Below are 142003 nucleotides of genomic sequence, written 5' to 3'. Positions count from 1 at the left end.
CCACTCTAAAACACCATTGCTCATAATATGCACCTTTATTTTATGTTCCAATAAGCAAGAAAAATGTCAAGCTATGACACAGCATATCATACAGATACATTGAAATGAGAAAAATGAGTTACAGCCTTTTTCTGCAGGAAAGTTTGAAAATTTCAAGAACTTTCAGAAAAAGATAGTCCCTCTGGCTCAGTAATTCTGCGTCTAGGGGAGTATCCTGAGGAATAAGCAGAAATGCTAAGATTAGTTTTCAAAATGAGCGGTGTCTACAAAAGTCAGAAACTGGCTAAGTAGAAGTCCAATGAGAATAAAGGATGGTGCAGTCCTAGCATGGGATAATATACACTAAAATACGTTTATAAAGAATTTCTAATGTGGGAAAATGCTTTGGTATGAAGTGAAAAAACGGGCTCAAAATGATACAGCTTGACCTCAAGTAGACAAAAACATGTCAATATATAAAACGTTGCAAAGGATCTAACAGAACAAGATGTTAATAACATGGTGATCTTTGAGTTACAGGATTATGTACGATTCCTATATTTTTTTACACATTCCAGCATTTAATTTTCCCGAAGTAAATATTTATTATATTTTTATTGAAAAGGAAATGGAATCTCAATTTTGAAAGGGAAAAAAGAGAGAAAGAAGGTCTTGAGTGGAACTCAGTGTTAGGTGGAACCCCGCCCCCGCCAGGCTCTGAAGAGAGAAATCCAGGCGCTCGTGGTCTCTGCCACACTCTGTTCCCTTTCTCGTGACCAGGGAGAGCCTGCTGTGTCTGGGATGCCGGGGGTAAGGTCCGCTTGCTAGGACAGCCCTCTGAGCCGGTTCCCAAGGCTTAGGGCCAAGCGAGGAAAAGCCAGGCAGCCCAAAGCGATCCGTCTTCCACTCCTTGCAAGGAGAGGGCATTATTTCCTTGGTGTCTAGATTCTCCGCTGTGAGATTTCTGGCATAAACAGAGAACTAATCCTCTGTATTGTTTCCCACCCAGTAGATATGTTTGACGACTTCTCGGAAGGCAGAGAGTGTGTCAACTGCGGGGCCATGTCCACCCCGCTGTGGCGGCGGGATGGGACGGGACACTACCTGTGCAACGCCTGCGGCCTCTACCACAAGATGAACGGCATCAACCGGCCCCTCATCAAGCCCCAGCGCCGCCTGGTAAGCCAGTGCCGCGCGCCCAGCAGCCAGGCTTCTCTCCTTCTGTCAGCTCCTGGCTTCAGGACTCGGCCTTGGTGGGAAATTCCTGGTTTTGAGTTTGAAGCTTCAAGTCATGTTTCAGAGAAGGTGCAGGTTTAAGGGCTGGATGAGTGGCAAATAGTAATTTCTTACACCTTCAGAGTTGGCTTGAGCTACGAGGATGGTCCAGGCCATTTAGTTCAACCCCTTAGCTATGCAGAAATGAACAGTGAGGCTCAGAAAAGCTAATGGCCTTGCCCATGGCCACTTAGACACTGAGTCTCCAGAGTCCAGACTTATGCTCCCCGACCCAGCGTTGTCAGGTGTATCGCCTATGTTCACATCAGCTCCACAAGGAAGGCTAATTCATCCTTTCTGTGTTGTGACTTACCCTGTTTTCAGTTGATCCGTTGATAAACCCAAAGACCAGGGAGATTATGTGGAGCATGCTGGGCCCTGTGGCTGGGGAAGAGCTGGAACCAAGTTTTTGTCTCCTAGTTTCCTGGTCTTTTCTACTAAAATTTGATTTTGACCAATTTGAACTAGCTTTCCACAGATATTAGGGAAAGAAGAACGGAGGGGATAAACCCTGGTGCTTCCCTTTCTTGAGGTCAGTCTTTGAAGACACTCGGACACAGTAGTTCCTCACCCCCACTCACTTCCGGCCCCTGAGGCCCGGATTCGTTCTACTTTGGGGAGAAGCTTTTCTGCCTACAGTGTGCAGGACTTGCTGGGCTTTTCCCTGACGCGAGTGACTGATAACGTTGCTGACGCCGCAGTTATGACCAGGATCTGCCATCCCCTGCAGCATAGCCCTTTTGCTCCCACGCCCCCAGGAGAGGCTTAGGGACGCGGCATCCGAGCATCCGGTGCGGTGGCTTGTCTGAGACTCTCACCCAGCCATGCCCCACACTTGCTGCCGGTGAAGCGAGATGCTGCGGCACCTGCGTGTCCTTGTCCTTGGACCTGAAGGGTCTGTCTCCTGTGTTGCAGTCCGCCTCCCGCCGAGTGGGCCTCTCCTGCGCGAACTGCCAGACTACCACCACCACTCTGTGGCGCCGCAACGCCGAGGGCGAGCCCGTGTGCAACGCCTGCGGCCTCTACATGAAGCTCCACGGCGTAAGGGTCCCCCGACCGTGTCCCGCGCTTTCCTCCACCGCTCGGGTCTCACCCCTCTTCCTCCCTGCAGATCATAATTCATTTTCTCCTTAACAAAGAAATGTAGATCTGGAAGGGACCTTAGAGACTGTCGTAGTGCGTTAGGGTTGCTATAGCAATACCATAGACTGGGCGGCTTAAACAATAGCAATTAACCTCCATGGTTCTAGAGGCTGGAGCTCCGAGATCAGAGGCCAGCAGGGTTGAGGGAGGACCCCTGTCCAGTGGCAGACTTCTCTCACTGTGTCCTCGCTTGGTGGAAGGGGCAAAGGAGCACTGTGGGGTCTCTATTACAAGGGCACTAATCCCATTCATGAAGGCTCCACCCTCATGACCGCATCACCTCCCAAAGGCCCCACTTCCTAATACCATCACCTTGCATGTTAGGTTTGTGCACATATGAACTTGAGAGGGACACAGACATTCAGACCATAGCAGAGACATTGCTATGGAACATCATTTCCATCTTTAACGTTACGTAAGTCTAATTGCCATTTCACAGTTGAAGAGACTAAAAAATAGTCTATATGTGTGGTAGTTTGATATATAACAAAGGTAACAATTCAATGGATAGGGATAGCTTTTTAAGAATGACTGTATTGACATAATCTGGAAAACAAAAAGAAAACTTGACCTCTACCTCCTACCAAAAGCAAAAACAAACTTGGATGTATTAAACATATGAAACATAAAACATCTTTAAATAGAGACAATAAAAATGCTAGAAGAAGATGTAGAGGGGGAGTATTTATATAACCTTAAGGGTGGGAGGAGACGTTTTCTTCAGCAAGTTTTCAAAACTCTTAAGCCATAAAAGAAAAATCAGATATATTTGATTGTATAACATTTCATATTAGTGTATGGAAAAAGATACCCCAAGAAAGTAAAACCAATATACACATACATGAGAAAAAGGATTAATATTTCCAGAATACAGAGAGCTTCTACAAGCCTCTTTTTTTTCTGGCCACACGGCTTGTGGGATCTTAGTTCCCCAACCAGGGATCGAACTCGGGCCCTTGGCTGTGAAAGTGCAGAGTCTTAACCACTGGACCGCCAGGGAATTACCAAAGCTCTTTATGTTCTAATTTGAAACAATCTCCATTACATAGTGCTTAAAAACGAAGTCTGTGCAGAACACTGTACATAGCATGGTTCCAGTTTTATAAAGAAAGAGGGAGAACATAATTTATATGTAGTTGCTTATATATACATTGAACACTTTTGGACGGATGAATACACATACATATGTATACAGATATGTACATGTGCACACATGTTTGAGAACTTTTTAAAATGTAAGAAACAGGCTGTTATTCCAATTGCCTCATGGGCAGAGGATTGATAGTAGTAAGATGGGAGGGGTTGTTATTAACTTAATCTCATACATCTTTTCATGTTTTCTTGTTATAATGAGCTTAAAAATGTCTAAAAATAGAGAAAGCCCACACACAGCAGCAAAGAGCCAACACAGCCAAAAAAAAAAAAAGTCTAAAAATATAGTTAAGAATACTCATAAGAAAACATATGGACCCTTGAACAATGCAGGGGTTGGGGGTGCCGACCTTCTGCACTCAAAAATCCATTTCTAACCTATAGTCTGCCCTACGTGTACATGATTTCTCCTTACCTGTGGTTCCACATGTGCAGAGTCAACCAACCACAGATCATGTAGTGCTGTAGTATTTACTATGGAAAAAAAATCCACATTTAAGTGGACCCATGCAGTTCAAACCCATGTTGTTCAAGGGTCAACTTTTGTAAGAAGTGTATACAAGGATACTTGTTGAATCATTGTAATCATGAAAATGGAGGAAAAAAACCTTTGGGAGGAAAATGGTTAAAGAAACTATTGTTCTTCGATAGGGGAACGATAAAAGGAACTGATAGAGGAATATTATGTAGGTATTAAAAGGATTGTGTCTGTAAAAAATTAGAAATAGAATTACTATATGATACAGCAATCTATTTCTGGTATAGATCCAAAAAGAATTGAAAGCAGAATCTCAAACAAACATCTGTATGCTCATGTTCACAGCAGCATTATTCGCAATAGCCAAAAGGTGGAAGCAACCCATGTGTCCATTGATGGATGGATGGATAAGCAAAATGTGGTCTACACATACGATGGGATATTATTCAGCCTTCAAAAGGAAGGAAGTTCTGGGCTTCCCTGGTGGCACAGTGGTTGAGAGTCCACCTGCCGATGCAGGGGACACGGGTTTGTGCCCCGGTCCGGGAAGATCCCACATGCTGCGGAGCGGCTGGGCCCGTGAGCCATGGCCGCTGAGCCTGCGCGTCCGGAGCCTGTGCTCTGCAACGGGAGAGGCCACAACAGTGAGAGGCCCACGTACCACAAACAAACAAAAAAAAGTTTTAAGAAACATGGAATTAGTGACTCTCTCAGTCACATGCATTTCTTCTCCCCACCATCACTATGCTATGTCAAAATACCCTGTGGCATTTTTGGTATTTGGAATTTTCATAAGAACATAATGTCTCTAGGACGATACTCCCAGAATAATTAAGATTAAGAAATTTATCATCAGCTCTAAACACATTTAATTATGGCATCTAAGAGGAGACTTATCCTTAGAAACTGACACCAAGTTAGGAAAATCAATTAACATATATCTGAGCATAATTACGAGTACAATCTTAACGTCTATGTTAAGAATTACAGGTTTGAGGTTGGCACTGGCAGCCGAAATTCAAAATTGCCACTTAAAATTCAAAATGAAAATCTGCGAAGTCTTTTTAGAAAGCATTCCCTTTCCTTACACTATACTGTCACAGGTGACTTTATCCATTAATGCGAGTATACTTGACACTACTGAACTGCACACTTGATAATGCTTAAGATGGTAAATTTTATGTGATGTGCATTTTATGACAATTTTTTTAAAAAAGTACTGAGGTGGGTGGGGATAAACATGAGGACAGGATTCTTCTGAAGTCAGGATGGTCTTCAAGAGGTGGGCGCGGGGGCAGGGGTGGTAGGGGGAGGCAGGGCGGGGAGGGGAGGATACTTTCCTCCACGAGTGGGAGTGCTGTCTCATCTGACTCGCAGTTGACTAGAAGGCAGTTCGAGTTCACATATGCTACTGCACTTCTCTTTTTTTTTGGCCGCACCATGCGCGGCTTGTGGGATCTTAGTTCCCTGACCAGGGATTGAACCCGGGCCCTCAGCAGTGAGAGTGCAGAGTTCTAACCACTGGACCGCCAGGGAACTCCCTGCACTTCTTTCTTAACAATTCCATGTTCACATCTCCGACGTGGTCATCACTTGTCCTTCTGTATTTGCGGGTGTGGCCTCTGTTAGTCCCATATGGGAGACTAGCACAGACCAGGGGCTAAACAATTTGGTTGGCCAGGCCTGAAAGAAGCCAGATGTGGGGCAGGCCCACTCTTCTAAAATAGTAGAAAGATGACCCTGCAGGCCTGCCCCTGACACTTGTTCAGGCATCTTGAATGGCTCAGGAGTGTGATGCCCGACAGTCACTGCTTGTTTAGGAGAATTCAGACGCCCTAAAGTGCTGTCATAAAGGACTCAGGCACTGGCCACAGGGCAGTCTCTCCACCATTGTCCCCGCTGCTCCCGACACCCATGGAAACCACCACTTGCCCCAGCCAGGCTCAGCACGGTGCAGAGCTGCTCCGTGTAGAGTGACTTTACATCCCCACTCTCCAGGCCGCCTCAGGGCGTGCCCATGATCTCGGCATAGCTATTAGTAGCACCCCCTCTTCACTCGCACAGTGTCCCAGTGTGGCTGATCAGTTAGCGGCTTTGGCACGTACTGTTCTTGCTGCTTGAAATGGCTGCCCCTCATCGACTTGACAGTCTCCTACAACCCAGGCATCACCTCCTCAGGGAGGCCTGCCTTGATGTGCCCATGTGCCACTTTCCCTCCCCCAGCCCGGGACACAGTTCAGTGTTTCTTTTCTATTTTCCCTCGTCACCTATGAATCTGGTTATCTTCTATCTGTCTGTCTTTCCCAACTGTGAACCTCTGGAGAGAAGGGACTGTGTCTTTAGGTCTTTGTTTCTCTAGAGTTTCATATAATACCCAGCATGGAATAGACATGCTCAACACGTTTTTTTTTTTTGGTAGAATTGATTTCTTGCTCAGCAGGAGTTCCAGGCCTGATTCACTCAGTCTCAGCCCCAAGGTTTGTAGAGGAATTGCATAGATCTGGCCTTCTCGTTGTGTATTTGTGTGTGTGTGTGTGTGTGTGTGTGTGTGTGTGTAAATAATGTCACGGGTCAGGTACAAATGGAAAACCACGTATATTGACTTGTGACCCCCTAGGTCCCCAGGCCTCTTGCGATGCGGAAAGAGGGGATTCAAACCAGAAAACGGAAGCCCAAGAACCTTAACAAATCGAAGACACCAGCAGGTGAGAAAAAGATCGATGTGTAATTATATGAATAACTCAGTAGCTCTCAGAGTGTGTGAGCATCGTGTATGCTCAGGTGGGCCAGCCCAGGCTACCAGGGTGTAATGATAGCATCGTCCATCCCCGGCCGTTCAGGATAGAATGCATAACCCAGTGCAAAAGTAACATCACCATGGAACATATTGGGAGGTTTTAAAGCAGGCTCAACTCATGTCGTGGCCTGGTTTTTGCCAGCTGCAAAGACTGCAGAGGTCCAGCTGGACCGGTTGAGGGCCTGGAGGAAAAAGGAACATGAGTCGGTCCCTCCATCTTTGGTGCTCCAGCCACTCAGGAACTCCAGTTCTTTCAATTTGCTTTGGGCTAAGTGGGGTGCAGGAAGACAGGGTCCTGTGAGTCATGTTCAGATTGATTTGTAACATTAATTTGTAAGCCAGTGTATAATTAACATCATGTAGTACTCTGTACCTTGCCAAGCTCCTTCACAAATATTATCTCATTGATCTTTACAGACCCCCATGAGACCCCATTTATGATCTCCATTTTACTAATGAGCAAGCTGAGGCTCAGAGAGGGCAATGACATCACAAGGGTCACACAGCTGTGAATGGGTAGAGCTGGAATTTAAACCCAAGAGTTTTCACTTCAGGGCCCATATTCTGTTCAATATATACTCTGCCTTCTCAATTTCTAGATTTCAGAATGAGGACTACTCGGGTCCCCTACCAAGAGCACTCCCTCCTCAGTACCGCTGTCAAATTAAAGATTTCACTGGAAAATGTGGCAGTTGTGGAGAAATTAAGTCGGCTGATATGATGGAAAGTTTATCTTCTAATCTAAAGCCTGACAAAGTCAGATAAGTTTCCCTGTTCCACTGCTGAGAACATGACCAAAGTTCTCCTTTTCCAGATTCGACAGTGGCTCGCTCCTTCTGGCAGTCACGTCTTAGCAGAGCGTTCACTGGCTCACACCAGGTCCTCGGCCTTTCTTCCTGCTTCCACATTGTTTATACGAACAGCACCTTCCCCTGGGGAACTTCATCTCTTTACATGGTGGGGTCCCAGCGGGAGCAGGCGTCGGTTCAGGTGTACAATCGCCTATCCGAAATTCCAAATCCAGGGAGCTAGATTTGGCAGTAAAATGTAATCTGAACTGACACAGGCTAGTTACAGTCTTCAGTTATCCCATGTGCGAATATTCCCATGTTCTGCTGTAGAACTATTAATGTATTTAATTACGGGGTGTTGTCCCAGACCCTGCTGCAGGTATTCTGTTAATACTCAGTCTTTGTCCTTTTTAAAATCCAAAAGTTTGAATCCTGAGACACACGTAGCCCCAAGCGTTTGGGGTGGTGAGCCTGTCATCTGAAAAAGTTCCCTTGAAATTCTGCTACTTCTGCTTCATTGTGAGAACCGTTGCCCTGCACTGATGGAAGGACCCTGCTTCTCTCCCCAGCAAATGTAGACAAGCCGTTAGCGCGGATCTGCCCTGGCTGTCTCCAAGGGCCGCCATCCGTTTGTCCCTGCCCCTGGGCTGGGTGTCCTGACTCTGCCTTGTTCCAGGTCCCTCGGGCAGTGAGAGCCTCCCTCCCACCACCAGCGCTTCCAGCAGCAGCGCGGAAGAGATGCGTCCCATCAAGACAGAGCCTGGGCTCTCATCCCACTATGGGCACGGCAGCTCCCTGTCGCAGGTACTGCTCGTTGGGGGGTAGACTCCAGGCGGCCAGGCTCCCGCCCGAGGCGAGGGGCTGTCTGCAAGAGGATATGTTTCAGCACATCTGATCAAGCTACAGCGATTTGGACACACGACCGTGATGCACGCGTTTAGCAGTTCCTCTGTGCCAGGACCCGTGTGCTGGCACACAGCATTGCTACCACCGGAATCAGAGTGCGGCCGCTGTGTGGGAGGCGGAGCGGGGCTTTCTAGGCCAGTCTGTCTCCTAAGTAAGGGTGGCTTGACCTTGGCCTTGAGGGTGGGTAGATCTTAACAGGAGGAAGGGGAGGAGGAGGCCCCTCCTGGCGTGGGCAAAGGTGTAGAAGCTGCAGAGGGCAGGGCGGGCGGGCTGGGGTTGGTGAGGAGGTCACAGGCAGGATGCCGTTGTCACGAGGGTTGGCTGCAGGTCCAGCTTCACATGTATGTCCAGAAGACGGGCCAGCAGGACCCTCGTTTCCCTCTGTCAGATACAATGGCAATCCTGCTCCTCTAGCCCCTTCCCTGTGTGGTTCCCCCATCCGGGATCAGGATGCCCCCAAGCTTGGTCACGGTCTCCCATTAACTCTGATCTCTTCTCCGCCTGTACTTGAGGCGGGCGAGTCCTAAGGAGCCTTCTGCCGTCAGGGTGAAGAGAAGCTGGTGCCCTGGGGCCAGGAGAGCCAGGAGCCCCTTCTGGGCGGGGGGGCGGGGGGATGGCTTCCTTCTGAAAATGGAGATTGATGGTGAAAAGACTGTAGAAAATGCCTCGTGTGACCGTCAGAGGCTTCTGAGAAACCAGAATAGTCACGAAGCTACTGGGTCAGTGCTCAGAAGCAGCTGACGAGTCACGCAGACCCCCTGTATCCCATAGCACACAGGGGTCAGGGGAACAGAGCGCTGCCTGCTGCCTCTCCTGCCCTTGTCCTTTGGCCCTGTCCTCTCGTCCCCTTCCTGGGGTGGGAGCCAGCCTGGGCACAGCTGTGGAATGGGGCTCCCCTCTCCAGCCCAGACCCCCTCCTGAGCCCCAGGAGGGATCCCATTGACCGCATCTTATTACTTCTCGCTTTCAGACGTTCTCGGTCAGCGCGATGTCCGGCCACGGGTCCTCCATCCACCCAGTCCTCTCGGCCCTGAAGCTCTCTCCGCAAGGTTATGCGTCTTCTGTCAACCAGTCACCGCAGGCCAGCTCCAAGCAGGACCCTTGGAACAGCCTGGCCTTGGCTGACAGTCACGGGGACATAATCACTGCATAATGTCACCTCCTTCCCTCCTTGGATTCCTGCATGGACTTGGGACTCGGAGGACAGCAGAGATGAGGCTCTGGGCTCCCGGGGGCCGGCCTGCTCTGTCTGGGAATGACTCCAGACAACAACTGGGAAGAAACTTGAAGTCAATGATTTGGTTAGGGGAGCGGGCGCTGGATTTTATTGGATAGCTTTGCAGGTGGGGGACTGGAGAGAGCGCAGACTCTGATCTGGAAGAGCCCCCACCCTTCGCCAGATCACACTTAAGCCCCTTCCACGGAGTTGCAGACTCTTTCTCATTTTCTGCCTCACCACCCCTGACAAGAGACGAGATGTCCTTCTCCCTTGTCTTTCCACCGCTGTGGCCCGAAATGGTGGTTTTTGCACGGTGTTCCCGGCACGGGGGATCCGAGGGCAGGGTGCCGGGGCCCCTGCTCCAGCCTGAATCAGGGTATCTGATGGACGTGTGTTTGGACGCCTTGGCCCCTCGGCGGGTCCTGCCCTCGCCCAACACTCCCCTTCCGGCTCGGCACACCTGCATCCCTCATACTGAATCTTGACTCCAGAAACACGGGGTAGGGCCAGTGTTACCGGATGCTCCGTGGGGAGATGGAGGAGGGGCCGCTTCTCCCACCGCAGAGTGGCTTCGGCAAACTCGCAATCTGGCAACTTTGCCTCCCACGCAAGTTCCTTCCGCGGCTAAAATCGCTCCTTCTCTTCATCCCCGAGGCCTCTGAAAATAAGCGCCCCTCCACTGCTCTCGGTGATTCAGCTCTGCCCGCAGCCTGAACACGTCCCCAAATCCTTCTTCCACCCCATCACGCTCAGGGGGGTCCTGAGTAAGAACAAAAACGGTTCTGGTGCTGAAGCAAGTTTGACTAGCATTCATCCAAGACTTGAGATCTTTCTGGAGAGGATGTCTAGTGGACACCATCGCCGGGCCTGGAGCTGCGCTGCGCGGGGCGGGGTTGTCAGCCTGGAATTTGCGCATGCGCCGTGGTTCCGCGGAGACGCGTCTGTTGCCGGACTGACGACCGAGGGCATCCGAGGGGCGCAGCTCCTGCACCCACGTCCTTTCTCCAGCATCAGTCTTTTGTCCAGGAGGCCAAATGCTAGGGGCTTCTCAACATAATTTCAAACCAACACTACACAACTCATGGAAGAAAGAGGACGAGTGATGAGAAGACACCGGGCGGGCGGCCGGGGGCGGGGGGCCCTCCCACTCTCGCGGTCTGGGAATCGGCCTCCTCTCCACGTTGCTGTCGCTGCCCGTGGCCCTGGGCTCACGAAGACGCTTCCTTCCGTGTCCTGGCTGCCAACAGAATGTAGCTGACTGGCCTTCCTCTGTGCTACTCCAAACACCCAGCCCCCAGCCCAAATCCTCCTGGCGGTAGCAGAGAGTATCTTTAAACCCAGGTTCTGTTTTAATCATTTACATCGCTTTCTTCTAAGAAAGCCGCCTTCATATACCTTCCTTAATCCACAAACCTGCTAACGTTGTCTTAAGGTGAAATGGCTGTAAAATCAGTATTTAACTAATAAATTTATCTGTATTCCTCTTCCCCTTCTCCTCCTCCCTCTGAGGTCTTTGCTGGGAGGTTCGCTGCTGCCCTTTGCAAGGCAGCCCTGAGCCACTGAGGCCCCTTTGCTGATCCGCTCACAGGCTGCGTCTGAATCGCTTTTCCCTTCATTCCTTTCGGCAGTTGGCTGAGGCTTCCTCTGTGTGTGTCGGGGGCTAGTGACAAGGACTAGCTTGTGACCTTGACGGGTAACCTCTAGGCTTGCTTTCCTAGGAGAGGGTTGGACCAGCCCTTAACTAAATTTCCTGTGGCCCAGAAGTTGCCTCCCAACGAAGGGGGCATTTTTAGACCTCCCCTCGGGTACACCAGTGGCTGGAGCATGAGGCAGAGCTGCAGGGCAGTGGTCTCTCCAGCCCTCCTGGTTTGAGACGTGCACTAGACGTGCTCTGTCATCTCCTACTTTCTGGTTTGATCCAAACAAGCCCCTGGAGGAGGTCAGTGGTGCTCCACGCCAGTGGCACAGAAGGTGAAAATTTCTCCTTTGTCCATTTTGTCTTCGCTTTCTTAGTCTACAGAATTGCTTAATTGCTTCATCTTAAAAGTGAGGTAGCGTTGAGGGGAGCAGCCCTAAGGCCTGGGGAACGGAACCCAGACAGGCAAATCCACTCCCACTGAGAATTGTTGGCACTAGCTTCCTGCCGCTCAGCTGGCTTATGCCAAACCCAGTGGGCAACTGGTGGCCTTTGACCTTTCACAACACCCTTGTTATTTTTGAGCAGGTAAGGGAAAAAAAAAACTATAACAACCATTCTTCTATGTAAAATCGGAAAAGCTTTTTAATTGGCTGAGAAATAGCCAAAGCTACTAAACACAGCTACCATCCAAAGGGATGAGTAACCGATAACTCTAGCAAAGAATAACAAAAGAGATTCAAAACCAGAAATAAAACCTACCAGGATTTATGTTGGCCTTGGGGAGGACGTGTTTTCTGATGATGAAGTCTTTGCTGAGAACATTTTTGCCACTTCCCTTCAGGAATGGTTTTCAGAAATATATATATTATACACACACACACACACACACACACGCACACTACCAGAAGATTGACCTCACTCCTTATATAATCATAACTTATGCTTCACTCCAGATGGTAAATCCAGCTTGATTCAGCCTCCTTGCTCACCAGACTTGGTTGCTTTCCCAAATCGATGCATCCTCAGAGTAAGTCAAGTTGCTACCAATCAGGATACTCAAAAGGATGCAATTCCCAGATGGTTGGGAAGTGGCTGGAGGTGGGGGGCTAGGGGGCCAGCAACGAGAAATGTCTGGCCTAATACGGTGAGTGCAGCAGCCAGTGGCATGTGTTCGGGCTCAGACATCCCTCACATTCCCTTTCGGGCTCACCTCTCACTACGACAAAGATTCTGAAGCACAGGTCAAATCATTTTAACAGTCAAGAGCATTAATCCTTAATATTTGACTTTTGGATGCCTTTAGGGGGTGAGTAGTAGCAGATTTAGCCATGATTATGTTTGGCTTGGGTTGACAGTAGTGAAAATAAGTTTATATTCACTGAACATGCGTCAGAGGGAGCTGGGCTGGAGTTTCTTTGATGTGCCCCCTTTCCGAGCCCGCAGAACTTACTAGCGCATGAGAAACAGCCACTTGGAAAGCTGCTTTTGGAGTGGAGGTGACGGGTTTTCAGTTTTTTAAATCATTTTCTGACATTGGAAACTACTCTTCAGATTGCATCCTTGCCTTGCTTGAAGCTGGAACACAAACACGCCACCATCCTTACCAACACAGATATGTATCTTCTCAGAACCAAGGACCAGCCTCAAAGCTTCCAGGTTTAGCCCGGGAAGTGGAATCCATGCTCCTGAGGGCTCCCTGCCCTGGACGCTGTTGCTTTCCGTTCAGTTCCTTAGCCTCCTGGGAGCATTGCTGCTCTACTTCACCCTGGCTCCTGTGCGATTTTTATCTCCCCTCCAATAGCTGCAGCTGTAACATTTGCAAAAAGACTTCAATAACGAGGAGAACTAAATAATCCAAGCAAGAATGGCATTAAAACAGACCTAGTTTCTCAAAGTCCAGTTTTCTTTAGGTCTGTGCATGACTAGATCACTGGTTGAAGCCTGGGGGATTGTGGGTTTAGTTTTACAGAAAGAGGCGATCATACACAGCCGTGCTCTGGGCTAACAGGAACAGTGGAACCAGGAAAAGCCTGCAAGGTACCGGGTGGTACTCTTGAGCCCCAGCTTAGCAGCGGTGGCAGGCCCTGTGCGAGGGGGTTTTCAGACAGACGCAAAGAGGGAGCTTCTCTTGAGTGAAGGGTGATACGTGAGATCCCCACACCCCGTCACGCAGACACTCCATCCCCTCCCTGCTCTGCGGTGACTGCCTTCTGTCCTACAGCTGTGGTGGCCTCGCTTCACCTGAGAAATAAACATGTGACTGCATAGGTTTTTAACCAGATGTACTTGAAGTTCAAATCACTGGGCAGTCTGGAAGTTCCAAATCAGTGAATCTCTGATTGCAGGACTTAATTCAGATGAAGTTCACTACTAGTAAATGATACTAGTGAACACTACCAGTAGACCCCTGTTACAACCAAGATATTGTAGTCTCTTGTGCCACTGCTTCTTTAAGATAGATTTACTCAGATGAATTGGGTTGTAATTAGACATGTGAAACATTTAGCTCTATCATTCCTCCTCTGTCCTTCTCCTTTAGAACTCATGAAAATAAAAAATTGAAAAGATCCGTTATTTCTAGGGTTCTTGATTCTCTTAAGACTTTGGGGCTGGGCTGGGAAACAAAAGAGGTAAGACTGAAATAACAGAATCCTAAACAGACCTTTGACCAGGACTCTGCTGAACAAAGCAATGAGTGATACCAGCTAATGTGCTTTACAGTGTAAAGCCATCGCTTTGTACTTAGTCAGAGAATCCCCCAGACTTCTCTGGAGTGGTATGGGCTGGACACACTTTCAGGAAGTCTTCCTGTCCCCCCACCCCTTAACATCCTTGCAGGTTTCCTTAATGTGGCCTCCAGCCTTACCATAGCCAAAGTTCCCCCTTTACCCCACCCCTACGTTTTGAAATTATTTTGTCTTCATAATTACTTGGGCTTTTCTCACTTTTTATAGATCAAAACCCAAACTGCATATAAATTACACTTCAGTTTTTTAAAGAACAGAAAGCATAACTGCTCATCTCTGCTGACAAGTACTACCAGATAGTCCGTAACACTAAGCTGATTGAATTCCCGTCTTAGGCAGAGATGCTCGATTTAGGTTGCTCTGCACTCTTGGTATGGCTATCGGATAGATGGTTACCTTGGGGCTTTTTTGACTATTTGAAAATGGCTCATGGGGTCCTATTGGGTGAATCTCTGGGTCCCGGGGGCTCTCGGAGGGGACCACTATCATACAAGCACTTCCTGGAACAGATTCTGTACCCATTTCCCCCTGTGCTTCTGCTTCCTTGAAAAGTAAGGGGAGGGACTTCCCTGGCGGTCCAGTGGTTAGGACTCCACACTTTCACTGCCAAGGACGCGGATTCAATCCCTGGTCGGGGAGCTAAGATCCCACAAGCTGTGTGGCACGACCAAAAAAAAAAAAAAAAAAGGAAAAGTAAGGGAGGAGCCCACCACTAGACACGGGATTCTGAGGTTTCAGAATTCTAGCCCAGGTTTGGCCAGTGTCTAGCTGTGTGACTCTGGGCATTTCACCAAACTGCTCTTCACCTCAGCAGCTTCATCTGCAAATGTTTTGGAGGAGGGAATCTTTAAGTTCTCTTTAAGCTCTAAGCAGTTGTGAGAGCAGAAATAATCCGAAATTATCCTTGCCATATCTGGTATCACGCAGGGAGCACAAGTCCCATGCTGGTTGGTGTCATGCTGTGAGGATGGTCAGGAAAAGACATGAAGAAATTCATCCCTGGGGTCACACTGAACTTGATACAGCATCCAGCACTTTGGACCAGCAGCTCTGAAACCACAAGTTGAGCAAAGTGGCTCATCTCTCTGAGTCTTACATACTCTTGTTGGTACAGATGAAATCTCAGGGCCCCAAGATTTGAAAATACTCCCTCTGGAGACTCCGGATGGATGTTCTCCAAGCGGAAAATAGTACCTTTACTGTGACCCAAGTAATGAGGTTTAAAAATGTTTCAGAAGCTTTTCATCCAAATGAGCATTGCCTCTCAAAGTTGCTGCCTTGGAAACTACTAATTCCACTGTTTCAGCCACGGTGAAAACATAGGTTGGAACTCCCTTTAGAGGCTCTCCAGACCTGCTCAGATCAGCCTAAAAGAACCAAGCTTATTGCTTCTCAGCCACAAACAGAATTTGGGGGTCCCAAATAGAATTACATCACTTGACCAATTTTTGTCACCTGTCCTGATCCTAAACGCCCCCTTCAAAGAATAGAAATTTGCCATCATGAAGAGCTATTGAAGAAAGGACTGTAGGCTCTGGAAGCTGATTTCAGTGGAGGAAGCAGATCGATGGGAAACATTTTCAGGTTTTTTACCACTGTCACACTGATGGGGACAGCATGCCATGCTGTAGTTGTGGTGTGTTTTCTTACGTCCATCAAATGACCTTGGTGTCTTCCCTCACTACCCAGCTGCGTTGATGAGGTTTGAGAGGCGCTGCAGGTTATGGGACCAGAACAGGGTCCTGCTTGGAGAATGCTTGAAGAAAATCATTTCTGCAATTTGGGGCAGTGTTTTTTTTTTTTAATTTTTGGAGTCCCAGACCTCTCTGAAAATGTAACAAAATCCATGACCACTTTCCTAGAAAGGTACACATATATGAGTGGTACACGTACACAATTCACAATTTCAGGGGTTCTATGAACTCTGGAAACTTCTCCATATTCCCCAGGTTAAGAACGCCTACACTCAGGCTCCAGTTTAGTCCAGGGCTGCAAGGCTGTGTTGGTCGAACTGACCCGGTCAGCTCCATCTGACCAGGGTGCCCTGGTACTTGGGACCCAGAGCAAACCTTGCCATTTAGCTATGAAGTAAAGCAGTGGGACAGTCCCAGGGCAGTTGTCAAGGCCCTAGGCCCCCCTGGAGGTCCTGCAGCCTAAAATCTAGCAGTTTGCACAGGGACAGGGCTGAGGAATTCCTGGTAGCCCCTTCCTTACAGGAGGGTTTGGGCCTGGAGTCTGTGGGAGTACAGGGGGGGTTACAGGACACGAGCTGCTAAGGACTGGGGGTAGTATTGCTGAGGTTTCCTTCCTCAGCTGACCAGGGCAAGTCGAATTGAAGGGAAATAACCCCACTAGGAAAAAGGATGCCTGGATTGGGAGGCCATGCCTGACTCATTTACAGATCATGAGGGGTTTCAGAGATCATCGGGTCCAAACCCTCTTGTCCCACCATCGTCGAGGGAAATTGCCCAAGGCCACAGAGCCGGTATGAGGAAGAGGGGCACTTACTGAGCACCTACCCTCACTAAGGAGGCCGAGACTGGCATAAAGATACCTCCCTTGCAGTTAATGCGCTCACCATTTGGGGGCGCCGGCGTTCTCTTCCTTGTGGCCTCCACAATGCAACAGCCTGATTTTCAAACATTCAATCTGAGACCACCCCGGAAACTGTGCTAAAAAAAGTACCTGCCACTTACCGAGCACTCCTGCAAATCAGCTGCGCTAGTAAGTAGCCTTATACATCCATTAAAACTCTCCTGTATCCTCACAACCACGTTTTGCACACGAAGGAGATACAGCCCATGGATTTTAAGTAGCTCCCTTAGGCCACAGAACTAGTACGTGCAGAACCAGGATTCAAACCTGACTGCAGAATCTGAGTTTTTACACCGCCCCCCTGCCTCTCCCAAAGAGTGGAAACCTAAAAGCTGAAAACCCCACACAACCTGGGGTCCCACTCCAAGCTGAAGTCTTTCAACGTCTTTCTAGAAGTTGGGGAGAATCCTTGGTTCCGAATTCTCCAATTTAGACATGATGAAAGAAGGCCCTAGAACCACTGGAAAATAGGGCTCACCGTCCACAGTAACACGTCCAAAAAAGAGGGACAACTGGAATGGACCCGGGAGCCTCCCTCTCAGCTCTCCAGGCTCCCCAGGTGTTCCTAGAGACACATGAAACCTCCTCCATGTGGTTCAGGACCCCAAGCTCATTCATTGGCAGTCTGATTCCTCACCACATCCTACTGCTTTTCTCCATCACATCCTTTCTTGCTTTAATCGATTTTCATGGTCATTGTAACTTTAATCCTGTTTAAGATGTCACCAGCACAAAGGGAGAGGGAGAAATTGGCTCCATGGCCCTTAGAAAACTGGGTGCTGACCCCCATTGTGCTGAGGCCCAGGCTCCTGTGGGCTTTGAGGTGGCCCCCCGTCCCCGTCCAGGACGCAACTAATAATAACTAAGAACATATTGATCTATCGCTACATGTCAGGCTAAGTGCTAAGAGATTTAGGTGAATCATCTCAGTAAATCCCACCATAACCCAGTGAGGTAGGCATTTCACTGCATTTTACAGACGAAGAAACTAAGGTATGGAAAGGTTAAATTACTCGCCCAGCTCTGCGCACTGAGCGGTGGGATTTGGACTCAGGTAGTCTGATGCAGCAACAGTGTTCTTCACTGCTATCCTGTAGTTGCGCTTCTGGAAGCTTGCCCTTCTCCAGGCAGATTCCCCAGCTCTATTGTCTTAGAATGGTGATTGCATACATTTGCACCGCACTTTACAGTTTATGAGTTTCGTATCTAAGACCTCATTTAGCCATTCATTCAAAGAATATTTACTAAGTGCCCACCAACTGCCAACCACTGTGCTCCTAAGTCCTCGCTACTCCACCTTGTGTCCCTGGACCTCCAGCAGCAGCAGCATCCGTGAGCTTGTGGGAAAAAGGCAAAATCTTGGGCCCTGCTACAAACCTTGCTTTCTGATATTTCCATAATAACACCATGAAATAGCTATCCCACTTCATGCTGAATAGATTCAGAGGTACTGTGACTTGCTTGTCTCCCCATAACTACTATTGAGGCAATATATGTAAGGAGCTTAGAACAGTGCATGTGCTCAGCAAACAACAGCTATGCTGTAAATGACAGAGGTAAGCTGTGAACCACGTGGTTGCTCAACTCTTCGGCCTCAGAAGAGCCCTCTTAGGCACCAGGCATTCAGTCCAAGAGGTGAGGCAAGGACTGTGTCTCTGGCTTCCTTCCCAGCTCAGCCAGAGTCTACAGAATGGGAAGTTAGGGGCTCCAGAAGCTACTGTTAGGGTGTGCTTGATCCTATAGCAGGTGGCATCCTGTGGTGGGTATGTTGTTCCCAGAAGATGCCAGGTACAGAAAGAGGGAGACCAGAAGGCCCGGGGGGGATGGAAACACCATCCCCTCAAACCTCATCCCCCCTCCAGGGCTCCTCTGTGCTGAGCACCCTCAGTAGCCCAGACCTTCCAGCCTTCCTCTCCTCACTTCCTGCCCTAGCCGGTTCAGTAGAAGGGCCACCCGTACTGCTCCGGCTGGATCAGCAGGACACAACCTGGGGAGGGGCTGGGCCTGTCTCCCTGTGCTGGCCAAGACCTCCCCAGGGCCCACTGAGCTATGGTCCCTGGTGCCTGCCATCCGGATCAGTTTCCCCAAACTTCCCTGCTGACTTCTTGGAAAGTGCTGGCTCCCCATCCTCTTTGGAGAATTAACAACAATGGAACATTCTTAGTTTAAAATAGTCTACTATTTTATCTTTTTTATTGTCTGGAAAAAATTAATATTACCTTTAAAGCAAAATTTGCTTATGGTAAAAATTCAAATAATAATATTCAAATCATATAAAGTAAAAAAAAAAAAAATCCCACCCTTTAAAAACTTCATGAGATTTCTTGACAACCTGTTTCCTTTTCACAATTACCTCGCCGGGCTCGGAGGCCCAGCAAAACCAAAGGCTTGCCTTTGCCTGACCACCTAAAGTTCTCCTATTCAGCAACTTAATTTTCTCTATCTTCGTAAGACAATAAACGTTCCAAACGCGGTTTGCTTCTTCCCCCGCATCTGCTCAGACTCACTCTCTCTCCACCCTTTAGCCGCGACACTCGGCATTGGCCCAGCGTCCAGCGACCTCCTTAGGGGAGGAGCTCCGCACCTTCACCAGCTCTCCCAAGGGCGAGACCCCCCCCCCTCCCGCCTCCCAGGACAGAGCCCCGCACCTGTTTGGACAACGAAATCCCGAACCCCACCCACGCAGGGCGAGCCCCGCCTCCTACGCTCACCGGGGGGCGGAGCCCCGAGCTACCCCACCCCCTCGAGGGAGGAGCCTCGCTCTACCCACTCCCCAACTCCAGTGAGAGGTCTGCTTCTCCCGCCCGCCTACGACAGAGTCAAGCGCGCACCCCGGGAGCAACCCGCGCGCACACGGGGCGCCGGGTGTTCCACGGCCCGCGCGGAGGCGGTCTGCGGGCCTCGCAGGCGCTGGGGTCCCGGCGTCTGCGGGCGAGGAGCCGGTAAGTCCCGCCACGAGTCCCGCTGCGGCGTCGCGGGACGTGCGCGGGTGGGGAGGGGGCGGAGCGGCGCGTCCTTGGCTGTAGCGGGTCCACCTCCTCCGTCGGAAAACAGGGCTTTCCCCAGCTTTACCCTCGTCACCTTGTTACCGGCGTGAAAACTCAGTTACCGAACCTTTTAGAAGCGTCCCTCATGGAAACCCGCAGCCCGGGTTGAATTTTTCTTTCTTTTTTGGCTGTTTACCACTTTTTAACATTTCCCCCCCCCCCGACCGAGGCCACTGCAGTGACCGTCAGTCCCGTCTCTGCGCCCGCTTCTCCCCCGCATCACCCCGAGAAGGCGCTGGGCAAAGCAGGCATTTTAGACTCTCCCGGGGGCGGCGGTGACGCCCTCTCCTCTGTCAGTGTGGTCCGCTAGCCAGCCCCTTACCCCGTTAACCCTCGGTTAACGAGGGTGCGCGGGGTGTCCCCTCGGGACCTGTGTCCCTTCGGCTTCTTATCTTTTAAGGCTGTGGTAGAGGCAGCTCGCTGCCCAGCTTTCCATCTCCATAAATAAACCCGAGAAAGAAACATGCCCTTGTGTCGAAAGATTTTAAGCATCAGAGGCATTTCAGAGGGGAGCTTTTCCAGAAGCTTCCACGGTTGGAGAGACCAGGGCGCAGAGCTGGTAGAGGTTCAGGTCGGCTGCACTGTGGCCGGTCTTCCTGCAGCCCCGCAGTTTTGTCAGGAGAGCCTCTCGAGTGACTTGAAGGTCTGATTAGGGGCAATTGTACCTCATTTTAGTGAGTTTAAAGCACCATCAAATTAAAAGTACATATTATGGAACGTGCTGCTAATTAAACTCTGAGAAAGCATGGACTGTGAGAGGCACCGCCATTTCAGAGATTTTTAAATATTACTTAAAGTTACTGAAATGCAGTAGCTACCACTGTGCCAGGAAACTGCTTAGTTCTTTGGGTTTTCATCATAACTTGCAGTCTTGTGCAGGTGAGGAAACAGGTGGATAAGTAGGGTAAGGGTGGGGGGAATGCCTTCTGTGTCTTAGAAGCTGGGGTGCCGAGCGCTCAGGCCCAAACATATGAATGCCTCCCGCACAAGCTCGCAGTGAACTTGGATGATTTGGGCAGGAAGAGGTGGGCGTCACAGGTCACCCTACATCACGGTTAAAATGGAGCCCCAGCTGTTTCTCAGTTACCAGGGATAATCTTCTCTAGGTAAGCCGGATGTGGCGTCTCCCTGATCTGACCTGATATGACCCTGTGTCTGCACCTGTCATGATTCTGAGCCCTGCATTGTTGTCACATACGCAGTGCTGCTACTAGCAGGGTGATCCTGGCAGGGCTGGATCTGCGTCTGTGTCTGTGTCCCTTACAGCCTTCTCTACCTCGACCATCTCTCCACTGAAAGAGGGGAGATAAAGCAGCAGCAGTGGGCTGGAATGATTGGTTTGGGGAGGCAGAAGGAGGACAGAGAAAGCCTGGAGATGAGTTAGGACCACAGTCCAGGAAACAAGTAACAAGGGTGGGCTCCCGTCCAGGCTGCCACAGGATCAAAGCGGAGGGCGCTTGTGGTGTGATGCCTGGCACACTGTTGGTGCTGCCTGAAGAAAGGCGAGAGAGGCTGGGATGGGGCAACGGTCCTCAGGAAGCTGGCTCACAGCCTGCCGCACCGGGGCTTTCTCTTTGATCCGACCCCCCCCTTCCCAGCACATTGCCTTTTTGGCCGTATATGCTCTTAAAGTTGATGGCAAAAAAAACCCAAAAAACGGCTGTGTGGAGCTTGGCACCCATCAGAAATGCTAGAGAAACCAGCTAAGTCAGTGGCCTCTTTTCCACATTTCTGCCTGCAGGGATGCCGGAGGGGCCGTCTGTGAGGAAGTTTCACCATCTGGTCTCTCCCTTTGTGGGGCAGCAGGTGGTCAAGACAGGGGGCAGCAGTAAGAAGCTGAACCCTGCGGGCTTCCAGTCCCTGTGGCTGCAGGACACCCAGGTGAGTTCGTCATCTTCTGACGGGCTCGTTCCACAGCTCACCCCAGCGGGCCGACTCCATCAGCACACCCTGTACCGCCCCTAAATTTATCTCAAGACTTTTCATGCTGTCACTTCCTGGAGCCTGAGGCGACCATGCTGGGAGTCCACGCAGCTCCCCTTCTGACATTTCTCAGCCTCGGGTGAGCAGCACAGTGGCCTGTGGAACTATAAAAAATACATGTGCACGAGCTGGGTATTCACATTCAACGTCTGGAGTGGTGGTGATGACTCCGACAGACTGATGTGCACCTTGTTTGGAAACCGTGTTTAATTCTATGGGGCCAGCAAGGAGGTGAGGAAAGAGCATAGCCTTCTGATCTGGGTTTCAACCTGACTCATCTTTGCTTTGAGCATGAGTCAGAATTCCCTAAGGCAGCAGTCCCCAACCTTTTTGCCACCAGGAACCAGTTTCGTGGAAGACAGTTTTTCCACGGATGGCGGGGGCGGTGGGGTGGGGAGGGATGCTTCAGGCGGTAATGTGAGCGACGGGGAGCTGCAGATGAAGCTTCGTTCGCTCTTCTGCCCGCCACTCCCCTTCTGCTGTGCAGCCCGGTTCCTAACAGGCCACGGCCCGGCCCGGTACCGGGGGTTGGGGACCCCTGCCCTAAGGGGCTCGCAGAGCTCTTTGTGGTCTGACTCATGCCTCCCTCTCTGGCCTGCAGTTCACCCTGCCCCAGATCTCTCTCCAATCATTTTGAACTATCTAGAGCTCCTCTTACAGTCCTTCATGGTGACGTGCTGCTCACCTGTGCGGGCAGGTCTCCCTTTTTCTCCCAGCTCCACCCCCATTCCTGTCCCTTCATGTTACCATGGTAATTCCTGGTCTCCTGGATTCGGCCTTGCCATCACATCCTCTGAGAAGCCTGCCCTGCCTGCTCTGAGTTGGAGAAGAGACTCTGCTGTGCTTCCCGGGCACCCTGTACCTCTTGTTGGATGCTCACTGCTGAATTTGTCCTGCCTGTTGAGTGGAGGAGACAAGTAAACAGGGTGCAATATTGTGTTCCTGGCACCTAACTGAGTGCTCGGCACTTAGGAGGCATTTGGTAATTGGCGGTAGAAAAACCAAGGATTTCTGCTGCTTCTTAGCTGTGTGTTTCTAAGCAAGTTACATAACCTCTTAGCTCTAGTGTCTGCTAGAGTTGTAAAATGGGGATAAACACCTACCAGTTAAAATTGTTGAATTAAGCCGACTTTATGCCTGGCACATGATAGGTGCTCAGTAAATACTAGTCTCTGTCTTCCACCTTGCCCTTCTCTCACACACAGACACACACACACACACACGCGCGCGCGCGCACACACACACACACACACACCTGGCACATAATAGGTGGTCAGTAAATACTAGTTCTCTGTCTTCCACCTTGCTCTTCTCTCACACACAGACACACACACACACACACCTGGCACATAATAGGTGGTCAGTAAATACTAGTTTTCTGTCTTCCACCTTGCCCTTCTCACTCACACACACACACACACACACACACACACACACACACACACACCTGGCACATAATAGGTGGCCAGTAAATACTAGTTCTCTGTCTTCCACCTTGCCCTTCTCACTCACACACACACACACACACACACGCACACACACGCACCTGGCACATAATAGGTGGTCAGTAAATACTAGTTCTCTGTCTTCCACCTTGCCCTTCTCACTCACACACACACACACACACACACACACACACACACACACACACACACGCTATAAAACCATTCTTGGTTAGAACTGGAAGAGGTCTGGAAGAGGTCTGCTACACCTTCATGTGTGTTTTCTGCATTTGGAGGTGGGGCTCAGGTGGGGGAGCGGTTAGCCCAAGCCGACATAGCTAGCAAGGGACAGAGACTGGAGCACAGGCCCCCTGACCTCCAGGTTTGTGCTGTTCCCGTGAGAGCACCTGGGCTCTATGTCCAGACTGTCCTGCAGAGTTTGCAGGACAGGATTAATGTCCCTTTGCCTCTGGGTCCCAGTGGCCGGGATCTTAGCACCTGCCTTCACAGAGCTGGCTTGCAGAAAATATTTACTCAGTAGCTGAGTGGACAGAAGAATGTGAGGCAAGGGAGCCTTGAGATGGATCTGGGCACTGGTTTCCCAGTAAACCAAGGCAGGGGTCAGTGTTGGGAGCCCAGAAGCCTAAGGGAGGTGGCCTTGGGGAGCTGCCTGGCATTTGGGTCCCTATCAGTGGGCTCCCTTTCTGTTCCTCTGTTCGTGGGTCCTGTTCTCAGGATCTGAGAGTTGAATTTGGAAGTTTAGACCTGTGTCCCTAAATGGGAAGCTGTTAGGTAACAATGAATGGAGGAAGGGAGCGTGTGATTAAGGCCCAGCTGGGGGCCTCGACATAGAAGAGGTCCCGTGGCCTGGAGAAAAAGCCTTCATGATGGAGATGGGACTTGAGTTGGACCTTGAAGGATGGAGGACTTAAGTGGGTCAAAAGGAGAAGAAAGGGCATTTCAAGTTTGAGAATCAGTTACAGATTCAAACATGGAGGTGGAATGAGCAGGGTGGGCTCGTGAGGCAGAGGAAAATTGGCTCCACTCTGTGCCGGCTGTTTATCTGGCATGGCCCTTCACTGTCCTTCCTTATAAGCTCTCCAGTTTCTGTGTCAGGAATTATGTATAATTGCTCATAACAGACTCAGAAGAGTGGCTTATACAAGTCAGGAGGTTTTTTTCCCCCTTCCCATAATGGGAAGTCCAGAGGAGGCGGTCCAGGATGGTGTAGGAGTGATGCAAGATCACTGGGGCCCAAGCTCCTGCTCTTCTCTCCCTGGGGTCTAGCCCTCATCCTCATGATGATGATGATAACATGGCAGCTGGGATTCCAGCCATTACATCCACATTCCAGGCAGGAAGAAAAGGCAGGAGAGAGCTGGAAACTGGTTCATCCATTTTAAAGAGATTTCGTGGAAACCACATTTGACCATTCCTGCACAATCTCACTGGCTTCCCCATCTGTAAGGGAGGCTGGGAGACGTAGGTTTTTAGCTGAGTATGTTGACGTTCCTGTAAATCAGTAGATTTGTTGGTAGGGACAAGGGGAGAGAGGGATATTGGGAGGCAGCCAGCAGTCTCTCCACACTTGGTCCCATATCATCTTCTCTTTTGTTTTAGCCTCTCATTTTGCAGAGCACACACTCCAGAGCTGCCTAAGAAAGCATTAGGGGTGGGAGGGAAATACTGAGTCCTTTCCGCCTGTTAATGTTTCTGTCGCATCCTAGTCTGGGTGGGTGGGACATCTGGAGATCAAATCCCACTGTATACTTAGACTTTATATCAGTCCTCCAATTAAAAAATATGTACAGCTTTGTTGAGGTGTAATTCACATCACATCCAGTTCACCCATTTCAAGTGTACAATTCAGTTTCTTGACACAGAGTTGTGCAACCATCACCATCATCAACTTCAGAACATTTCGTCACCCCCAAAAGAAGCCTCGTGCCCATTAGTCCTTTCTTTCACCCCAACTCTCCACCCCCAGCCCTAAGCGACCATTTTACTCTCTTTTCTATCCCACAGATTTCCCTTTTGGGGGGGCACTTCACATACTTGGAATCATGCCATGTGTGACTGGCTTCTCTCACTGAGCATAATGTTTCGTAGGTTCATCCCTGTTACAACCTGTGTCAGAACTTCATTCCTTTTAAATCCTGAATTCCCTGAGGGAAGGAGCAGAGACTCACTCCTCTGTGTGACCCTCAGCACCTAGCACGCTGTCTGGCACGTTGTATAAACCCAGTTAGCAGTTAGAACTGAACTATCCATAGCGTCAGAGGAATTTAAAAGAGGGACGGCGGAAATTGCCATTGTTGGGAAGGGTGCAAGGGTCTCCTGACCTAGGCCTTTTGACCTGGTAAATGTTTTGACCTTGAGGGTCATCTGACAAATATTTTCATCAGCCTTATTCCAGCGTGGGTGAGTTGCACCGAGAAAGCGTTGCCTGGAGCAGATTCTCTTATGCCTGCTTAATTCCTTGCCCGGGTTTTTATGTGAGCTCAGTTAAGCCATTTCTGATGTGTGGCGGCAAACAACTGTGCTCAGATTTGCAGCTAAGCTATTCTGGAATTGTTTAGAAAGATAATGCCCCCTTTGGGGGAGAGGCCTTCAAAAGACTGCTCCAGTGGTTAACTTTTATACTAATTGACAAATTGGAGATCTCATCAGAACGGTGATCTTTAAGTACGTACCTTTGGGGGTCAAAATATCACAGGCAGTTCCATTATGAATGCCAGATGTTTGGGGTTTAATTCTTGGAAAGACTGCCTGAATTTCGGGTCTTGCAGAACAGGCTTATCCTGGAATCGGGCCATGTACACATTACCTGCCAGGACTAGCAATATGGAGATAGAATACTCAGCAGCTGGAACATTCTTTTACACACATTTTCTGTTTTCATTTTCTTCTGCTGCAATCGTGTTGATCGTCATTTTTGACTGTGAGGTCTCGTGTGGCCATTCCTTCTATCAAATCCAATTTCAGGGGGAGGGTGGGGGCTGCAGAATTTGACAGTGGGTCGTCTTTAGCTGCTGTCAATTTGCGTGTGGTGTGTGTGTGTAGGTATGCTGATTATTTCTAACAAAGAAAAAGTATTATGAATTGAATACAGGAATGACAATTAGTATTTACTTATTAGCTAATTCATGAAAAAATTGGGAGTATTTCCCCTCAGGTATTCTAGGGTGGCCCTGCATCTAGCGTGCATCTATTTCATTGCTGATCTGATTCTTCCACTTGCTTCTAATCACTTTGAAAACCATGTACTAAGTGCCCACATGGCTGGAGCAAAAAGGAAAAGGCAAGTCCCAAATATTCAAGTTGGGAAAGTTTCATGGAAGAGGCAAGAGGGGAGACATTTGCGTTAGGATAAATGTCTGTATACACCTCTTCCAGTCTTCCCCGTTCTGGGTAAGACTCAGTCTGTTTTGACTGCAGTAACAGAATACCTCACACCAGGTGGCTTATTAACAACAGAAATTTATTTCTCACAGTCTGGAGCATGGAAAGTCCAAGGTCAGGGTGCCAGCAGATTCAATGTCTGGTGAGGACCCACTTCCTGGTTTGTAGACAGCCATCGTTTTGCTGTGTCCTCATGTGGAAGAAGGGTTGAGGGAGCCCACTGAAGTCTCTTTTATAAGGGCACTAATCCCATTCAGGAGGGCTCTACCCTCATGACCTAATCACCTCCTGGAGGCCCCACCTCCAGACACCATCACACTGGGGGCTGATTTCAACACATGAATTTTGGGAGGACACAGATAAGTCTATAGCAGAGCCTTAGATCATGTTCATCTTTTTCTAGGTCCATGGAAAGAAATTATTCCTTAGATTTGATCCAGATGAAGAAATCGTGTCCCCTGGCAACAACCCACTGTCAGAGCCTCTACAAAAAGAGTGGAAGGAAGAGGCCGGGCACCACCAGGAAGTCTCTGAGCAGTCCTCCCGGTTCCCAGGAGGAGACGATGCTGTCCCCAGTGGAGGTGATGGTCTGCGGTGTTTGTGGGGAGACACCCCTGCAGGAGGTGCCGAGAGGTGGCTGCAGGTCAGCTTTGGCTTGTTTGGCAGCGTTTGGGGGAACGAGTTCTCCAGAGCGAAGAAAGCAAACAAGAAGGGTGACTGGAGGGACCCTGTTCCAAGGTAAGGCGTGGTTGAGCAGGCCGTGGGCTGTGACTGTCGGCAGCTGTGCGGGGTCTGTGGGGTTCGCCAGGGCTCCGCTGTGCGGGCCTGGGCCGGGCTCCGCGGGCAGGCTGGGTGGTCTCCAGCAGCCTGCCGCCTAGGAGAGAGAACCCGCTCCCCTGCCCACTGAGATGGCAGGTCGACTGTGGTCTGCACCCAGAGAGGGATGGGGACCACCTGGCAGCTTAGAGAGCGGGGAGTACTTTCCCAACAAGCACAGCCCTTGAGGCTGGGAGGCCTCTGAACAACACGTTATGGCTTGACTATTGCTTTCTGAATTTAGGGACAGAATTGCCCCAGTTTTCAGTCTGTTCATGTTGAGGAGAATATCGGTGCAGAAAGCTCTATCCATGTTCAGGATTCTTTCCTTAGTGTAGATTCCCAGAGGAATCATTGCTGGTCAGAGAGAATGAACGTTCTTATTGGTAGCACTGAGTTTTTTGTGTCCTTTTTATCAACTTGTAGGGGCTTTCGGACCTTGTGTGTTAACCTCTGTCATGTGTGGTGCTAGTGTTTCCAGCCTGTCTGTGTCCTTTGATGGTGTTTGTGCCTTTAGGCATTCAGGATTTTTAGTTTGTAGGTAGTGAGTGGTCAGTATTTTCCTTGATAGCTCTTAAGTTTTATCCTCTTGCTAAAGAAGGCTCCTTCTACCTCCAAATCAAAATACTTTTCTAGTTTCGTAATTATATATTTTTTCATGTCCAGAACTACAGTCTTTGTTTATGGTATTATGTAAGGCCAGTAAGATGCTTGGGACAATAAAAATAACTCAGATCGGGAGTTCCCTGGCAGTCCAATGGTTAGGACTTGGCGCTTCCACTGCCGAGGGCCTGGGTTTGATCCCGGGTCGGGGAGCTAAGGTCCCGCAAGCCGCATGGTGAGGCCAAAAAAAAAAGAGAGAGAGAGAGAAAAAAGAAAACCTCAGACTGGCTGGAATGGTGAGGAGATTCTTTTGACTCACAGACAGTTGACCTGTGAACAACACAGGTTTGAACCGCACGGGGCCACTTACACGGGGATTTTTTCAATAGTACTTTTACATTGCTGCACGACTCACTCTGAGGTTGGTTGAATCCGTGGATACGGAACCGTGGATACAGAAGCCGGCTGCAAGTTACGTGCGTGGATTTTCAACTATTCAGAGGGTCAGTGTCCCAACCCCCAAGTTGTTCAGGGGTCAACCACATTAGAAGCTCAGAGGGAGTGCGGGCTGTGGCGTTGACGCAGGTCCAAGCCTTTGGCTTCACATTCTTGTGGTTCTCCTGACTTTGCACTTTGCCACATGTTGCTTTTGTCCTTAGACCAGCAGCAGGAGACTCCTGCAGTTCCAGGCCTTATATCCACACAAGAAAAGAGGAAGAGAGGAGAGAGAGGGTCATTTCTAAAGTTCAGATGAGCAAGGAGAGCTTTCCCCGAAACCCCCAGGAAACCTCTCATGGCCCCGAAGCTGGGCTCGTGGGCTGATTCCGGACCCGGTCACCAGCCGGGGCGATTGGAACGCTCTTCCACTAACAAGGCTGGTCCTGCAGGCCTTCAGATTTATTGCCACACAGTGAACTCATGTCATTCACTTATTTTTGAATCTCTTCCTGTCACGTTATAACTCCTTCCATGCTGCATATTTTGCTTTGCCTGCCCCACCCCCTTTTTTTCTTTATTAGGCTTGCCTGAGTTTTATCTACTTTGTGGGTCTTTCAAATAATTAATAGTTTTGTATACTAACCACATGGAAGATTATTTCCTAATTTTTCAAATCTTTGAGTGTTTGTGGTCATCTTTTTTGGGTTTTTTTTGTTTTAATTTTTTTATTGGATTACGATCAGGGTGGCAGCCTGTAAATTTTCTACTTTTGGCATCAAGATTTGCAGCCAAACACATAATTGATCTTTGCTTACGTTTTGTGTACATAAATGAAGATAGAATGTTCATTAAAAGTAAAACATTCTGACAAAAACCAAACAAACAAAAAAAGAAAAACATTCTGTAAATGTTAAGAACAGGTTATTGTTTTGATAGCTCAGCTTTTCTCTGTTTTTGTTTTTGTTTTTTGTGGTACGCGGTCCTCTCACTGTTGTGACCTCTCCTGTTGCGGAGCACAGGCTCCGGACGCGCAGGCTCAGCGGCCATGGCCCACGGGCCCAGCCGCTCCGCGGCATGTGGGATCTTCCCGGACCGGGGCACGAACCCGTGTCCCCTGCATCAGCAGGCGGACTCTCAACCACTGCGCCACCAGGGAAGCCCTTTGCTTATTTTTTTTGTTTAATATGCAAAACTTGGGAAGAGGATCATTGAAGTCCCCCAGGCTAGTTGTGGTTTTATAGAGTTTCTCCTTGCCTTTCATTTTTGTTTCTGTGTTTTGCTGCCCTTGGTCCCAGGCATCAGGGTCCCTGACTCTCAAAGGTTCTTTGCAGCTTCATTATTAAACAATCCTGGACCCTGTCTCTGCCTTTAGCCCTAATTCTGCTTCTCTTTGATGTTAACAGTGCCACTCCATGTTTGGTTGGCTCACCCCCTGGTCTTTTTTCCACTTAGTTGTAGGTCTGTTTTTTCACTTATTTTAGGTATGCTTGCTATAAACAGTAAATAGCAGGCTTTTGTATCTCTTTAAACTCAGATGCAAACTCCTTGTTTTGAAATGGGCTAACTGTGCTATTTGGATTTTCTTTCATTTGTAGTTTTATTGTCCCTTGTTTTCTTTTTTCTGTTGGATTTATCACATTTCTTCCTTTTTTTAAAAATTAATTTTATTTTTGGCTGCATTGGGTCTTTGTTACTGTGTGCGGGCTTTCTCTAGTTGCAGTGAGCGGGGGCTACTACTCTTTGTTGCGATGCGTGGGCTTCTCATTGTGGTGCCTTCTCTTGTTGTGGCTCATGGGCTCTAGAGCACAGGCTCAGTAGTTGTGGCGCATGGGCTTAGTTGCTCCGCGGCATGTGGGATCTTCCCGGACCAGGGCTCGGACCTGTGTCCCCTGCGTTGGCAGGCGGATTCTTAACCACTGCGCCACCAGGGAAGTCTCTTTTCTTCCTTTTTTTTTTAAACCTCTGTTAATTTGGAAGTACTGCTATTCATCTTTATTCTTTTGGTAATAATATTATCTTTAAATGATATCTGTTTTTTTCCCTGAGTTAATAACTATCAAATTTTTAATAGTATTAAATTAATAATCTCTTCCCTTATTATTAACAATGGTATTTTGCTCACTCTCTTTCCCCCCTCCGTCTGAGATGAGACCTTTAAAATATTTCTACTTCTGTACTTTCCTGCCATTTCTACCCCATCTCTTGTGTCTGCTGAGATAGTTTAGAATTTTAGTTCCGTATTGTTAATTAACTACACTGTTAGTTATGTATAATTAAATTAATTAATATTAAAAACACACTAATATAGGTATCTTTTTGTTCAGAGAATCCTTTCCTCACACTTGGATTACAGGTGCACTGTTATGATTGCAGGCCACTCGGATCTCACAGTAGACGTGACAGAGTCCAGTGCAAATCTTTCCATCCATCCTTTCCATCTCCCCTCCTCTTGAGATCCTTGCTGATTTAATTTCTGTTGGGATGTACTTTTCCTTGAGTAATTACCGCAGGTACTATGCGTAGGTGTTTTTCTGAGTCCTGTTCCTCTCAAGCTGTCCCTTTACTTTCACATAAGATACCACCCAGGTCAGATACGTGAGTCTTGGAGTCCAGCTGCAGCCCGAGTCTCTCCCCTCACAGAGTAGCCCGTTATTGCTTATCAGGGTTCGTGAGGTTTCTCCTGTGTCCCTGGTGGGGGCGGTGTGTGTATGTGTCTTTCTTGGTAGATCTTGCCCGGGACTGGGAGAGGTGCCTACCTGGCATCAGTTTCTCTGTCCTCCTTCCTTAACAAGCCCTGCTTTGTGCCATAGCCACACCTCCTGGACTTGAGACTTTTCTGTACGTCCCAAGTTGTCTTCTGCCAACACGTATTGTTATTATCAGAAAAAAGGAGAGAGTATACATTTTCTTTTAATTACTCCATTTGGCCGTGAGAGTTTAACAATTCTGGCAGAGCCATCCCTGTTCTCCTCTGGGACCTTAGCTTCCCCAGATTATCCTGAGCGGAGTGGGAGCTGTGTGTGCACGTGTGACCTGATGCTGCTGTCATAGCCCTGTGCACTGTGACCTCTCCTCTCTTCCCAGGCTGGTCCTGCACTTCGGCGGGGGCGGCTTCTTGGCCTTCTATAACTGTCGGATGGTGTGGAGCTCCTCTTCCCCGGTGGTCAGACCCACCTCTGACATCTTGTCGGAAAAATTCCATCGAGGACAGGCCCTGGAAGCTCTGGGCCGGGAGCAGCCCGTCTGCTATACGCTGTTGGACCAGAGATACTTCTCAGGCTTAGGTATGATGACGGCAGAGGGTGGTCCTGCTGACCGACCTAATGAAAAAGTCCCTCGTCCAGGAGGCAGCAAACTGGCACCCGCCACTGGTGTCAGTGATGCTGGACGATCACCTGGGCTCCTTAGCTCCACTTCCCTCGTTTTTAAAATGAGGGAGTAGATCAGGCCATTTCTAACTTCTCTCCTACCCTAATTATATTATCAGTCGTAGTCTGCCTGATAGCCACATTGGAGCATGACCTTCTAGAGGGCAGGGATCACGTCCCCTCCATCCTTATTTTTTTTTTTAATTTATTTTTTGTTTGTTTGTTTGTTTTTTGCCGTACACGGGCCTCTCACTGCTGTGGCCTCTCCTGTTGGGGAGCACAGGCTCCGGACGTGCAGGCTGAGCGGCCATGGCTCACGGGCCCAGCCACTCCACGGCATGTGGGATCTTCCCGGACCGTCACACGAACCCACGTCCCCTGCATCGGCAGGCAGACTCTCAACCACTGCGCCACCAGGGAAGCCTAATTTATTTTTTAATTGAAGTATAGTAGGATAAACGCAGACCCTGCACCCAGAGGAGCACAGGCTTCCAGGAGCAGCCTTTGGGGTAAATTAGCAAGAGAAATGCTGTGTAACCGGCTGTTGTTACAAACGATAATCAGAACAGCCGACATTTTTCAGGTGACTCCACTGTGCCAGGTACGTGGGTTCATCCTTACTGCTCTTCCTCAAGATGGCCACTTACTAGTTTTCCCTTCATTCAGATGAAGAAACTAAAGCAAAAGACACATTGCTCTAAGGGCACAGCTGAGATATGAAGCAGGTAGTCTGCTGGCGAATTTTAGAGAGAAATTTTGTGTGACTGTGAAGCTCTTGGAAAGAGCAGCCTTTTCACCTGTCCATCTGCTCCACACGTGCCAAACGCCTGGCCTCCACCGAGCTCACCTTCTCTCCTGAAGGAGAGGGTTGTTTAGTGACCCAGCAAGCATGGACTCAGCCCCCTGGAGCTAAAGATAGACTGTGATAAATGCCTAGTAGAGGTTAAAGAAAGTGCACTGTTGGGACATTTTGAAGAAACTTACTGATTCAGGAAGGAGAGGTCGAGGTTGACTTCACAGCAAATGAGGCAGGAGTAGGAAAATAATATAATAGTACCTCCTAAACACTTTCTATATTTCAGGCATCATGCTTGACATTTTAAATAATAATAACAGCTAGTATTTATTGATTCCTCTCTACGTACCAGCACAGTGCTCAGCATTTGTATGTGCGTGTGAGAATTCTCATTTACTGCCCACAAAAACCGGGGAACCTACCCCCGCTTTACAGACCAGGAAACGGAAGCCTCAAGAAGGCAGGGAATTCACCAGGGTCAGGTAGCCGGGATCTGGTTGGGCCGGGATTCACAGCCAGGCACTCAGGTCCGGAGCCCATTTTGTAGATCTCTTTGCTGTAACATGGGCCACGCGTGAGTTTTATGTCATTTTGTCTTCACAACAACCTAAAGGGTAAGTGTTAGCAACTACTTTGCAGACGGGCCGGATGATTCAGTGTGAGGCTTGCCCGAGAGCTTCTCGGCCACGCTGGATCTTCCTGAGACGCTCTCCGCTGCCATCGTATCAGCTGCGCTCTGTTTTGTTCATTATGTGGCCAGCTTTCCTTATGGATGTGTCCTTTTTCCTTCCCTTGTCCCCTCCCTGCCTCCTTCCAGGGAACATCATTAAGAACGAGGTCCTGTTCAGAGCTGGGATCCACCCGCTTTCTCCCGGCTCACTCCTGGGTCTTCCGCGCCTCGAGGCCCTGGTGGACCACGTGGTGGCCTTCAGTGCAGGCTGGCTGCGGGGCAAGTTCCAGGGCAGACAGCAGCACACGCAGATCTACCAGAAGGAGTGGTGCCCTGCTGGGCACCAGGTTGTGAAGGAGGCACTGGGACCTCCAGGGGGCTTCCAGAGGCTCACGTGGTGGTGCCCCCAGTGCCAGCCCAGGTTGTCGCTGGACGAGCCAGAGCAGGTGCCGCCCTCCTCGGGTGCTCGGGCCCCTTCTATGCAGAGCCTTGCCCTTGAGGGACCGTGATGCCTGAGTGTCGCCACAGCGGTGGTGGGCAGGTTTGGGACTGGGGACAGGAATTGGGGGAGTGGGGTCGGGATGCCAGTGCTGTTGGTGTTCATCTCACCGGAGTTCAGGCTGAGGCAGTTTCCACAGGGTCCGATTTTGTTCTTTTCTAGTTCTGGTTAATTCTTCCTATCTAATCCCACCACTGTTGACAGATGAGGCAAATCGCGATGGCAGTTAAGGGGAAACCTCCCGGAGTGACAGTGGGGCGGCGAAAATGAGAGCCAGTGGAAGAAAGCTGAGCCAGCATCGCTTTGCAGGGGTTTGGTTTGGTTTGGTTTGGTTTTGGTTTTGAAACATTGGCTGGTGTTAAGTCCCTCCATTTGAGAACCAGGAAAAGGGAATTATCCTTCTTGGTTCCCCAAGAGGGATCCAGGGATGAGGGAGGCAGTAACAGGAGAGTGTTGCTCGGGTTCAGCCTCCTGCCTGGACCCTTCCCATGGGACAGAGATGCCAGGAGAAGGAGGGGAAACGGGGGGACCAGGGAGCTGGCCCCCTTCCCGGTGTGTCCATGGGCTTTAGAAAAAAGCGACTTGTTTCCTCCCCAAGGTGATGTGTTTGTGACAGTTGACATGCTCAACAGTGCAGGAATCCAGGTCGTTAGCAAAACCTAGGAGAAACCAGGACATGAAAATAAAGCTCTTTGTTACTTTGTGTTGTCACCTTTATTTGGCAGTAAAGGTTCTTTCACTGTACATAACTGAGCTCTTTGTGAAGATGCCGTTTAGGACTTGTTGGGTTGGTCGGATGGATCCATTTAAAAGGAGCAGGGCAGGGAGAAAGGTGAACATGCACCCTTATACTTGTCTGTCTTAAGTCACTGGGAGTTGTCCACAGCGGGGAAAGCCACCTTATGGCAGGCATTAGCTCAGGGCCAAGATGGTACCCAGACAGGCCATTTCCCGTAAGTCAACATCTGTCAGGGTCTGGAGTACAAGAGAGGGGTGGGCTGGACAGGCATCACAGCCTGCGTGCGGGTGGGCACCCACTGCGATTGGTAGAAAAGGGGAAATGCTGTTGCAGTTGCTGAGAAAAGCAGCGACACGACTAGAAACAGCCGTGGGTGTGGAAAGAAGAAGAGATGGGAGGGTCACCATGGTGATGGGCTCATACATGTCAGCTGGCTGGATGTGAAAACGAGGGAGGGAGGGGGCTGAGAGCTGGAGGAAGCTGCCCCCACCTCGCCATTGAGACAGAGTCACGGGAGCTGAGCAGGTTCCGTGAGGAGACAGTCAGACCCTGTGTGCTGAGCTTGAGGCACCTGCACCTAAGTGGGGGGACAACACACCCAGGAAATGGGCCTGGCTCCCCACAAGTGCAGGCTTGCAGGTATGGATTTGGGAGCTTTCCTCACAGCTGAGGGTCGGTTCGAGAAGGTTAACAAGGCGATCATGCGGCATGAGAAGGATGGAGGTCACAGGGGAACCTTTAGAAGGTCTTTTGTTCAAGGGGCAAGAGAAGACAAGCCAATGGAAGATCAGATAAAACAGGAGGAAGGAACTTCGGTGGGCAGCCAGTGGTGCACACGTCGGAGAAGAGGCCTTCGAGTTTGACGGTTGGTTGAATTTGAGATCATGACCTCGATTTGGTCGAATTTGAGGTCATGACCTTCAAGAGCCATTTGTGTGGAGTGGTAGCCGGTCTGCAGGGGCTGAGGACTGGGTGGGAGCCCAGGGATCAGTGAGTGTGCTCTGCTCTTCAAGAAGGTTGCCCTTGAGGGACTTCACTGGTGGTCCAGTGGTTAAAACTACGAGCTCCCAATGCAGGGGGCCAGGCTCAATCCCTGGTCAGGGAACTAGAACCCACATGCATGCTGCAGCTAAGAGCCCACATGCCACAACTTAAAAAAAAAAGATCCAGCATGCCGCAACTAAGACCTGGCGCAGCCAAATAAATAAATGTTTTTTTTTTAAAAAGGTTGTCCTTGAAAGAAATGAGAAAGGGGGTCAGGGAGGGAGAGTGATGAAAGGATGGGTGTGATGTGAGGATTCGTGTGTGATCAGGTGAGGGGAAATCCAGGAGGGAGAGAGACACCAGCGCCAGCACTTAGAGACGCCTGGGCTCCGGTGGGGAAAGAAAAGTAGACCCAGAGAAAACCAGCTGGCACAGAGTAGGAGTGGGGAGGTTTGTAACAGCTACGAGGGGAAGTTAGAGCCGCTTAGGGCTCAAGGGAGGGTTATAGAGCCACACTAGAGACCAGAGTAGTCGCTCCGTTTCCCAGCTTTGTACAGCAGTCTCCAGTAGCTTAGGGTCAAAAACAAAGAGGGATGCTGGATGAACCCACAGTTGAAGGTCGTCAGGGTATGAACGGTAGAAGTCCAAGAGGGCAAAGGAGAATCCTTATTTTTTTAAGTTGTTTAAAATTATTTTAAAAAATACATCAAAAGATTCAAGCCATACAAAAGATTATAGAGCAAGACATGGAAGAATAATCCTCAGTCTACCCTGTCCTCTTAGGAGCTGACATCATTTCTCTGACTTCAGTCTGTATTGGGGGAAAATAGTAGCACCTAGCAGTTGAGTTGTAAAGGCTGATGGCCGCACCATGAGTTCTGCATCGGAACTGCATAGACTGGGTTCCGCATGGAAGCAGCGGGGAAGCGGAAACGTGGACTGCCAACAGAAAGCACAGCTACTGCAGCCCTCTGCGAGGTTATCATTCATCCTGGCAGGAGGCTCTCGGCGGAAAGTCTCAAGTTACTTCTGCAAAGGGGAAAGGCAGGGATAGCAGAGGTGGGCTGAATGAGGGTTAAGAGAAGAGGATGGTGGTACAGAACCTACAGGGCTGGCGAGGTGAACAGTGGGAATGACTCCTGTGGCCTGCGTGCCTGTTGGACGTAAGGAAAGGCTGCAGTTGAGGGATGGGGTACAGAGTCAGCGAATCCCAGTTTCACTTAGAAGAGAGAGAGGTGATGCATTTGGACTCAGCAGATTCCAGGGTAAAGAGTTACTTATGAGCTGGAGTTTCATGATTACTGACGTTGTAAAAAACTTGCAATTTTGTGTGAGGTTTCAGTGGCCTTAGCCATCTAATAAATATTTTTTAAATGCCTCCTAAATGCTAGTTCTGGGAATACAATGATAAACAAGACAAGAAAACTTCTGTACTAGTAGGAGGAGGCGGGCTTGTTACAACAGTGTTAGAAGCACTTTAGTAGGTTATTGTAAAGTGCTTTTTGTCGTGGGGCGGGGGATTAGATAAGTGACTGCCCGTCTGTGTTCTAAAAGTTCCAGTACAGTCCCTATTTCAAGCCCTGGTATTTAATAAGAAGTAATGGAGACTTCTTAAGTGGCAAGTACTGTGCCAGGTGCCCTGTTTAGACACTGTCCCTGACCTTGAGGGGTTCAAGGTGAGGTGAAGAGTCAGACAAGGGATAATTAACATACAGAAAGTTCAGGATGAGAGTGACCGCTGGACATCATTGAAGTACTGAGGTTTGTGGAAATAAAGACCACCAAAATAAGAAGAAGCAAGTGAGGCCCTTTATTCAGAACTGCTATAGCAAGGGCATCAGCCCCCACCACTTGCATGTGGCAGAAACTCAGAGGCAGGCAGGGAGTGGGAAAACTTTATCAAAAAAAAAAAAATGAACTCATCATTGTGCTCTGATGGGACGAAGTTGGCAAGGGGATGCTGGAAGCAGACTAACTCGAAGTGGGCTGTCTTACGTGATTGGTTTGGGGAGCATGTTTGGCTTTCTGTGGTTGGTCCTGAGTTGGAAGTGGAGGCAAAGAATACAGAAGCAATTGATCAAGTCCTGACTATTCCAGGCCAGTTGGTGCAGGGGCTGTGGGACAGAACTGTGATACTGTATATGGTCTGGTCACTGTCTGTTTGTCCATTCCCACAGTCTCTGGCTGGGCACCTGGACCCGACTCCGGAGCTGAAGGAGGCTCCAGCTGTGCCTAGTAAACAGCAGCACCGTGCCAGATGCTTCTGTCTCTCCCTCTTTGGGAGGGAGGTGGAACCTCATCTACTTTGTCTCTGTTATTTCCAGTATCTGCCACATTGTTGTCGGTGCTCAGTGGGTGTTCGTTAAATCTGAAGAACAGATAAAGGAGAGGCCAGGGAGCTTCAGAAGAGGGTTCCTGAAGCAGGGGAGTCCACCTGAGCTGTAATGAAGGCGTGGCAGGTAGCTTGGTGAGGATGGAGGAAGGGCATTCAGGGCAGGTGAATTACTTGAGTCCTGGGGTATGAACTACTGTGGCCTGTGCGGTGAGTGCTGCCAGGGCTGGATCAGGGTTTAAGAGTTGTCGAGTGACTGAATAGGCGGCTGAAATCCAAAGGGAATGTAGGTGACAAATGATGGGAGGATTTTTATTCTATGCCAGAATTCTCAGATTTTATCTTGAAAGGCATTTCCTTTGTGCAATTTAAAATTGAAAGAAGGGAATGTTTTTTCTACAGGGTCCTTTTAACTGGCAGGGGAGTGCTAAAACTCTTAGCTTTATGTCTTCTGGCCAAAAGCAGTATGCAAGTAGAGATATAAAGTTATAACTTGACAAAGTTTAAAAAAGGACCAAACATCAGATACAACGCAAAGAAATTGTAGGTAAATGAGTCAGTTCTCAGTGAAGCTCCCTTCAGTCTGTTTTTCTGTGTTGCCAGACTGGACTCATGGAACCAAAGTCAAGAAGCCCACAGGGTCTCACCTTAAGCTAATTAAAATCATAATACCTTATAAAATAAAACTGAAAGATTGAGATTACTCAAGCTGTTACATGGGAATGGATAGAGAGAGAGAGATGGTAACCTGACCTGTAACAGTTTGAGAGAGAAGGTGGGGCTTGAACCTCCCAGGAGCAGAGAGGAAAGATTAAGAGGAGAGATGTTTGTTTCTTGGATTCCAGAGAACTGTTGAATGACTTACAAAGGGCAGGTGTAGGGAGAGAAAGGAGGAGTTAGGGATGACATTTGGATTTTATAATTAGGCAACTGGGAGGCTGTTAGTGCCATTCACAGGAGAAGCAGTCTCAATGGGAGAGAGAGTCCGGTTAGGGCAATGTTAAGTTTGCAATGCTGAGGGGACATCAAAGAGTTGCACTGTTCTGGAGGCTTGGGGGTATGTGAGCAAACAAAACAAAGTCTGTCGTCATTGAACTTATATTCTAGCAAGGAAAAACAGACACTAAACATCGTAAGTAAACTATTTTATATCAGAACGTGATCAGTGCTGAGATAGGCTGGGACCTGAGACCCTTTCCTGTAGTGCTTGCACCTGGACAAATGAGCAACAGAATACAAAGAAACTATAAGGGACTAAAAATAACTGCGTGGGCAGTTGGGGCAAATCCTGAACAATAAGATACAAAAAGACCAAAACCCAACTGGCACTTCTGAGGCGCCAGGGACAAAAGCAGGTACTACATGATCCCTGCACACAGTACCACCGAAGGGGTGGGCAGACCACCTAAGCCGCCCCTCCGGCCCCACCCACCACCCACTGATCTGCCTCTACCTCCCCCCCATTTAAGGAACAAGCTCTCCCCCCTTCAGAGAGTGAGCAGGGGAACCGGTTACTTGTCTTCACTCCTTGGAGTCCCAGTAACGCCTTGCCTGAATTCCTGATCTGGCTTCATCAATTTCTATTGACTAAAGAGTCCAAAGACCTTAGTCAGTAACACTAGGACGGGAAAAACTAGAGCAGGCCGGGGAGTCAGCAGTGGTGAGGGTGAGGCAAGCTGTAGTATAAAACAGTGTGACTGGGATGGGCCTAAATGAGGTGAGGGTTCAGCAAAGACTTGAAGGAGGTGAACGAGTTAGCCAATTGCATATCCGGGGGAAAAAATATTACGGGAAGAAGGAAGTGTAGACAAGTCCTGGGGCCAAGGAGGGAGGGGTTTGAAAATGCAGGTGAGACGTAATGGGGATGGAGGGCTATTCGTGCAGAGCTTTTAGACCCTCGTGGGGACTTTGGCTTTTACCGAGTAAAATGGACAGATACTGCAGGGTTTTTAGGCAGTGATGAGAGCTGCCTTAATTTTTAAAAGGATCACTGATTGCGGTGTTAAAATAGATTTGGTCGTTGGGGTAGCACGTATTTTTCCAGGGCTTGTGAGTGCTCTAGGATCGAGATAAAAATTTCCACATCACCCTTTGATAGGCCGTAGAAACGCTTCAGATCCTTTTTTGGGACAAAATTTACGTGCTCGAAGCCTCAGGCTGATTGCACCCATTCGAGGCGCGGCTGTGAGCCGAGCGCGTCCCGGAAGAGCTAATCTGCCTGGCAGGACAAACACGTGGAGGGCTTAGCGGGCTCTGGCCCGCTGGGCTCTCAGCTAAAGCCCGTTCGGAGCCAGCCTCCCACGCACTGAGCTCCGCCTGGGGGGGCTTCTCAAAGTCTCGGTTCGCTCCTCCAGCCCTGCACTGGGAAAACAGAGGAAAGCAAAGGCCCGCCTTCATTAGGAGCACCAATCCCGCTCGCCTGCCTCTTTCTCTCCCTCCAATTAGCTTCTAGGATGTGGTCCTCACGCCAGACACATCCCGCCGCCGATTGGCCGGCATCTTGCTGGTGCGAGCGGCCCAGGCCAATCAGCGCTCGCCAGTCCACCCCGCGAGCCCACGGGCAGCGGCGCGAGAGACCGAGGCCAGTTGAAGTTGGTTGGGAAGTGGGCGTGGCGCCGCCGCGCGGGGCTCGCCTTCGCCGCGCTGGGCCCGCCTCCGCCCCGCCCCAACCGCCGACTAATCCTTCTTTGGTTGCGGGTAGGGGCCATCCCGAGGTATCCGCGAGGTGAGCTCCGAGGTCCGACAGTTCGCCGCAGCCAGCATGGAGTTCGTGAAGTGCTTGGGGCACCCCGAGGAGTTCTACAACCTGCTGCGCTTCCAGATGGGGGGCCGGCGGAAGGTGATGCCCAAGATGGACCAGGTGGGCCGAGCATCCCTGCATCCCGGCGGAGCCGGGAGGCTGCGCGCGACCGCCGGCTTCTGGGCCTGGCCGGCAGGGCCCAGAATCGAGGGCCAGGGTTGCGGCCAACGGGTGCCAAACGCCTCGGGCTCCCTCCTTCCCTCGGGGGAGCAACCCCCTGACCCCTGTCAGGCGGCCCTGCCCTTCCAGCCTGGTTCCCCTCTCCTTAATCAGATGTCGGGCCCAGCTGCCCTTGGTCTCCTAGGCATCCGCCCCCATCCCCAAGTTGTCTTGCTGCCTAAAATGTTAATGTTCGTTCACGACATTGGTTTTCAAGTAGTTTTGCTTCATATTGCGTTCTGTCCCTGAGATAGATGTTTTTCTGGGTTCTAATATGTGGGTTACAAAACTGAGACTGCATGGGTAGATTAAGTGGGAGAGGACGTGTGAAAGAATTTTGTGAACGTAATGAACTATGCAAATGTCACGAATACCTTTTCTGGAATGAAACCTTACTCATCCTTCCAGTTTTCAGTTACACCACCTCCATAAGCTTCTCCCCCTTTCCTGCAGTCTGATCAAGCCCTTCTTCCTCAGTGCTCCCTGAGGTTTTTAGAATACTTGTCTACTTTTGCAAGTTCTTATTAATTTTCTCTATATCTGTCGATTAGTTACCCTGTTGGCTGCTTGAAGGCCAGACTTGGTTTTATTTATATTTCACCTTCCTCACTCCTGTACCCTTTGTTAAATGAATACTTACAAAGGTATTTATTCCAACAAGAAAATCATTAAGTGATTATTGAATAAATAGACACATTCAACTGAATTAGTGGGGTTATATCAAAAGTTCTAAATTCTTTTCCCCAATGGAAGTAACACAAAACCGTCCTGTGTTTATACTCTTAGTTGTTGTTCTTTATTAAAACACTTCAGTTTCTCATCAGAAAGAAAAGTTTTCCCTTTGCCTTATAACTCAGAATCCTTCTCATCCTTCAAGGTCTGGCTTCTGTGAATACCACCTCTGTTGACCATTCAGCAGATATTTATTAAACATCTGTTCTGCTTTAGGCTTTATACTGGGTGCAGAAGGGCAGGATAACATGTATAGACAAATAAGACACCCAAAGAGCTCATTGTCTTGTCAGGTCGATAAAATGTTATAAAATTGTTCATAGAAAGCTTAGGAAGTCACCATAACGAGATGCCTTTTAATGTTACCTGTGACCCTCCCTCGACCATTTTCTCTAGCACTGTTTCACCTTATATCAGTCCCATAGTCTTGTATTGCGGTTATTTGTCTATGGGTTTTATGTTCCCAAAGTACCTTTCAGATTTAAGATTCTATGTTTGATTCTGGACTTTAAACTATTTGAAAACAGGAGTCTTGTTTGATGTACCTTTAGTGAATTAATGAACAAAAGGTGGATGCAATGCCCTCAAGATACCTCTAGGTTTTTAAACAAGAGAAACTTAAGTAACTGTGGCAGAATATAGTAAATGCCATAAGGAAATTCACAGAAGGGAAAAATCACCGCTGGCTGGGATAGGGGATTAATCTTTTGAGGGATGCCTAAAGGAAATACAGCCTTAAATTTCTCCTGTGCCTTGATCAATAGATATTTGTTTAATTAGGAGATTCTGGCTAAGAGTTCTTACTTGGCCCTTTCCTGAAATTATTTGCAGATACTTATGTTACTGTATATTTGTGTGTTTTGGGGGAAAAAGAATTCTGTTCACTATTATCAGATGCTTCCAGGGATCTGTGACCCAAAACAGAAAAATAGTCACTGCTTTACAATCCAGGATATACAGTTTCCTGAACACCTCCTGTGACAGGTAATTCACTACCTCTGGAGACTGCCCATCTCCAGAGAGTTCTGGTTTTTAGGAGGTGTTATCTTACAGTGAGGGAGGGAGCCTGATTCCTCCAGCTCCATTTTTCTTTCTCAAGATTGCTTTGGCTATTCAGGGTCTTTTGTGTTTCCATACAAATTGTAAAATTTTTTGTTCTAGTTCTGTGAAAAATGCCAGTGGTAGTTTGATAGGGATTGCATTGAATCTGTTGATTGCTTTGTGTAGTATAGTCATTTTCACAATATTGAGTCTTCCAATCCAAGAACATGGTATATCTCTTCATCTGTTTATGTCATCTTTGATTTCTTTCATCAGTGTTCTACAGTTTTCTGAGGACAGGTCTTTTGCCTCCTTAGGTAGGTTTGTTCCTAGGTATTTTATTCTTTTTGTTGCAGTGGTAAATGGGATTGTTTCCTTAATTTCTGTTTCTGCCCTTTCGTTGTTAGTGTATAGGAATGGAAGAGATTTCTGTGTATTTTGTATTCTGCAACTTTACCAGATTCATTGATTAGCTCTAGTAGTTTTCTGGTTGCATCTTTAGGATTTTCTCTGGATAGTATCATGTCATCTGCAAAGTGACAGTTTTACTTCTTTTCCAATTTGTATCCCTTTTATCTCTTTTTCTTCTCTGATTGCCATGGCTAGGACTTCCAAAACTATGTTGAATAATAGTGGCGAGAGTGGACACCCTTGGCTTGTTCCTGATCTTAGAGGAATTGCTTTCAGTTTTTCACCGTTATGAATGATGTTTGCTGTGGGTTTGTCATATATGGCCTTTATTATGTTGAGGTAGGTTCCCTCTATGCCCACTTTCTGGAGAGTTTTTATCGTAAATGGGTATTGAATTTTGTTGAAAGCTTTTTCTATATCTATTGAGATGATCATATGGTTTTTATTCTTTAATTTATTAATATGGTGTATCACATTAATTGATTTGTGTATATTGAAGAATCCTTGCATCCCTGGAATAAATCCCACTTGATCATGGTGTATGATCCTTTTAATCTGTTGTTGGATTCTGTTTGCTAGTATTTTGTTGAGGATTTTTGCATCTATTTTCATCAGTGATATTAACCTGTAATTTTCTTTTTTTGTGATATCTTGGACTGGTTTTGGTATCAGGGTGATGGTAGCCTCATAGAATGAGTTTGGGAGGGTTCCACCCTCTGCAATTTTTTGGAAGAGTTTGAGAAGGATAGGTGTTAGCTCTTCTCTAAATGTTTGATAGAATTCACCTGTGAAGCCATCTGGTCCTGGACTTTTGTTTGCTGGAAGATTTTTAATCACAGTTTCAATTTCATTACTTGTGATTGGTCTGTTCATATTTTCTATTTCTTCTTGGTTCAGTCTTGAAAGGTACTTTTCTCAGAATTTGTCCATTTCATCCAGGTTGTCCAGTTTATTGGCATATAGTTGCTTGTATAGTCTCTTATGAGCCTTTGTATTTTTGTGATGTCAGTTGTAAATTCTCCTTTTTCATTTCTAATTTTGCTGATTTGAGTCCTCTCCCTTTTTTTCTTAATAAGTCTGGCTAAAGGTTTATCAATTTTGTTTATCTTCTCAAAGAACCAACTTTTAGTTTTATTGATCTTTGCTATTGTTTTCTTTGTTTCTATTTCATTTATTTCTGCTCTGGTCTTTATGATTTCTTTCCTACTACTAACTTTGGGTTTTGTTTGTTCTTTCTCTGGCTGCTTTAGGTGTAAGGTTAGGTTGTTTATTTGAGATTTTTCTTGTTTCTTGAGGTAGGATTGTATTGCTATAAACTTCCCTCTTAGAACTGCTTTTCCTGCGTGCCATAGGTTTTGGGTTGTCGTGTTTTCATTGTCATTTGTTTCTAGGTATTTTTTTTATTTCCTCTTTAATTTCTTCAGTGATCTCTTGGTTATTTAGTAGCGTATTGTTTAGCCTTCATGTGTTTGTATTTTTTACAATTTTTTTCCTGTAATTGATTTCTAATCTCATGGTGTTGTGGTTTGAAAAAGATACTTGATACGATTTCAATTTTCTTAAATTTACAGAGGCTTGATTTGTGACCCAAGAGGTGATCTATCCTGGAGAATATTCTGTGAGTACTTGAGAGGAAAGTGTATCCTGCCACTTTAATTATATAAATATCAATTAAGTCTGTTTGGTTCATTGACTTTTTTAGGCAGTCTCACCATGCTGTGGACTTAGAACCATGGTCAGCCCAGATCCCTTCAAGGTCTGTTCTTCCATCTTGATGTCCTCCTGAAGGACTTTTTAAACCTAGATCTTTACCTTTTAGGTAAAGGGTGTCATAATAATGGCTAACATTTATTGTGCTCTTACTGTGTGCCCAGTGCCTCCTAACGTGTATTATTTAAACCTTCCAGTAACCCTGTGAGGAAGCTACTATTATTTTTCCTGTTTTTATAGATGAAAAAAAAGGCACAGAGAGGTTAGTTATTGCCTGAGGTCCCACAGCTGTTCACTGGTGGAGACCGCCTTTGACCCTGGCAGTCTGAGTCCAGAGCTCACTCTCTTGACCCCATCATGCTGCTGGTCATTAAGGTGATGGGCCAGAGAGTCACATTAAGCAGAGGGTCGTCCAGATTCAGCTAAAAGCTGAACACGCTTTGTGTGATGGACACAGACTGGAAACCGTGTATCCTCAGTCGGTTCCCAGCCTGATGGAGAGCAGGTGTACAAAAGATACCTAGGAAGTGCCAAGTCATCTTAAGTACGTTGAGATTTCAGGAAATTTTAGTGAAGTAGAACTGTTTTACAGTGAAAAGTCTTTAAAAAACACAGAAGTGCTTTGCAAAGTGTAGGGCCTTGAAAAGAGGTATTAGATTTAGATTAGTGGGGGAGGATCCTCTGTGGGGAAAGCCAGTATGAGCCAGTCATGTAGGTAGGACTAAGCACAGTGTGTGTGGCTGGAATTGAGTGCAAAGTGCAGTGGGTACATGTGGGAGTCCAGGAGCTGAGCTGTATTCCGTGAAGCAGGCAATGGTCAGATGCACCTGTGGCACTATGAAAGCAGTAGTTTTGGAACAGTAGTTTGGCAGGTGAATGGAATTAGGGGATTAAACTGTGAGAATAATCAAATTAATAACGATAATAGTAATATTAATAGACAGCATTTATTGAGTTCTGTGTTCCAGGCACTGGAGAAGCTCTTGAAGTCTGTTATGTCAGTGTTATCAGTTAGCTTTCGTTGGGTAACCACCCCAAAACGGAGTGGCTTAATTCAGGAGACTGGGTGCACAACAGTGTGACTTAGCACTCCTGAAGTGCACGCTCACAAATGGTCAAGATGGTCAATTTCATGTTACGTATATTTTACCACAAGTAAAAAACCAAACTCAGTGACTTAAAATAACAACTGTTACTTAGTTCACAGTTCTCTTGGAGAGCTGGGGTGTCCTGGTCTGGGCCAACTTGAGTGATTTCTACTGGGTTTGCTCAGCTGGCTGGTTGGCATGTGGCTGGACCATCTGATTAGCAGGCTGTAGGCCGGAACATTGAGGGGAGGCTGGGCCCTGTGTGTCTCATCCAGCAGGCTAGCCTGGGAACTCTGCTCTATTGACTAGAATCATGCAAACCCCAGTGTGCACGCACTCTTCCGCTTTCTGCTTGACTCACAGTTGCTACTGTCTTCTTGGGTAAAAAAAGTCACAAGGGGAGCCCAGGTGCGAAGAGGTGGAGATAGACTCCACCTCCTGATGGGAAGAGCCACAAACTTTGACCATTTTGTAACTTACCATACTTAGTCGATCTTGATGACAACGCTAAAGAGGTAAGTGCTATTGTTACTGCCAGTTTACACATCAGGAAACTGTGGCGGAAAGGAGTTGAATTTGGAAGCTCTCGAGTGGTGGTTCCATGATGCCATCCCTGGCCTGTCTGAAGACCTTCATGCTTCCACTCTGGAGGCCACCCAGAATAAAGAGCACAGGCTTTGACTGGTCCCAGAGAGCTGATCACATTCCAGTGCTGTCACGTGTGCACCAGACACTTCACGGGCACACAGCAATTTCTGGCTTCTATCTGCCCTTCCCAATTCTGTTGTGCATTTCCTCCCTCCCTCCCTCCTTCCTATCCTTCCTATATTCATTTAACAAACATCTGGCCGCCGATTGCATGCTTGATATTATTCTGGGTGCTGGGATAAAACGGTGAACCAAATAGGTGAAGACCTTGCTTTTGCGAATCGTACATTCTAATAGAAGAGAGAGAGAAGGGAAAAAAAGCAAATATACAATATTTCAGGTGGAGAGAAGTACTACAAAGGAAAATGATAGAAGGGCAAGGGAGCTGAGTGTCTGAAGTCAGGGGACACAATTTATAGGGTTGTGATTTGGGTCCAGAGACTTCTCTGTGTCACATTTTCTTCTCTATGAAATAAGACTTGGAAAAAATGGTAGCATTGGATACCTCTAGAGAGGCAAGTGGGTGGCCACAGTAAGGGGTAGGGGTAAGACTTTTCACAGTATAATCTTTTAAATTTTTTAAAAAGTGAGACCTGGGCTATTTCCTCTCCTAGCTCTAAGATTTGATGAGCAATGCAGTACAGTACTATTTTGTTAGTTGTAGTTTTCCTGAGCCGTTTTTAACCCCCATGAACCATTTTTAAAATATAGCTGAGTATACCTCTAGTTAGAGGAAACATAGGAAAAACCATTTTCCTTCACTTAACATTACCTTAGTTTCTGTCTTGGGTAACGAAGAAGCTGGGGGAAAAAAATTACACTTAGCAGACATGGAGGGCTGAGATTATTTCAGTCACAGAAGGATTTGGCTGTAGGAGTTCAGGGTTCCCTAAATTGACTTATCCTGAATTTTTAGGAGCATATAAGTAAATCTGGCATCATACTACCACCTGCAAGTTATGTGACATCACTAAGAGAGCACATAATGGAAAAACTCAGTGTTTTGTAATCATGCAGTTCTGGCTTCTATCAAGTCTAAATCCTATTACTTAGACTAATGTCTATGAAGTTTAATCCTGACTCTATTCCTTTTGGTGATTTAACGTCCAGCAACAGGTTCTTCCTCCGTATAATAGAGACAGTGGATCACAATCTGTCAATCACAATTTCCCAACTCCAAAATGGTCTGAAAACAAAGAGGTTTTTAATAAGTCTGGCTCAAGGTCACTTGGCAGTACAATGTGCTCTGATACATGATAAAGTGATCCCACTTAGTATAACTATTCAAAATGTTTTGCTGAGGAAGTGTCGATAATCAGTTACAGGGAGCCATTCCACAATGACAGGCTGTATGTGCATTTCATTGCCTGTCTTCTAAAACACTCCAGATTCTGAATTGTGCTACACATCTGGCCATGAAGACCTTGGGTGGACTGCAGGTCCGTATCACGTCATCTTTAAAAGGTTGCGTAATGTTTGTATTGTGCTTGGCATGTAGTAGCTGCCCAGCAAGTGGCAGGTATTACTCTTGCTGTTACGTAACTTCATTTCTCAAGTTTGTGAGGTTTTCCCTCCCTTCTCAGGGAGCCTGTGTTACTTAATCTGAATGGAAGGCCGTGGGGCGGGTTGGTTTCCGTCCACTTGTGGAACTGTCTTTCAGGTGGAGCCCCAGTCGTGGGAGGACAGTCCTGTCCTTCTCACCACTGCACACTCTTCCTCTCAATGCCCTTCATCCCTGTTTTCTCTCACTGGAGAGTTCTTGTGAGCACGCTCATCTCAGCAAAGAAAAACATCAGGAGGCTCTAGGGACAGGCCACAGTAGCTTTAGCTTTTTATTTGAAAAATTTTTTTTTCCGTTAGCTCATGGGAAGCAAGCAATGGAAATATTTTTAACAGTGGTGTTTTCCATAGTGTGTTTCATAGTTATATCTCCCTGTATGTTCTTGGCAATTTGAGGAAATTATTGTTACAGAATGAGGTATTGACACAAATAGGTGCCAGGAAAAAAGAATGATGGGGTAAGGAGATGCAAAGTGATTTCGTGACCTTGCTCCAGTGGTTAAGAACCCGCCTGCCGATGCAGGGGACATGGGTTCAAGCCCTGGTCCGGGAAGATCCCACATGCCGCGGAGCAACTAAGCCCGTACGCCACAACTACTGAGGCTGTGCTCTGGACCCTGTGAGCCACAACTACTGAGTCCACATGCCACAACTACTGAAGCCCGCGCACCTAGAGCCCGTGCTCCGCAACAAGAGAAGCCCCCGCAATAAGAAGCCCGCGCACCGCAACGAAGAGTAGCCCCCGCTCATCGCAACTAGTGAAAGCCTGCGAGCAGCAACGAAGAGCCAACGCAGCCAAAAATAAAATAAATAAATTTATATTAAAAAAAAAAGACAAGGATGACTGCTTTAAAAAAAGAAGAGTGGAGAAGGTGTGTTGGAAAGGAGGGGGGACACCTTCAAGATTGTTGCTCTTCAGAACGAGTGCGACGATCCTTTTTTTGTTAATATGTAAATTTATTTATTTATTTTTGGCTGTGTTGGGTCTTCGTTGCTTCGCGCGGGCTTTCTCCAGTTGCAGCGAGCAGGGGCTGCTCTTCGTTGCGGTGCGCGGGCTTCTCATTGCGGTGGCTTCTCTTGTTGCAGAGCACGGGCTCTAGGCATGGGGGCTTCAGTAGTTGTGGTGCGTGGCCTCAGTAGTTGCGGCTTGCAGGCTCTAGAGCGCAGGCTCAGTAGTTGTGGCGCACGGGCTTAGCTGCTCCGTGGCATGTGGGATCTTCCTGGACCAGAGCTCCAACCTCTGTCCCCTGCATTAGCAGGTGGATTCTTAACCACTGCGCCACCAGGGAAGTCCCAATGTGTGATGCACCTTTGACATCAGCCCCCAAACCCTTAGTTGTATCCGGGGATTAAAACATTTGGCAGTGCAGTGAAAGGAATCATTGTGGCCTGATAACAACAGTTGTATGTGAAGAGCTGGCTTAGAGGTCAGAAAAGAGCTGTTATTCTGTTCCTTCTATTTTATTGTGAAGTCTTGCCTCTCCACATTTTGATAGGGAAGGAGTTGGTGAATTGTTTTTAAATACTCTTTGAACTTATTCATTTACTCATCCGACCTTCACTGAGTATTTTTATATGCCAGACTGTATGTACAAAATGATTTTACTAATATATGGTGCTTAGTAAATGTTAATTTTTACTATTTTTTTAATTGAACTTGGCAATAATTTCTCATGGTTATGTGATTTAAAAAGAAAAGCTTTATTCTCTTGACAGAAGAACATGTATCCATGGTAGGAAATAAACACATATGAAAAGAAGATAGTTCACCTGGACCCCAGCAGGGTCCCAAGGTTCACTGTTGACATTCCCAAGTGACTATGGGATTTCCATATACATACATATATATGTATATATACACATGTATATGTGTGTACATATATTTATTTTAAACCATCCCCCCTGTTGTTAGATATTGCAAATGTTTCCCGCTTCTCTCAGAAAGAGAGTGGGGGAGACTTGGGGGGGTGGTATATGGGGACTCTGTATTTTCCACTCAATTTTCCCTGAACCTAAAACTGCTCTAAAATAGAAAGTCTCCATAAAAAAATATACAAAACAGCCAGCAATTCTTTCTGATATGCTTGCATATCAGAACATGGCTTTTTTTTTTTCTGGAAAAACAGTTTTTGTCTTCCTTAGGGAAGAGTTAATAAGATTCATAAAGATCGTTACAGCTCACTGATTTGAAAGGGAAAGATGATTAGAAATCTTAAAAGGAATAGCTAGCTTTCCAGAGGATAATAGAGGTTTAACAGGTGTTAAAGGAAAACCAGAACTGGACAGTAGTTAAAGGGGTGAAATCAGATTTCATTCAGAAAAGCAACTGCAATAGAGGAAAGAGACCTCAGTATAGAACTGGGCTCGGTTCCGAATACAACAAGGAGCAGAGTGTGGGTGTGGGTGGATGGAAAAGTACTAAGAGGAAACCTCTGGGGTAAGGGGCATTCTGCTGAAACGACCTACTGGGATTCTTGCTGGAGGCAGGTCAGGGCGCCGGGATGGTGGGGGAAGAGGAAGTTCGGGTCAGATGGTGCAGTGATCATACATGACGGATGAGGGATTCTGGCTAAACCAATTTAGCAGAGTTCTTGCTAAAGCTGAGCGACGCAAAAGATAAACATAGAAGTACAAAGGTGGAGGATTGAGGAGCCTGACTAAAGTTTGGCCGAGGAGAGATTGGGGTTCCGTCAACAGCCTGCGGGTTCTGGGCAGCAGGGTAACAAGGTGAGGAAGGCGCGGGTGGTGAGCCATAGGCCGCGGGGCGGGGCTCGCATCTGGGCGGGGTGGGCGGGGCTGGCCGCGGGGCGTGTGGGGCGGTGCTCGGCTCGCACGTGGGCGGGCGGGGCTCGGCTCGCACGTGGGCGGGCGGGGCGGCGGACGCCAGCTCACTGCTCCGCCTCCCCAAGCCTATTGCGGTGGAGCAAGTGCCGGTCCCGCCCTTCGGTGGGCGCCCCTCCGCTCCTCTCGGGTCTATGGAGGAAAAACGGCGCTGGCCCCGCGGTTCCCATGGCCGCAGTCGCCTGCGGCACCAAGGCCATGTCCCTTTTCAAGCGGACCTTGGTGCTGAGCCCCGGCGCGGCGCCCAGGGGCGCGGGCACTCCGCCGCGCGGCTGCCCCTTGCCCCCCGCCGCTTGGCCCACCAAGGACCGGCCGCGGGGAGAGGGCGTGTGCGGCCGGCTGCGGAGCCCCGCGGTAGCCGGTCGCTCGCCCCAGCCCCACTCCAGCCCCTCCGCGTCTCCCACCGCCGTGTGTCTCCTCTGCCCGCAGGACTCGCTCAGCAGCAGCTTGAAAACTTGTTACAAGTACTTGAATCAGACCAGTCGCAGTTTCGCAGCTGTTATCCAGGCGCTGGATGGGGAAATGCGGTGAGTGGCGCAGGCAGCTCTTTGTGACCTGGGGGAAGAAAACTGCTACGGGCCATTCGAAGCCACTTTTTGACACGGCCCCTCGCGTTGCTGTCGCCGTGCTTGTGGCGTAGCCTGAACAGGCCCCGGTGGGTGAAGGAAATGTTCGGGGTTGAAACACGCCTGTGTTTACTTTAGAATGCCCTTCCAGGCACCTGGCCATCTCATAGCTTCCCTGCAGGCCCAGCTCTTTCAGGGAGGGGGAGGGGATGTTTATTAACTTTTTTTAGTGCTGGCAGCTGGACCTGTCTCTAAGCGGCTCATGCATTTTCCTTGGCTTCGCTTATGCTACTTTGCATTTCTAGTATATTGGGTTAATTCTTCTGAAGTTGCCTCTGTGCAGATTATGTATATGACTTAGCCGTTAGGTATGATAGTATTGATAGTGAGAAGTTATTGTGTCTTTTGACTTTATTTTATCTGCAAAATAATAGTTCCTTCCAAATGGTCTGCTGGTCTTTCTACAGTTGTGCTGCATTAGTTAAATGTTTACTCATTGTGGGAGTAGTAGTGACGTGCAGCTGGCAGGTTCTTTCTTTATTTTTATAAATAAACTACAGTAGTCCATTGCTCCCATCTGAGAAAGAGAAGCCAAGAAGTTGCATTAAGTACGAAAAGTTTTGGATATCCTTTCATAGTTCTGTAGAGTTAAGGGTGTAGGAGGGTTTAGAAAATGGCCCAGCAAAAATGAGATGTGATTTTAAAACAAATATGTTTGAACGTTTGTTCCAATGTATTGATAGTTATTGCTTTCTTACAGCCATGCAGTATGCATATTTTATCTGGTTCTCCGAGCGCTGGACACTCTGGAAGATGACATGACCATCAGTATAGAAAGAAAGGTCCCCCTGTTACACAACTTCCACTCGTACCTTTATGAGCCCGACTGGCGGTTCACGGAGAGCAAGGAGAAGGACCGACAAGTCCTGGAGGACTTTCCAACGGTAGCGGGACTAACGGGATGCAGTCGTGCGCATGATTGGTGGGGTGGCCGTCAGCTGGCCCGTGTGCCTGGCGGGAACTGCAAAACCAGCAGTTTCAGGGCAGTGTAGCATAATGTGGCAATGGTGCGTCTCAAGCCAGACTGCCTGGGTTGGCGGCCCCATGCTCCCACTCATTAACTGGTGCTGCGTTACATAGCCTGCCTGTGCCTCTGTTTCTTCATCGGTAAGACAGAGAGAATAATGGTCCCTGCCTCCCAGTGTGGTTGTGAGGATGGAAAGAGTTAACGTAGGTGGAGCTCTTAGGTGTTAGCTGCTACTGTCATTACCAGGATGTTGTTGGGAAGTCCAGCCTTCCTTCCTGTGGAAAGAGTACTCCAGTGCCAGTGTCGTGAAAGATGGGTTCTCCAGCCAGTGCACCCGAGAACGCAGCCTAGGTGTGTCGCGCTGCTGGCCTCTGGGGCACCCTGAACCTGGTGGTGTGCTGTGCAGCTGCAGCTCATGATGGGTGGCAGCTGTGGGGTAGGGCGTGGGCTCTTCGCAGCTGAGCTGAGGACTGAAGCAGGATGATCTCTGCCACCCGCAGCTGTGTGAGCCTGGACACACCCCTTAATTTCCTTGTGCCTCAGTTTCCTCATTTGTAAAGTTAGAGCTGCGAGGCCTGAATGAGTTCATACATGTAGAGTACTTAGAATAGTGTTCTGTAAATATTGGGTATTTAGTCCACTCAGTTGGAGTTAAGTGGGTTCTAATTAAAATCTTGAGCTTTAGAAGATCCCACAAATTCCGGTTGCTGAGGGTTAGGTGTACAGTGAGTGGGTTTGGGGCGAGGGCCTCCCTCACACAGCACTGCTCTCAGATAGGGGCAAGAAGGGCTCTTCCCCCTCCCCTCACTTATTTATTTTTCTTAAGTCCATCTTTTTTTTTTTTTTTTTGGCCGCGCGGTATGGCATGCGAGATCTTAGTTCCCCAACCAGGGTTCGAACCTGTGCCCCCTGCATTGGGAGCCCAGAGTCGTAACCACTGGACTGCCAGGGAAGTCCCTTCCTGCCCCTCACTTTAGAGGGCCCCCCTCTGGGCCACCTCACCCTCAAGGGGGGCCGTGGGAGCGTGCCTGCCCCGAGCTTGTGCAGCTCCCCTTGTAGACCATCTTCTGGGGGTCTGGGGTTGCGTGCCCCTAATTCCCTGAGACACCCCACACACACACCGACTTGCAGTCCATTTCCTGGGGCCCATTTCCTCCAGGGTGTACTGTGCACCAGTGACCGTGACCCTTGGCCTGAGGGTGGCTCTTCAGGAGGGTCGTGGGTGAAGCTTGACCCTGCTGTCTGGGGTGTCCTTACACACGAGTGTGAGATTCCTCCTCCTGGCAGTCTCTGCACTATTTAATTTTGGAACAGAAGCCTGAGGGGCCAAGAATTGTAAATTCACACCCGAGTCCTCCAGGTGGTTGTGAAGGTCTGTTTGTCAGGGTGGGAGAAGAGAACATACTGCACTTGGTAAGTTACTAGCTCGCTTGATGGTTTAAGATTTTGAGCCACATGGCGTGTGGCCACCGTTGTGCCCTTGCCCCAGGCCCGGTGGAAGGTGGGGCTGAGCCTCCACGGGGCCTTCTAACCGAGTGAAGTGGCTGAAGGCTTCCTCTGGTCAGCATTGACATGGGACCTGGGGCTGTAATAAGGCTTCAGTGCTCATTAGTTGATACCAGGCTTTCTAGAACACTCATTGTATATTAGGGGTTAAATTAGAGTGCATCTTTTTCACCTGGTACTAGTGGAGACTGGTAGTCTTAGAGATCTACCTCCAAACACAGCTTGAGAAATAAGAAAGGGTTACTTTTAAATGATGATGGCAATAATAGCGTACATTTATTGAGTTATGAGTTACGAAATGTATTTCGTTATTGGTTTATCATTTGCTTTATTTAATATTAATATAGTTTTAACATGTAATGGACGTGATACACTGTTAACCACGTGTGTATAGATAAGGAAACTGAGACATAGAGATTTAAGCCCCTTGCCTCAAATCACCTGTGAAGTTAAGTGGCAGAACCAGGATTCAAACACAAAAGGCCTACATCCAGAACCCTTGTGCTTAATCCCTGGCACACACTACTGCCCCTTTAAAAAATGGTTAAAAATAAAACTTTGCATATAGGTGAAGGTAGCATCACCCAGTGTTTTGGTGGTTTTTTTTTTTTCCTTTGGCTGTGTTGGCTCTTCATTGCTGCGCGTGGGCTTTCTCTAGTTGTAGCAAGCAGGGGCTACTCTTTGTTGCTGTGCACGGGCTTCTCACTGCGGTGGCTTCTCTTGTTGTGGAGCACAGGCTCTAGGCACACGGGCTTCAGTAGTTGTGGCTTGCAGGCTCAGTAGTTGTGGCACATGGGCTTAGTGGCAGTTCTTTTAATATTAGGAATATTAATTCTTTATCTGCAGTGTAAATTCCAAATATTTTTTCCACCTTTTCACCTGCCTTTTTTCACCTTAAAAGCACTTGGTTCTAGGAAACCATTTTTTTAAAAATATTTTTTTAAACTAAATAAATAAATTTATTTATTTACTTTTGGCTGCGTTGGGCCTTCATTGCTGTGTGTGGGCTTTCTCTAGTTGTGGCGAGCAGGGGCTACTCTCTGTTGCGGTGCGCGGGCTTCTCATTGCGGTGGCTTCTCTTGTTGAGGAGCATGGGCTCTAGGCACACGGGCTTCAGTAGTTGTGGCACGCGGGCTCAGTAGTTGTGACTTGTGGGCTCTGGAGCGCAGGCTCAGTAGTTGTGGTGCACAGGCTTAGTTGCTCTGCGGCGTGTGGGATCTTCCTGGACCAGGGCTCTAACCCGTGTCCCCTGCACTGGCAGGTGGATTCTTATCCACTGTGCCACCAGGGAAGCCCCACCCAGTGTTTTGATCATAACACCCCAAGGTTTATAATCAGGGAGATTTCTGTGTACATGCTCCCCTTGCCCCTGCTTCGGGGCTGGCCTTTCTCCATTGTACCAGTGGACTCCCCGTGGTGTCCTTCCTTCTCGTACTTGGAATCACTAGAGAGTGACCCCGGGACCTAGAAGTGTACTGTAGCTGGGAAACAGAATTCCCTGGAGGGACAAGGAAAAGCCCCTCCTGGCTGACCTCGCAGGCAGAGCTGCCTGGGGGAGTCGGGCCCCTCCCTCCCCACCCTCCCTCAGGTTTCTGGGAGAACGTAGAGCTCTTCATGGTCACTCCTCCTTAGATATTTTTGTTTTCATGTTTTGAATTATATAATGATGTAGTAAGTACCAAGGAGTTGAAGTTGGTTCACATCCAGCAGTGAAGTGTTTATTTTGGAGCCTTTGTTTTCAAGCCTGAGCTGCTCCTCCCCCAGCTCGCTGGCCTTTCCCCTCTTATAAATAGAACTGACCCAGCCTGGGATCTGTTGAAAGACCAGGTCCTTGGGAGATTCAGGGATTCACATGACCTTTGGTAGAGCTGTTCGTTTGCTTCAGTCCACGTGGGAATTACCTTTTGGCTCTGTCTTGGAACAGCTGTTCTGTAGAGAAGAGTTCTGGAGAGATCAGTTTGGTTTTATGGAATTTGGGGGTTTAACAGTTTATGTTTATCAGAATAATCCTAAAGGATCTTAGACTTCTGAACCCCTTCAGTGCCCTGCAACCCTCTGGGTTTCTCTCAGGTCCTTAAATTTAGGTGTTCCTTGAGGGAGTTTTTCTAACCTTTCTGTAAACATAGACCAGGTATTTCTCACACTTCGGAAGCTTAGCAAAGTCTATTCACTGTTTTCAGTATTGTGTGTTGATAGCATGTTATTTGAGAAGTTTCATGGTGTTTTATTGGGTTGGCTAAAAAGTTCGTTCTGGTTTTTCTGTAAGATGGGATGAAAACCCGAACAACTTTTTGCCCAACCCAGTATATTCTATTTTGATAACCTACAGACACTTCTTTGAACTTAAGCAAGATACTTGTACAGTAGCAGTGACTTTTAAGAACATCAATAGTACTTTTCGACATTAAAGCTTGGGCTATGAAAAATAAATGTTGGATAGCCTGCTGCAGATTGAACTAAACTGAGTTGTTTAAGGAATTAGAAAGTGTAGCCTTATAGTAGGGAGACACTGTAGCTTCATGGTATGAATTCGGGAACTGAGGATAGACAGTGGTTGGCTGGTCTCCTTGCTAGAACATAAGCTCTGGGGGCGGAGTTTCTGGTCATCTCCCGGCTGTGCATTCCCAGTGCCCACAACAGTGCTTGTTGCATAGGAAGTGGCCAAGACATGTTTGCACAAATGAATCTTCATTATCATGAGGCTTGTCTGAAAATGAGGCATTCTTCCTAAAATTCTTACACATATGTCCAGTTTTATGTTGAATTATCTCATTGATCATTAGGTGGGAAGATGAGCGTATAATAAGACTATGAATCTTCTTTTTTTGGGGTGGGGGGGCCTTGCCCCAAGGCTTGTGGGATCTTAGTTCCCTGACTAGGGGTTGAACCCGGGCCCTCAGCAGTGAGAGCTCAGAGTCCTAACCCCTGGACCACCAGGGAATTCCCTGAATCTTATTTTGAGTCTAGAAACTTTAGCATTTCTGTACCCTTCTATTTTAATATTTATGAAATTTGCCGAACTTATTCTATATGTAGAAAGCTAGCATAACCTAGATGTTAGACTTACAGCTGGATCGTTTGGGAGTCTTCCCTAATGCGTTCTGTTGTTGCTTTGCTTTATGATCTGTAGGTACCCTGTTGGTGCCCAGTTTTAATACGTGTTTCAAATTTTCTGTTTTTTTATGACCTCCATTTCAGATCTCCCTGGAGTTTCGAAATCTGGCTGAGAAATACCAAACAGTGATTGTTGACATTTGCCGGAAGATGGGATTTGGGATGGCAGAGTTTCTGGATAAGCGTGTGATGTCTGAACGGGAGTGGGACAAGGTTAGTGTCCCTGTGGAGCCTTGTCGGTGTGAGTGGCACTGATGAACTGGCAGTGCTCACCATGACATTCGGGCCGAGGGACAAGGGATGGTTGTAATGTCTCCACATAAACACTTAATAGGGGCTTACGTGTCATCATACCTGGAATAATCGTTGCTCTGGGGAGTTTATTGTCAAGTTAGGCCAGGGGTCCCCAACCCCTGGGCCATGGACCGGTACAGGTCCACAGCCCGTTAGGAACCGGGCCGCACAGCAGGAGGTGCACGGTGGGCGAGCGAGCGAAGCTTCATCTGCCGCTCCCCGTCGCTTGCATTAGCCATCCCCCACACCCCCACTCTGTCCGTGGAAAAACTGTCTTCCACGAAACTGGTCCCTGGTGCCAAATAGGTTGGGGACCACTGAGTTAGGCCAAAGCAGATATAACTCGTCCCAGAGGTGCAAACATTAAGCTGATGAAAGTGTCTCTGACTTGCTGTGAAATTTGAGGTTAATGACCAAATTATTGCATGTAATATAGAGACATCAATAGTTTTCACATCTTAAAATGTGTCTTCTATGTTTTTTTCCTTTACTGAGCACGTGTGTGTGTTTCTGAGTCATTTCCAGTTCCTTCATAACACAAACTTACTTTTTTTTAAATGAAATTTGGGTTTCTTTTCGGTTTTTTTGGTTTTTTTTTTTTTTTTTTTTGCGGTACGCGGGCCTGTCACTGTTGTGGCCTCTCCCGTCGCGGAGCACAGGCTCCGGATGCGCAGGCTCAACGGCCATGGCTCACGGGCCTGGCCGTTCCGCGGCATGTGGGATCTTCCCGGACCACGGCACGAACCCGCGTCCCCTGCATCGGCTGGCGAACTCTCAACCACCGCGCCACCAGGGAAGCCCCTCTTTTCGTTTTTAACATTTCTTTATTTAGGCTGTGCTGGGTCTTACTTGCGGAATGCTGGGTCTTCAGTTGTGGCATGCGGGATCTAGTTCCTCAACCAGGGATTGAGCTCAAGCCCCTTGCATTGGGAGTGCAGAGTCTTAGCCACTGGACCACCAGGGAGTCCCCACGAGCTTACTTTTAAATTCAGGGCCACCTTGGCCCCATTTACTTAGGAGTAGGTATCAGACTGTTAAATTGTATTCTGTGTCTGTTTCCTCAGAAACAAAACGGTTCACGAGGATCCCAAGGCATTAACTTGGATCATAGTTGCATTACGCTGAGGAGTGAGTGCCTTTCTAATACCCACACCTCCTTCCCCATCATCTTTTCATAGAAATAAGATGATGCGAGAGGTTCCAGGTTTCTCGACGTCCACCTACCTCCTCTTATGGTGCTTGTAGATGCACATACATGGAGGTACACGAAGGAGCCCTGGGGGGGCCCAGGTTGTCTTCCTCTAGGGACAGAGCAGCTGGAAAGGGCTGTGAGAGCAGATGATGTGGCAGATACAATTATACTGGCTTTCATTTGGCCAGAGGTTATCCCTGACCAGCAGCTGTGAAGGATGTTGGCCAGGGGTTGGGGAGAGCTTGCTTCTGTGGACAAAGTGACGTAATTGACTACGGGGACTAAACTTGACTCAAGATACAAGATAGGAGGGGAGGGGGTCTTGCCCATTTTCCATAGGAATGGCCTCTGTGAGACTTACTCATCACCTCAGTGGAAGCAGAGACATTTTAAACGTCTAAACTGCGTACATATTTTGTGTCTCTAATAGTGTTTAGGTTAGGATCCCAAAAGAGATGCTACTGCATATTCATCGAGTGAGTGTAGGTCCAAGGTCTGGCCTCCTCATTTTTCACGACTCAAAACTTGATGACAGCATCTTTGGAACTGGTGGTTTATGCTCCACAAGTTAGTGTGAGTGTGGCTGCTGCTAGAATATCAGTTTATGAATTTAAAGTTAAAGCTGAAACTCCTGGCCATGAACCAGCGCTGGTTATCAGCACAGTAACTTCCTTTTCTGCCATGCAGATCTATTCAGGAAACTTAATTATAGGCTGTTGAGTAGAAGTTCGGATCAGATAAAACTGAATACTTGTAAATATTTTTCTTTTCCTTCAACTTGAGAGGAAAATGAATACCTCCATTCTAGGAGTATTTCTACCCAAAGAACTGTTATCTTAAAATATACTTTTCCTTGGACAGCAATATGGATGTTGTAATGTAATATGTAATGTTTTTTATTAATTTCTAATAAGTCTTTTAAAAATTTCTTGTAGTTGTCCACAGCTGCTTTCTCTCTGATTTCAGCATATCTTTACTCTTTCCAGATCCTTCCTCTCCTGGAACATATTTCAAGTGCTTTTTCTACCATTTCATCATACCCCTTGATTAGTCTGTGACTTTGTATTACTTTCTTTTTTAAAAAAAATTAATTAGTTACTTAATTTTTGGCTGCGTTGGGTCATCGTTGCTGCGCACGGGCTTTCTCTAGTTGCGGCGAGCGGGGGCTACTCTTCATTGTGGTGCGCGGGCTTCTCATTGCGGTGGCTTCTCTTGTTGCAGAGCACGGGCTCTAGGCATGCGGGCTTCAGTAGCCATAGCACACGGGCTCAGTGGTTGTGGCGCATGGGCTTAGTTGCTCCGTGGCGTGTGGATCTTCCCAGACCAGGGCTCGAACGCTTGTCCCCTGCATTGGAAGGCAGATTCTTAACCACTGCACCACCAGGGAAGCCCTGTATTACTTTAAACCAGAGACACTCTCTACTCTGGTCTTCCCCTAACTCTGCTGCAGAGGGTACCTTCATTAACTCCTCTTCACTTCTTAAGTTGTCTAGTGGACATTCACTTTATAAACGTATTGCTTTACGTAATACAATATTGTAAATCAACTATATTTCAATTTAAAAACAAAGAGTATTCCATTGAGTTGTCTTGGAATACTCTTCTCCGGGGAGGACAGCTTTGACAAACCACTTGCATAGAAAGAAACTTCTCTGACAATTAAGATTTACATTTACTCAGACTTCATTTGAGAGAAAGGCAGAGTTTTAGCAAAGTTGTTCAACCTGCCTCTGAAGCCGTATGGCTTGGCTGAGAATCCCTGGCCTCTGACGCGCCAGATGAGTGATCTTGTGCAAGTGAAGTGACGTCTCTGTGCCTCAGTTTCTACATCTGCACAATGGTGATAATTAGTGAATGTGCCCCAGAAGATGTTTGTGAGGACCGAATATGCAGCATGCTTAAAACACATCATTGAGGACTTCCCTGGTGGTCCAGTGGGTAAGACTCCGCCCTCCCACTGTAAGGGACCTGGGTTCGAACTCTGGTAAGGAGCTAGATCCCACATGCATGCCGCAACTAAGAAACCTGCATGCCTCAACCAAAGATCTTACATGCCACAACTGAAGATCCCGAGTGTCGCAACTAAGACCCAGCACAGCCTAAATAAATAAATTTAAAAAACTTTAAAAAAATGAGTGAAAAACTTAGGAAAGTATATTTAAAAAATAAATAAAACACATCCTTGTTATGTAAAAAAACAAAGTAGTACCACTATGTTCTTTTACTTAATGAGGATTTTGAGACACTGCAAGATCTTAAAATGTCTTCAAGATTAAATTCTGCTTAGTATTCTAGTTTCTGTTAGAATATTCCTTATTCCCTCAAGGCCTTCACTCCCAATTTGGGATATCAAAAAGTTTACTGTACTAGTTTATTTTTTCAATAACCTTTTATTCTAGAAGCAGTGCATGTGCATTGTACAGATATAGAAAATACAGTAAAAAATAAAATAAAAAAAATAGAAACATCACATGAGCCAGAGATCACTTTTGTTAAGTCTTTTGTGCACATCCTTCTTGGAATGTTTTTTACTCTTTACATGTACATGGTGTATAATGTGGTTGTTTTAAGCAAAATGAGATCTTTTACGTTCTTTTTGGAACCTGGTTTTTATAGCTAATCTGTAGCATTTCTGTTTTAGTAAAAGTTTCATTATTAAAGTACTTGAAAAATCATCTTTTACAGTACTGTCACTATGTTGCTGGGCTGGTGGGAATTGGCCTTTCTCGTCTGTTCTCGGCCTCAGAGTTAGAAGATCCCTTAATTGGTGAAGACACAGAGCTTGCCAACTCTATGGGCCTGTTTCTGCAGAAAACAAACATCATCCGTGATTATCTGGAAGACCAGCGAGAAGGAAGAGAGTTTTGGCCTCAAGAGGTAATAGGTTCAGGGGATTTGGGGAGAAACAATTTTGAATGCTCTCTGACAACAAAACATGAAACCCTTTTGGTTGCAAGTGACAGAAACACAAATCAAGCTCCCTTAGACAGCATAGGAGACGGTGTAGACTAGGTTAGGATTTAGTTTGCTTCAGGGGGACGGGCTGCATCCAGGGATTCAGACTGTGTAATAAGACTTTGTCCCCTTTCTACCTCTTGGACAGGCTTTGTCCAGTGGTGGGTATAACGTCCCATGACTCACTCATAGGCTTGGTTCCTGTGCCCATCCTTTAATCAGTTAGTAGCCAGAGCGTTGAGCACTCAGTCTAGACCTGGAGTATGTCTGCCCACACATGTAGAATGGATTTCCTCCAAGAAAGAAGGACTCGGTGGCAAGAAGGGGCACCAGATGGGCACCCACTACAGATGTTCATTATCAGAGACAAGAGTGGATCTTTGACTTAATTTAAAATGGACAGGGAAAGGAAGGGCTTTGACATTGATTTTATTCAGAAGGAAAGCTAGGAAATCTTATGACTATCTCCTGATTTTACTCCAGCATTTACCTTTTGTTTTAATCCATCAAATGGTATCCTAGGGACTTCCCAGGTGGTGCAGTGGTTAAGAATCCACCTGCCAGTGCAGGGGACACGGGTTTGAGCCCTGGTCCGGGAAGATCCCACATGCCGTGGAGCAACTAAGCCCGTGCGCTACAACTACTGAGCCTGCGCTCTAGAGCCTGTGCTCCTCAACGAGAGAAGCCACCGCAATGAGAAGCCCACGCACCACAACCAAGAGTAGCCCCCGCTCTCTGCAACTAGAGAAAGCCCACGCACAGCAATGAAGACCCAACGCAGCCAAAAATAAATAAATTTATTTATTATTTTTAAAAAAAGATAAAAAAAACGGTTTCCTAGAACCAAGTGCTTTTAAGGTGAAAAAAGGCAGGTGAGAAGGTGGAAAAGATATTTGGAATTTATACTGCAGATAAAGAGTTAATATTCCTAATATTAAAAGAACTGCCAAAAGTTAAGTAAAAGACCAACTGCACAGAAAAAATGGGTAAAGGGATAAGAACAGGTAGTTCACAGAAAGAAAGATGGAAATGATCCTTAAATATCTGGGAAGTGATCAACCTTACTCCTGATAGGTGAAATTCACATTAAACCTCCCCTGACCTCAGACATCATAGGTTTTCAAGCCTCCCAGGTGACTGTGGTGTGCAGCGAGGTCGAGAAACAGCTCTTGATGACCCTCCTTTGACACCAAGGCTCAGAGAAGGGAAGGGGCTTGTCTCAGGACTCCCAGAAGGGGAGCTTCTGTCTCCTGGGTCTCAGCCCGGTGCCTGTCCAGGAAACCACACCGCCTTTCAGACGAGGCTCTGCATCCCTGCAGGTGCCTCACTGCCCACTCTTCTGTAAAATAGAATAGTTTATACCACCAGGCAGTGGTGCGAATAAAATGAGAAAAACTTCTAGCGCAGAGTGCTTAGTAAACGTCAGTTCAAGCAGCTTAACGACCACAAAAAACAGTCGTGAGATACTATTTCCTGCATCAGATTGGCAAAGTGTCGGAAGTTTGATAAGCCGTAAGCCATGCTGGGGAAATGGGTGCTCCCGTGCGGGTGGTGAGCGCAAGCTTGGCCAGTGACGGCTGTGGGAGGTTACTGACCGCAGCCACTGTTTGTAATAGTTACGTTTATAAACGACTCAGATGTCCGTCCGTACGGGACGGAGGGAATGAACTATGGTGTATCCACGCAGTGGAGCACCAAAAGAGCGATCCTCCTGTGGAGTGAGCTCCAGGTTATATTACTAAGTGAAAAAAGCAAGGTGCGTAACAGTATGTGTAGTTCCAAAGGAAGGATAAACCAGAAAGGAATAAAGTTTTCAGTAATTATATTGTGAATAATAATATTGAAACTATTATAGAAACTTTACAGCTTAAAGAAAATAGGTAATTTTGTTCGTATCATTAGGAAGCAAGATTTTCAGTCTAAAATAAAAGTTGCAAAGATAGAAAACACTGAAGTTAAGCAAAAACTCCAGTGATCCTAAACTGGATTGGAAATATCGGTATGAACTCATGATATCGTTTCTCTTAGAAAATTCTAGCTCCATCCACTAAGAGTTGTATTGTAGAAAGAGGTTCAAGTGGCTCCTCAGTCCCCTTGATGGGACCCTAATAGTCTTTGATAGCTGCCGTGCCATTTGGTGGTATGTCAAGATGTTCCAAGCTCATTTTGTACATTTTTTGACTGGGATTTGGACTCACCCAGCTCTTCAGGAAGCCTAAGCTTTCTGTTAATGGGAAATGGGGCCTCCAGACCACACTTGGGCACTCGGGGTGGTCATTGCTCTTGGAGTAGTCGTCGTGTATATTTAGTTTTAAATCTAAAATTTTTACCTTGTAGTTTATATTGATATTTCCAATTCAAACTCAGGACTGTTACCTAGTCTCTTCTGTATTACATCTCTACCTCTTCCTCATCCACAGTCGTATTTCTCAAGGAAAATAGGAGATGATAGAATTAGTATATCCCATAATGACTCACTTGCTTTTTTCCCACATTACAGATGTAATTACACATTACCGCAGTCTCTGAATAGTGACTCTAGTGCTACTGCTACCAAGTGTGACTACTAAGCACAGTTGAAAATATGTTTTCGCATATGCTAGCTAATTCCCTATTTTTATATTGTATTTATATCTAAATTGTCAGATCAGATAGCCATTAAGACTGGACTTCCCTGGTGACGCAGTGGTTAAGAATCCACCTGCCAACGCAGGAGACACGGGTTTGAGCCCTGGTCCGGGAAGATCCCACATGCCGCGGGGCAGCTAAGCCCGTGCACCACAACTACTGAGCCTGTGCTCTAGAGCCCACGTGCCACAACTACTGAAGCCTGTGTGCCTAAAGCCTGTGCTCCACAACAAGAGAAGCCACCGCAATGAGAAGCCCACACACCACAACGAGGAGTAGCCTCTACTCATTGCAACTAGAGAAAGTTGTGGCTCACGGGGTCTAGAGCGCAGGCTCAGTAGTTGTGGCGCACGGGCTTAGTTGCTCCGTGGCATGTGGGATCTTCTCGGACCAGGGCTTGAACCCATGTCCCCTGCATTGGCAGGTGGATTCTCAACCACTGCACCACCAGGGAAGTCCATTAATATTTATGAATTTTGAAGAAAAAAAAGAACGATACTTCCCTATGTTTATACATGTTGGTAATAGTTTGTCCTTTATACTTCAAGGTCACTTTTTCTGGATGTAAAGTTTTTATCTCACATTTTCGAGTTTCTTAAACGTGTTACTCCATGTTCTCCCACTTTAGGACTGGCTGTTGAAAATCTAATTCTTTTCCGTATACGTTATGGGTTCTTTTTCTCCTCCTTGGTGGTCACTGCCTAGATCCATTATCAATGGAGATGCTAAATGGTGCTGTCTTAATTCTGTCATCCTTTCTGCATTTATTAGCTGGAATTTTGGATTTTGCAAAACTGTGATGATGGTAGCATCATAGTGTTTGGATTTTCCCAGATTCTCACCCCCCCCCCCAAAAAAAAAGTGACAAAAACTCAACCAAAAAACTGAAACAGATGTATCCAAAACAATGGATAGCATGTCCAGAAGCACAAGTGACAAAGCACCCCCAGGAGCTCCAAAACACAGATGGGTGCAGACAAAACAGCAGCTCCAAAAACAAAACCTGCAAAACCTGTGCAGGACAAAGCCAAGGTGCTACAGGTGTCTCAGAGCCGAGAGCAGGAGTGAACAGTGGGATGGACCCATTTGAGAAGAGCAGGTGAAACAGGAATGGGTGTTCCTTCTCTGGCTGTGGGCGAGTCCACGGGGGCCAAGGGGAAGCCTGGAGGAGCTGGAGTGCATTGGCCCCCTTGAACTGGATGTGGACACAGACCAGTCAGGATTCTCTTCCAGGATTGGGCCCACCTTGAGGGGTGAAATAAAAACTGAGCAGCGAGACCTATGTGACATCAACCAGATGCAACATATGAATCTTGTTTAGGTACTTACTGGAAGAAACCAAGTGGAAAAAAAATTAGTGGGCTAATACAACTGCTAATTGGATAATTTGTATTAAATATTTATCGTTAACTTTTAGTTGTGATAAGATATATGTACAAGAAAGGTTCCTAGTCTTTTAGATATTCATAATGAAGTATTTGTGGATAAAATGATATCTTAGGGCTTTAATTTAGAATAATTTGGGGGCTGGGGCCATACAGCTGGAACAAGATTGGCCAAGTGTCAGTAACTGTTGAAGCTGGTGGATGGATATGTAGGCGCCCATTAGCGTTTTTCTCCAGGTTCTGCAGGACAGTCTAGTACCAGCAATCTGAGTGGGTTTAGGTGCAAATTAAGAATGGATAGCAAACATGACTTACCATAGAATCTCTTAGTCCTTTTAGGCCTAGTCATTTATTTTGGGGAGTGTATAAAGTTACAATAAGCGTTATTCTTTAGGAAGCTTAAGAATACCCAAGGATAAAAGTAAGTTATTTGCTAGCTTCAGAGAATCCTCTAAATACTATTAAAGATCATCAAACCTATTCTGTTGTTGGAGTTGAGGCTGTTATTTCATTTTCAGGTCACTAAGGTCAAGGAGGTAATGTTCTTACAGTAGAGACTCAGCTCATTTCCCCAGATACGCTTGTTCAGCAGTGTTCTTATCAGAACTGGGAATGTAATGTTAATCATTAATTATTTTGATGCCTTGGCCATCTTGAGAATGTTTAGTGTTCAGCTTGTAGTGCTGTTGTAGCTGATTTTGTTAAAGCTGGTTATCTTTTCAGGAACAGACCCATGCCTTGCACATAACAGGAGGCCTCTTTGGCCTGAGGTCATCAAAGTATTGCTTAGTACATGCTGCACTAATTGTCCCAAAGGGACACTTTCCCAAATACTTAACTGACTCTTGATTATGACTAGATCTTGATTGTAGTCATAATAGACATTGCATAGAGGTTAAAACGGACTTGGTCTTGGTGAAAGATGAGGCAGCAGCTAAGAAAGGCTTTGTATATCATAGTTCTTATACACAAAGATCCTTTCATGTGACTTGTACACTGTTCCCCTGTGCATGTGCTGACTCGTCTTTCGATCTTATCTGCCTAGGCTTGGAGCAAGTATGTGAACAAGCTGGGTGACTTTGCCAAGCCAGAGAACATGGACTTGGCCGTGCAGTGCCTGAATGAGCTCATAGCCAGCACGCTGCACCACATCCCTGATGTCATCACTTACCTTTCACGACTCAGAAACCAGAGCATATTCAACTTCTGTGCTATTCCACAGGTGTGGATCAGGGAGGCCGAGGGGTCGGGGTGGTGTGCTGGGGATGGCATGCCTGGAACGCGTGTACTGTTTTGGTCTGTGTATTCCGGAATGTGGTTCCTCAAAAAAATGACTAGTGTATTTTCTTCTGCCAGGGGCAGGCACGTTCACAACACCTCCCCTCTGCCCCATGGCCATCACACTCAGGTCAGCCTTGAGGTTAAGCCTGCTTCTTTCCAGAACCTTCTAGAACCCTTTTTTCTAAACGAGCTAGTTTGATGTTTATCCTCACAATTAAATCTAGGGCTTTGAGTCAGATTTATGAGGAGTGCTGGGTGAAACACAGGTGAAGCTGTTACTAAAAAGTCTTATTTAAGCACCTAATTTTGGCTCTCCTTTCCCAGATCTTGGGATAACAGAACCTGGTCCTGTGGACCTAGGAGCTTATACTTTTTAAATGCCTTTACCAGTTATTTCCGTTTTTAACTCAAATAAAATGAAGAAAGTTATAAGATTTAACTGATTTGGAAACATGGTTTCGTCTTGTTCTAATGACCAATCTGACCAGTTGATGGAACTAAACTCTTTATGCCAGACTTACGTTTCCATCTATCCTAGAAATAATTTACCTTTGAGCATGGGAAACTACACGGCCCCCTTTCTTTTGTCCCCTGCCACCCCCATGCTACTTTTTTTTTTAATGTATAATGATTATGTTCATTGTAGGAAAAATGGGGAGAAAAAACAAAATAGATATTATTTTGGATATTTCCAGATATTATTTTGGAATATCTATTTTTCAGACCTAATAACCTATTGCCCCAGCATGGAAAATGTTACATTGGCTTGTGTTTGTTTTTCCCAAATAAAAAGGAAATATCGTGACTAAACTATAGAATTACTCAAGACTGCAAAGGGCACTTGATTCTGTGTTTTGCTGAGAAGGGGAAACATGGGAAAGGGAGAGGTCTTGACATGCTTTCTTTATGGGTCTTTTCTCTTGGTTAGTTGCATCTTAGCCCTTCGGCACTTTCTACCGAAGGTTCTCTTCCCTTCTCATGATGATTGCTTACCGTGCAGTTTCTCACTTCTTTTCATGAAATGAGATGAATTAGTGTTTCCTCTCTCTCTCCTTATCTGTAGGTCATGGCCATTGCCACTTTGGCCGCCTGTTATAATAATCAGCAGGTATTCAAAGGGGTGGTGAAGATACGAAAAGGGCAAGCAGTCACCCTGATGATGGATGCCACCAACATGCCCGCTGTAAAAGCTATAATACACCAGTACATGGAAGAGGTGGGCTTTCATTTAATAATATCACTATTCAAACATTTCGTATTTGGATATTAGATGATCTTAACAGCTCACAGTGTTACGGTACGGCATTGGTGTTGGACGGGTTGGTGTCCTTTATTTGGAAGAATAGGCACAGAGCGCCGAGTGTTGGGAGCTGCCCGGTACCCTGGTCAGAGGGGATAAAGGAAGCCAGGCCTTAGGATGGAGCTTCCAGGAGAATCCTATTTTTTGAGCTGGAAGATGAAGTTAGAGGCCAACCAGGCTTCTTGTCTCACGGCTGAGGCGTGTGAAGCCAAGGCTGTGGCTGCTGACGCAGCATCTGACTGAGTGGATCCAGGACCCCAGGCCACACTCCCGACACCCGGTCCAGTACTTTCCACTATGGCAGGGACCTCAGTTGGAAAACCATTGTGGGGAATTCAGCAAAGGAAAACCATCAAGCTGCAACTATTTCTAAATTTTCTGATGCAGATCCCATTTCAGATGCCCAAAACCATCCTGTAAAACAGAACATGCTTGTTCTAGTCAAATCTCCAACTCTGGAGGGTGTAATCCATGACTTGGTTCAGAAGAACTTTTTCTTAGAGGCTAGAACTCTACTTGCCAGGCCCTGGAGTAAGGCTTCTCAAATGGAGCTGATCTGGCTTCCCCCTCCCCTGGGGGACACTTGGCAATGTGTGGAGACATTGTTGATTGTCACGCTGGGGTGTGAGTGGCTACCACCATCTGGTGGTGCGTAGACACCCGAGATCCTTAGGTTGGTTCTTAGTGAAGACTGAAATACTGCAGAAGGAGATGAAAACATAAGGTCTCCCTCCCCGCAGATCACTGCTGCGCCTAGTTTTCTGACCCTTCCAGTCCCCCGGTTACGCTTTGACAGGGGTGAGATTTGTAGCAGCAGTTTCATCTAGAAACAGAATTCTACAAAACAACTCTTTCCTCTGATTCCCATTGCATATTGCACCTTCTCCTTGTATTTCCTCCCTGTCTCACACCTGCCAAGTTTTGCACCTCAGCATTTCTGCCCGAGGCACCTATAGAAGGTATAAGAGAAAAATCAGATTTAAAAAAAAATCCTAAAATTCTTTTGCTGACTAGATGAATATGTTCAGCCATTGACTGAAAAACTGCTACTGACGAGACTTGGGAAATTGGGGTTCACTGTTTAGCCAGCACTTATTTGGGGCGTACTCTGTGCCTGGCACAGCAGCCAAATAGGTGGATACTGTTAACGTCAAGGAAATTTGAGGCCCTAACCCCACGGCTGGGGCCAGAATTTGGACCCAGGTCTGGCTGGCTTCGGAGCCTACACTGTTCACCATGATTCTGAGGGCTTGAATTACCCTTTCTAAACTGAATAGTGCCTTTTTTAGGCGCTGTTTCTCTATTTTATGTAAATTAGAAGCATTCTATATGGTTTGTAGTTCAGAGAATATTTTAGTTTTGCAGTTTTATTCTGATCACTGATTTTAGAAAACGATGTTTAAAAAAACTGCTAGGCAGTTCCATACTATATTAAACTTCAGATTTTATTAGGTATTTTCCTTAACTACTGGAATTAAATCTAGTTGTGATTCACAGTTTGATTTAGAGCAGGGCTGGCTGACCCCCTGATTTTGTAAATGCCTTTTTATTAGGACATAGCCATGCCCATTTGTTTCCGTACTGTCCGCGGCTTCTCAGGACTCTACAGCAGCAGAGCTGAGTGGCTGTAACAGAGGGGGCCCACAAAGCTGAAAATACTTGCTTGGACCTTTAAGGAAAAGTTTGTTGACCTCTGATCTAGGGCATGAATTATTTTGTTTAAAATTACTCTAGGGACTTCCCTGGTGGTCCAGTGGTTAAGACTCCACGGTCCCAATGCAGGGGGCCTGGGTTCGATCCCTGGTCAGGGAACTAGATCCCACACGCATGCCGCAACCAAAAGATCCTGCATGCCGCAGCGAAGATCCCACACGTGGCAGCGAAGATCCCGCGTGCCACAACTAAGACCCGGCGCGGCCAAATAAATAAATGAATATTTTTTTCATACATTTCATTTATATATTTCATTTATATATTCAAATAAATAAATGAATATTTTTTATAAAACTACTCTAGTGAAACTCAGGGTATTTTGGAGGAAATACTAATAAGTTGATTTGTCTCAAAAAAATGAAAATTTCTAAGTCTCAAGTAATAGAATGTGACGATGGTTTTAATATCAGCCTTAAGGACATTTTTTTTTTTTTTTTTTTTTTGGCTGCATTGGGTCTTCATTGCTTCACGCAGGCTTTCTCTAGTTACGGAGAGCGGGGGCTACTCTTCATTGCGGTGTGCGGGCTTCTCATTGTGGTGGCTTCTCTTGTTGCGGAGCACAGGCTTCAGTAGTTGTGGCATGCGGGCTCAGTAGTTGTGGCTCTCGGGCTCTAGAGCGCAGGCTCAGTACTTCTGGCACATGGGCTTAGTTGCTCCGTGGCATGTGGGATCTTCCCGGACCAGGGCTCAAACCCGTGTCCCCTGCATTTGGCAGGTGGATTCTTAACCACTGCACCACCAGGGGAGCCCAAGGACATTCCGTCAATACAATTTCAAATGAAGACTTTTTGTATGAAGTCCACAAGTTGTCAGGCTTTTTGCTGGTGCCCAGACATTAACTCTACTCCTGCATCTCCTCACTGACCACGTCTGTCCTTTGCAGTAAGAGGGGAAGACATTTACCCCTCAGGTCCCTGGTTGTAGCAGTAACGCACCTGCAGGGGACTTCAGAGTTCTCCTCTTGCAACTCTAAGGTGTAAAGGACGAGGTGGAGTGAAGCCCGGATCCTCTGAGCAGGGGAGCTGCCCCTCAGGCCCTCATCCTCTGGAGCAGCCCCAGCTGGAAACCAGTCTGGCTACCTGGCAGCTGGTGAGAAGCTCAACCAGCTATTCCGGGGCAGAAACAAATGCTCAGGCAAACAGCCAGAAACTTTTATTTCCTTCTCTGCCAAAGATGATTCCTTGGCAAGGCCCAACTTTTTCAAGCGGGTGGGGCTTCCCGTTTGGCTGTGGTCGGTGCAGAGCGGCGCCATACTCTCGGTCCCTGTGGGTCCTTGTGACTCAGAGTGTGGTCCTCCCCCCCGGCTTCTGCGTCCCCTGCCGGCATGTGAGCGGTTCAGTCCTTGAGTCAGAATGTGCCCATAGCAGGAGGCCCAGGTGGCGCCTGTGAACACAGTTTGCAGAGCACGGCTCTAGCTCCCCACCTCGTTCTCAGTCAGCTGTGCATTTAACCCTGTGAGCAAGTACGGAACCGGATGCTGTGAATTTGGGTTTGGATGCTGTGAACTCAGGATTGGATGCTGTGAACTTGCGATCGGATGTCTGAACTCGCTGCATTTTTGTCTGTGTCCTGACCCCCATCTAAGCACTCTTTCCCTCCTGCCCTCTTGCCTGAGCTCCTCCGCCTTTCTCCCCCGCCCCTGCCTCTCGGTGTATATCTGCGCTCAGGTCAGTCCCTGCAGACAGCAGGCACATCCCAACTCCTCCTGGGCTTCAGCTCTCTGCCTCCCCGCTCCCTCTCCTTTCCTTCACAGCTAAGCTTCTTGAAAGGACAGGTGTTCTTCTTCTTCTTCATTTTTTAAAAAATATTTATTTATTTAATTGGTTGTGTCAGGTCTTAGTTGCGGCAGGTGGGCTCCTTAGTTGTGGCTCAAGGGGTTCTTAGTTGTGGCATGCATGGGGGATCTAGTTCCCGGACCAGGTATTGAACCTGGGCCCCCTGCATTGGGAGCGTGGAGTATTAACCACTGCACCACCAGGGAAGTCCCAGGGCAGGTGTTCTTAATGTTATTGATGCCCTTTTTTTTCTCAGCCTACTTCATTGTAACTTTTGTTTCCTACCTTTGTCATTAGAACTTTTCTTACCTAAGTGATCTGATGATCTCCCCCCCACCCCACCGCGCACAGATCTCATGAGCACTTTCTTTACTCTTCGCTGATCCCACTGTATCCACTGTGGGTCTCTCTCCTTGAAGCCCTTTCCTTTTTTGGCTTCTGTGACACTTGACCCCAGTTCAACCTCTTACCCCTCTGCCTGCTCCTTTCTCCTCTGGCTCCTGGTGCTGGTGTTTCCTGGGGTTCGTTTTTTTTTTTTTTTTAAATATTTATTTATTTATTTATTCATTTATTTTTGGCTGTGTTGGGTCTTCGTTTCTGTGCGAGGGCTTTCTCTAGTTGTGGCGAGCGGGGGCCACTCTTCATCGCGGTGCGCGGGCCTCTCACTGTTGCGGCCTCTCTTGCTGCGGATCACAGGCTCCAGACGCGCAGGCTCAGCAGTTGTGGCTCACGGGCCCAGCTGCTCGGCGGCATGTGGGATCCTCCCAGACCGGGGCTCGAACCCGCGTCCCCTGCATTGGCAGGCAGATTCTCAACCGCTGCGCCACCAGGGAAGCCCTGGGGTTCGTTCTTGATTTTCGTGTTTCCTCACCACATAAGGGCTCTCCAGCTCCCCCAGCTCTGGCCTTGGTCATTAACTTCTTTTTGCTGTCTGATGACATTACCTTTCACCTAATCGTGGAATCCAGGTAGCCTGGAGGCTGTTGCATGTCCTCCTCTGTTCTCCCTAACCCGCCTCAGGAATCTCCACATCCTGGCTGTTCCGGTTATGCTTTCATACTTGTCACAATTTTGTGCGCATTACCCTCTGACCGAGCACTTCTAGAACTTTACCTACAAAAAAATAACCAGAAAATGTGCAGCAATGCTTATTGGAGCATTTTGTCCTCATGCCTCTTTGGGAATGAATTGATTAAATTGTAGTACATTCATACTATGCAGCTTGTGTTTAAAAAAAGAATGACATTATTTTGTGGGTGCTAGCGTTAAAAAATGTCCATAAAAAATCGTGTGAGTGAAGGAAGTCAAATTATAGAACAATATGTTTGTAACCTATTAATTTAATAGGTTTACAATTTAAATAAAATTTAAAATAGGTATACAATTTAAATAAAATTGTGTGTATGTATAACTTAGTATGGATAATATAGAATGATATATATTTGTATATCATATATAATCATATATAGTACGTATAATATATAATACATCTCTATGACATTTTGTGTTTGTATAGAGGCTTATATGGGTGTAGCAAGAGGTATAAAAGGAACTACACCAGTATATCATATTACATTAATGTATGTATTAATATGTGACGGTTTGTACATTTATATGTATAGGCTAATAAGGACAAAGCGAGGGGGAATAATGTAAGGGAATTTTGATTATTTTTGTTTTGCCTATTTTTATAAGCATAATTCCATCATCTACAATTTTTTCTTTTCTTTTTTTTTTTTTTTACTCTGTTTCATTAACTCTCTCTTCTTTTCCCCTCACACCCCTACAAAACCCCTTATTCTAACCACCATTTGCACAGAAAAATACCATGAGTATTCTTTCTCCTTCTTTTACAGCAGAGGTTAATAAAATGTCACGATTACAGGGTATTCCCAGCTGATACTGATGAGGCAGGTACAGAAGTAAACTATTGGGTTATTTCCTATAAAAGCACTACTCTGTGGTAAAGTAGATTTAGTTTTTTCAAGCCTGCTAAGATAGAAGTTGCAGGGTGGGGGAGGACAAAGAATAAAATAATTAAACTATAAAACTAAACTATAAACAACTATAGGATTGTTTTTTGGTTTTTTTTACATCGTGCAATAAGTGTTTCTTTTTAATTAAAATATTTTTAAATTTTATATTGGATTATAGTTGATTTACAATGTTGTGTTAACTTCAGGTGTACAGCAAAGTGATTCATTTATACAAATACATATATCCATTCTTTTAGATTCTTGTCCTATATAGGTTATTACAGAATACTGAGAAGAGTTCCCTGTGCTATACAGTAGGTCCTTGTTGATAACCTATTTTTTTTCAGAGATTATTTTTTTTAACATCTTTATTGAGGTATAATTGCTTTACAATGGTGTGTTAGTTTCTGCTTTGTAACTAAGTGAATCAGTTATACATATACTTATGTTTCCATATCTTTTCCCTCTTGGTCTCCCTCCCTCCCGCCCTCCCTATCCCACCCCTCCAGGCGGTGACAAAGCACCGAGCTCATCTCCCTGTGCTATGCGGCTGCTTCCTACTAGCTACCTCCCTTACGTTTGGTAGTGTATATATGTCCATGCCTCTCCTTGCTTTATCACATCTCACCCTTCCCCCTCCCCATATCCTCAAGTCCGTTCTCTAGTAGGTCTGTGGCTTTATTCCTGTCTTACACCTAGGTTTTTCATGACATTTTTTTTCCTTAAATTCCATATATATGTGTTAGCATATGGTATTTGTCTTTCCCTTTCTGACTTACTTCACTCTGTATGACAGACTCTAGGTCTATACACCTCATTACAAATAGCTCAATTTCATTTCTTTTTATGGCTGAGTAATATTCCATTGTATATATGTGCCACATCTTCTTTATCCATTGATCCGAAGATGGGCACTTACGTTGTTTCCATCTCTGGGCTATTGTAAATAGAGCTGCAATGAACATTTTGGTACGTGACTCTTTGAATTATGGTTTTCTCAGGGTATATGCCCAGTACTGGGATTGCTGGGTCATATGGTAGTTCTATTTGTAGTTTTTTAAGGAACCTCCGTACTGTTCTCCATAGTGGCTGAACCAATTCACATTCCCACCAGCAGTGCAAGAGGGTTCCCTTTTCTCCACACCCTCTCCCGCATTTATTGTTTCTAGATTTTTTGATGATGGCCATTCTGACCGGTGTGAGATGATATCTCATTGTAGTTTTGATTTGTATTTCTCTAATGATTAGTGATGTTGAGCATTCTTTCATGTGTTTGTTGGCAGTCTGTATATCTTCTTTGGAGAAATGTCTATTTAGGTTTTCTGCCCGTTTTTGGATTGGGTTGTTTGATTTTTTGTTATTGAGCTGCATGAGCTGCTTATAAATTTTGGAGATTAATCCTTTGTCAGTTGCTTCATTTGCAAATATTTTTTTCCCATTCTGAGGGTTGTCTTTTGGTCTTGTTTATGGTTTTCTTTGCTGTGCAAAAGCTTTGAAGTAACATTAGGTCCCGTTTGTTTTATTTTTTTAACGTCTTTATTGGGGTATAACTGCTTTACAATGCTGTGTTAGTTGCTCCTTTATAACAAAGTGAATCACTTACACATATACACGTGTTCCCATATCTCTTCCCTCTTGCGTCTCCCTCCCTCCCGCTCTCCTATCCCACCCCTCCAGGCGGTGACAAAGCACCGAGCCGATATTCCTGTGCCATGCGGCTGCTTCTCACTAGCTATCTACGTTACGTTTGTTAGCGTATATATGTCCATGCCTCTCTCCCGCCCTGTCACAGCTCACCCTTCCCCCTCCCCATATCCTCAAGTCCGTTCTACAGTAGGTCTGTGTCTTTATTCCTATCTTACCCCTAGGTTCTTCATGACATTTTTCTCCCTTAAATTCCATATATATGTGTTAGCATATGGTATTTGTCGTTTTCTTTCTGACTGGCTTCCTCTATGACTGACTTTAGGTCTATCCACCTCATTACAAATAGCTCCGTTTCGTTTCTTTTTATGGCTGAGTAATATTCCATTGTATATATGTGCCACGTCTTCTTTATCTATTCATCCGATGATGGACACTTAGGTTGTTTGCATCTCCGGGCTATTGTAAATAGAGCTGCAGTGAACATTTTGGTACGTGACTCTTTTGAATTATGGCTTTCTCAGGGTATGTGCCCAGTAGTGGCATTGCTGGGTCATATGGTAGTTCTATTTGTAGTTTTTTAAGGAACCTCCATACTGTACTCCACAGTGGCTGTATCAATTTACATTCCCACCAGCAGTGCAAGAGGGTTCCCTTCTCTCCACAGCCTCTCCAGCATTTATTATTTCTAGATTTTTTGATGATGGCCATTCTGACCGGTGAGATGATATCTCATTGTAGTTTTGATTTGCATTTCTCTAATGATTAATGATGTTGAGCATTCTTTCATGTGTTTGTTGGCAGTCTGTATATCTTCTTTGGATTAATGTGTATTGAGGTCTTCTGCCCATTTTTGGATTGGGTTGTTTGTTTTTTTGTTATTGAGCTGCATGAGCTGCTTGTAAATTGTGGAGATTAATCCTTTGTCAGTTGCTTCACTTGCAAATATTTTCTCCCATTCTGAGGGTTGTCTTTTGGTCTTGTTCATGGTTTCCTTTTTCATGCAAAAGCTTTGAAGCTTCATTAGGTCTCAGTTGTTTATTTTTGTTTTTATTTCCATTTCTCTAGGAGGTGGGTCAAAAAGGATCTTGCTGTGATTTGTGTCATAGTGTTCTGCCTATGTTTTCCTCTAAGAGTTTGATAGTTTCTGGCCTTACATTTAGGCCTTTAATCCATTTTGAGCTTATTTTTGTGTATGGTGTTAGGGAGTGATCTAATCTCACTTTTTACATGTACCTGTCCAGTTCTCCCAGCACCACTTACTGAAGAGGCGGTCCTTTCTCCACTCTACATTCCTGCCTCCTGCATCAAAGATAATGTGACCGTATGTTCGTGGGTTTATCTGTGTGCTTTCTTTCCTGTTCCATTGATCTATCTTTCTGTTTTTGTGCCAGTACCATACTGTCTTGATTACTGTAGCTTTGTAGTATAGTCTGAAGTCAGGGAGCCTGATTCCTCCAGCTCCGTTTTTTGTTCTCAAGATTGCTTTGGCTCTTCGGGGTCTGTTGTTTTTCCATACAAACTGTGAAAATTTTTGTTCTACTTCTGTGAAAAATGCCAGTGGTAGTTTGATAGGGATTGCATTGAATCTGTAGATTGCTTTGGGTAGTAGAGTCATTTTCACGGTGTTGATTCTTCCAATCCAAGAACATGTTATATCTCTCCATCTGTTTGTATCATCTTCAGTTTCTTTCATCAGTGTCATAATTTTCTGCATACACGTCTTTTGTCTCCGTAGGTAGGTTTATTCCTAGATATTTTATTCTTTTTGTTCCAGTGGTAAATGGGAGTGTTTCCTTGCTTTCATTTTCAGATTTTTCATCATTAGTGTATAAGAATGCCAGAGATTTCTGTGCATTAATTTTTTATGCTGCTACTTTTCCAAATTCATTGATTAGCTCTAGTAGTTTTTTGGTAGCATCTTTAGGATTCTCTATGTATGGTGTCATGTCATCTGCAAACAGTGACAGCTTTACTTCTTCTTTTCCGACTTGGATTCGTTTTATTTCCTTTTCTTCTCTGATTGCTGTGGCTAAAACTTCCAAAACTATGTTGAATAAGAGTGGTGAGAGTGGGCAACCTTGTTTTGTTCCTGATCTTAGTGGAAATGCTTTCAGTTTTTCACCATTGAGGACGATGTTGGCTGTGGGTCTGTCATATATGGCCTTTATTATGTTGAGGAAAGTTCCCCTCTGTGCCTACTTTCTGCAGGGTTTTTATCATAAGTGGGTGTTGAATTTTGTCGAAAGCTTTCTGTGCCTCTATTGAGATGATCATATGGTTTTTCTCCTTCAATTTGTTAATATGGTTTATCACGTTGATTGATTCGCGTATATTGAAGAATCCTTGCATTACTGGAATAAACCCAGGAATAAACCCAGGAATCAACTACACCAGTATATCATATTACATTAATGTATGTATTAATATGTGACTGTTTGTACATTTATATATATAGGCTAATAAGGACAAAGCGAGGGGGGATAATGTAAGGGAATTTTGATTTCTTTATTTTTGTTTTTCCTATTTTTGTAAGCATAATTCCATTATCTACAGTGTTTTGAGAAGACATTATAGTTTCTCTCCGTGTGGTCTTCTCTCTGTAGCTGTGCTTCGTAGTACCGCGTTAGATATTAGATGTCATTGGCGTGTTCCTGTCAGCATGTTCTTTTATTTCCTCGCTATACTAAATTGTAGCTGTGCTTTTTGGGGTTACGGGGGCAAGAATATAAGAGAACGTTTGTGGGAAAAACATACCCATTGTGTAATGGAAAAATTGAAGATAATAATTTTATATATGCTTGCTCTGTCCTCTTCATCCACTTTGCCTCCGTCTGGGCTCAGGTCCCCATCGCTTCCCACCTTAATGACCTCTGGGTCGGTTGGTTTGAGGCAGGAAACATTGATCGAGGGCCTGCTCTGTGCCGGGCACAGGGCTGGGCCGGAGATGGAAAGGCAAGTAAGCCACGGTGCCTTCAGGCCTTTGGTCCATTTAGGGCGACGCGCAGATGGTGGCCCGGCGTGGGCTACGGGGAGAGAGTATATACCCGAGGGGGCCCTCGGCCCGACCCAGGCATTCGGGCCGCGTGACATGGAAGACAGCTACCTAGGCCGAGACTTGGGTGGAGGTGGGACTCAGCCCGGCGACGGCACGTGGGAGGAGCGTTCCCGGGGGCAGAGGGAATGGTGTGAGCGGGGAGGGAACAGAAACAGCAGCATCGCACACGGAAGACGATCACCGGCAACTGTTGCTGGCATGCGCGGGGGCCTGGGCAGGGCCAGGTGCACGCTCAGGTCAGGCCTCGCGCGGCCGGGGATAGGGAACCCCCGAGGCTGTCACGCCGAAGGGGTTGTATGTCTCTTTGGTGACAGCGTGGTGGGGCAGGTGAGTGGCTTTAGGGTTCGAGCACAGAGGCAGGAGCTCGATTTGTAAGCTCCGGTGGGAGGGCCTAACCTAAGCAGGAGCAGTGTTTGCAGGCCTGGGTTCAGCGCGGATTCTGGAGCTTTCGGAGGGGAGGGTGTGCAGGGACGGGGAGGCCTCCAGGGTGACTCTCGGGGGCCCTGCTTTGTTCTCGCCTGCTGCGCACACCTCAGAGTCCATCGCGTTCTCCTGAGCGCCCGTGCCCGGTCTGTGCAGTGTGTTTCCTCCTCCGTGTGGCTCTGCTGTAGCCTCAGCGAGCAACGTGGATGTCACTGGCTCTGCGAGGTTCCGAGGGTGGGGCTCTTGGGGGCCACCCTGCTGCTCCGGGATGGCCCGTGGGATCACACAGGCCCCGCTGACATCCTGCCTTATTAGTGGAGTGACTTTGGGTTATTGCTTTTGTGTTCTCTGAGCCTCTGTTTTTCTCATTGGTAAAATGGGCATAAAATGCCTACCTGTTTCAGGTTGTGAAGAAGTGAACACAGATGTTTATAAAGTTCCTAGGACTTACTATTTTCGTCTCTTTCTTCCACAGATTTATCACAGAATCCCCAACTCCGACCCATGTTCTACTAAAACAAGGCAGATCATCTCCACGATCAGGTCACAGAATCTTCCCAACTGTCAGCTCATCTCTCGGAGCCACTACTCACCCATTTACCTGTCGTTTGTCATGCTCCTGGCGGCCCTGAGCTGGCAGTATCTGAGCACCCTGTCCCAGGTCACAGAGGACTATGTTCAGACCGGAGAACACTGACTGGGCTTGGTCGGGAGACAGAACACCCTGGGGAATGGACTGACCTTCTCTTCAGGGATGGATGTGGGCTTCCCCCCTTTTTTCCCTCCTGCTTTAATTCCTCAAGGAACTCTGTGGGCCTAGAACTTTAGAAACTGTGACATGTGGTGAAGATAAGATTAAAGGGAAAGGACACTTCAGCCTTGGCCACCTGTGTTCACCTGTGCCCACCTGGGCGGGGTGACTGAGGGCTGAGCGTCCACTGCTGTGGGTCACAGTCAGGGCTGCATCCAGGCCTGCAGAGAGATCATACTTAATGTGAATACGGGCTAGAATTAAATGTATTTAATTTGAAGCAACCTTTGAATACCTATCCTAGTAGAAAGTGAAGTGCATTTTCTTTCTGTTCTGTTCCTGTTTTTCTCATCCTTTTGTTTTCTTCAGTGGACTTGAATGTAGTAGATGTGAATGTTTAGAGTTCTAGGAATATTCCCGTTTCCTAAGGATGCAGACTGTCTTCTGCACGTGAAGGCTAGGAAGTAACTTCTGGGTGGGGTTAGCATTATTTCCTCATTTAAAAGTTTAGGTTTCAGGATCGCCTTTGGTCCCATCGTAGCAGGTTGGTTTCCAGTTCAGGCTGACGTTTTTGAGACTTTTATAATAAAGAACTGAATTACTCGGCATTTGTCAAGGGCAGTTCACTCGAAGCCTGGGTGAGCGTGGCAGGTACGGAACTCCAGGCTGGAGTTACTGGTTGAGGGACGGTGGCCACTGCTGCCACTGGGAAGCAGGGACCCAGCCTCCCCACCCTGCGCTGTGCCTTCCGGGAAGGGAGCAAGGGCATCACCTCCACCAGCCTGCTCTACTTCTAGCTAATTCTCTTAGCTGCATTCAGAAATTTTATTGCATTTGGAGGGTATTTTCAGCTTTGGGGTTTTTTTCTGTTTGTTTCTCAAGAAAGGCAGATGTTTTCGGGTGATTGGCTTGAAAGCCAAGTGGCACTTAGCCCAGTTCCCCCAGCACGGTGGTCCACCTCCCTCTTCCCCCCAGCATCGCCGAGGTTTGGGCTGTGCCCACCCAGTGACTCCCTGAGAGTCTCAGCTCAGAGGGGTGTTTGAAAAAGCCCCTCGGGCCGAGAATCCCTGTCGCAGGGCATTACAGTACTTTCCCAAAGCTGTGCTCTTGGTGTGTAGTGTATTGTCAGTCCTCTTTTGCTGCAGCTGTGTGTGACTTAGTCACTGAAGGAGCTATGTTCCAGCAGTAACGTTGGGTTTGCACTGTGACACACGTACCCACACTGATTCTTCTCGTGTGGGCCGCCGCCTGACCGTGGACTGTTTTGGTTCATTTAAGACTCAGTCCTGGATGAACCAGTCACCACATTGAAGCCAAAGTCACTTACCACTTAGAGCCCAGCTGTAAGCCAGACTCAGCAGTGAGTAATTTAATCATCAAAACTTGGTTTGCGATTCCAAGGTAGGTGTTAAGATTTGTGTGTTGAAATCTATTAGTTCTGCTGCAGTTCACGTAGGACACGGGACAAGCCGCTGGAAAGAGCCTTGGTCTGAGGTGGATGCGTTGGAAGCTTCTCTCCTGGCTCAGCTGTGGGGCTTTCTGAGCTTCTGGTAGTTTGTATGATCTTTTAGGTCCCTCCCAGCTGTAAAGCTATAAAGGTCTTAGCTCGCATGCCCACTCCTTTGGAAGAACATTTCCCTTCTAAATGTTTTCTCTACTGCAATTGCCAGATAATACAGGATACCCAGTTAAACTTGAATTTCGGATAAAATGGTTTTTTAGTATAATTATGTCCCAAATACTGCACAGGACATATTTATACTAAAAAATGACTTCTGAAATTCAAATCTGATTTGGCATCCTGTATTTTTTTTTTTTTTTCTTTTTGCAGTACGCGGGCCTCTCACTGTTGTGGCCTCTCCCATTGCAGAGTACAGGCTCCGGATGCGCAGGCTCAGTGGCCATGGCTCACGCGCCCAGCCGCTCCGCGGCATGTGGGATCTTCCCGGACCGGGGCACGAACCCGTGTCCCCTGCATCGGCAGGCGGACTCTCAACCACTGCGCCACCAGGGAAGCCCTGGCATCCTGTATTTTTACTTGCTTAATCTGGCAACCCCACCGTCTACTCCACACTTTTAAGGTAAGTAATTAAATGTACAGCATCCCTGGCATAGTCTACGTGACTCATACAGTGGGAGATTCTAAGTTTTCCTCAGAGGAATATCTGACCTATCTGAATCCAGGGCTTTAAATCAAGAAACTTAACAGAGCCTAACCCCATTTGGGGAACTTTCTCTGGAGCCCTAGCTGAGACCTGCACACACACCCACACCCTGCCCTGGGAAACAACTACCTGCAAGTGCCACTCTTCTATCTACTGAGCCCCTTCTCTGTGGCCACGGGTGTAGGGGGAGGAGGAGGGGTGACTAGACATTTGTTAATTAACAGGCATTCTAGATTACTTTTTTTTTAATTTGTTTTTGGCTGCATTGGGTCTTCGTTGCTGCGTGTAGGCTTCTCATTGTGGTGGCTTCTTGTTGCAGGGCACGGGCTGTAGAGCGCAGGCTCAGCAGTTGTGGCGCACGGGCCCAGCCATTCCACGGCATGTGGGATCTTCCCGGACCAGGGCTCGAACCTGTGTCGCCTGCATTGGCAGGCGGATTCTTAACCACCAGGGAAGCCCTAGGTTATTCTTAGTTTTGGAAACAGAGCTCTAAGGCTGGTTCTTAAACTTTAGTGAACTGCTTGAAGGTTCCAGATTGCTAGATTTCTCAGTGGATCTGGGGAGGTGCCCCTAAACCTATGTTTTTAACAAGTTCCCTGGTGACACAAATGTTGCTGGTCAGGAGACCAGCTTGGGAACCACTGCTCTAAGGCGTTCCTCAAACCATAGTGAACGTGTCACCTGGAGTCTTGGTTAACTACAGATGCAGATTCAGGTCTGTCCCCAAATTGTGCATTTCTTGCAAGAACCTCGGAGATGGCAATGCTGTTGGTCCATGGACCACTCCTGAGGCTCCCAAGTACAGTTTCTGATGCCTATTAAAGGAACGGGAAAGGTTGGACTACCTTTGCTCACCCTTCTAAATCTGAACAAAAATACGCCCTTCTCCATGTAAAGAACGAAAAGGCACTGTCATTTCCAACTGTCATCTTGTTTGGGGGCACCCAAGAAAAACTTCCCACCTACTGAACTGAGGCAATGAGGTGGTGGTAGTGGGGTAGTGTGTACTGAAGTAGTGACGTCAATCCCAATTGTAAACATTGCTTTCTATTTTCTAACAGACTCCTCAGGCCAAGCACGAAGATGCCCCGAGGTCCAGTTCGGTTCACTTAGTGTATCTCTGCTGGCATTCGGGTGAGGATGGAGGTGCAGGTGGGTAAGGGGTGCGAATTGGAGAAAGTAGTAAACAGAATTATTCAACGCAGTTTGGGAGTGGGTAGAAAATGTTAGAACTTCACTGAGCTTATGAATGTATCCTAGCTGAAATTGTACAGATGCTGCAATGAAGAATTTGTAGCTTTAACCCTTGTTAAACATTCTGTAAGTACTATGAGTTTCACCAGTTTTTCCTGCAGTGATGTTCACCAGGTGTTCAAGAGCGTATCTGAGGTAGTTCTGATCCTAATTTCTGGGGCACATCAGAAGTTAAACCTCCTGTGCTTCTGGAAAGAGCTGGTTCCACTCCCAGTTGTGGAAGGGAAATGACTTGGGGTATTGACAGGCCGGGGTGCGGGTAGAGGTGGAGATTCAGCCTCCTGTTCCCTGGAGAACTAACTGGGGTCCTCCCGTTGTGTACGGGTAATTAGGATGATGCAAAGCAGCAGTTCTTAACGAGCGTCTCAAGAGGCAGGAGCTCATAACTGCACACGGGCTCTGCCCCGACCCGGGAAGCTGGTCTTCCAGCAGGACTGGTTATACCACCAGCACACCACGCCTGCAGGAACCCTCAGGTCACTGCTGGTGTGCAGTTGGTAAAATAAAAAAAGACGTAAGAGTTCTTACCTGTTTAATTAAGCAGGCGCAGAGTTCATCAAGGGTTGGGGCAGTGTGGGGTGGTAGATTTATAGAAAAGGGTTGATGAGAATGACAGGAAAGTAAGAAGAGAGGAGGTGCTGTGGTTTGAAGGTATGGCTGCAGCAGTGAAGTTAAAAATTAGGTATTTATTTTGTTCCACTCAACCCAGGCAAGATATCCCTGGTTACCATGAGGAGAGACAGCAGCTAAACGTCTACAGTGACAAACAATCTTCGAGATGCCACCAGGACGCAGACTTCACATTGAAGAAGAGGCATTTTATTGACAGTCATTCTTTTCTTTGTTATATTAACAGGGTGAAGCAGTGATTTCAAAACAGTAAAAGCCGGCTTCTCCCCAGACTGTGGTATCAGAGGGCTATCAGAGAGCAGCAGGTAAGAGAAATCTCAACCACTGAGTTTGAAGGAGACAATCTGTACCACTAGTACAGCTCTTCCAACCAGCAGACTCTCATCCACCTGACCAGCCGAGGAGCACACAACAGAAAACCTAAGAATCATGCCAAGGACAAGACCAGCGAAGGTTAGCAGCGCTGCAGACCTCGACAGACGCAGGGGCCCTGGGAGAACGTGGCTTTCTCCAAAGGGCTGCCCCCACTATCTATCTCTTCTCAACCTATTCCGGATCCAGAAAGCTGCCTGCTTGGGTGGGAATCCATCTAGCTAGGAGAGCACTGCTTCCCACTCCTTTGGGAAACTACAAACCCTTCCGGTCTGTCCTGCTCCCTGGTGACGCAGAGGGGGGGGCAGCAGGCACTACACAGCTGGTCTACAGCAGAGGCTCGCTCTGCTTCGGCAGACGCTTACTTGCCTAAGTGCTTGCGTCGTGACAGCAGCCCGTCCGCTGGGCTGGCCTTGGCTGCGTCTCCTTGGAAGACAGTGCGGATGGCAGACATGAGGCTCGGCCTGACCCAGTCCTTCAGGCCCTGGCTAAAACTCAGACATTCCTACCCCTGCATCTCATCCCCAGTCTGAATGGCGGTGTTTAGGGAAAAACTGCCCCAGGGCCGGCGGACAGGCCCACAGGAGTTACATCTTCTAGTACTGACGAGTGCATGGGATTCCAGCCACAATTTCCGATTCGATTCCACAGTGATCCTCTCCTCTGAGGATTTTAAAGAAGCCTAGAGAGCAAAAGACGCCTTTAGAGAGTGCTTGGCTTTTGCCGACATATCCAGACCCACCCCTGAAAAACGGGGAAACGGAAGTCACAAACCAGCCCCAAAGCTGTCACCAGCCGGCCCACAAGGTGCTCTGCCGGCTTCCGTTCAGCCCGCATCCGGCCCCTGCACCTGGTGCCGTGGGGACCCAGGCCCAGCACACACCCTCCCGGGATCAGAGGCTGCCCTCGTGGAAGCCCCGGCTCCCTGGCACCTGCGCAGCTGGCGGAGCAGGACAGGACGCCCGCTGTGCCCTGCTCAGGGGGCCCTGCTCTCAGCAGGAAGGGGCTGCGCTCACCATTGTCACCCCAGTCAGTGTTCCAGGAGTTGCCGACCAGCCAGTAGGGGGTGCCGTTCTCCACTCCCCAGCCCAGGATGCGGATGGCGTGGCCTCCCATCATCTCTCCTGTGACGTGCTGGTACACCCCTGGGAAAGGAGACAGCGGTCAGGCCGGGCAGCCGCCCCATCTGCCACAGCACCCCTCCAGCTCACTGGTCACCCCGGGCAGGACGGACGGGGCCGGAGGAAAGGACCGGCCCTGGCGTTCCACAAGAAGCTCCAGGGGTTCCCACAACATTTTGGAATTACTTATTTTGAAAGCCTAACAAACACACTATAGGAGGTAAATATTAAGATGGAAGCCAATCAAATGTGTTTGTTGGTTCCCTTTAAAACTAAAGTTGTAAATTCTAATAAAAATACCAACAGTTAACTGTGTTACATACAGTGACTTCACGTAATGATGTGTCGAAAGGGTTCCGTGGCTTAGTTTCACTGCTGCTCTGGGGCACACCCTGCAGAGGTGCTGTGGGAGAGGGGCTGGGCTGGCAGTGCTGATGACCCAGAAAGATGCTGGCTGAGGTGCTCTGAGGACCCCCAGGCTACCGCCTCACTGGTGAATCACTTCGTCGAATTGGAAATGCGTCCTCTCATATAATACTGGTAGAGACTGTTAAGAACTACCAACTTTATCATTTTTCTTGCCAGGCACCTTGGTTTTTTTTCTATAAGATTGGAGAGCTTTGGAGTTTTCGAGACAGAAGCCCTCAGCACAGACTGTTCGTCTGGAATGGGGGATTTCTAAGCTCTCAGGCGGGGACCATCCTGTCCCCGGCCGTTTGAATCCCCACAGCAAGGTGCTCCCTCTTTCCTCATCCACTGGGTGCTGGGCATGACGCTTAGACTCTGCCAAGGCCAACGTGAATGCGATGAGGGAGCAATGGAGGCGGGGATGGAAAGGCTCCCCAAGGAGAGATGTGAGCTGGCCTTTCCGCTGCGGAGAGCTCTACCACCAGCCAAGGAGCAGCCAGGGGCGTGTGGCCCCACCTCCCCCTGGAGGCCCACCTCCCCCCAGGAGGTCCTGCCAGCCGGGAACCCAGCCCTCCCTCCCCCTCCAGCTGCCACTAGGGGTCGAGACCCACCAGACTTGTACAGCAGGAAGTCCGAATACACGGAGAAGGCCCCCTCGACTGGGCCGTTTTTGTAGATCTCCGCCATGATCTCCTTCTCGCTACCGGAGACGCTGTAGGAACTGCATCCTGCAAAGAGACCGGCCAAGTCAGGCAGGGCGCCTCCCACAGAGGGTCGCACGGGGCCTGAGACCCTGGAAACAGGGCAGGCAGCACCCAGAAGGATTCTAGGGCAGACTACTCCCCCATGAAATGAGACCTTTGGTCTCTTCCTTCCTAGGCTGGAGTTCTAAGACACCATTCCCGCAGACTTCAGGGTGGAAACGGGCAGAATGCAGTGTGCTGCTCCCTCCCGTAAGATAGGCCCCATTCTGTGTTCCTGACCTAAGACCCCAAAGCCCTGGTCTTCCCTCCTTGGCTTCCCCCGGCCGGTGCACTGGGGGCGCCCGCCCCGCTTACCAAAGTGCTTGTCTTCTTTGTAGGATGGGGTGTAGCCGGGCTCACAGATCTTGCTGCACTTGGGGGTGTCGCCCTCCCCCGTGCACGGGGGCCGGGAGCCGTTCACGTGGTGCTCGCAGGGGGGGATGGAGTAGGGCCTGCAGCCTGGAGGGCCAAGGACAAAGGTGGGTGTCAGGAGGAGGCCCGTCGAGGCCAGAGTGAAGAATCGGGGCGACGGCTCGCGGGAACAGAAGCCTCAAGTCTGCGGCACTGACCCTGTCCTCCTGTTGCTAACTGCCACACACAAGGCTGCCTTGTCTTTCGACCTGGATTTTCAGCCCAGCATTCCTGCCCTCAACCCTTAACCTCTGCTTTATAGGGGAAAATGAGACCACTATTATTCCTGCATATAAAATCTATCTGGCCAGATGGGGGCTGAGGGCAGACACTCACCCACATGTGAGTTATAGAGGCCCCCGGACACCAGGCCTTGTTTCGTCCAGAAGTTCCAGGCTCCAGCGGGGAAGCCGCCATTGCAGCTGAGAAAAGAACCACTGGTTAAACTTACGGTGAGAGTGGTTCTCGCTGCTCCCAGACCACAGCCCGGTGCACCACCACTGCCTTTGGCAACTGGCGCGACAGTTCTCCCAGACCCCCAAATGCCCCATTCATCCTCCCGACAGCCACTTGTTGCAGGGACTCGCCCCCAGCAGACAGGAAGTACTTTCATAATCACGTCCACACCAGGCTCTGTCTTCTGTCTAGACAGCGGTTCTCGAAGGGCAGTACGTTAGAATCCCCTGGGGCTCTTACAGAACACCAATGCCAGGGATTCCCATTTCATTGCTGTGGGGTGAGACCTGGGCATTTTTTTTTTAAACTCTCAGGTATTGCTAATCCGCAGCCGCATCTGAGAACCACTGTTGCAGAAGCAAGGGCAGAGTTGGCAGAAGACAGGATCTGGTTACGAACGTGGCTTATCTGGGAGCCCACCACCCTTAATTACAGAGGAGACAGGCCCCAGAGACCACTACATTTCCTCAAGCAGGAAGGGAACCAGCACGACAAAACCCAGAAGCTAAGCCGCCTGTGCGGAGAACCTGTGTCTGGCCCCCATGGCCCACACCCAGCTCTGCGTGGCCGGCCTGGTTTCCGACGCCCCGGGTCCCCATCGTGTCTCAGCAGAGGCGTCATCCTGCCTGAGGGAGCGGCGCTCCCACCCGCAGGGAGCCCCCCGGCCAGCGCCCACCCGCAGGTCTGCTGGGCGGCTTCGAGGGCCTCCGACTCACCCCTCCCCACATTCGTCGCCACAGCAGGTCAGCATGTCCTCGGCGGACACCTCCACGTTGACACGTCCATTGCTGCGGATGCAGAGCCGGTCAGAGATGGCTTCCACCGCCCCGAACGCCTGCAAGAACCGGCACACTGAGCCCCATCCTGCACTGTGGGCCCTCCAGCCTCCACCCGGGGGGCGACATCAGGCACCCCGTGCCTTCCTGGTGGCTGGTCCCTCTCCACGGCAGCGGAGGGGCCTGGTACTCAAGCTGGGCATTAAATCAAGAGACAAGTCCACCCCAAACCTCTACCTGGGCATTCAGTTCGCTGCTGAAACATGCGGTCTTTGGTTTCTGACATAAAAATATAGCTTGTACAAAGGACGAATACTGTATGAATCTACTTACATATGAGGTACCCAGACTAGTTAAAATAGTGAGAGACCAAAAAAAAAAGGGGGCGAGGGTGGAGCACAGAGCTGTTAGCGTGACCGATTCCCCCTTGGGCCCTTACAGTTCCTCCGATTCTTCTGCTGACCCTACCCAGGAATGCACGGTGCAGTCAATCACTTCTGTGTCATCAAAGGTTTTAGTATTTACTAGATTTTAATAATCACTAGGGCCTGGTAGCCTCTATGTTCTGTTAGTCCCCAAACAATGATGAAAACCTTCGCTGACATATTCCTGGTACCCACAAAACAGACCAGTTACCCATTCATGAATCTTAAGAATGTACTTTCCCTTTCCAAGCACCTACCTACCCCCCCATACCCTGGGTGAGCTATAAAACTGTCCCAGGGAGGGGCTTCCCTGGTGGCACAGTGGTTGAGAGTCCGCCTGCTGGTGCAGGGGACGCGGGTTCGTGCCCCGGTCCAGGAAGATCCCACATGCCGTGGAGCGGCTGGGCCCGTGAGCCATGGCCGCTGAGCCTGCGCGTCCGGAGCCTGTGCTCCGCAACGGGAGAGGCCACAACAGTGAGAGGCCCGCGTACCGCAAAAAAAAAAAAAAAATGTCCCAGGGGCTCCTCAGCAGTGCAGAATGTGACTGCACGTGCTTCCGGACTGCCGTCCCCACTCAACCCCTCCCCCCAATCCCACCCTGCGAGTTACCCTGGAATACACTGATTTAAAAAAAGAAAAAACCACAAGAGGCAGAAAGCAGAAGAGTGGTTGTTGAGGGTTGGTGAGAGGGGAATGGGAGTTAGTGTTTCGTGGGGACAGAGTCTCAGTTTTGCACAATGAAGGGCTCTGTGGACAGAGGTGGTGATACCTGCACAGCAACCCGAATGGACCCAACGCCACTGGGTGGTACATTTAATGATTAAGATGGTTAAATTTATGTCGCGTATTTTACCCAAACAAACACAATTAAGGTAGCCATTGATACAGATGGGATGCTTCTTCAAAGTTAATGGTATTTGCTGATGGCCTGGGACAGTGTGTCAAACAGAAATAAAAACTGCTTCACAACCCATACGTGGGACACACCCTGTACAGGGCATTCTGCATGTACTGATTCTTCCGCCTGGTCCTGCAATGATTCACGACCTTAGGGATCCTTCTTGTTTTTATACTGGTGGAGATTGAGACTTGGGAACCTTCTGTGACTTGCCTAGTCACAGCTGGTCTAACCTCAACTCCCCTGGTCTCTCCCACCCCAACCTGTCCCCTGGCCCCAGCCCTCCCGGCCAGCAGGGTACTCACCCAGCAGGAGCCGCAGGAACCCTGGTCTCTGATCTCTCTGATGGTCGGGCAGTTTGGCCACTGTTCCCGGGCATCGAAGCTTTCAGGCAGAATCATGCCCTCAGCAAAGGCAGCTCTGGAAAAAGGAAGGTCTCTGTCACAAGCTGTCACCTTAGAACCCACTCTCCTATCCCCGCAAAGGTCACCTAGAAGGGGCCAGGCACAAGGACATGCAAAGGAGGGCGTATGCAAGGGTGTCCCCTTGGAATTTTATTTATTTAAACACAATTTTTTTTTTTTTTTTTTGGCTGTGCCGTGCAGCTTGCAGGATCTTAGTTCCCCAACCAGGGATCGAACCCGGGCCCTCAGCAGTGAGAGCGTGGAGTCCTAACCACCGGACCACCAGGGAATTCCCCCCTTGGAATTTCTAAAACAAAATAGGTTCTACTGCTCCATGTAACTTACTCTTCTGTACGTTTCTTTCTACACCCATTTTATGGATATCTTTGAAGAGTTTTTGCCACAGGGTCCAGATAATTGTATCTCTTGCTTCCCCAACCCGACCCCGAATCAAACATCTGCCCAGGTTCATCATTTTTTAAATACCTTCACAACTGTGTAATGGTCCCCATAACGTAACTATCCCATCCTGTTAGGTTTTCCTAACACTTCCTTCAAGAGTAGTATCTACATGAAAACAGAAACTGCAGACTTTTCCAGAAAAAAAAAAAAACATTAACAGCAGATCATATGGCTTTTCTTAGATTTTCCTTAAATTATTCAAGATTGGGTCCATTCAGATCTTGGAGACCCAGACCTGGGGCCTTTCCCACTGCAGCTGGGACGCCTGGAGAAGCACCGTAGGAAACTGGCATCGGTGGCTAGCCCCTGTACCTCAGGCAGAGTCCCTGCAGCTCTGGGGGCAGTGAGGCCTACAGATGCCAGGGAAGCCTTCTTGCCTCCCCCTACCCTCTGTGCCAAGCATCTCTGCTCCCATGGCAGCAGTGCTGGTGTAGCTGTGCGTCCTCCCCAGTAGTGGGCACTCACCTCTGGGGCAGCTTGGGCCCGCCCAGGAAGGTGCCACACAGCTTCTTCACGTAGCTCAGGTCCACGTTGTGGAAGTTGTGTCCAGCCTGGAAGACAGCCGCACCCATAGCAGTCACCCACCAACACGGGGCGGCAGCGGGGTGGGGATGTTTCCAGAGACGGGGTGGAGCACGCACACCACCCACACAAGCCCTGACAAGGCCGGGGGCCCCTCCACCTCCGCAGAGCAAGGGGGTTGGGGCACTGCTACAAAACAAATGTGTGTCCCCCCCAAAATTCATGTTGCAACCTAACCCCAATGTGATGGTGTTAAGAAGTGGGGCCCTTTGGAGGTGCTTAGGTCATGAGGGTGGAGCCCCCATGAATGGGATCGTGCCCTTTTATAAGGCGACTCCAGAAAGCTAGCTTACCCCTCAGGCTAAGTGAGGGCACAAGAGGTCAGCCACCTGCAACCCGGAAGAGGGCCCCCCCCAGAACCCGACCGTGCCAACACCCTGATCTTGGACCTCCAGCCTCCAGAACTGCAAGCAACACATTCCGGTTTACAGGCACTGACCTCTGCGCTTTTGTTACAGCCGTCTGAATGGATTAAGACAGGCATCTGCAGAGCAGGCGGGGAGCGGCCCAGAGTGACCGCACGGGCAGTGGGCAGCTCTCAGACCAGTGGGGATCTCCCCCAAGCTGTACCACTTGCTGACGTCACGAGAGACCCTCCAATGCCCTGAACATGGCTTATCCCTCATCCCTCTGTTCCTGTAGCCTCGGGCCTCAGGGCTGGGCAGAATCACGGAGTTGGTGGTACTGATGGGCTGTGACACCTACCACGGTGGGGTTACAGTGTCTACCCGGTGGTGAACTCTTCCAGAGCTGGTTTTCCCCCATGCACCTTCACACACTCTCACACACGGACAACACATACACCAGGGAAGGGGACAGGGCGGTGCGCGTGGGCCTCAGTGGCCAGGTCTATGAATCAGATCAACTGTCTAGGACACACTGTCCCGTGGGCCACAGCTGCAGCCCCTCCCTCAGGAGTCAGAGTACACAGAAGGGGCCCCCAGCCCACCTTCCACGTAGTGTTCTGCTTGTTAACAAAGTTGACCAGCTCATCTGACAGAGGCGGGAAATGCACATTGCTCCAGGCACTGGTCAACACCACCAGGCAGCTGAGTGTGGCCAGGAGCCGCCACATTTTGGAAACTGGATCCTAGATTAACCTGGAAAGGAAAGGACACAAGACATCAGGATGCTTCTTCCCTCAGTTCAAGTGCTTGACACACACAAGGTGTCACCTCAGGTAGCACTGTTCTGGGGCCACAAACAACCCAGTGGTCAAAGGGATCCCATTCCGTCCTGGCTCTACCACCTGCCCCCTTGTGCTCCTCAGTTTCCTCTTCTGGAACTGAGGTGTCAGCAGACAGCCTTCAAGCCTCGGTGACCATGTGCTCTCAGGCCTTGTCTCAAAGTCCCAGCCCCTGCCCATAGCATGCAGGACTGTGAAATGGACTCATGTTTGTGTCCCACGCCCCCAAATTCAAGTTGAAATCCTACCCCCCAAGGTGATGGTGTTAGGACGTGGGGCCTTTGGGGAATGATGAGGGTGGAGCCCTCATGAATGGGATTACTGCCCTTATTATAAAAGAGCTCCTACAGAGCTCGCTGGCCCCCCTTCCTCCATGTGAGGACACAGGGGAAGTCTGAGCAGGCAGGGGGTCCTCACTGGCCGATGCTGGCCTCTGATCTGGGGCTCCCAGTCTCCAGAACTGTGAGCAGTAAGTTTGTTTGGAAGCCACCGTCTGTAGCATTCTGTTGTAATGGCCTGAATGGCTAAGACAGACTGTGTGCTTCTCCTCCAGGTGGCTGGGAGCACGCACGAGAGAGAAAGCCAAGAAAGGGCTGTGCTGTGTGCGTGAGGCCTCCTTGGATGCTGGCAGGACGCCACGTCACCCGGTCTCTAGAGCTGCTGCAGGGCCAGGGCAGGGCTCACAGTCTGAAATGATGCTGGTCACTGCATGGTTTGTAGATCAACTATCTCGTGAGCTGGGAGGTCGGGGCCGAGGCCGCTCTGCTATCTGTCAGAACCCACCCCAGGGCCCAGGCGACAAGCAGTTTCAACAAGTCCATCCCAAACAAATGGACAAACCCGGACCTTCAGGCAAAGTCGAATCCAGTGCCCTCCCCACTGTGGTCAACCTGCCTCTCCATGGGTTCCTGGAACAAAGTTTGTGACTTCTCCCAAGTTTGTGCTCCCAAGGAATAAACAGCCTTTCCCCGTGATCATGTCTCAAGTGGAAGACCAGTGGGATGACAAACACGCGAGAGAAGATCGATCTCATGAGCCACGTTCTGGACACCAAACAAGCAAACACAAGCCCACCTCCAGCCCCGCGCGTGCCGTCTCGAGAGCTGGGAAACAGCTGGTTTGGCCGGTGGCACAGGTCTCCCGGAACTGTCCGTGGCTTTTCCAGTCAGCCAAGGGCTCTGCTTCCAGTTTCAGAGACGGGGCTCCCGAGAAGGGAAGCCATCCCATCACCACCAAGGCCTTAGCTCTTGGATTGGCCTGCAGGTCAGGAGACTGCCAACTTCCAGCTCAGCCTCTGAGGCACACTCTTAGGCAAGAAGCTCTGATGAGAGCAAGAAATGTGACCTGGGCGCCACGGCACTGCAGGGCCTCGTGAGATGCCCACTCAGTAAGCAAGTGAGAGAGAGAGTGAGAGAGTGTGTGTGTGTGTATGCGCGCGTGCGCGTGCTGGGATCTCCTGTCCCTGACCTCGGGCTGGAACAGCAGGGTCACTGGGTCACCTCGGGTCACAGGTTTTTGTGAGGGGTACATGAAGATGACGTAGGTGACAGCACTGAACATGCTGCCTTCCACACAGTGATTTATATTCAGGGGAAAACCTAACTTAATTGTTGCTTAAGCAACAATTAACTTGGAGGAATCCATGTGTGAAGATAGCCAGACGGTTCTGCAGAAGAACAGTGATGGAGGCCTGAAGGTCTGGGGTGGGAAACGTATGATAAACCCTGGGTGACGCCAGCCCAGGAAGAGCTGCATCAACTAAACGGGCCATTTGGAAGCACATCCTACGAGGGAGGAAACAGCACATCTTGGTGGATGATGCCTGCACAACTGGCTGTGCATTTTGGGGAAAAAACCCCAAAAGACTCAATCTTTAGCCTCAAGTCCTTACTATACAAAAAGTGCTACATGAAACAAAGATCTTGAATAAGAACAGAAGTTGTATGAAGAAAATAAGGGCACTTTTAAAAATGTAACATTGGCGTGAGGAATGCCTAAGATCGACATCAAATAGAATCTTAAAGGGGAAAATGATTACATGAAAATAAAGCTTCTCTTCTAGAAAAAAACAAAATATAAAGTGACAAATGGACAAAAACCAGTCCTTACAAATACTTAGGGTTCTGTTTCCCTAATACGCAAAGGACTCAAAAAATCAGAATAGAAAAAGCATAACAGAAAAATGGCCAGAGGACATATACAGTAAATGTACAGAAAATACTATGGAAGGCCAACAGATATTTTACGATGCTCAACAAAGAGGTATGTATCTTTCAGACTGGCAAAGGTGGCAGGGGTGGAAAGTTTTCAGCTGGGGTTAGACGTGTAGAGAAAACAGACGCTAACGCTGATGAATACCCAGTGGTAGGTATGACCCAAACTCTATCAATTCTCCTAACTGCATGCCCTTTGACTCAGCAGTTTGACATTTAGAAATGTATCCCACAAGCCTCAAGACGAAAGACACCGGTATACGGGTGTTCACTAAACATTCTTGGTGTTCGCAGAAGACCGGAAAGAAAGCAACTAATAACATTAACTGTCACAGCTGTGGTAAATGCTTAAATAACAGAATATAAAAGCAGCCATTAAGAAATGAACTACTTGAAGTGAATCACACCGTACTGACAAAAAAGACCAAAACAGACAGTAAGTGAAGGGGAGCAAAGCAGCAGGTGAGTCATGGCAAGTGTGAGCCCATCAAGCCACGTACATGTTTATCCCTGTCATTCGTGCAAAACATTGAGAAAAACATACACAAGTCCCAAGAAACTGATTTTCACTATATAGCCGCCTTTTTTTTAAACGAGCATGTCACATATATATATATATTTTTTTAAATGAGCATGTTATATTTGTGGTTTTTTTTTTTTAAGGAAGAATAATAGCTGGTGCTACCAAAGACCTGGAGCCACCCACCTGAAAGAACACTTGTTCTGATGAGCCCCCAAACGCTCTGTTTCCAATCAGATGCCTTCTCCCCAGTGACTTCCTGCTCAGAATGCTTAACCTTCCCATTTTCAGTGACTCATGGGGAAGCTGATGCTCACGTGACCCTGTGTCAGGAGCCTCCAAACTGTTAGGAAACGTCTTGCCGTGTCCGCGTGTGGCAGGAGGGGCGACAGAGCTGTCCGGGGCCTGTTTTAAAAGTCTTCTGGGCAGAGACGCAAAGCAGAGGGTTCCTTTATATCGACACCCTGACTTACCCCTGGCATCTTAACACTGCCCCAAGATGGGAAGTGTGCTCCCCACAAGAGGGCGTCTGGACCCACCAGGCAGGGGGAGGCCTGGCTGATGGGCCCGTCAGAATCGCACCTGGAAGGGTCGCCACCCTAGGCTCTCACCACTACCTGTCCAGGTGTCAGGAACATGGCAGGGTCCTCAGGAAATCAGAGGCCATCCGCGCAGAACACTCCCCGTGTGTCAAACAGGAGCGTCCCCAGGGCCCCCTGCGGACTTAGCCGGCCGCTCACGTGGAGCGTGGGACCCCTCCACGCAACCGGACTGCACAGATCTCTGGTTTCTAGAATTCCCTGGCGGTCCGGTGGTTAGCTCTTGGCGCTTTCACTGCCGAGGGCCTGGGTTCGATCCCTGGCCACCCCTGGTCCGGGAACTGGTATCCCGCAAGCTGCGTGGCACAGCCAAAAAAAAAGACGAAAGGATTCTCTGGTTTCGCGGGGGCGGGGAACGTGGGCAGCTCCCATTTGGTTCTCAGTTGCCGTGCTGACAACTGCCCCACGGTCCACCCTCCTTTCCTGCTCCACGGCTCCTGCCAACTGTTCTCCCTGCTCATCCCTGGCCTCAGTGAGAACCGGGCCCGTGAGCCTGGGGTCAGGGTGCAGTATGAATCACCACTCCAGTCTGGTCATGGGGCCTTCCCTGCAGCCGCAGCCCGCCCGCCGGGGCCACAGCATCACAGGAGAGCATCTGGGCTGGAGTTCAAGTGGTCAACAGCCGCCGGAGCCGCTGGAGAGGATGAGAGTGGGGCTGGATTCCGCTAACTTCCCAACTGTGTACCCGCCTTCACTGAGCCTCAGTCTCACCACCTGTGAAATGGAGCTGGTGAGCACTCGTGTCCCCGGGTGGAAGTCCAGAGTGAAAGGAGGGTGCCTGCCAGTCGGAAGGCAGCAGAGGCCCCACCCTTCTCCTCCTCCCTGTCTCCTCTCCTCTCCCCACTTGCAGTCCATGCCAGACAAGTCCAGTTCACTCAAACCCGCCCAAAGTACCTCCACATCACAAAGAGCCCCAATTAAAACTGAGATTTTAACTCCAATCAATCTCCCAACGGACCTCTCCTTCTAAGGGTCCAGAGGTTGCTGAGATGCCAGAGAATACGGAATCAGATTTCTCCTCCTGTGGGGACAGACAGATGCCCCTGCATTCCAGTGAACACCACCTCTTGCTTTCTGTCCACATCCACATGCATCCTGAAACAGGACAAACTAAGTACAAATGGTTTAAAGCATGAGCTATGCTGTTACAAAGCCAGTCACGATCCCACTCGTGGTCTCAGCATGAAACACCACCAGCTTCCACTTCCCCTCTTTTGAACAAACACTTCCCTTTTCTCAATTCTGTGGCGGTTCTTCTCCCCTTAAAAACCAGAGAGAAAGAACAGAAAGTCCTTACTGTGAGGGAAGAGGGCCCCAAACAGGATTAGGACACCTGCAAGTCACCAGATCCCCATCAGGGTGTGGACAGGAGGAAGGGCGGCTGTGGGCAGATGTGACTTGCAGCCCTCAGTCAGCTTACTTCCTGGGAAGACCTTGGGATCCATTACACCCCCTGGCCCTTTTCCAAGCTACTCTCTGGCTTTAAAAAAGGGGCTCTCGGGCTTCCCTGGTGGCACAGTGGTCGAGAGCCCGCCTGCCGATGCAGGGGACACGGCTTCGTGCCCCAGTCCAGGAGGATCCCACATGCCGTGGAGCGGCGGGGCCCGTGAGCCATGGCCGCTGAGCCTGCGTGTCCAGAGCCTGTGCTCCACAACGGGAGAGGCCACAACAGTGAGAGCAAAAAAAAAAAGGGGGGGGGAGCTCTGTCACTTCTTTCCACTCCAAATCCTTAGAGCACTTGACTGTTTATATGAAAGCACATTCCGCTCGAGCTCCGCAGAATGTTGTCCTGGGCAAACTAGGGCCTGCGTCCAGGTGACGCTGTGAGCCTCCCCTAAGAACAGAGCTGCTCCCCACACCACGCTGAATCCAGTCCTGGGACCACCATGGGCCTTGGGGCTCAGGAAGGAGGGAAATGAACACAGGCATCCTGACATCCCAGGGACACACAGCCAAGCTTTTTTTTTTTTTTTACATCTCTATTAGAGTATAATTGCTTTACAATAGTGTGCTAGTTTCTGCTTTATAACAAAGTGAATCACTTATACATACATATATGTTCCCATATCTCTTCCCTCTTGCGTCTCCCTCCCTCTCACCCTCCCTATCCCACCCCTCTAGGTGCTCACAAAGCACAGAGCTGATCTCCCTCTGCTATGCGGCTGCTTCCCACTAGCTATCTACCTTACGTTTGGTAGTGTATATATGTCCATGCCTCTCTCTCGCTTTGTCACAGCTTACCCTTCCCCCTCCCCATATCCTCAAGTCCATTCTCTAGTAGGTCTGTGTCTTTATTCCTGTCTCACCCCTAGGTTCTTCGTGACATTTTTTTTCTTAAATTCCATATATATGTGTGGGCATACAGTATTTATCTTTCTTTTTCTGATTTACTTCATTCTGTATGACAGATTCTAGGTCTATCTACCTCATTACAAATAACTCAATTTCGTTTCTTTTTATGCCTGAATAATATTTCATTGTATATATGTGCCACATCTTCTTTATCCATTCATCCAATGATGAACACTTAGATTGTTTCCATCTCTGTGCTACCGTAAGTAGAGCTGCAATAAACATTTTGATACATGACAATTTTTGAATTATGGTTTTCTCAGGGTATATGCCCAGTAGTGGCATTGCTGGGTCATATGGTAGTTCTATTTGTAGTTTTTTAAGGAACCTCCATACTGTTCTCCATAGTGGCTGTACCAATTCACATTCCCACCAGCAGTGCAAGAGGGTTCCCTTCTCTCCCCACCCTCTCCAGCGTTTATTGTGTCTAGATTTTTTGATGATGGCCATTCTGACTGGTGTGAGATGATATCTCATTGTAGTTTTGATTTGCATTTCTCTGATGATTAAGGATGTTGAGCATTCTTTCATGTGTTTGTTGGCAGTCTGTATATCTTCTCTGGAGAAATGTCTATTTAGGTCCTCTGCCCATTTTTGGAGTGGGTTGATTGGTTTTTTGTTATTGAGCTGCATGAGCTGCTTATACATTTTGGAGGTTAATCCTTTGTCAGTTGCTTCATTTGCAAATATTTTCTCCCATTCTGAGGGTTGTCTTTTGGTCTTGTTTATGGTTTCCTTTGCTGTGCAAAAGCTGTGAAGTTTCATTAGGTCCCATTTGTTTATTTTTGGTTTTATTTCTATTTTTCTAGGAGGTGGGTCAAAAAGGATCTTGCTGTGATTTATGTCATAGAGTGTTCTGCCTATGTTTTCCTCTAAGGGTTTGATGGTTTCTGGCCTTACATTTAGGGCTTTAATCTATTTTGAGCTTATTTTTGTGTATGGTGTTAGGGAGTGATCTAATCTCATACTTTCACATGTACCTGTCCAGTTTACCCAGCACCAATTATTGAAAACGCTGTCCTTTCTCCACTGTACATTCCTGCATCCTTTATCAAAGATAAAGTGACCATATGTGCGAGGGTTTATCTCTGGGCTTTCTATCCTGTTCCACTGATCTTTCTGTTTTTGTGCCAGTACCATACTGTCTTCATTACTGTAGCTTTGTAGTATAGTCTGAAGTCAGAGAGCATGATTCCTCCAGCTCCGTTTTTCGTTCTCAAGATTGCTTTCGCTATTCGGGGTCTTTTGTGTTTCCATACAAATTGTGAAATTTTTTGTTCTAGTTCTGCGAAAAATGCCAGTGGTAGTTTGATAGGGATTGCATTGAAGCTGTAGATTGCTTTGGGTAGTAGAGTCATTTTCACAATGTTGATTCTTCCAATCCAAAACATGTATATCTCTCCATCTATTTGTATCATCTTTAATTTCTTTCATCAGTTTCTTATAATTTTCTGCATACATGTCTTTTGTCTCCTTAAGTAGATTTATTCCTAAATATTTTATTCTTATTGTTGCAATGGTAAATAGGAGTGTTTTCTTGATTTTACTTTCAGATTTTTCATCATTATTGTATAAGAATGCCAGACATTTCTGTGCATTAATTTTGCAACCTGCTACTTTACCGAATTCATTGATTAGCTCTAGTAGTTTTCTGGTAGCATCTTTAGGATTCTCTATGTATATTATCATGTCATCTGCAGACAGTGACAGCTTTATTTCTTTTCCGATTTGGATTCCTTTTATTTCCTTGTCTTCTCTGATTGCTGTGGCTAAAACTTCCAAAACTATGTTGAATAAGAATGGTGAGGGAGGGGAAGATGGCAGAAGAGTAAGACGCGGAGACCACCTTCCTTCCCACAGATACACCAGAAATACATCTACATGGGGAACAACTCCTACAGAACACCTACTGAGCGCTGGCAGAAGACCTCAGACCTCCCAAAAGGCAAGAAGCTCCCCATGTACCTGGGTAGGGCAAAAGAAAAAGTAAAAAACAGAGACAAAAGAATAGGGACAGGACCTGCACCAGTGGGAGGGAGCTGTTAAGGAGGAAAGGTTTCCACACACCAGGAAGCTCCTTCACAGGCGTAGACTGCGGGTAGCGGAGGGGGGGAGCTTCGGAGCCGCGGAGGAGAGCGCAGCAACAGGGGTGCGGAGGGCAACGCGGGGAGATTCCCACACAGAGGATCTGTGCCGACCGGCACTCACCAGGCCGAGAGGCTTGTCTGCTCACCCACCGTGGCAGGCGGGGCTGCAAGCTGAGGCTCGGCTTCGGACGGCAGGGAGAGGACTGCGGTTGGCGGCGTGAACACAGCCTGAAGGGGCTAGTGCACCACGGCTAGCCGGAACGGAGTCCGGGAAAACGTCTGGAGCTGCCGAAGAGGCAAGAGACTTTTTCTTCCCTCTTTGTTTCCTGGTGCGTGAGGAGAGGGGATTAAGAGCGCTGCTTAAAGGAGCGCCACAGACGGGTGCGAGCCGCGGCTAAAAGCGCGGACCCCAGAGACGGGCAGGAGACGCTAAGGCTGCTGCAGCCGCCACCAAGAAATCTGTGTGCGAGCACAGGTCACTCTCCACACCTCCCCTCCCGGGAGCCTGTGCAGCCCGCCACTGCCAGGGTCCCGGGATGCAGAGACAACTTCCCAGGGAGAACGCACAGCGCGCCTCAGGCTGGTGTAACGTCACTCCGGCCTCTGCCACCACAGGCTCACCCAGCAACCGTACCCCTCCTTGCCCCAGGCCTGAGTGAGCCAGAGGCCCCGAATCAGCGGCTCCTTTAAACCCGCCCTGTCTGAGCGAAGAACAGACGCCCTCTGGCGACCTACACACAGAGGCGGGGCCAAATCCAAAGCTGAGCCCCTGGGAGCTGTGAGAACAAAGAAGAGGAAGGGAAATCTCTCCCAGCAGCCTCAGAAGCAGCGGATTAAAGCTCCACAATCAACTTGAAGTACCCTTCAACTATGGAATACATGAATAGACAACGAATCATCCCAAATTAAGGAGGTGGACTCTGAGAGGAAGATTTATCATTTTTTGCCCTTTTCTTCTTTTTGTGAGTGTGTATGTGTATGCTTCTGTGTGAGATTTTGTCTGTATAGCTTTGCTTCCACCATTTGCTAGGGTTCTACCCGTCCGTTTTTGTTTTTAATTTTTTCCTTAATAACTATTCATTTATTTTAATAACTTTATATTTTATTTAATTTTACTTTATCTTCTTCCTTTCTTCTTTCCTTCCTCCCTCCGTCCCTCTGTTCCTCCCTCCCTCCTTTCCTTCCTTCCTCCTTCCTTCCTTTCCTTCCTTTCTTCCTTCTTTCCTTTCTTCCTTCCTTCCTTTTTTTCTTTCTACTTCTACTAATTCTGTTTTCCTACTTTTTCTCCCTCTTATTCTGAGCCATGTGGATGAAAGTCTCTTGGTGCAGCAGCCAGGAGTCAGTGCTGTGCCTCTGAGGTGGGAGAGCCAACTTCAGGACACTGGTCCACAAGAGACCTCCCAGCTCCACATAATATCAAATGGCAAAAATCTCCCACAGATATCCATCTCAACACCAGCACCCAGCTTCACTCAACGACCAGCAAGCTACAGTGCTGGACACCCTATGCCAAACAACTAGCAAAACAGGAACACAACCGCACATGTTAGCAGAGAGCCTGCCTAAAATCGTAATAAGTCCACAGACACCCCCAAACACACCACCATATGTGGACCTGCCCACCAGAAAGACAAGATCCAGCCTCATCCACCAGAACACAGGCACTAGTCCCATCCACCAGGAAGCCTACACAACCCACTGAACCAACCTTAGCCACTGGGGACAGACACCAAAAACAACGGGAACGACGAACCTGCAGCCTGCAAAAAGGAGACCCCAAACACAGTAAGATAAGCAAAATGAGAAGACAGAAAAACACACAACAGATGAAGGAGCAAGATAAAAACCCACCAGACCTAACAAATGAAGAGGAAATACGCAGTCTACCTGAAAAAGAATTCAGAATAATGATAGTAAAGATGATCCAAAATCTTGGAAATAGACAAAATGCAAGAAAACATTTAACAAGGACCTAGAACTAAAGATGAAACAAGCAACGATGAACAACACAGTAAATGAAATTAAAAATACTCTACATGGGATCAATAGCAGAATAACTGAGGCAGAAGAACGGATAAGGGACCTGGAAGACAAAATAGTGGAAATAACTACTGCAGAGCAGAATAAAGAAAAAAGAATGAAAAGAACTGAGGACAGTCTCAGAGACCTCTGGGACAACATTAAACGCACCAACATTCGAATTATAGGGGTTCCAAAAAAGAAGAGAAAAAGAAAGAGACTGAGAAAATATCTGGCGAGATTATAGTGCAAAACTTCCCTAATATGGGAAAGGAAATAGTTAATCAAGTCCAGGAAGGACAGAGAGTCCCATACAGGATAAATCCAAGAAGAAATACGCCAAGACACATATTAATCAAACTGTCAAAAATTAAATACAAGGAAAACATATTAAAAGCAGCAAGGGAAAAACAACAAATAACACACAAGGGAATCCCCATAAGGTTAACAGCTGATCTTTCAGCAGAAACTCTGCAAGCCACAAGGAACTGGCAGGACATATTGAAAGTGATGAAGGACAAAAACCTGCAACCAAGATTACCCTACCCAACAAGGATCTCATTCAGATTAGATGGAGAAATTAAAACCTTTACAGACAAGCAAAAGCTGAGAGAGATCAGCGCTGCCAAACCAGCTTTACAACAAATGCTAAAGGAACTTCTCTAGGCAAGAAACACAAGAGAAGGAAAAGACCTATAATAACGAACCCAAAACAATTTACAAAATGGGAATAGGAACATACATATCGATAATTACCTTAAATGTAAATGGACTAAATGCTCCCACCAAAAGACACAGACTGGCTGAATGGATACAAAAACAAGACCCATATATATGCTGTCTACAAGAGACCAACTTCAGACCCAGAGACACATACAGACTGAAAGTAAGGGGATGGAAAAAGATATTCCATGCAAATGGAAACCAAAAGAAAGCTGGAGTAGCAATTCTCATATCAGACACAATGGACTTTAAAATAAAAACTATTAGAAGAGACAAAGAAGGACACTACATAATGATCAAGGGATCGAGCCAAGAAGAAGACATAACAATTGTAAATATTTATGCCCCCAATATAGGAGCACCTGAATACATAAGGCAAATACTAACAGCCTAAAAAACGGAGATTGACAGTAACACATTCATAGTAGGGGACTTTAACACCCCACTTTCACCAATGGACAGATCACTCAAACGGAAACTAAATAAGGAAACACAACCTTTATATGATACATTACACAAGATAGACTTAATTGATATTTTTAGGACATTCCACCCAAAAACAACAGAATACACATTTCACTCAAGTGCTCATGGAACATTCTCCAGGATAGATATCTTGGGTCACAAATCAAGCCTTCGTAAATTTAAGAAAATTGAAATTGTATCAAGTATCTTTTGCGACCACAACGCTATGAGACTAGATATCAATTACAGGAAAAGATCTATAGAAAACACAAACACATGGAAGTTAAACAATACACTACATGATAACAAAGTGATCACTGAAGAAATCAAAGAGGAAATAAAAAAAATACCTAGAAACAAATGACAAAGGAGACAGGACGACCCAAAACCGATGGAATGCAGCAAAAGCAGTTCTAAGAGGGAAGTTTATAGCAAAACAATCCCACCTTAAGAAACAGGAAACATTTCGAATAACAACCTAAACTTGCAACTAAAGCAAGTAGAGAAAGAAAAACAAAAAACCCCCAAGAGTAGCAGAAGGAAAAAAAAAAAAAAATCAGATCAGAAATAAATGAAAAACAAATGAAGGAAATGATAGCAAAGATCAATAAAACTAAAAGCTGACTATTTAAGAAGATAAACAAAATAAATAAACCATTAGCCAGAATCATCAAGAAAAAAAGGGAGAAGACTCAAATCAACAGAATTTGAAATGAAAAGGCAGAAGTGAAAACTGACACTGCAGAAAAACAAAAGATCATGAGAGATTACTACAAGCAACTCTATACCAATAAAATGGACAAAGTGGAAGAAATAGACAAATTCTTAGAAATGCACAAACTGCCAACACTGAATCAAGAAGAAATAGAAAATATGAACAGACCAATCACAAGCACTGAAACTGAAACTGTGATTAAAAATCTTCCAACAAACAAAAGCCCAGAACGAGAGTGCTTCAAAGGCGAATTCTATCAAACATTCAGAGAAGACCTAACACCTATCCTTCTCAAACTCTTCCAAAATATAGCAGAGGGAGAAAGAGGCCCAAACTCATTCTACGAGGCCACTATCACCTTGATACCACAACCAGACAAGGATGTCACAAAGAAAGAAAACTACAGGCCACTATCACTGATGAACGCAGATGCAAAAGTCCTCAGCAAAATACTAGCAAACAGAATCCAACAGCACATTAACAGGATCATACACCATGACCAAGTGGGGTTTATTCCAGGAATGCAAGGATTCTTCAATACACGCAAATCAATCAACGTGATACACCGTATTAACAAACTGAAGGAGGAAAACTATATGATCATCTCAACAGAGGCACAGAAAGCTTTCGACAAAATTCAACACCCACTTATGATAAAAACCCTGCAGAAAGTAGGCACAGAGGGAACTTTCCTCAACATAATAAAGGCCATATATGACAAACCCACAGCCAACATCGTCCTCAACGGTGAAAACCTCAAAGCATTTCCACCAAGATCAGGAACAAGACAACTTTGCCCACTCTCACCACGCTTATTCAGCATAGTTTTTGGAAGTTTTAGCCACAGCAATCAGAGAAAAAAGGAAATAAAAGGAATCCAAATTGGGAAAGAACAAGTAAAGCTGTCACTTTCTGCAGATGACATGATACTATACATAGAGAACCCTAAAGATGCTACCAGAAAACCACTAGAGCTAACCAATGAATTTGGTAAAGTAACAGGATACAAAATTAATGCACAGAAACCTCTGGCATTCCTATACACTAATGACAAAAAATCTGACGGTGAAATCAAGGAAACAAAAAGGATAAGATATCTAGGAATAAACCTACCTGAGGAGACAAACGACCTGTATGCAGAAAATTATAAGACACTGATGAAAGAAATTAAAGATGATACAAACAGATGGAGAGATATACCATGTTCTTGGATTGGAAGAATCAACATGGTGGAAATGACTCTACTACCCAAAGCAATCTACAGCTTCAATGCGATCCCTATCAAACTACCACTGGCATTTTTTGCAGAACCAGAACAAAAAATTTCACAATTTGTATGGAAACACAAAAGACCCCGAACAGCCAAAGCACTCTTGAGAACGAAAAACGGAGCAGGAGGAATCAGGCTCCCTGACTTCAGACTATACTACAAAGCTACCGTAATCACGACAGTATGGTACTGGCACAAAAACAGAAAGACAGATCAAAGGAACAGGATAGAAAGCCCAGACATAAACCCACGCACATATGGTCACCTTACTTTTAATAAAGGAGGCAGGAATGTACAGGGGAGAAAGGACAGCCTCTTCAGTAAGTGGTGCTGGGAAAACTGGACAGGTACGTGTAAAAGTATGAGATTACATCACTCCCTAACACCATACACAAAAATAAGCGCAAAATGGATTAAAGGCCTAAACGTAAGGCCAGAAACCATCAAACTCTTAGAGGAAAACATAGGCAGGACACTCTATGACATAAATCACAGCAGGATCCTTTTTGACCCACCTCCTAGAGAAATGGAAATATAAACAATAATAAACAAATGGGACCGAATGAAACTTCAAAGCTTTTGCACAGCAAAGGAAACCGTAACCAAGACCAAAAGACAACCCTCAGAATGGGAGAAAATATTTGCAAATGAAGCAACTGACAAAGGATTACCCTCCAAAATGTATAAGCAGCTCATGCAGCTCAATAACAAAAAACCAATCAACCCACTCCAAAAATGGGCAGAGGACCTAAATAGACATTTCTCCAAAGAAGATATACAGACTGCCAACAAACACATGAAAGAATGCTCAACACCCTTAATCATTAGAGAAATGCAAATCAAAACTACAATGAGATATCATCTCACACCAGTCAGAATGGCCATCATCAAAAAATCTAGACACAATAAACGCTGGAGAGGGTGGGGAGAGAAGGGAACCCTCTTGCACTGCTGGTGGGAATGTAAATTGATACAGCCACCGTGGAGAACGGTATGGAGGTTCCTTTAAAAACTACAAATAGAACTACCGTATGACCCAGCAATGCCACTACTGGGCATATACCCCGAGAAAACCGTAATTCGAAAAGAGGCATGTGCCAAAATGTTCACTGCAGCTCTATTTACAATAGCCCGGAGATGGAAACAACCTAAGTGTCCATCATCGGATGAATGGACAAAGAAGATGTGGCACATATATACAATGGAATATTACTCAGGCATAAAAAGAAACGAAACTGAGCTGTTTGTAATGAGCTGGATAGACCTAGAGTCTGTCATACAGAGTGAAGTAAGTCAGAAAGAGAAAGACAAATACCGTATGCTAACACATATATATGGAATTTCAGGGGGAAAAAAAGGTCATGAAGAACCTAGGGGTAAGACAGGAATAAAGACACAGACCTCCTAGAGAATGGACTTGATGTGGGGAGGGGGAAGGGTAAGCTGTGACAAAGTGAGAGAGAGGCATGGACACATACACACTACCAAACGTAAGGTAGATAGCTAGTGGGAAGCAGCCGCATAGCACACGGAGATCAGCTCGGTACTTGGTGACCGCCTCGAGGGGTGGGATAGGGAGGGTGGGAGGGAGGGAGACGCAAGCGGGAAGAGATATGGGAACATATATATATATATAAATATATATATATAACTGATTCATTTTGTTGTGAAGCAGAAACTAACACACCATTGTAAAGCAATTATACTGCAATAAAGATGTAAAAAAAATGCCATATAAAAAAAAAGATTGGTGGGAGTGGGCAACCTTGTCTTGTTCCTGATCTTAGTGCAAATGGTTTCATTTTTTCACCATTGTGGACGATACTGGCTGTGGGTTTGTTATATATGTCCTTTTTTAATGTTGAATAAAGTTCCCCCTATGCCTACTTCTGCAGGGCTTTTATCATAAATGGGTGTTGAATTTTGTCCAAAGCTTTCTCTGCATGTTTTGAGATAATCATACGGCAAGCTTGATTTTTAAAACAGCCTTCTTACACAGTTAAGAATCCTCTGTAGACTGGTTTCTAAATCTGATCTAAGGAGACAGGACATGTACCTGAAATTTCCAAATCAGCCAGCTGCAATCTTCTGACTAATCCAGAAGAAGATGGATGCATGTCCATCCACAGTCTTTCATCAGGTCCTCTGCTCTCCCTTACCCACTGCTGCCGCTTAAATACTGCTGACCCCTTTCACTGTTGGCTCTAAAGAACTGAGTGCCTTCATTTTGCCAATAGCCACAAATTAAGGTTGTTTCTTACATGTCAGCAAAGTGGCTCTAGGCGGGGGGAAGGTGGAAGGGCTGGAGGGTTGTGAAGGTTCAGTGGGACCTTGCTACAGCTTGTGTTTCTCTTCCACAAAGGCTGCTCTTGCCCCTGCTGTCACCGCGGCACTGGCTCCGGGAGCCTGGGCCATTTCAGCGCACCCACACAGAAGCAGGCAGGCCTGCGCTTCCCCTCCATGTCAGCCGCCCACTTACACCTCCATGTTGGAGCGGTACAAGCGACCCGACCTCAGATGTGCTCTGATCGACCCGAAGGACACCCAGGACCTCTCCTTGAGTCCGAAGCACAGCCTTGACGTGGTCTTTCTGTTTTACGTCTTGGTTCCTAATGGAAACATGTGAAGCTGCTTTCTGGCTTATAATCTTTAAATCAAAACCAAAACCAAACAAAAACAGCTGCCAGTCTTCATCCTCACAGCTTTAAGGAGACAGATGGCCAGGCATCGCTGGCTCTCCAGCCCCTACAGCCCGGCTCCCCGCAGCTAAATGCGCCCAAGCAAGCGCTGTGTGGCCCAGAAAAGGCACCCAGCGCGTCACTGCAGGCTCCAGGAGCTGCGAGAAGGCCCCACCTGCCTCCGGCACCTGAACCCTTTCGGACACTCACAGGGACTCCCCTGCTCCCCGTCTGCCGGTTGTCTGCCTGAAATAAGTGACTGATTCCCACCAGGCTCAGCAGGGAGGCCTCCTCGAGCTGCTCTCCCATGGTGCCTGGAAACCGCGCGGCTACACTGCCCACAAATGGGACACTGCTTAAGGTCATCCACAGCAGCTCATAACCTGCACACTTAGAAAGTTACTCTCCTAGGCCTAAAACCATGGATCCCCCAAGAAGGCCCTCAGCGGTCAAAACATTTTGTAGTTTTGAGAAACATGACCATTTGGGCAAAGTTCTGGAAAGTTCTGGAGGCTTTTGCTTGCTGGATTGCTCCCGGACGCTGACCATGACTTAGTGTGATGCTGAAGAGGTGCTTCATCCCTGTGTCTCAGCTTCTAAAACGGGTGTGCTGCCTGGATCCTGAAGGACCTTGGGGCTACTTCATGAAAGTTTTCAGAAATCCCTGGAGATTCCAATGAGATGAGTGTGCCATGCCTCTCCAGCCTGCGGGAACACAGCAGCTCCCTAATTCAATCCCAGGCTGGAGTACATCTCCCTGCTGGCTGGGCACTGCTGGGGGGGATTGGCAGACACAAGAACAAGCAACAGAAAGGCCTCGCCTCTCCGGCTTGGTCTGGGTTTCCTCCCCTGGGGCCCTGGGAAGATACATTCCCCTCACCAGGCTGCTGGGAGATGGAAGGAGACATCTTCCCTGCAGCCTGGCTGGGTGTGGACAGCCCTACTGCCACCAGAAAACAATCCCTCACGCACCAGCGCCAGCAGCGCGAACATACAGCTCCCTGTGCACAGGCCAGTTAACGCCTGCCATCGCAGGGTAATTCTTTCTATTCTCGGCTGTATCCCAGTGTGGAAGAAAAATCAGGATCCCCCTACTCAGATGATGGTTTATCCTGCTATCTTGACCACCAGAACAAAGTACCCCCCAAATACCTGCAGGGCTAAGTATTTGGAGAAGGGGGGGCTGATGGCTCCCAGCTGATGTGTGACAAGGCCTGTACCCCGGAGCAGCTGAACCCCTTGGGCAGCATCGCCTTCCCAGGTCTTGCGCAAGCCCAGAGGCCATGTGACTGGTTTGTTCCAGTGAGCACATCCTGCCCCAGTCCAGGTCAGCAGGTCAGGGGGTCACGGAGAAGCTCAGCCCCGCTGGGTCTCTCGGCAGAGTAGCTGGTTTCACACTGCTCTATACTGGATCAGTTCACTATCTAGATGGTATCTGTCCCATCCTCCTTGCCGCATCCGTGCTGGTAACTCTAGGTTATCTTGATGACCAGACTAAGTGAGTGATTTGCCCCGTAGAGACAGGTAATACAGTCAAGACTGCAGGCACCATCCTTCCCAGCACCCAGCATTCATAAGATGGTAGTGATGGAAAAGGGCCTCTGGTCTTGATTAAGGTTTTTGTTTCCCAGGTGAGGGGAACTGAAGCTTAAGAAAAGACCCAAAGCAAGCTCTGGATGGTGTACCTGGGTAGGGACAGAACTGCCAAGAGATCGAATTGTAGAGATTCCTCCACAATTATCTGCGTGACACCTGTCATGTCACAAACTTGCAGATGCCTCAGTTTTCTCACCTGTGAAGTGGAAGAGTCAGACTTCCAGTACCCAAAACCCACACGCATCCTCAAAGTTAAAAAATCAGAAAATATTATCTAATTGCAGACAAGTCCAGATACCTAGGTTAGGATCAAAAGAAGCCTTCTTAAGTTCTAGCTGTGGACAAACACATTAAAACCCACAAACTATCACTGATCAACAACAAAAATAGAAAAACCTCATCAATGATTTCCTAGAGCAAAGAATTAAATTTGACTTCCCAGTCATGCAAATCAAAACAAGGACAGCATTTCAAACGCACCAGACTGGCAGAAATTAAAGTCCGATAATGTCTGGTGTTGGTAAATATGAGAGACAAAAACCCTCAAGGCCACTGGGAATATACGCTGGTAAAACCTCATTGGACAGCACTGTCAGTATCTAGAAAAATGGAAGGTGCACACACCTTAGGACCCAGCAACTTACTGACTTCTGCTTCTGCCCTAGAGGAACTCTTGCAAGTGTCTGACAGACACAAGGATACTGCAGTGCTGAGAACAGTGAAAAAGCAAAACTAACTGTCCCTTGGGAAATAAATACACCGTGCATTTAAGATGAATGAACTGGACCTGCTATGTATTAACCTAAATCAATCTCACAGACACAAGTGGAAAAAGGACACATGCAGTATAATTAAAGTATGTTAATTTCAATAACATTATTCACAAATTGATACAAAGTATTAAAAGAACAAGGAGAAAAAAAAACCCAACCAGGCAGGAGAATCATAAAGAGAAGAGCAGATAAGAGTTACAAGGTCCCTCAGACACCAGTAACAGATTTGCAGAGTGAAGAAGCTGGAAGCCACACACACACACACACACACACACACACACACACACACACACACACACACACACACACACACACACACACACACACACACACACACACACACACACCGGGACCATAACCAGCAGGGAAGGCACTGACTCTAAGACCCCCCCCCCCACACACACACACACCGGGACCATAACCAGCAGGGAAGGCACTGACTCTAAGCCCGCCCACACACACACACACGCCCACCGGGGCCATGACCAGCAGGGAAGACACTGACTCTAAGACCACACACACACACACACACCTCTGAGATAAGAAGCTGTGGGTGCTGCAAAAAGCAGGTGGGGATGAGGCCTGCGCTTTAAAACGGGACTGAAGTCTAAATGTTTAATGGTGTTTGATCCCTAGATCCCCCTCCTACCCAAACTAGGTTGGGATGTGAACATACCAGGCATGGAGGGACTCGGGAGTCATCTCCCAGGCACCCTTGCTTAGGCAGCTCTGGAGTGTGCGCTGAGCGTGAACCAAAAAGATGAAGACACGGGACGAGGGGTGGAATGCCGACAGCCTCCCAAAACCCAGTGAGTCCAACACACACCTGTGTGTGCTTCAACTAGATTCGTCAATTTACCGTCAATCCTGACCACCTCTACACGTGAGGCTGAACCATATCCAAGTGCCTGACTGCAATCCTCCTTGATGTACAAAAACTACCATTTCATACAGTTCAGCCTCACGTATTTCCAACGCTTTCCTTATGCTAAACTGCCCAAAACAGGCGGCAGACACTGTGGGTCCTCACCCTGAAACGTTTCAGTTCTTCTCTCCCGAGCACAGGGATATTCAATACAACCCCATCTCATCACCACATTTAAGAAAACCACCCAAGAGACATCCCAAGGCTCACCTGAAAGCACTCTTCCTTCACTTCCCAATCCAGCTGCCAATGGTAACACAAGGTATCTTAGCCCTAAAATATATACCACGTCCTACTCCAACTCCCAGGGCCGGCAGCTGGGGAAAGAAAGAGCCCATCTACAAGGAGGGCCGCAGCTCAGGCTGCTGAATCGGCAGCACACAGGCAGGTGCTTCCTGGAGCTAAAGGGCTTCCACACTCACTGCCTGGCCAGTTCAGAAACAGGCTGTCCAGACCCAGCAGCAGGGGAGCTCAAGTGGAGCCAGGGCTGTGTCTGGCGCAAGTCGCCTTCCCCTGGGCCTGGGACGCCCCCAGATAAGGGACCTGCACCCTTCCACTTGGCTGCACCCCAGCTCTGGGACAAAAATGCCCCCAAAGGTTTGAGTGAATCCATTCTCCAGGGTGCCTTCAGCTCGTTGGGAAAGCCACACAGGTTGGGAGCAGCACAGCCCCTTTCTCTATGAAGCTCAAAGGCGCTAAGTCACCATCCCCAGTGCCAACAGGAAACAATCCTCCAGGAAGTTAAGGATGTTACGAAAGAAAAGGAAAGTAGCCTTTACCAAAGCAGACGCCCTGCTAAGGCTCTTCCTCATACCACCCTGCATCTATAGATTCAATTAGATGAACGCACCTCAGCTGCATTCGCCTGTAGTGAGGCACCTGAGGGTCAGTTTTTCCAAAGGTAACCAAAGGTAACCAAAGGTTCTAGGCCTCCCTTTGAACCCCTCCTCCCCACACTGGGTACGAGTCTCTCCTGGGTCAGAGGGAGGGAATGTGGAGCCTGAGCTACTGTCCTTCTCCCCGTGCCAGCCTACTGGCTTCCTCAGTGCCGGGGGAAGGGGTTGACCGAGGCCCACGAAGAAGACAAATCCAATTCACATCTACCTGGACAGCCGGCGGACCCCCAAACTCGGATCACCCCACAACGCTCCCTCTCCGAGGCCTCCACGGTCATCAGCTGAGGGACAGGCGATGCCCCCGGGGCTCTGCCCTGCCTTCGCCTCTCCCGCAGCACCCTGGGCCCAGACCGGCTCCCTTCCTTAGCAAACCAGGGGTGGGCCCAGCCTCTCCCTCCCCCCACACTCCCGGGGCTGGCACCCCGGGTCCTACAGCCTCCTGTCCCCCCCTCTGCTTAGTTTCTCCTCCCATCTGTGGATTTAACTCTTTCTGTGGTTCCCACCTTCCTCCACCCAGTTCCAGGTTCCTGTTTTCCAATTTCTGTCTTCTGGGGGGTCCCCGGACTTGGGTGTGATTGTGTGCAAGAAACTGCCCGGGCAAACCCTTTAGAAAAAGAATACACCTAAAACTGATGCAGGTAAATATTATCATCCCAGCAATTTACCGAGGAAACTGAGGCCCATTAGCTCAAAAGGGGCTGGGGAGCCGAGCTGCCGCCGAAGTCAGCGGGGCCCGGGCCAAGCTCTTCCTCGCAGGCTCCTCCCTCGGATCCCACCGCCCGGCCCTCCCCGGCCCTGAAGACGGCGGACCGTGGGGTCTAGATGACCCGGCCTGGGGTCAGAACACGACTCGGGGACTGGGGGCTGCGGGGGGGGGAACACGAGCCTCCCAGCCGGAGTGGGAATGGGGGAGGAGCACCGGCTACCCGCGCTGGGATTCATTTTTGCTTTTCTCACCACAACGACGTCCGGGAGGACGCCGTGCCGCCCCGGCTCGCCCGGCTGCGACTGCCCGAGGGTCCCCCTTTCCGCCGGCCAGGGACGCCGGTCTCCCCATCCCCCCGACCCGCCCGCACGCACTCACTCACCGCGCTCCGCTGCTGCCGCAGAGGGCCTGGGCCTGCAGCCTGAGACCGCCCTGGCCGGCGCTGGTGATGGTGCCGGTGCCTGAGCAGCAGCTGTAGCTCCTCAGGGTCGCCCCCGCGCTAAGTAGAGCGCCCGGCCCCGCCCCGCGCTCGACTGACTCCTCACGTGACCGCCGGCGCCCCGCCCCGCCCCGCGCCCGGCTGACTCACCACGTGACCGCCGGCGCCCAGCCGCCGCGCCCGCCCGGCTCCCGGGCCTCCAGCCGCCTGGGCAGAGGGGTTCTGAGCGCCGCCAGCTTCCACCCTGCGCGCTGGGACCCGTGCGGAGCGGAAGGGGGCTGGAGGCGGCCCTCGGGGCCTCACCCCGCCTGGAGAGATTCCCCGGGGCCCACCCGGCCGAGACGCAGCGCATCAAAGCCAAAGCCCGAATTCCTACTTAAGGGAGGGGACAGCTGTTTCTTATTTCGTTGATCCAGAAACAACTGCCAGAGATGGGGTTATCGAGACAGCAGGCTTCCCAGAAGAGCCTTAAAAGGCTGTTAGCTTTACTATTCTGAGACTGTGCCTATCAGATCGTCCAGCTATGTAAGAAAAAAAAAAGGTAGTAGTTAATTACCACTGAGTACTAATTTCAGGAGCTGCATCAGGATTTCTATAGAGAAGCACCTGAGAGGCAAAAATCTGTTTGGAAGAGTGGTTGCCAGGAGGCCGGTCCTGAAGAGGTCGTACACAGCAAACACACTGTTGTACCTGAAGTTTACTTGGGGGTGGGGGTCCCTATGGAGGCTGATGGAGGGGCTCAAGTCCCACTTGGTTCCATGATTCCCCGGATGTTTTTTTAAAATAAATTTATTTATTTATTTACTTTGGGGCTGTGTTGGGTCTTCGTTGCTGCGCGCGGGCTTTCTCTGCTTGCTGCGAGCGGGGGCTACTCTTCATTGCAGTGTGAGGCTTTCTCATTGCGGTGGCTTCTCATGTTGTGGAGCACGGGCTCTAGGCGCGTGGGCTTCATTAGTTGTGGCACGCGGGCTCAGCAGTTGTGCCTCACGGGCTCTAGAGCGCAGGCTCAGTAGTTGTGGCGCACGGGCTTAGTTGCTCCGTGGCATGTGGGATCTTCCCGGACCAGGGCTAGAACCTGTGTCCACTACATTGGCAGGTGGATTCTTAACCACTGCGCCACCAGGGAAGTCCCCTGGATGTTTCTAACACGCATGACAATCTTGCGAGGTTGGTATGATCCCAGTATTATTCAACGGGCTCAGAAAAGTCTGGTATTTTATCCTGGTGCTCCTGTAGTAAGAAAGCTGTAGATCTGGCCAACTCCAGGAGGCCCTGGATGTCTGCTGTGTCCTGCAGATGCCTGGCCATGAGCTGTGACACAGTCCCTGTGCATGCCAGGGCCCTTCAGAGAGTCTCCGGACACGTGGTCGCACCTGTTTGGTCCCAGTTAGGGGTAAGAGTGGAAGGAAAAAAGACTCAGTCCACACATGGTTGCTGCATCCTCAAGTGTGTGGAATATCCAAGGAACTTACAACAGCAGTTGTAAGCAGGGGATCAAGAGACTCCAGCCTTGGACTCCAGACTGCAAGTCAGTGTTTTGCCAAGTCACCTTCATATGACATCAGTCATTCTTGAATTCCATAATAGTGCTCGGAAGAGGCACAAAGTAGGAGGACAAGCCCATGATCATGATAAATCTCTCTCCCTCTCTCTTCTTTATAGCATGACAAGAGGAGTGCCAAGTGCTTTTCATGCATTCTCTCAATTTTACGGGATTTTGGATGGGTGCCATTATAGAGATAGAAATCCCTTTTGAAATAGAGCAAAAGAAAAATAAACAGGTACTACTAGAGTAGAATTGAACCATTCCTGGGAGATCCAGGAGTGCTTCGTGGAGGAAGCAACATGCCACAGGATCTATGTTACTTCCCTCTTTGCTCTCACTGGTTCTTAAGCTCCAAGAGGACCAGGATTTTGCCTGTGTTGTTCCCTCTGCGTCCCCAGCACATAGTAGCGTGCTTGGCACCTAGTAGAGAACGAACACTTGTTCACTGAGTGAATTCATAAATGAATGAAATGGACTTTGAAGGTTAATAGAATTTTGGCTTAACTTGCCAGGTTTGGGACCAGGGAATAGCTCTCAGAATGTACAGAAGGGCCTTGGCCTGTATGTGCAGAAGATGTTTGCCTGTTGAGCTTCTGGAAAAGAGGCCTAGGTATACAACCAAAAGAGATAAAAACATATCCTCACAAAAACTTGGATTCAGATGTTCATTGCAGCATTATTCACAATAAACAAAGGGTAGAACCCAGTGCCCATCCACTGATAAATTGATACACAATACGCCATATGCCCATATAACAGAATGGTACTCATTTATAAAAAGGAATGAAATATTGGTACATACTACGGCATGGATAAGCCTTGAAAACATTTATGCTAAGTGAAAGAAGCCAGTCACAAAGACCACATATTATATGATCCCATTTATATGAAATGTCCAGAAGAGGCAAATCTATAGAGATTGAAAGTAGATTAGTGATTGTCTCAGGCTGGGGGGGGCAGACAGGGAGATGGGAGATTTGGGAGGTGCTAGCTAAAAGGTATGGGACTTCTTGAGTAATAAAAGTGCTCTAAAATTGATTGTGGTGATGGATATATATGTACCCTATGACCATAGTAAAAAAAAAAAACATTGAATTGTACACTTTTAAATGAGTAAATATTTTGGTATGTCAGTTATATCTCAATAAAACTATTACAAAAAAATTTAAAAAGAGGGTTGATTAAGGAAGTACTGGAAAAGGCTAAAGTAGAAACAACCCTCCCCCCCCCACTTTTTCTGGCTGTCCTTTAAAAAGTCCCTTTCCTGAAGAAATATCTGATCTGTTTCTCTCTCTTCTGTAAACACTTGTAAATTCATTTTCCACTGACCTCTTTCTGCCAGCTTCTAAATCCAGAGGAGTTAGGCTGGTGGTGGAGAGATTTTTAATGGATGGTTTGTCGATATTTACTGGGCTCTTTAGTAGCTGACAGTGGAGTCTGACGGTTTGGGCATCAGCTAGTTCTTCCTCCCAGGTGTTAACCCAACAGAGTGACAACTGATAAGAGCGAATCCTCTCTCTACCTTCTTTTTTTTAATATTTATTTATTTATTTGGTTGTGTGGGATCTTAGTTGCAGCAGGCGGGCTCCTTAGTTGTGGCTCACCAGCTCCTTAGTTGCAGCATGCATGTGGGATCTAGTTCCATGACTGGGGATAGAACCCAGGCCCCTTGCATTGGGAGCGCAGAGTCTTAGCCACTGGACAACCAGGGAAGTCCCACAGATAAGACCTTTTGAAGGTCTCCTTGGGCCCCTAATTCTTACTTCAGGCCTTTTATGAGCCTGAGAGCGTGATCTCCTGAGACCTCTAGCAGGTGGAAGGAAGGAAGTATTTGAAGGAGGATTTCTTTCCCCCATTATGCCCTGCCCCCAGTTCACTCAAGCCTACAGGGCCAGAAGCACTGGATTCTACCATGAACCAGAATCTTCTGAGCTTCCTGGAGGGCTCTGACCAATGGGAAGAGTTGACAATAGTCTCCTGCACAGAGATCTTGTTCCCTGAAAGCTGGGTTCACCTCTTGGTGGATGTTGAGCCAACAGACACAACCAAGTCAAAGATCACAAAGAGAAGGATGTATTATTACTTGCAGCAAGGAAGGAGAACACTGGGGATCTTTCCCAAAGCAGTGTCTCCCCAAACAGCAAAACTGGGGAAGGTTTAAGCTAAGGGTACATACATATTAATGAAGGGGCTTGAGCAGAGGACCATTAGCACAGAATTGGGGCTAAGCTGACTGAAGTCGGGAGGGTCAACGTCATCATTCTGTCCTCCACCTGGGTAGGGACCTTTTTCCCGCAGAACTCTAAGATATATTGGTGGGACTTCCCTGGTCGGGGAACTAAGATCCCACATGCCATTCAGCCACAAGAGATAAATTTTTTAAAAGGATATATTATTATGTATACCCCTTGAGGAGAAACTAGGACTCTGCTTTATCACTGCACTATTCGACTGCCTTTTCTCTGTTCCTGCGTTCCTTTGTTCCCTTAAAATCATTAATTACTGAGACCTACTCAAGGGCAAGCATTGTGGCCAGGCTTAGATCACAAAAGGGCATAGGCCAAAATGGGTTCTCTTGTACCAAGAAAACCATTCCTGGCTCCCTTTCTCCAGGACCCCCTACCCTATCTGCTTACAATCTCCCTTATCAACACTCTTTTTTCCCACTGGTCCTAGCCAGGGTAGGAAAAAAAAAAAAAAAAAAAACAGAGCCAGAAAAACCTGGGTTTGATTTCTAGTTCCAAAGTTTCTTCACTTTTCCCAGCCTCTAAACAGGTTGTTATGAGGGGATAATTTAAGTTAGATTCTGTGTAGTGCACCAACCACAGTGCCCATGAAACCGAGCAGGACACTATGGGGCCTTCCTGGTGACAAACTCCCGCCATGTTCCCCACCTCTTGTTTGTAAAAAACCTTTAACTTCCTAGGTCTTCCTCAAGTTCCAAACAGCAGATTTAATCAGAGAAATTTAAAAATGCAGAAACAAAGGAAAACAGTGAAACAAGACAAAATAATAATAGTTTAGCCATAAAACAGAGTCAAGGACCTTTAGTTCCTCCTCAAGGACTATAGATAATATCCTGAACCATATCCTTGAGTTGTTTTGCAGAGACAAAACCCCCCCATCAGGTGGAAGATGCTAACTACATTCGGACCACCAGCAGCACTTAGACGCCAGACCGGCTGGAGCCAGAAAACTGATGATTGAGATCACCTTGTTACCGCCTCACCAACTAATTACAAGGATGTCCATGAGTTGATCATGTACCCCAGACCCTCCCTCTCACTTTGTCTTTAAAAACCCTTCCCTAAAAGCCAGTGGGGAGTCCAGGTCTTTTGAGCGTGAGCTGTCCATTCCCCTTGCTTGGCCCTGCAATAAATGCTGTACTTTCCTTCACCACAACCCGGTGTCAATATATTGGCTTTGCTGCACATCTAGGTGAGCGGAACCAAGTTTGGTTTGGTAACACCCACAAATACACTCTTCAAGTTTACAAAGCTCCTCCCACTTTCTAATGGCCAGAGCAAGATATATAGAAAGTTCTGGTCTTAAAACATGGACGATACCAAATGTTGGCAAGGATTTGAAGCAATGGGGGTTCTTTTCTTTTTTTAATTAAAAGTAGAGCGAGAGAGGAAGCAAGCTCTCTGGAGTCTCTTCTGATAAGGGCACTCTCAGGACCTCAGCTAAACCTAGCTAATTCCCAAAGACCCCATCTCCAAATACCATCTCACTGGGGGTTAGGGCTTCAACATGTGAAATCTGGGGGGACACGATTCAGTCCGTGGCAGGGAGTTAATACATGTAAGGCACCAAGTGCCCAGCACAGGAAACACACTCCAGATCAAGAGTGCTGACCACACATGTGAGCATGTTTGTACTCATATAGCTCTTTACAGTTTGCAAAGCAGTCTCACCCTCATAATCTTTCCCACTTGGAGCCTCTTAGCCGCCCTCTGAGGTAGGCTTCTTCCAGATGAGAAAACCCAGGAGAGGCTGGGCCATTTGCCAAAGTCACGTGCCCTTAAGTCTCCTGACTCAGCCCATGTGTTTCCTGTCTCTTCTTCTCAGGTCACTGGCACCATCTTTAGCAAAATGTGTCCCCTTGGACCCACTCCAAGGCTGCCTAGGAGCTCGCAAAGGGGTCTGAATTACAGAGAATTGACGAGTCTGCTTTGGGTCCCATACTTGGGGGTCTCCTGGAATGTGTCAGACTTGTTTCTGTCCTAGGTACTAAGTTTCCCCTAGAGACAGATCTGTTGACTTAGCTCTCTGTGAAAAAGCAGCTCCATGCCGTCAGCAGTGAATGCAGAACATACAATCAGCAAAGTCATCAGGAAGAGTGACAATAGGGAAGTACCCCAATTCGGAGTTCTCCATCATTTGGGGCTCAAATGGGAGAAAAGTTTTATTACCGTACACCAGCAGAAATCGTTTCTGAGTATGAGATTCTTTTTGCTAAGGGAAGGTAAAGAGTAAACTGTTCCCATTTAAATGCATAGTCATTGCTCCGGCTCACTTTAGAGACCAGTGAGGTCATCATGGACGGATGGTGTAATTTCTCTATCGATTTCAGAAGGCTTGTTTGCTATAGATGGCCAATAAGTACTTTTCAAAGATCAACTAATCTTCAGAGAAGATCTTTTATTTCTCATGAATTCTTCTTTTGCTTGAGGATGTCTTTAGATTTTAGAAGTCCATGGTGAGGAGACTTCCCTGGTGGTCCAGTGGTTAAGACTCCATGCTCCCACTGCAGGGGGCACGGGTTCGATCCCTGGTCAGGGAGCTAAGATCCCACATGCTGCCCAGCACAGCCAAAAAAATTCAAAAAAAAAAAGAAAAGAAAGAAAAGAAATGCATGGTGAGATATGAAATCCTTTGTTTTCTCCAGATGTCTGCCTGTGTGAGCTCCCATCCTCATCTATTTAGTCCATTTATGTTGGGTTCTGTGGAGGTGAGAAAACCTCCTCTAATTGGCATTGGTCTGTGACTGGATGAATAAAGTATCTTCTGATTGTTAGTCATCTAATTTGCGTGTGTGTGAAGGGAAGTAGTGGATTAGTCATCAGGGAGTAGGTGGGGGAAGTTGGTGAATTTGCAACAAGAGCTGAGAAGGGAAGAAGCCCAGAATGTGAGTTTTGCAACCCACAAACCTCATGCCAGATTCAGGCTCTGCCACTCACTCACTGTGCGAACTGGGACAGGTTAACTGATGTCCATGAGCCTCGATTTCTTCTGCGACATAATCAGAGTGGTTATAAGGGTGAAAGGGAGTGTCCCAGGTACATTCGTCTGCTCAGCCTACTGCAACAGAGAACCACAGACTCAGGGGCTTCAACAACAGAAGTTTGTGTTCTCACAGTTCTGGAGGCTGGAGGTCTGAGATCAAGGCGTCAGCAGGGTTGGTTTCTTCTGAGGCCTCCATCCTGGACTTGCAGAGGGCCGCCGTCTCTCTCAGCCCTGTGGTGGTCCCTCTTCTGTGCTTGAGCACCACTGGTGTCTCTCTGTGTTCCAATTTCACCTTCTTATAAGTACACAGGTCAGGTTGGATTAGGGCCCATCCTCAAGGCCTGGCTTCATTTTAAGTTAATCACGTGTTTAAGGGCTCTATCTCCAAACACAGTCACATTCAGAAGTACTGGGGAGGGCTTCCCTGGTGGTGCAGTGGTTGAGAGTCCACCTGCCGATGCAGGGGACACGGGTTCGAGCCCTGGTCTGGGAGGATCCCACATGCCGTGGAGCAACTGGGCCCGTGAGCCACAACTGCTGAGCCTGCGCGTCTGGAGCCTGTGCTCCGCAACGGGAGAGGCCACAACAGAGAAAGGCCCGCGCACCGCAATGAAGAGTGGCCCCCGCTCACTGCAACTAGAAAAAGCCCTCACACAGAAACGAAGATCCAACACAGCCAAAAATAAATAAATTTAAAAAAAAAAAAAAGCACTGGGGATTAGGGCTTCAACATATGAATATTGGGCGGCAGGGGGAACACACGATTCAGCCCATAACACCAGGGAAAGCTTCTAGCCAAGTAGTGGCCTCCACAGATCCTCATTATTATGAGACCCTGCCATTTCTTCCCCCAGCCTCTTTCTCCCTGCTCCTAAATCTGGAATGTTTTTGTGCTTTTGATAATTATGCAGGGGGTGACAGTAGTATTTTTCACAGAGCTTAATAGTAAAAACTAATTAATGGCAAGAAGAGAGGAAATGTGAAAAGCGTGCTCAGCATTGCTTTACAGTCTACCCTCAGGGACTTCCCTTGGGCTAGTCTTACTAGTAGAGAAATTGTCGCTGGTTCTGAATATGTGGAAAATGTGTTACTCCCAGGTCAAAAACATGCTGGTGGTTACAAACGACCTCTTGTGCCCTTTGTGATGGGGTGTTTGCTGCATAAATGAAGAAAGGGTGTTTAGAGGATATTTCTACATCCACATTAGTGGAGCCTTTTTGGTGAGGTCTCTCTTAGTAGCATTTTTTTTTTTTTTTTGGCCACATTGCATGGCATGTGGGATCCCCAACCAGGGATCGAACCCATGCCCCCTGCAGTGGAAGCGTGGACTCCTAACCGTTGGACCACCAGGGAAGTCCAGTAGCATTATTATTTATTTTTGTTGTCCTTGAAAAAGTCTAAGTAATCTTAAAATTGAAAGGCACCTCAACGTGACTGAGGGCCTTGTACGTGCCAGGTACTGTCCTGGATGTTGGGAATACAGAGAGGGTCTCGACAGGCTCTCTGTTCTCCCGGAGGTCAACTGTTTACAATAGCCCATACATCCACTGCCAAAGGTTACAAGGCAGTAGTACTTTCTATAGGTAACTTGAACCCTGGCTGGTGGTCACTAGCCTTGTGCCGGAACAGCGAGGGTGCTAGGATGCTTGCTACCTCGCCAGGTCTCCCTGACATCTGAATACGGAGTTAGATCTCTGTCCTACTTGCCCCGCCCCCCCAGGTTCAAGTATCACTTTCTGCCCAGGTGAGGCCGCCACATCCTTTGATTTGGGCCAAATGGCCTCGATTCCATCAGCTCATGCTCTTGGGATTCGGTTCCCAGACCTGACCTCATCCTGGTCGGGTTTCTTACCATTTACCACTATCTCCCTGAAAGCATGGCCTCCAGTATGGACCCCACCCAGAACAGTGCAGTGCCTGGGGTGGGATGGGGGACAGCCCTCCCCACCAAGACCCAAGGGCCATTTTCTCCACAAGCAGTGCGCTCATGGATGGTTTCTCTAAAGGCAAGAGTCTTTTTTCTCAAATTCCTAATGTCCAGACTCTTCATTAAATCACTTGACTTTCTCCCTTCTCTGCATTAGGGCTGGGTTAGGGCTACACAATCAAGTCACCTGTCTCTCATCCCCTTTATTGTGATGAATGATAATGTTCATTTATTTATAGTAATGTTGACCAGCTATGGTGTAACAAAGGCCTTGCCTTAAATATTTTATGGATTTCTAAAAGCCTGACCTGTGGTTTGAGCTGCAAAGAGGATGACAGGTATGCCTCTGTCTTTCCAGAACACTCCCAGGTCGCTGTGAGCCCAAGGACAGGCCAGCCTCTTCTGCTCAACGGCAGTCCTTGAAGCAAATTCTTATCTCTGGGTTCCAGGGGAAAGGGACTTTGGAATTCGCCAAGACAGATTTTAAAATATATGTTATACATACATAACAAGTAAACATAAATGATAATAGTAAGGAATTCCCTGGCAGTCCAGTGGTTAGGACTCCGCATTTTCACTACCAAGGGCCTGGGTTCAATCCCTGATCAGAGAACTAAGATCCTGCCAGCAGCGAGACAGGGCCAAAAGAAAGATCATAAGAGTCTACGTGCACTTTCAGTGCACAATGTCATTCAGTCTTTACGTCGACCCTGTAAGATCTTTTAACAGATTAGGAAACTGAGGCAGAACAGTGAGGTAACCTGGCCAAGGACCCAGAGCCAGTCAGCACTAAAGCCGGGACACGGAATCTGCTCATTGGCTGCGATTCAGCAAATCAGTCGGGAGCAGTAACCAGCGCCGCCAAGGGCCCTCCCAGAGCCAGGTGCCGGGGGAAGGTGGCGGGCAGAAAGCAGGGGGGCCCCAGAGCGCAGCCCAACCGGCTGGTGGCATTTTACTGGGGAGCCAGATGAACTGTACTTCAACACACACAAATACACACGTGTAAACACACACCGCAAACACACACATCACACACCACACACACCACACACACCACACACACACACACACACACACACACACACACACACACACACACACACACACACACACACACACGTCCGTGTCCGGCAAAGGAGGGGGAGAAAGAGAGCAGGACGGGGGTTCTGACTGAGAGAATCTGGAACAGCTTCACCAAAGTGACCTCGGAGTTAGACTTTGAGAGACAGTAGAGTCTGAACAGGAGGAAGGGACTTGGGGAGCAGAGGCCCCAGATCCCTCCAGGCAGGGAACAGCAGGAACAAAGCTTTGGGCCGAGGGAGGAGGCAGGCACATCTTGAGGAGGGCTGGGTGTGGCCAGGGGCCTGGGGGTGAGGACTCAGCAGGGGAAGGGCTGGGGTGATGGTAGACCCAGCACGGCTCCTGTTTCGAAGAATTTCTACATACGCTCTTTCCCTGTCGTGCCTTTGGAACTTGGAATTTGTCTTCGCAGCGCCCTCCGCTTCCAATGGTCTCCCCCTCTTTATTTCCACCCGAGTTCCAGGCTAAGAATAAACGCAATTCTTCCCTGAAGCGTTTATTGATCCCGTGGCGGGAAGGACCTCACCCTCCTGAGCTACTGGAGCTAATGGCTTGTGGTCATTCGGGGTAAGTACACTGGGAGCCCTGGGAGGGAGGGACGGTGCCCTGCTCACCTCTGTCCCTTTCCAGGACCCCGTTTCTGTCCCTGCACGTGGTGCTCATCCCAGCCCCTCCTCTGAATAAGTCCGTGGACTTGCCCCGGGAGCCCCCTGGCCGCTCACCCCCCGGCCCCAGGCCGCAGCACTCACTGTGCAATAAGCTTCTCTCCTCCGGGGGCAGACGGAGCTAAGCTGGACCCCTGTCTAGTCTGGACCCTCACACGGTTTGCGTTCCCCTTTCCCAGCAAACGTGCCAGGCAGAGAAGGGGGAACGCCTTGCCTCCTGCCGGCAGATCTCTTGCAGGAGCGCCTCTGGGTCTACAAAGTTCACTGGCATTTTATTGTTTCTGTTGGACAGTTCAAACCCAGGACACTTGCCCTTCAGTATCACAGATGCAGCAGAATTACGGCAGCGCATCTCTGTGGGCCCCCTTCCTGCCCCAGGGGAAGGACAGAGGGGCTCCAAGCCACTCTCCAGTGTGCTGCCCCTGAGTTTGGCTGCAGGTCCTGGGCGCCCATCAAGGTTCACCCTGTGGCCCAGGGAGAGTCGGGAGGTCAGGAAATAAAGGGAACACAAAGCCATTTGGTCTCTGTCTCTTACTGTCCAGAAACTTGCTTCTCACTGTGACAGAAAGTGTGGAGGTGAGGCCTCACCCAGGGCGGCCAGTTGTGCCGGACTCACTCCCGAGTCTGGAGGCCTCCGCGGCGCCAGCCCCTGCACGAACAAGGGCAAGGTGCACATCGCTAACCTTGCACATCAGAGGCCACCTGATGCTTGCTTTGCCCCTCCACTCTGAGCTTCACGCACTTTGGTGAAAATGAAAGGAGGAAGGAGTTAAAGGCCTTCACTTCCTTCTGTGCTTTGCCAGCCCAAGGCCTCCTCATTCCTCTTCTCTATCCTAGTAAAGCTGAAAGGGCTCCTCTGTCAGCCTTAGTGCACTTTGCCAGCCCCATGTGGGGGCCATCGTCCGCTGGCCACATCTGCATCCTTCTTGCTGTATCTTATCTTTCTCCAGGATACACTGAACAGCTGTGCAGACTGTTCACTGCATGACCCTGGGGGGAGCCATTCACAGACATGAGGAGGTGAATGCACAAAGGTACACAACCACGTCGTGGGCCCCCTTCTGCATTTCATACACTGTCTTTGTCACGTCAGAGTCCATCAGAGGCTTCCCTGAGCTGGCGGCTCTGAGGTCCTTTTCCCGTTTTTGAGAAGAGTCTGGCTCAGAGAACTATTTCTCTATCAGAAGAAAAAACAATTCAGGGATTATGACGGAGTGGTAACTAATACTTGGCCTCAGTGTTGGGGAGAAACTAAGAGGGTGGTGAGGAGTTGGGAGAAATAGAGCAGGTAAGCCTTAAAGAAAGGGATAACTTCTGCTCAGTTCTGGAAGATTCTGGCCATAGAAGTGAGTGGTTCTCATCGCCCACACAGAGAAAGAAAACTGTCATCAGAGTGATGGAGACATTCTTTCGGGCAGCAGAATGCACTTCTGAAGGCTGTCTGGCCGGGCAGCACCTATGGGATGGAGACATTCTCTCGGGCAGCAGAATGCAGTTCTGAAGGCTGTCTGGCCGGGCAGCACCTATGGGACCTGCAGGATTTTCCTCTAATGATGGCGCCATCCTCCCTGCTTTGGTTCCATAACGTCCTTTTTTTTTTCTTAAATTTATTTTATTGAAGTATAGTTGATGTACAATGTTGTGTTAATTTCTGCTGTACAGCGAAGTGATTCAGTTATACATATGTATATACATTATTTTTCAGATTCTTTTCCATTATGCTTTATCACAGGTTATTGAATATAGTTCCCTGTGCTATATAGTAGGACCTTGTTGTTCATAGTTTCTTTTTATTTTTTAATTAAAACAAAATTCTAACCATTTTTTAAAGTTGAAGTATACTTCACTTGCAATGGCGTAGTTTCAGATGTACAGCAAAGTGATTCAGTTACATATATATATATCACAATTTCTTGATGAACACATTTTTGTCCTCACAGCAAGGCTGGGACATTTGATCTCAGGGATGAGCCCGTCTGGGGACTTCCCTGGTGGTCCAGTTGTTAAGGCTCTGTGCTTCCAACACAGGGGGCGTGGGTTCGATCCCTGATTGGGGAGCTAAGATCCCACATGCCATGCAGTGCAGTCAAAAAAAGGAATGAAAAAAAAAAGGGGGGGCTTCCCTGGTGGCACAGTGGTTGAGAGTCCGCCTGCCGATGCAGGAGACACGGGTTCGTGCCCCAGTCTGGGAAGATCCCACATGCTGCGGAGCAGCTGGGCCCGTGAACCATGGCCACTGAGCCTGCGTGTCCAGAGCCTGTGCTCCACAACGGGAGAGGCCACAGCAGTGAGAGGCCCGCGTACCGCAAAAAAAAAGGGATGAGTCAGTCTGGATGCAGTGGTGCCCTTACTAGTCCTCAAGCAGTGAGCTAGTTCTTGGTGGTAAAGAGAAGGGAGACCAGGAGGGTGTGTCCTTGGGGAATCCCATGAAGAATGCATTCCAAGGAGCTCTACACAATCGCTTGCCGCACAGACCTGCGGGGTGAGGGTCCCTGGTGGGCCAGCGAGCTGCACGGAGCTGGGGGCCGCATTCAGCAGCAGTTCAGGGAGGGCCGGGGTGTGAGGGGAGCGGCCCCTACGAGTGAGTGGGAATTTGTGGGTGAGGATAAACAGCTGTCCAGAGGTGTCCCCTGCGGGCCCCGGGCACTGGGGCTGACTTCCAGAGTACGCTGGACTCTCCCCCAGGGGAAGGGTCTTCCCTGAGCTCCAGGGCTGCTGGTCCAGCCATCCTGTCAGGCAGACGCTGGGGCCGGGGTTCTGGTGAGAGCCAGGGGTGGTAAGGGCTGCGAAATGAGGCCAGGTCCCCGCTATGGGTTGAATTGTGCCCCTTCCCAAATTCATCTGTTGAAGCCCCGATATCTCAGAGTGTGACCATATTTGGAGATAAGGTCTTCAAAGGGGTGACTGAGTTAGAATGAGGCCTTTAGGGTGGGCCCTCATCCAATCTCACTGCTGTCCTTATAAGAAGAAAAAATGTAGAGACCAGGCAGAGGACTCAGAGGGGAAAAGACCACATGAGCACACGGTGAAAAGGAGACTGTGATACTGTGATATATAAAAACTACATATTTGGTCACCCAGATGACCAAAATATATTCCTCATATCTACTTGGTCTCTGTCCCTGACTCACAGCTCCCCAAACCCTCGGAACTTCCTAAGGGTTGAGAGTGGTAAATGTGAATGAGGTGACTTTTGGATCCCACCTAAGGATGGGGGCTGGCTGCCAGGGAGACCAACCAAGTGACTAGAGGGTTGGAACATTCAGCCTTGCCCCCAACCCCTGGGGAGGTGGGTGGGGCTGGAGGTTGGATCAGTGGCCGTCACCAATGATTTCATCAACCATGCCTAGGTAATGAAGTATCCAAAAAACGCAAAGGGATGGAGTTTGGAAAGCTTCTGGGTTGGTGCACACGAGGAAATTCAGGGAGAGCCGTGTGCCTGGAGAGGGCATGGAAGTGCCCCATCTCTTCCTATATACCTTGCCCTGTGCACCTCTTCCACCTGGCTGTTCTTGAGTTACATTCTTTTGCAATAAGCCAGTCCTCTAGTAAGTAAGATGTTTCTCTGAGTTCTGTGAGCTGCTCTAGCAAATTAACTGTGTCTGAAGTGGGGGAGAGGGGCAGTCTTGTAGGATTGAATCCTTAACCTGTGGGATCTGATGCTATCTCTGGGTAGACATGTTAGAATTGAGTTGAATTGTAAGATACCCTGGTGGTGCCTGAGGATTGTTTGTTGGTATGGGGGACCACCGCCCCCCCAATTAGAATTGGGTTCAGGAACCTGATTTAGTGACCATCCGTAAGCCAAGGAGAGAGGCCTCAGAAGAAACCAACATTTCTGACACCTTGATCTCAGAGTTCCAGGCTCCAGAACTGTGAAAAAATTAATTTCTATTGCTTAAGTCAAGAAACTGAGGGTGGCTTCCAGCCAAAAGCCAGCTAGGATCTAAGGCCCTCATCAGTCCAACAGCCCCAAAGGAACTGAATCCTGCTGACAACCACAGAAGTGAGTTTGGAAGCGGATCCTCCCTGAGCTGAGCCTTCAGACAAGACCTCAACCGTGGCCAACTACAGCCTTGTGAGAGACCCTGAGCAGAGGACAGCAAAGCTGTGTCCAGATTCCTGACCCACAGCAGCTGTGCGATAGTAGATGTGTTTTAAGGAATGGTGTGCTAATGTTACTTGGCAGTAGGTAAATAACACAATCCTGAAATAGCTCTTTGAGATGGAGGCTGGAGTTTATTCTGGGCCCAGTTAACATTGGCCTGAGGCAGACTCCTTGACTATACCTGGAAACTGGAGTCTCCTGGGATGAATCACCTTTCCACTGACTCTCAAATTCCTCATTGATGAAATGAGAAGTTTGGACAGATTTCCAAGGTCTCTTCTGGTGCCCACTTTCTACGATATGATTAAGAGGCAACAGCCAGCGCACTTGGGTTGGTTGGCTTGTGGCAGCCCATTGACACCTTGTTCAAAAGCCAGTGTTTGGCATTTCAGAGTTTTGAAGAAGGCAGCTGGAGTGGGTCAAATAGTATCTCCCAAAATTCATGTCCTTCCAGAACCTCAGAGTGTGACCTTATTTGGAAGGAGCGTCTCTGCAGATGTAATTAGGTTGAGATCCTACTGGATTAGGGTTGCCCCCCCCCCAAATCCAATGACGGGTGTCTTTATAAGAAGAGGAAGGGAATTCCCTGGTGGTCCAGTGGTTAGGACTTGGTGCTTTCACTGCTGTGGGCCTAGGTTCGATCCCTGGTCGGGGAACTAAGATCCCGACCGTACCACACAGCCGCACCACACAGCCAGGAAAAAAAAAAAAAGAAGAGGAGGACACACAGAGACACACTGAGAAGAAGGGGATATGAAGATAAGAAGGCAGAGGCAGAGATGAGAGTGGCCAGCTACAAGCTGAGGAATCCAAGACTGCCAGGAATCACCAGAAGCTACGAGAGAAACAAGGAAGGATTCTTTCCTAGATCCTTTGACGGGAGCATGGACCCGCTGACACCCTGATTTTGGACTTCTGATCTCCAGAACTGTGAATGAATAAATTTCTACTGTTTTCAGTCCAGTTTGTGGTAATTTGATATGGCAGCCCTAGGAGACTCATACAACAGCATATTTATTTTCTTTTAAATTTAAGTATACTATACAGAAGTCATTGATATTCTTGGAATTTTCATTAAGTATAGATATTCCACTATGTGGCCATGAAGAAGGATGACTTTGAAGATTTTCAGGTACTATAATAAACAGTTTTCCAAATTAAGAACAGAAAGCAGAATTATGTACAGTGTGATTATGATCGGGTAAAAAGGAGACCCACTGCAGAGGGAAAGCTGAAATAGTAGGACTGTGGAAGATTTTCTCCCTTTTAAGTTTTCAAAATTCTTTAATATGTTTATATTCACTTCTGTGGAAAATATTATAGGAAAATTGCATAGAAGGAATCCAGATTTTAAGAGAGTACATGAAACACGTAGGTGATGGAACACGATAATGACGTGAGTTTGTGACCCCGCTACCCACCCAGGAATAACAGTGTTAGCCATGAAAGTGCATCACCTGTATACTTTTTCCCTATCTACCTCCTCCCTCTCAGAGGTAATAAATATTCAAAGTTGAACTTCTATCACTATTGTACCTTTTTAAAAATAGTATTGCTGTGAATTATGAATCTGTAAATGGTAATTGTTCAGTCCTATTTATTTTGAGGTTTATTAGAATGGTGTACATCCGAGTTTTGGGACATATTTTTTGGTTCAATGTTATACGCCTAACGCTGACCCATACTGATTTATATAGCTGTTCTGCACTCAGTTTCGTGGCTGTATAGCCTGCTTTACAAATGTATTCATTTATGGCTTTGTCCAGGTATTTGGGAATAAAGGAATACAGGTGGGGAAAAAGGAAAATAAGATTTTGAGACAACATTTTCAGAGAGCCAAACTCTGCACACAGGGACCTGTGGCATGATTTGACCAAGTCATGGTTGTTTTCTTTCCTCTTTCCCTCCCTGTTTGCGTACTTCCTCGCCTGCTGCCAGGACATGATTTCAGAGGGTTGCGCGCTTACCGGACCTGAGCCTGCCCAGCCCGGCTCCCATTTCAGGAAGACCCGAGGGCAGAGCCCCTGGACGGCTCAAGGCAGGGCGCAAACCTCACAGCGCAGCAAAACTCTGCTGCTTTCTTCGGAAGTGGTTAGGAAGGGTCTTTTATTTTTGGCATTTTTGCTTCCTCTCTGTATCTTTGGCCCATGCGGTGACCTCAGCGTCTCCTGACTGTGGAGTCACATGCCTTTCTCTACCTTGGAGTCTGAGCTTTAAAACGCCCCAACTCTTTGGCCATAGGTAACGTGTGGGCCTGAGGTCAGCAGTGTGGACAAGTCTCTCCGCCGCTCTCTATCCGTCCACGTGAGTGCAGTGACTCCTGGGGCGCCCCGATTTGAGCCTCCCTAGAGGAACCCACAGCGCACACTGTCCTGAGACAGGCCCTGACCCGCTAATGACAGCCCTCACGGGCTGCTTTGGTTTACGAAGCTTCTCCAAACACACTCCCATATGATTCCTGCAGCAACCCTGCGGGCAGGCACTCCAAGTCCATTTGACGGAGGGGACGGTCCATTGTCAAGTGGGACAATGGGGTGGGAAAAGTGTGGTCAGAGAAGACGCTGGTATTTATTTATTGACTCTTCTCTGGGCCTTGCCCGGCACTGGGTGCTCTGTACACGCTCGACCCTTTAAACAAAGTTGTGAGGCAAGTAGTATTTTCATGCTATTTTTTAAAAGACAACTCTTATGTTCCTCCCTCCACCCCCCAAATTCATATGTTGAAGTCCTTACCCCCATTGGATGTATTAGGTGGTGGGGGTCTTCGGGAGATAATTAAGTTTATATAAAATTATGAGATTGGGGCCCGCATGGTGGGTTGAGTGTCCTCACAGGAGAAAGATCAGAACTCTCTCTCCAGCACGTGAGGACACGGTGACAAGGCAGCTCTCACCCAGACACTGGATCTGCTGGCACCTTGGTCTTGGGTTTCCAGCCTCCAGAAATGTGAGAAGTAAATGTTGGGTAAGCTACCCAATCTACGGTATCCTTGTTATTGATTCTGAATTGACTAGGACGATAACCAGGCTCAAAGTGTAGAGTGACACAGAACCAGGGGAAGAGCAGGAACTGAAACTCAGCCCTGGGTCTCAGGTTTAGTGGTTCTGCCCATCGCCAACTACAGTGTGAGCAACCGATTACACCAAAACTAGTACAGGCATACTTCAGGGTACTGTGAGTTTGGTTCCTGGCCACCACCATAGAGTGAATACTGCAATAAAGCGAGTCACATGAATTTGTATCCCGGTGCGTATAAAAGTTATGTTTATGCTATACTGCAGTCTGTTACGCGTGCAACAGCATTAAGTCTAAAACAATGTACAGGGAGTTCCCTGGCGGTGCAGTGGTGAGGATTCTGTGCTCTCACTGCCGGGGCCCTGAGTTCAAGCCCTGGTTGGGGAACCAAGATCCCACAAGCCGTGCGGCTCAGGCAGAAGAGGAAATAATAATAATAAAATAAAACAATGTACATACCCTAACTAAAAAATACTTTCTTGCTAAAAAAATGCTAACCCTCATCTGAGCCTTCAGCAAACCACAATCTTTTTGCTGATGGAGGGTCTCGCCTCAATGTGGGTGCTGCTGACTGATCAGGGTGGTGGGTGCTCAAGGCTGGGGTGGCCGTGACAACTGCTTAAAATAAGACCACAGTGAAGTGTGCCTCATCCATTGCCTCTTCCTTTCATGAATGATTTCTCTGTAGCAGGCAATGCTGTTTGATAGCATTTTACCCAAAGTAGGACTTCGTTCAAAATTGGAGTCAATCCTCTCAAACCCTGCCACTGCTTTACCAACTAAGTTGATGTCATATCCTAAATCCTTTGTTGTTGTTTCAACAATCTTCACAGATTCCATCTCAAGAAAACACTTTTTTTGCTCATCCATAAGAAGCAAATCCTCGGGGCTTCCCGGGTGGCGCAGTGGTTGAGAATCCACCTCCCAATGCAGGGGACACGGGTTCGATCCCCGGTCCGGGAAGATCCCACATGCCGCAGAGCAGCTAAGCCCATGAGCCACAACTACTGAGCCTGTGCTCTAGACCCCGTGAGCTACAACTACTGAGTCCGCGTGCCACAACTACTGAAGCCTGTGCACCTAGAGCCTGTGCTCTCCAACAAGAGAAGCCACTGCAATGAGAAGCCCGCGCACCACAACAAAGAGTAGCCCCTACTTGCTGCAACTGGAGAAAGCCCGTGCGCACAGCAACAAAGACCCAACTCAGCCAAAAATAAATTAATTTTTTAAAAAAAGCAAATCCTCACCCATTCAAGGTTTATCGTGAGATTGTAGCAATTTAGTCACATCCTTAGGCTGCACTTCTAATTCTAGTTCTCCTACGTTTTCCACCACATCTGCAGTGACTTTCTCCACTGAAGTCTTGAACCCCTCCAAGCCATCCATGAAGGCTGGACTCAGCTTCTTCCACACTCCTGTTCATGTTGATATTTGGACCTCTTCCCATGAATCATGGATGTTCTTAATGACATCTAGAATGGTGAATCCTTTCCAGAAGGTTTTCAATGGACTTTGCCCATAGATAGAGGAATCTCTATCTATGGCAGCTATAGCCTTATGAAGTGTATTTCTTAAATAGTAAGACTTGAAAGTCAAAAAGACTCCTCAGTCCATAGTCTGCAGGCATTGTGTTAACAGGCATAAAAACAACATTAATGTTACTGTCCGTCTCCATCAGATGATGGGTGACCAGGTGCACTGTCAATGAGCAGTAATATTTTGAAAGGAATGTTTTATTCTGAACAGTAGGTCTCAACATGAGCTTAAAATAGTCAGTAAACCATGCTGTAAACAGATGTCATGTCATCCAGGCCTTGTCATTCCATTTATAGAGCACAGGCAGAGTAGATTTAGCATAATTCTTAAGGGTCCTAGGAATTTGGGAATGGTATATGAGCATTGGTTTCAGCTTAAAGTCACCAGCTGCATGAGCCTAACAAGAGAGTCTGCCTGTCCTTAGAATCTTTGAAGCCAGGCATTGACTTCTCCTCTCTAGCTATGAAATTCCTAGGTGGCACCTTCTTCCAATATAAGGCATTTCGTCTACACTGAAAATCTGTTCTTTAGTGTAGCTGTTATGGATTCCAAGCTCACACTGCATTTAGGCCCCCACAGGACAATGACGGAAAGGAAACCGCCCTGCCCTGGGAGCGGCTCCTGGCCCACGCTGGGTGCCCTATTGGGTCTTAGATCACGATACCAGGCCAGGTCCCTGTGCCCCAGGAACTAACACAGGATTTTCTAATTGATCCCTACAAGGAGGGGGAGCCAGTACCACAGCTTCCTGAGCCCCAGTGTCAGGAATTGGGGCTGGATGGGAATGAGAGGCAGTGGGAGGGGTGGGTATATTGGCATAACAGTTAGAGCAGCTGGGACAGCCAGCTTGGCCAGAGGTTGGGGCACCATATCCTAAACGTTGTTCCCTTTCCTTTCTTCCTGTATGACAGATTTTCCCTTGGGTTTCTTTTACCATAAGGTGACAACTGTCTGACATTTTCCCACCCTGATATAAGAGCACAAATGCTTTCTCATAGAGGATTTCATCATTCTTCCTCACGTCTTCACAGAACAGCTATAGAGCCACTCAAAGGCCACCGTGAAACCATAAATAGCAATTGATCATCTCTAACCATTCATTAAAAGGATGCCTTTTTGCCTTGGCATTAACTAACTGGGCTGAATTCTGGGATGGGGCTTTTGGTGATTTTAGGAACCAAGTGGAAACTTTCTCTTTTCCCTGGGAATGTCCCACTTTTGGACAAGAGCAGACAGGTTTTTTTGGTTCTCTTCCTCAATTTGACATCAGTCTGTAAATGGGGAAATGGTACCAAAACAAAATGAAATGAGAAACCCAAAGAACAAACAGAAAACCCTAAATAAACCCTCGAGTTTTGTCTCGGGGTTTTACATATCACAAGAACAATCAACCCAACCCCCATGCAATGTGACTCCTTGGCCAGGTCAATGATACAGGAGACCACAAACGATGTAATTAACACAGCAAGGGTGACAGTACATGGTGCACAGGGTCCCAAGATAACCCTGCCTAAGCCACTCCTGGAGACCCTAACAGGTACTGTAGTCACACATTGTTACAATAAAATGTCATCTTCCTGTCAGTCATGGGTTCATAGCTGTAATCAGACCACTTATGCAAAATGCACCCCAGAGGACTTTCTTTAGGGTTAGTTGAAACATTCCCCAATTTTTAAAGACAGAAATACCAGACAAACAAAACACAAATGGCACACACAAATGCTAGTAGCATCCAAAGAAACAAACGAACTGGCTCACAGATCAGGTACAAGGCTAGCAACTCATTCCTCTCTCCAACAGGGTACCCCACTCAAATACAAAGCAAATTGCCTTATTCTGGAGGAAAAAAGCCCAAAACAGAGGAAATAAAATTTCTGGCTGTACACCAGAGTGACTTACCCTACTGTATTGAGCCTGTCAGCTCCCAGATGTCAATTCCCTGCTCCATTTGCCAAGCGGCAGCCAGTGCTGCTTCCGGGAATTTTGAAGGAAAGAGTCTCAGGACAAGTGTTCCCAGCAGCTGCCCGGGCCTTACCAGAATATCCCCCAATCTGGGGCCCGCGGGCCACAAGCAGCAAGGCTCCTGGCTGGCTTCAGAAGATGGTAGACTCGTGTCCCAAGGAGCCATCTTCCCCTAGTGAGAATTCAGACTTCTTTTATACTGAAAGGGGTGGGAGTAAAGTCCTGGTTCAGTCAGCCTCCAGAGGGGATAGGTTAATTTCTTCCTTCCTGCAGCCATTCACACGTGGGCTTGGTCAGGATGTTTCCTGGGAGCTAAACACAGGTAGTTTAACTGAATGCTCACTACCTGGGGGGCAGGGTTCCCAGAGATGGGCCCTTATGTATCATTTAAGCTTCTGGGAAACATCCTTTTAGTGATGAACTTGTAATAGAATACAAAGGGTCTTCCTTATTACACAGCCACCTTCGTGCACGATCTGAGCTGGATCTCTTGGGTTCTACAGCTTCTCCATCAGCACTTGCCGCTTCACTCTGCACTTTCACGTGGTGGAGACGGCTTCTTTCCTTCAACCTCATGAACCCGTCTCTGCTAGCTTCACTTTTCTTTGGCAGCCTCCTCATCTGTCAACCTTCAAAGAAATGAAGAGAGTTAGGGCCTCGCTCTGGATTAGGCTATCAAACAGCATCAAGGGAATGTTGTGGCTGGTTTGATCTTCTATCCAGACCACTAAACGCTTTCCATATCACCCATAAGGCTGATGAGTTTCAACACATGCCTACCTTGGGACTTCCCTGGCGGTCCAGTGCTTAAGACTCCACACTTCCAATGCAGGGGGCACAGGTTCCATCCCTGGTCGGGGAACATACTTCCATCCCCCCAAAGTTTCCTTGTGCCCCTTTGTAATTCATCCCTACTTTCCCCCTTGACCCCAGACAACCACTGATAAGCTGTTTGTTACTGAGCATTTTCATTTTTGAGAATTTTAGATTCCTGGAACCACACGGTGCATTCTCTTTTATGTCTGGTTCCTTGCATTCAACATAATGATTTTGAAAATCATCCATGTTATTATGTGTATCGATAGTTTGTTCCTTTTTAAAAACACTTTTTTAAATTGAGGTATAGTTGTTTTACAATGTTGTGTTAGTTTCTACTGTACCGTGGAGTTCCCTGTGAGTTTGTTCCTTTTTAAAAATTAAACAATATTAACAGCTTTACTGAGGTACAATTGGCATACAATAAACTGCATGTATTTAACGTATACACTTTGATAAATTTTGACCCATGAATATGCACAATGAAACCATCACATTAATCAAAATAATGAAAACATCCATCACTCCCCAAAGTTCTTGTGCCCCTGTGTAACCCCTCCCTGCTGCTTTTCTCTGTACACCACCCCCGGCCCCAGGCAACCACTGGCTCTAACTATGGATTCAACTACATTTTCTAGAATTTTATATACGTGGAATCATATAGTATGGGGTCCTTTTTGTCTGGCTTTTTTTTAAAAAATAAATTTATTTATTTATTTTTGGCTGCACTGGGTCTTCGTTGCTGCGCGCGGGCTTTCTCTAGTTGCGGTGTGCAGGCTTCTCATTGTGGTGGCTTCTCTTGTTGCAGAGCACGGGGTCCAGAGCACAGGCTCAGTAGTTGTGGCTCACGGACTTAGTTGCTCCGGGGCATGTGGGATCTTCCCGGACCAGGGTTCGAACCCGTGTCCGCTGCACTGGCAGGCGGATTCTCTGCACCACCAGGGAAGTCCCTTGTCTGGCTTCTTTTATGTCGATTTGTCTCTGTAGGTACATGCTCACTTTTTTTTTTATTACTGAGTAGTATTCCATTGAATAGACCACAGTTTGTTTTATTCACTCACCACGGATGGAAGTTTGGGTTGTTTCCATTTCTTGGCTATTATAAAGAAAGCTGCAATGAACACTTGAGCGCAAGTCTTTGTGTGAATCAGTATTTTAATTCCTACTGAGTAAATACCTAAAAGCGGAATGCCTAGATCGCCTGTAGGTGTACGCTGAATTTTTCAAGCAATTGTCAAACTGGTTTTCTAAGTGGTTATACCTTTTTACACTCCCACCAGCAGTGTGTGAGTTCCAGCCCCTCCGCACCCTCACCAGCACCTGCTGTGGTCATCCTTTAGTGTAACAGGCCAGTGGGTAGGCAGCTGTATCTTATCATGGTTTTAATTTGCTGATGACTAGTGATGTTAAACACTTGTTCATGTTCTTATTGGCCATTCATATACCTTCTTTTGTGAAATGTGTATCCAAGCCTTTTGCCCATTTTTGAAATGGGGCCATTTGTCTTCTTCTGAGTGAGTGAAATGCAAAGTCTAGAGAGTGCTACAAACATGTAAATTATTTGCACGGGGACAGTGCGCCCTGCCTAGTTTTCCTTCTGACTTTTATAGCTTGCTGCCCACATCAAGTGGTGGTGGTGGTAGAGGGGAACTATAAGGACCTGGGCAAATGCAGCCAACAGGGTCACATGCAGAGCACGGGGGTGCGGTGAGGTTGGCGGGCATCTTACGGCATCGTAACCTCTGAAACAGGGTCCACGTATCTGGAGAGGTCACTGCGTCTGGGCACCCCTTCCCACTTTTTTGATCCCAGCCCCTATATGGCTCCAGGTTGAAATCCCCTCAAACTACGGACATACAAATTACCAGGAAATGTGGCTGCAAAGTGCAAACACCAGAGCTTAATCTTATCACCAAACTGACGTCTGTGTAAAGCCGAAGCAGCCGGGATGTGGGTTTGGTGGTCTTTGCTCTGCTGCCTCAGGGAGGTTTTGTGGATCACAGGGCAACGATTTGCCAGTAATGATGACTGGGGTGAGGATATTAATAATTCTTTACACTTACTGAGCACACAACGATTTAAAAGTCTGTCCTTGCCTAGTGTCCTTTTCCCCTTTGAGATGGGCAGGGCATTGGTCAGTGTGCCCATTTTACAGGGAAACTGACCGAGGGTCAGGCTGGGAGTGATGGAGGCAGGACTCCTTCTCCAGCCCAGAGAGACCTGGTGGAGTCATTCCCAGGGCAGCCTCAGCATCACATGGCTGTGACCTCTCACACAGTTTACCTGCTTCAGGTGTACCTTATCTTCTCTCTTTTCCCTGTGGATCCCGCCTTCCCATTTTTATTTATTGAACAAACATACACTGTTCACCGAACAAAAAACGAAATGAGAAACAAGTGTACTTACTGGACTCCGGAGCCAGAGAAACCCGAGTAAATCCTATAATCTCAAGGGACCAGTTTCCCCGAGACTGCAAACAGGCCACCGCCGTTCGTGCCCTCTCGTCGTACGTAGATTGGACAGACCCTCTTCTGGAGCCTCACGCTGAAGCCAGCCAAGAGCTGGCGCCCGGGGTTTGTATTCGTTTCGAATTCAGACTGCGGGTGGGTCCCTGGAACCCCACGAGCCTCGGTCTTCCCGGCGGAGCTCCAGGATCCACGCCCAGCCCCAGGCCGCCTCTCCAGCCGCTGCGAGCCCGCGGCTTCCTCCGTTACTGCCGACAGCACCACCCAGCGGCTCACCTGGGAACAGTCGCCACCGCCCGGAGAAAGGGAGGGAGCTTCCGGGCGCGGAGCGGTGGGGAGAGCCCCGCTTTGTTCCCGATCCGCTGGGTCGGATGGAAACCACCCCAGGCCGTGGGGGGCGGCCTTCTCCCCGTGGAGGACGGACGGCGACACACAAGCCAGCTAGGGCCACCTCCGTTGCTTCTGCTGCCGTGACTTAAGGTTTTCTCCTTTTCCCGTCCCCGGAGTGGGCTCTGTGTGTTCCCAGGGCTGAGACTTGTGGGGAGCCCTGTGCTGAGTCTGTCGGGGTGGGGGCGGCCTCCCGTCCGCACCTGCAGCATTTTCACAGATGCACGCGGCGCGCGGGTTTCAGTTTTCGCCTTCCCCGCAGGCCTCCTGGGAATTCCTGTCCCCTCCGGTTCCTCCCCACTCCTTCCTCTTTTTCATTAAACGCCTCCGTTTTCTGTACACGCAGGTGTCTGCCGCTGAGTGACCCAAGGCGTGCAGTCAAGGGACTTGGGACCCAGACACTGCTGTGCCCCATGGGAGAATCTTGACCTAGGGCACGTGGGGCAGGAGAGGCTCACGGTCGAAAACAGAGCTTCCTTGATTGGCTCGCACCCTCCAAGCTCTGCTGGAGCCCCCTGAGCCTGTAGGTAAGGGATCAAAGCCCGCCCCCCCCCCGCCCCCGCAATCCCAGACCCCATCTTCTGGCTCAGCCTACTCCTCCAACAGGTGGCCTCGCTGTTCCCCCAGAACATTCCCATAATTTCCCACTAGTGTCTCCCCCTGGAAGGCAGCTCAGCTCCCTTGGCCTGAAATCTGCACATCCACACAGGCTCTGCTTTTGCTCCCTGAGCCTTTGACAAGTCTCTGCCACCCGAGCTCCAGGACCAAAAGCTCATATTGGACGTGTGGACACGGTTTGTTAATTATCTTAATGTTCTTCTAATTAGAAGGGTGATATGTGTGCTGTTCTGTACAAAACATTTCAAGAAAAAGTAAGAATCACCCATTAAACCACTACCCTGATATAACTACTATTAATTTTAATTAGTACATTCCTCTAGACTTATAATTTTTTCTGTGAAAGTACATGTATTTTACAAACATAAGATCATATCTATGAACCATCTTTTTTTTTTTTTAATTTATTTGTTTGCATCAGGTCTTAGTTGCAGCAGGCGGGCTCCTTAATTGTGGCTCGCCAGCTCCTTCGTTGCGGCGTGCAAACTCTTAGTTGTGGCATGCATGTGGGGTCTAGTTCCCTGACCAGGGATCAAACCTGGGCCCCCTGCATTGTGAGCATGGACTCTTATCCACTGAGCCACCAGGGAAGTCCCTTAACAATCTTTTAATGTGCAAAAGTTATACTTCTGAAAAAAAATTATGCTTCTGAAGCTAGTTATTGAGCTTCCAGAAAGCACGAACTCCTACTCACCCTGCAAAGCCCAGCCCATGTCACTCCTGTCTGAAGGACTCTCTGATTCGCACAGGCAGTGTTAACTGCTTTCTCATCTGGGTGTTGACGACAGCTTGACCATACTTTATTTCCATATTTATTATCTTGCATTTGACTATTATTGGTTTAGGCAACTGATTTCCCACCTTGACTGGAACTCTTTGAGGCTGGGACCCTGTCTGATAGATTTTTGTATTCCTACCTATAAAGAGAGATTATTCTGATACTTGTGAAAATGGTAAGAAAAACTAACACAACATTGTAAATCAACTATACTTCAATATAAAAAATGAAAAAAAAGGTAAAAAATACTTTATTCAAGACTATTGCAAAGGGGGTTATGACTCTGGCAGTAGGAGGAAGAGATGGGGTTCAACTCCTACTACAACAAGGACAAGTTGGGGGGAATCCACACTTCCACTGCAGGGGGCACGGGTTCTATCCCTGGTCGGGAACTAAGATCCTGCAAGCCATGCAGCGTGGCCAAAAAAAAAAAAAAAAAAAGACAAGCGGGGATTTCTAGTCAAGGAGCAGAGTGGGGGTAATGGATGGAAAATTACTAAGAGGAAATGTCAAGGGTAGGGGAGAGTCTTGCTAAACTGATCTAACAGGATTCTTGCTAAAGACAGGACAAGGACTTAGATAGCAAGGGTGGGGCATGAGGAACTTGATCAGATACCCAGGGTGATCAGATATCAGGGTGATCAGTTATCAAGGGTGGGGGGATTCTTGCTAAACTGAGTCAAGCGGCCTGGGGACAGGATGGGGGCCAAGGTCGAGACACAGTTGAGAGGAGGGCTCAGAGGAGCCTGACTGTAATGTTTGGTCAAGGAGAGAGTCTTTGTCACAAAACACATCCACTGAGTATGTATGTACTGAAGTAAATATCACGCACATAATTAAAAACAAGCCACTGGGGCTTCCCTGGTGGCGCAGTGGTTGAGAGTCCGCCTGCCGATGCAGGGGACATGGGTTCGTGCCCCGGTCTGGGAAGATCCCACATGCCACAGAGCAGCTGGGCCCATGAGCCATGGCCACTGAGCCTGCGCATCTGGAGCCTGTGCTCTGCAACGGAAGAGGCCACAACAGTGAGAGGCCCGTGTATAGAAAAAAAAAAAACAAGCCACTGAATTTTTAAACTACCCTCTAAGAGCAAAACTCATAATTTCCTCTCCAGAGTTTGTAAACTTGAAAAGAAGGAGTTTGGCAACATGCATCACATCACCCTTGATGCCAGAAGCCCTCTGTAGGACACAGGAACTTTATGAAGACCCCCCAACCTGGCTTCTATCCTGGTATCTCATACCCCCCAAATCCATTATTTATTCAAGAAATATTTATTGAACGCTCATTACGTGACAGATACTATTGTAAGAACAGAGAATATAACAGTGATCAAAACAGATCCCTGCCAAGACTTCCCTGGTGGCGCAGTGGTTAAAAATCCGCCTGCCAATGCAGGGCACGTGGGTTCGATCCCTGGTCCGGGAAGAACCCACATGCTGTGGAGCAACTAAGCCCGTGAGCCACAACTACTGAGCCCATGTGCCACGACTACTGAAGCCCGTGCGCCTGGAGCCCACGCTCAGCAACAAGAGAAGTCACTGCAATGAGAAGCCCGCGCACCGCAAGGAAGAGTAGCCCCCGCTCACCACAACTGGAGAAAGCCCGCACGCAGCAACAAAGACCCAACACAGCCAAAAAATAAAAATAAAAAAAATTAATAAACAAACAAACAAAACAGATCCTTGCCTTCTTTGGGGCTTACATTTTACTGGAGGGAACCGACAATAAGCCAAATAAACAAGTAAAATATATACTGTAACAAATGGAGAAAAACAAAGCAAGGAAGGGACAGTCCCATCCCTAGACTGAGCTAGAAGGACCCCTGCCCTAAGCCCCACACTTTAGAAGCCTGCCCGGTCTCCTCCAGGGGGAGGAGCTTGCCAAGCCAAGGAGATGCACCCCTGGGAGCCTGAACCCCCTTTGTAGAGCACACCCTGGTTACCCAGAATCTCAAAAGTTCCTGCCCAAATGGCACAGAGTCCACATCCAGGGCTTGTATGGCTCTCCCTGAGGTCTGATCTTAGCAGGTAGAATGGAACACAGGTGTGTGTACCCCCTAAGTCCGCGTCGTGATCGGGAGGTGGCTGCTTGCTGGGGACACAGCTGGGATGCTCACGTGTGTGGGTGAAGATCTTGAGGGGCCAGGTGGAAATGGGGGTGGGAAGAGAAAGGAGGGGCTATATTTTGGGGACCACCGTTTTACTCTTGCTGCAGGCTCCACAGCTGTTAGGGTCAGGCCCGGGAAAATAAGGATAGGGACTTTTTGGGGGGAAGGGAGCCTCACTGCAATTTTAGATCAGATGTCAGGAAGGCATCACCGAGAAGGTGATATTTTACTGAAGACCTGAGGAAGATGAGGGAAGGAGTGATGTGACTATCTGTGGAAGAGCATTCCAGGCAGAGGGAAAAGCAAGTGCAAAGGCCCTGTGGCGGGCGTGTACCTGGCATGTTCAGGAAAAGACACCTCAGCCCACGGGGACCTGCCACATTTGTGTTTGTGCAAAGCATAACAGGCTGCCCATAAATGTCATATACATATGATATATATGATATATATATATATTGGCTGTGCTGTGCAGCATGTGGGGTCTTAGCTCCCCAACCAGGGATCGAATCCATGCCCCTGCAGTGGAAATGTGGCGTCTTAACCACTGGACCACCAGGGAAGTCCCCATAAATGTTATTTCGAGTAAATGAAGGGGTCAGGGCCTTCCTTTCCTGTCCTGCACCAAAGAGTGTTCCTGGGCCAGCTCTGCTGTCATTCTGATGACCAGGGACTGCTACTCTTCAGGCCAGGATTTCCCCAAACCTGCTGTTTTCAAGTTTGTTTTTCCATTTCCCTTGAGACTCTCTCCTTATCACCTCCACCTTCCTGTTTTCCTCTCCCACCCTCACCCTTGATCTCCCCAAGGTCTCCCCACACGTCTGCCTGTCCTCAGGGACACCCGGGTGTCGGATGTGGCTGCAGACACAGGGCTGAGATGGGGGGTGCAGGGGGGAGGCCGTGCCGAGGAAGGAAAGACTCAGAGGTCGCTGGACCTGGTCTCAGCTAAGGGGAACGGGGGAACGTGTGTGGGTACTGACACAGATAAGAGGAAAAGGAAAAAAAAAAAAGCCTATCTGGGGGGACCAATCCTGAACGTTTCACCTGACAGGGAGCCTGGGTCTCAGATTTTCAGTT

General features: G+C 47.9%; 4 protein-coding genes across 10 annotated transcripts in view; 3 read left to right on the top strand and 1 right to left on the bottom strand.

Moving 5' to 3' along the window:
* GATA4 (GATA binding protein 4) overlaps positions 1-14410 on the top strand; it is a 109898-nt gene extending 95488 nt beyond the window's left edge. For 4 of the 5 annotated variants that reach the window (XM_079927044.1, XM_079927045.1, XM_079927046.1 and 1 more), the window contains 5 exons: positions 989-1158; positions 2170-2295; positions 6645-6732; positions 8292-8419; positions 9492-14410. In XM_079927044.1, the coding sequence (XP_079783170.1) occupies positions 989-1158; positions 2170-2295; positions 6645-6732; positions 8292-8419; positions 9492-9674 (695 nt within the window). In that variant the 3' untranslated portion in view covers positions 9675-14410. The remainder of the gene's footprint in view (positions 1-988; positions 1159-2169; positions 2296-6644; positions 6733-8291; positions 8420-9491) is intronic. The other variant, XM_079927047.1, reaches the window with a different exon arrangement.
* A 5068-nt stretch (positions 14411-19478) lies between these two features.
* NEIL2 (nei like DNA glycosylase 2) lies at positions 19479-34665 on the top strand. Its single transcript, XM_079927358.1, has 5 exons — positions 19479-19663; positions 21510-21649; positions 26999-27333; positions 31537-31736; positions 33434-34665. The coding sequence occupies exons 2-5, from the start codon at positions 21512-21514 to the stop codon at positions 33793-33795; spliced, it is 1035 nt and encodes a 344-aa protein (XP_079783484.1). The 5' UTR covers positions 19479-19663; positions 21510-21511; the 3' UTR covers positions 33796-34665.
* Positions 34666-40472: 5807 nt separating this feature from the next.
* Positions 40473-80026, top strand: FDFT1 (farnesyl-diphosphate farnesyltransferase 1). 3 transcript variants are annotated; one of them, XM_079926060.1, is made up of 9 exons: positions 40630-40700; positions 44555-44601; positions 51260-51357; positions 52157-52340; positions 57128-57256; positions 61215-61406; positions 66543-66719; positions 67842-67994; positions 79143-80026. In XM_079926060.1, exons 3-9 carry the CDS (start codon positions 51353-51355, stop codon positions 79362-79364), a joined length of 1062 nt encoding a protein of 353 aa, XP_079782186.1. In that variant the 5' UTR covers positions 40630-40700; positions 44555-44601; positions 51260-51352; the 3' UTR covers positions 79365-80026. The 3 variants fall into 3 exon arrangements, with proteins under 3 accessions (XP_079782185.1, XP_079782186.1, XP_079782184.1); XM_079926059.1 differs by lacking the exon at positions 44555-44601 and having other exon boundaries at positions 40473-40700; XM_079926058.1 differs by lacking the exons at positions 40630-40700; positions 44555-44601 and having other exon boundaries at positions 50889-51357.
* Positions 80027-83570: 3544 nt separating this feature from the next.
* Positions 83571-112786, bottom strand: CTSB (cathepsin B). The gene is made up of 10 exons (XM_079926061.1): positions 112631-112786; positions 91475-91625; positions 90409-90494; positions 89383-89497; positions 87695-87813; positions 86859-86944; positions 86427-86570; positions 85980-86096; positions 84856-84984; positions 83571-84521 (listed from the first exon to the last, which is right to left on the bottom strand). The coding sequence occupies exons 2-10, from the start codon at positions 91598-91600 to the stop codon at positions 84436-84438; spliced, it is 1008 nt and encodes a 335-aa protein (XP_079782187.1). The 5' UTR covers positions 91601-91625; positions 112631-112786; the 3' UTR covers positions 83571-84435.
* Positions 112787-142003: the final 29217 nt, after the last annotated feature.

This window comes from Stenella coeruleoalba, assembly GCF_951394435.1.
Source record: "Stenella coeruleoalba genome assembly, chromosome: 7".
NCBI classification, from domain to species: domain Eukaryota; kingdom Metazoa; phylum Chordata; class Mammalia; order Artiodactyla; family Delphinidae; genus Stenella; species Stenella coeruleoalba.
This window is presented reverse-complemented; position numbering and strand designations above follow the sequence as displayed.

Excerpts from the sequence above, each read along its gene's own strand:
- CTSB (XM_079926061.1), bottom strand. The coding sequence starts at position 91,600 with ATGTGGCGGCTCCTGGCCACACTCAGCTGCCTGGTGGTGTTGACCAGT. Across the intron at positions 90,495-91,474 it reads AGCAGAACACTACGTGGAAG|GCTGGACACAACTTCCACAA; the intron begins GTGGGCTGGGGG and ends GCTGTCTTCCAG. Across the intron at positions 84,985-85,979 it reads CTTCCTGCTGTACAAGTCTG|GGGTGTACCAGCACGTCACA; the intron begins GTGGGTCTCGAC and ends CTCCTTTCCCAG.
- NEIL2 (XM_079927358.1), top strand. The coding sequence starts at position 21,512 with ATGCCGGAGGGGCCGTCTGTGAGGAAGTTTCACCATCTGGTCTCTCCC. Across the intron at positions 27,334-31,536 it reads TGGAGGGACCCTGTTCCAAG|GCTGGTCCTGCACTTCGGCG; the intron begins GTAAGGCGTGGT and ends CTCTCTTCCCAG. Across the intron at positions 31,737-33,433 it reads GAGATACTTCTCAGGCTTAG|GGAACATCATTAAGAACGAG; the intron begins GTATGATGACGG and ends GCCTCCTTCCAG.
- FDFT1 (XM_079926058.1), top strand. The coding sequence starts at position 50,999 with ATGGCCGCAGTCGCCTGCGGCACCAAGGCCATGTCCCTTTTCAAGCGG. Across the intron at positions 51,358-52,156 it reads GCGCTGGATGGGGAAATGCG|CCATGCAGTATGCATATTTT; the intron begins GTGAGTGGCGCA and ends GCTTTCTTACAG. Across the intron at positions 61,407-66,542 it reads GAGAGTTTTGGCCTCAAGAG|GCTTGGAGCAAGTATGTGAA; the intron begins GTAATAGGTTCA and ends TTATCTGCCTAG.